This window comes from Bactrocera tryoni, chromosome 2 (genome assembly GCF_016617805.1).
Source record: "Bactrocera tryoni isolate S06 chromosome 2, CSIRO_BtryS06_freeze2, whole genome shotgun sequence".
In the NCBI taxonomy this organism is placed as follows: Eukaryota; Metazoa; Arthropoda; class Insecta; order Diptera; family Tephritidae; genus Bactrocera; species Bactrocera tryoni.
Genome location: NC_052500.1, coordinates 59,254,249 through 59,397,286, shown reverse-complemented (window position 1 = coordinate 59,397,286; position 143,038 = coordinate 59,254,249). Strand labels below are relative to the sequence as shown.

Below are 143,038 nucleotides of genomic sequence, written 5' to 3'. Positions count from 1 at the left end.
ATGTGTATTTTACAAATAATGTTAAAATGTTTTATGAAACTCTATCAATATTATTATTTGATAAATTTTTTATAAACTAACAAATTCACATTAATCATTTTGATGTGAAACCCTCTGTTATTTCCTAATATCTTGTGAATGGTTCACTAGGATATGTATTTAGTGAAGGCACCCGGTATACGTATATTATGTTAAAGTTTTGCGAACGCATTACGTTTACAGATTCACTGACATTGTAAATAGTAGCGGATATTCAAATAAAATCTTAATCCAAGTAGACATAATTATGAGTAATTGAAGAGAAACAATACTATTGTTTTTTCACAGCTATATAAATACATTTATTTTTAGTTTTGGCTTTTAAAATTTATGATTTTTACTCTCTCAAATCCTTAATACTTTTTGTCGGCCGAACCCGAAAAAATGTAGTATTGGCAATCATTGTGAATTGAGTGGAAGTAGAATCGATATTCGAGACTGTCACAATTATTAAATTCAATACTCGTTTTTGTAAAGAGATTTGATTTTCTTATACATCGTCTGAGTGTGTTGTAGGAAAAAAATATTTTGGATATTAATCTCTCGTTGTGTGGACCAAGGGGTCCCTGTAGTTTATTTAAAACTAAACACAAAAGAAAAAAAATATTGTAATCAGCATTCGGTATAAGTGCATACAATAATAATTAGACCATAAATTTAATACTTAAGTGCAGTGGTAAAAATTTCGTATACAAGATACAATTTTCAGCCACATTCATAAATATAACTACAATGGCGTGTAGTGAAAATAGACCATCTCCTGTTTGATAAATTGTTCTCAATTTCCTATTGTGACGGGGGTACATAGAAAACCCAAACAGTGTAGGTTGTGGAGGTTGTTATTGGTGTTAGCTGCACGATCAGAAAATAGAAATGTTTTCGTCTCAGCATGCCTGTAGCAGCAACTGCGATGATGATGGTTATGATTTCACAAAGAGCGAAAATGCAGGGCGCTGGAAAGGATTATTTATACCGTCCCTGAGAAAGGTTTGTACAACCAAAATGTGCGATCAATATATAAAAAAATATGTATGTATGTAATTTAAATACGAAAAATTACTCCTAAAAGGTGCTAGAACAAGTGCACCCACGCTTATCGGCCAAAGAAGATGCACTTCTGTTTGTGGAAACACTTTGCTTGCGCATTTTAGCAATGTTATGCGCTAAGCCACTGCCCCACACTGTACAGGTAAAGTGTATACACTTGTCAAACTAATTAATTGATATAATAATAATAATACATATTTATCATAGGACGTGGAAGAAAAGGCGAAGAAATCATTTCCATATCCAATTGACCAATGGGCTTTAAGTGAAGCCAGGGAAACGGTTTCCTCCAAAAAGAAAAAATGTGTGCTACCAACGGACAGAGTACACACCATGTTGCAAAAGGTTACAATTTATATTAAATTTGAAAATTACATATATTAAAAATTAAAGTTATTTTAGAAAAAGCATCAATTCTAAATACATACGTATTTTTTATTGCCGACTGAGTTGTCTGTGACTAACATACTGAAGATTAAAACACAATATATTTATGACTCATGTTAAAGCAGTTAAATTTTTTGAAAATAGCATTGCATTAGTAATAGCGATCTAAGCTACTAAATGTTTTTATATGCTGCACAGGGTTTATTAAATTTGCCACTGAGTTTGTAACACACAGAAAGTAACGTCGGACCCCCATAAAATATTTACATAAATAATTCGTGTGACGAGCTGAGGCGATTTAGCCAAATCTGCATGTCCATCTGTATATAAGCGAACTTGTAATTTTTGCTTATACACTTTTTCCAATTCGCCGAAATCTCATCATTATAGCATATACCTGCAATACAAATATTCGATCAAAATCATGTCCACTTTCCCGAAATGCCTTACCGGTACCGTACAAACAACGAATCTCATAGACGGATACTATTACTTTTGAAAATACGTAGATACATCATTGCACAATGTTTTTAAGCAATACTAATTTTCAAAAGTTATTTTATTAAATATTTTTGTATTGTATTTTGCCTTTTATTAATTTTTAATTAATTAATGAGTAATTATATATAATTTTCTATAACAGGATGTGCTTCTATACAAAATCGACAGCAATGTGTCTGTGTTCCTGGTGGCAATATTAGAGTATATATCTGCAGATATATTGAAATTAGCCGGCAATTATGTGCGAAAAATAAAGCATGTGGAAATCACAAAAGAAGACATTGAAGTAGCAATGTGCGCTGATAAGGTGCTAACAGATTTGTTCTCACCTAATGAGATGAAATCAAGTAGCTTAGCAATAACGCTTCCAACACTACCAGCGCAACGTGCTAGTACCACATATGAGGAGGTGGTAAAAGATCTCATTAATGATGAAAAACAGTATCAACGTGATTTGCATATGATAATACGTGTTTTCCGCGAGGAGTTGGCCAAAATTGTACGCGATCCCAAAGAGCTGGAGCCTATATTTTCAAATATAATCGATATTTATGAAGTAACTGTAACGTTACTGGGCTCATTGGAAGATGTTATAGAGATGTCACAAGAGCAGAGCACACCTTGTGTCGGCAGTTGCTTTGAGGAATTGGCAGAGGGCGAGGAATTGCATGTGTATTCGAAATATGCCAATGAAGTGACTTCACCAAAATCAAAAGAAGCACTTCAAACGCTCTTAGCTAGAACAGACGTGAGTATATGCATATATATTTCTAAAAAAATTATCATTAATTAATGTATGAATTGATTGTTGTATTTGTTTAGGCAAAGTCGCTAATGTCAGCTGGACATGGATTTCGTGATGCTGTTAAGTATTATCTTCCTAAATTACTTTTAGTGCCGGTTTCGCATGCTTTTGTTTACTTCGATTACATAAACGTGCTAAGGGAGCTCAGTCGATCTGAAGATGATATAGAAAGCTTCAAACAAGTGCAAGGTCTATTGTGTCCTTTACAAAGTGAACTCGAAAGCATATTGGGTAGTCTACCTAAGTAAGTATAATTTATTAGAACATAAGGCGCGATTACGATTCTTGCGGCGCCGCGATTTGATGGTACCGATGGATAGAGGAGGTCCTCAGGATTAAAAAATATATGCACATATACTGTCCTCAGACGCATAGTTTTCGAGATATTTCACTTCAAAATTCCACAATTTTACATGCAATTCACTCTTATTTTGTTTTGTTGTTGTTATTCTTTACATGTCATGACAAATACTGCCGCAAGAATCGTAATATTGTCGAACATAATATATGTACATATATGCATATTTAATTTAAATTTATTTCAGCGATAATTAGTAGTGGAATTATTTTACAATGAAGCTCAAATTCTATTATCAAAATTTTAATTTTAGCTTCCAACTATACCTAAAAATAGAATTTTTTTATTTTTTATTTATCAGCTGTAATTTTTAAACACCATTTTTGCGATAAATAAATATCGATAGTTGGCCGACTACATTTCAGTGACAACAACGTAGAACTCAAAGTACTTCAATTGAATAGTTCCAAACTTCGCTCAAATTAATAACTTTCTAACCTAATTATATTCATTGTTCCATTAATAAAGTTGCGAAACAATAAGTGTAAAGCATTTACGCTACATTAGTTAGATCCAAAAAGTATTCAACAAGGTAGCAAATGATCCCTACTAACAAATGTAATATGGCTGCTTAGCTAAGATAGATGTTTTGGTTAATTGCTTAATTATGTAATTGTTTTGAATGGTCTAAATAATCTTAATAGTCTTTGTTTGTTTAAAATCTAGCGTTTCTAAATTTTGTAATAAATATTATTATTTTATTAATTATTATTTCTGAGCAAATGTTACTTCTATGTAATTTGAGGCATAACCTCATCTCGGCAGCCCACTAAAAATATTTGTTGCTAGTTACAGAATTGTTAATTTTTTTATTAAAATATTAAAAAAGTTTGATTTATGCTAAAACAAGAACTTGATTTTAGACTGGGACTGATGTGAACAATTTGTATCGAATTTACCATTATGTTGGGAAAATAATCCATTCAAAATTCGTGCTATGTCTAAAGTTTTAAATACAAGAACTAGATTTTAATCAGCCAAAAGCAGCGGTTCCTTCAAATGAGCTAAATTGGCTCAACTCGTCACACTAACTTTTTCCTATTGGTGTTACAAATTTGGTGGCAAACTTATACCTGTTATAAAATACATTAACATCATTTAAAATAAAAATTGTGCGCCATGTTGATAAATTTTTTTATAACATCCTTAATTATTTTTCAAAGAAATATATTCATTTTAAATTGAAATTTAACTATTTTAAATTATTATTACTATGCAATTAAATCTTTTTTTTAATATATTTTATAGTAAACAATATAACAATTTAATTTTTTATAATTCATATTTTATCATTAAATCACACTATAATTATAATTTACAAACTTTCAGAGAAACTCACGTGCCATTGAGTAGTCGCGCTCGTCGCCAATTAGCTATAGAGCGCACAAGAGAACTACAAAACTCAGTTGAGCATTGGGATAAAGATGTGGGACAAAATTGCAATGAATTTATTAGAGGTATATAATCATTAGTTTGTATTTATATCTATAAAATAACTTTTCTCAACTAAAATTACAGATGACTTTCTCGGTAAATTGGGTTCCGGCAAACGGATTGCTGAGCGTAAAGTTTATTTATTTGATGGTCTCATGGTCCTCTGTAAAGCGAATACAAAACGACAAGCCACGTCTAATGGTGCACCCTATTTTGACTATCGCGTAAAGGAGAAGTTTTTTATGCGACGCGTTGAAATCAATGATCGTGCCGACACGGATGAGTTAAAACATTCATTTGAAATAGAGCCTCGCGTACAACCCCCAGTTATACTCACCGCACGTAATGCTCAACACAAAAACGACTGGATGGCCGATTTAATAATGGTTAATACAAAGTCCATGTTGGATCGTATACTTGATAGTATATTATTGGATATTGAGAAAAAACATCCGCTGCGCATGCCTAGTCCGGAAATATACAAATTCGCCGAACCTGATAGTCCCGAAAATATCGTCTTGGAGGAGCGTGAAAGTGCCGGTGTGCCACAAATAAAGGTAGCACCAATTAGTTTTACCGTAATTGCATATAATTATCCTCATAATTTTTGTTGCATATCATAGGGCGCCACACTGTACAAACTAATCGAAAGATTGACCTATCACATTTATGCCGATCCAATGTTCGTGCGCACATTCCTGACTACATATCGCTATTTTTGCACACCACGCAATTTGTTAACGTTACTAATAGAACGTTTCAATATACCTGATCCAAGTTTAGTATATCAGGATAATGTACAGGGTAACGATAAGGATACATTGAATTGTGATACAGATAAGTTGCATAAGAATTCGCAACGAGAAGACTACAAACGCTATCGCAAAGAATATGTGCAGCCGGTACAATTTCGTGTGTTAAATGTGCTGCGTCACTGGGTGGATCATCACTTTTATGACTTTGAAAAGGATCCAACACTGTTGGAAGAGCTTGAAAAATTCTTGGGTTTAGTAAATGGCAAATCAATGCGAAAATGGGTGGATTCTGTTTTGAAAATCGTCCAACGCAAGGTAAGCACGCTCCATTTCAAGTTGCATATTTCTCACTAAAAGTATACTATTTTCCTCTTTAATCAAAGAATGATCAAGAGCAAAGCCATAAACCTATAACTTTTGCTTATGGCAATAGTCCGCCACCAATTGAACATCATCTCAATGTTCCTGAATCTGAAATTAATTTGTTAACGTTACATCCATTAGAGTTAGCACGGCAATTGACATTACTCGAATTTGAGTTATATAAGAATGTGAAACCATCCGAACTAGTTGGTTCACCGTGGACCAAAAAGGATAAAGATGTTAAAAGTCCAAATTTACTGAAGATTATGAAGCACACCACAAATGTGACACGTTGGATTGAGAAGTCCATAACGGAGGCGGAAAATTATGAAGAGCGTGTTGCCATAGTGGCGCGTGCCATTGAAGTGATGATGGTCATGCTGGAATTAAATAATTTTAACGGCATACTTTCGATCACTGCAGCAATGGGTAGTGCATCTGTATACCGTTTGAAGTTAACATTTCAAGGTTTACCAGCACGTTATGAGAAATTCCTAGAAGAATGCTGGGAACCGAATGATGGCCGCTTGAAAAAGTATCAAGAACGTTTACGGTCAATAAATCCGCCATGTGTGCCATTTTTCGGTCGTTATCTCACTAATATTTTACATTTGGAAGAAGGCAATCCAGATTTTTTACCAAATACTGAGCTTATAAATTTCTCCAAACGTCGAAAAGTGTCCGAAATAATTGGAGAGATACTGCTTTATCAAAATCAACCATACTGTCTATCGGTCGATACAAAAATACGGGTTAGTGCGCACATTTTCTTTTTCAACATAAAATACTAATAATTACAAATATGAACCAATTTTTTTATATATTTGTTTTCATATAGAATTTCTTAGAAAATTTAGATCCATTCAAAGGTATGACAGACACGGAAATATCAAATTATTTATATCATGCCAGTCTGCGCATAGAACCACGCGGTTGCAAACAAGCACCTAAATTTGTGAGTAATATAAAAACAATCCCTCTATAAAATCTAGTCTAAACTTTGTATACAATTTGTGAAATAAACCAAAATGTTTTTTCCACTAGCCACGTAAATGGGCCGCAATCACCCTAAAATCGCCGGGCATCAAACCACGCCGACAAAACAACACTAGCCACAACAACAGTGTAGGCGGCGGTAATGTAAGCGGTAATTCCTTATTGCAAGCCTCATCCATATTTGGTGGACGCAATTCGTCGCATTCAAGTAGTAGCAACATGAGTACTGGCGCGCTGGCTGATCAACATAGCCCAATTAGTTATAATTCACATGTGAGCACACACACACATGCAAACGCAAACACAAATGCACAAACGTGTGCGACGAGTACGCACACACTCGAACGCAATGGAGAAGCACAATTGTGGACGCACAATGCCATCGGTGGCGGTCATGCTGGTCATGGTACTGAAGCTGTGGTTAAAAATGAATTTCAATATCCCAATGGGGAGGATGGTGCGCACACAACGGCACCACAGCTACCGAAAAAGTCAAACTCGTCGATAAGCTCGACATCGGCTGGACCGAATGCCTGGAGTGGCGAGACTGGAGCATGCGCTAGCGGCACAGAAAAGACATCATTCACACCATCGTTTGGTGAACCAGCATCAACACGTTTAGATAATGTATGGAACTCAATTGATGGTTTATATGTAACGCACCAATCACCGCACAAGCAACCTATAAAGCACAATACTGTGCTAAGTGAACATGCCGGCGAAGAAACTACGCAATCGTCGCCATTATTGAGAGTGGTTAGTCCAGGAACCGATGTCAATACGACAAATACGCGCACACCATTCCAGAATGCGCCACCACATCCACACAAATTTAGCTCCAATCATTTTAGGTGAGTTCAATTTTTATAAGCCCAAACATTTTCTTTCTCTGAACATAATATAAGGCACAATCAGATGACAATCAGTATTTGGCACGTCTATGGTATTAGATTAGTCTATTATATGTGAACGAAGAAATAGGAGGTTAGAAGGAGGAAAGGATGTTAGGTCAGTCTAGACACCTCTCTTCACTTTATAAAACATGTATTTGAGTGGATTTTGAGATTTCGATTAGAAATTTTGAACGTGTCCTTTTTCCACTAGGAATCTGCTCATTTGTCGAAACCGCATGCCACTATAACATATAGCTGCCACAGCAACTGATCGATCAAAATCAAGTCCTTGCATGGGAAACTTTTTTAATTGACAAGTTATCTTCACGAAATTTGTCACAGATTGTGTTCTAAGGCACCACTTCAATTTCCGAACATATTGTTCAGAAAGATTCCATAAATATCAGATAGTTTGTAGCTGCCATTCCAACTGACCTGTCAAAGTCAAAGTAAAGATCTTTTTCCCCTTTTAAGCTGTAACAAATGCAACAGTGAAGAGGTTTTTTCTTGTTGTCATATCGTTTAAGACTAGATTGGATAGAGTTGGACATCAAAAACGAAGTAGAGCTGTTCAATACTAAGGCGATTGTGTTTTGTGTTTCTTGTCTTCATTTTTTTTTTACACAGAACCGGCTGTATTAAGTGGTTAAATGAATTTTTTTCAGAAGAACAGAAGAACGTCTTACAGGGTCATATGAAAAAAAAAATTATGTGTTGAAACTAAAACCATAAATAGGTATTGGACGAAGGAAAAACAAAAAAGAAATTTGTGCTTTTGGCAAACGTTTTACAAAAAATGCAAATATTAGTGACAATTTCACGACGTTTTGGTTTTGTTGGTTTTGGTTTTAATTGAATTAAAAAAAATCATATGTAAAACTTAATTAAGATCGGTTGAGTAATTCCGTGAGAATTCTAGACAACCGACTTTGAAAACTCCGTTTCTAGAGAGTAACGCGTTTAAAGTCTTAAATGACTATATAGCTGAAATTTAAGGCCCAACTTTTTAATGCGGACAATAAAAAATACAATTTTTCTTTGATGCCGTGAAACCCATGTAACCCCTTAAGTTTGCTAATATATAAATGATTAGCGTGATGAACTAAATCGAGACATGTACGTCTGTTCGTCAGTTAGTCTGAGGTCCTTTTCACAATAACCACCGTACCACTACAGCATATAGCTGCCACACAGACTGAACGATCGTAATAAAGTGTTTGTATGGACAACTTTTTCATTTGACGAAATTTAGCATTTATAAATTGTTCAGATCAGAATAATATTCCATATATAATTTATCGGATTTAATAAATTATCACAAAATATAATTCGGTTTCAGTCCTACTAATACTGGAACATCTGTAAGTGTTGCCTATGTGGGCAGTGCAAGTCCCCAAATGCCGGATATTGAATCGGGCAATTCTCCGTTACCTGTTTCACCGCATGTGAATGTCCCCTCCCCGCTTACCACTGAATATCGTTCCGTACCGCCGCCATTACCACCACGTAGAAAGGAACGCACTGAGAGTTGTGCTGATTTGGCGCAGAAGAGACAAGCGCCTGATGCACCGACTGTAAGTAAAACAACAACTGTTAAAAACAGAAACTACACCTTATTATAAAAAAGAGAGTTTTAATAAACAATTTTTGTTTTTTTTTTTCAGCTGCCACCACGTGACGGCGAGCTGAGCCCACCACCGATACCGCCCAGGCTACATTTTTCCGTTGCTCCATGTCATCGCAGTCATACAAACGAATTTAATGGTAGGAGCAATTTATTGCTACCAAATACAAGCAGTATTATGATTCGTCGCAATTTGGCCAGTGAGAAGCGTTCATCAACGGGTGCCAACAGCGGTACTCAATCTGTGTCGATGAACACCTCAGCAACGATGGCATTGCATGCAGCAACTGAGACGACGTCATTATCATATTCTCTAACAAGAAATCAATCTCAGTGCCCGTCATATCCTCAATTTTCGCAGCCTGCAAATGCTGCATGTCATCTAAATGCTGGTACTTCAATTTCGGTGTCAACGTGGGATGATCAAGCCATATCGCCTGCCCTCAGCTCATCTACAACGACATCTCCAATGACACCAATGACGCCAATATCCCCACACATTCCAGCCGGCGGCGTACAAGTATCCGATACATACTCATCAGTTGCACCGCCTTATCATCGGTACAAATCGACAGCAATTGCACAACATGCAACAGGTGTTTCTACTTCTATAAATCCCTATACAACAGCAATGGTACATCATCAACAACAGCAGCAGCAGCAACAACAACATCATCACCATGAACAACGCTTTCCACAACCAATAGTTAGTAGTGCGCTACCAGCGAAATCGTCTCCGAAAGATTTCTTTCCCATAACCGAAGGCACACCTAAGCTTCCACCAAAACCTAGTCTTAGTGGAAATTTTTACAACTCCTCAGGTAACCACAAGGCAAACACATGCACAGCGCACAGTGCACAAATTTGAAAAATCAATTATATTTTTTTGGTTTGTGCTCTTACAGATAAAGGTACGATGTTTCCTTACCCAAGTACAAATCAAGATTAATATTTATTGCCTGGCGATGTGATACGGACGAAGATTTTTATCCACTCAGCAAAATATGTTATTATTAATGTAAATATTAAACTGTATTAAATGTAGAAGATAAAAATAAAATATTATAGATTATTGTTAGAATAAAACTATATAAAATCATTTTGTATTGTTGCTTGAGAAAAATATTACCCAAACATATCTTACTGTAACATTAAACAGTAAAATATCGACAAGTACTCGATCTTTCGCAGTTAGTTTTACGTAAGTGGAGTAATTCCCAATTTATGTTCAGTTAATTGCTGCCGCCAAGTAACATGCTTCAAAACTATTTAAAGATAGAACCACAAAGTCATCATAACTAATTTGTCACCTAATGTGCAAAAAGCCGTTACCAATGATAGATATACTACTGTAATCGAATTGAAAGGTGAATTTTGTCCATTTCATCTCCTTCAAAGTAAGCCCCTCCCGCTGCAATACACTTATGCCAACGAATTTTCCAGTCATCATAGCACTTGGTCCGTCGTGATGGCCTTCTTCGATTCAGCTTTTATATCCTCAATTGAGTCAAAACGGTGTCCTCGGAGTGGTCATGTGAGGTAAATCAGGCGAATGCGGTGATTGCGGTACGATATTAGTTGAAAATGTAGCGAAATGATAACCAATGCAGTATGAGATGGTGCATTATCGCACTTCTTTTATCAATAAATTCGTACATAGTAAAAATCGAAGAATTCACTTTTACAGCCTTGCGAAACGATGCATATCTTAAATACTAATGAATATTTTGACGTGAAATTTAGAATAGATGTCACTAACAGTACTAACAACTTACAGTAAAAAATTTACCGATTCGAACAATGGCGTAGCTACAACTTCGGGCGCCCGGGGCCAAGGATGTTCTTCCGCCTCCCTACAAGTTTCATGAGGTGGTTCGAACAAAAGTTAATTTTTACAAAATATCTTCGATATTAAGTATATAAAATTTAGGAACTAGAAGCCGCGCAAATTCTGAAGTTCCAAAATTCTCACAATACTTATTAAAAGCCCTAGAAAAAAAACCATTTTCGCCCTATATCCTGTACACTTTTGAAACAATTTGCAGGAATTTTTGCCCGAATTGGAGTTTTAAAAAACAGCGAAGATCGTTTTGCCGCCCCCAAGACGTTGCGCCCGGGCCGCCGGCCCCCTGCCTGTAAACCGATAGTAGGGGGATGGAGCTGACGGAAAAGATCGATGAATCGAAATTCTGCACAATGAATGACGAAGCCCCCACCAGAATTATGAGCACCTATAATAGCTCACCAGATATTACTAAGTTGTTGTTATTGTAGAATTCTGCCGCTACACCAACATATATTACCAACGCTAGCGGTGGTCTAAAAATTATCGAGAAACCTCCCAACTTTACTTCTGTGCACAACCATACCTTCGTTAACTTTAGCAAAGTTTACTGCGTCGGCTCCACAGAGTTTAACGAGAACATCTTCACCGCACTACCCATTCCTACGGACGTAATCGTTGGCAAATGTCAATTCCGCAAGGTCATCACATATACTACCGCTCGCTTCATCCCATCTAAAAGAAATGCTGAACTTCGCCCCAATTTACCATCCGAAGCCGCTGTTTTAGCTAATGAGCGCGACACCTTATGTCATGCCGATTCCTGTGATCCCCGAATAGGGTATCTTACTTCGAGATCTGAAATCTTGTAACCTCTTCACCGGCGGGAGTAAGTACTACTGTCAAGGTTTAATCTAAACCGAAAACACATGACGACCGAGTTGAAATTCAATTCAATAGCCATGCCTATTCGGACTCGAAGAAGTATGCGAGTCATTTTAGCCGGCTATTCACTTTGCACCCTTCGACAGACAAAGCCAAACGATGTGTTACCCGACGGTTGCACAAAATACCAAAAGACCGCGCATCATTACTTTCACCGATGAGGAGGTTCGGAGTGTTAACTAACAAAGTAAAATCTCTAAATCCCTTGGTCCGGATGGAAAAAAAATGCTGATGCTAAATAAGGATAAGATAACTAACCAAAATAATCAACCTGTCGCTGACCACTTTTCAAATACCCGATGTATGGAAAGTCGGAAGAGTGGTCCCACTACTGAAACTTGGGAAACCGCCAACAAAACGGAGTATTATCACCCGACAACTATTCTTTCCCCAGTATTGAAGGCACTTGAAGCCTTACTACTTCCGACATTCACTCACCACCTGAGTCTAGCAGACCATCAGCATGGCTTCCGCAAAGTGCACAACACCACCACAGCACTTATCGTCATAAACAATCCACGATCACGATTGAAGAGGTGGACTATGATCTACTTGAATCGGCAGTCATCCGTACTGTTTCGAAGTAAAAATTCTAAATTGAGAAGAATTAAACAGGATGTTCCGCAGCGTGTGCTGAAAAGTAAACAGCTATCTCTCCTATCCTCCTCACTTCTTCTCTGCAATGAACCTAACACTCTCCTCCACTAAATCCACAGCGATCATATTCAGGACGAAGCACAGTGTTGCGAAACCGGAATTTATGGAAATCATATTGCCTAAACTGTAATTTTAATTGTATCGATGAGAAACTTCTACAGATTGGTCAGAATGAAATCCCAAACAGAATTTGTGAAAAAACATTTACAACGAAAAAAATTGTTGGGTCAAATTTTCAACAAAAGTAAGCAAAAAAAAAGTTGTTCGAAAAATTTACAAAAAAAATGTATTTTAATTCTTCTTTTATTTTTGATAAATACCCTATGATTAGTTTTTTAAATAAAGTATAGGGTGGTCCGAACAAGAATTAAAAACGTCAAATTTTCATGATTTTTCGATATTTGTTGAAAAACTCTGAAATTTTATATAAAACCAAAATGTATTTCCTTTCTAATTTGAAAGGTGGCAATAAAAGCTTTAATTTGACGTCACCTTTTTGACGTCAATAGATTCAGTTTAAAGAGAGTTATGCTCATTTTTGTGGAGTGCTAGAATAAATGTAGAATAAAAAAAATAAGTGATTCCGAGAAGTTTCGTTCTATTTCTATGGAACAAATACTAAGAGTGATATACTAAAATCGCTATAACTCCCAGGAGGGCAGGTATGGGCAGCTGATTTTTTCACAGTTCGTTGAAAACAAATTATGTAACATTCCTGTAGTGGTCTGTAACTGGGACTCTCTGGGACTTTTTAGATATTGCTTACCTAATCCAAATTTAAAGTAAAAATGGACCTTTAGTCGGGTTTTCGTTCTAAAAAAGGTGCATATGAAAATGTCTCAAACAACATTCCTTTGTTTTATAGAAGATACTTGTCCGAAGGCAGATTATTTTTCCGAATCAAAATATCTGTCACCAAAATCAAATGAGATCATTTTGAATACAGCCCTGAAATCCCCTCTTTTGGTGAAAATTTTGTATATTTGATTTCTAAAATCAATTAAAAATCAACGGGCCAACATAAAAATAAGCTTTATGTGTTTTTTGTTTACTTGGAATGTCTGTGAAAAAATTGCATCATTAACAACACTGAAAAAAATAATCGGAGAAAAGTTACTTTTCCACTAGCCGCAACACAGTGCGGCAGTGCATTTGGAAGAATTCGACATTCTTATATTCAGTTATAAAGTCGATTTTCTTGTATATACACATTCAGCAGTCGATATAGAGTTGCTTTAAATCATTAATTTAACATCTTTAAGTTAATTTACCTTCTTCATCTTACTGAAGTTGTTATAAAGCCATAACGGCAGTGTATTTGGAAGAATTCGACAATCTTATATTCACGTATAAAGTCGATTTTCTTGTATATACACATTTAGCAGTCGATATTGAATTGCCTTAAATCATTAATTTAACATATTTAAGTTAATTAACATTCTTCATCTTACTGAAGTTGACATAAAGCCATAACGGCACTGCATTTGGAATAATTCGACAATCTTATATTCAGATATAAAGTCGATTTTCTTGTATATACACACTTAGCAGTCGATATGGAATTGCCTTAAATCATCAATTTAACATATTTAAGTTAATTAACATTCTTCATCTTACTGAAGTTGACATAAAACCATAACGGCACTGCATTTGTAAAAATTCGACAATCTTATATTCAGGTATAAAGTCGATTTTCTTGTATATACACATTTAGCAGTCGATATTGAATTGCCTTAAATCATTAATTTAACATATTTAAGTTAATTAACATTCTTCATCTTACTGAAGTTGACATAAAGCCATAACGGCACTGCATTTGGAATAATTCGACAATCTTATATTCAGATATAAAGTCGATTTTCTTGTATATACACACTTAGCAGTCGATATGGAATTGCCTTAAATCATCAATTTAACATATTTAAGTTAATTAACATTCTTCATCTTACTGAAGTTGACATAAAACCATAACGGCACTGCATTTGTAAAAATTCGACAATCTTATATTCAGGTATAAAGTCGATTTTCTTGTATATACACATGTAGCAGTCGATATTGGGTTGCTTCAAATCATTACTTTAACATATTTAAGTTAATTAACCCTCTTCATCTTACTGAAGTTGACATAAGGCCATAACGTCAGTGCATTTGGAAGAATTCGACAATCTAATGTTCAGGTATAAAGTCGATTTTCTTGTACATACACATTTAGCAATCGATATTGAGTTGCTTCAAATCATTAATTTAACATATTTAAGTTAATTAACCCTCTTCATCTTACTGAAGTTGACATAAGGCCATAACGTCAGTGCATTTGGAAGAATTCGACAATCTAATCTTCAGGTATAAAGTCGATTTTCTCGTACATTCACATTTAGCAATCGATATTGAGTTGCTTCAAATCATTACTTTAACATATTTAAGTTAATTAACCTTCTTCATCTTACTGAAGTTGACATAAGGCCATAACGTCAGTGCATTTGGAAGAATTCGACAATCTAATGTTCAGGTATAAAGTCGATTTTCTTGTACATACACATTTAGCAATCGATATTGAGTTGCTTTAAATCATTAATTTAACATATTTAAGTTCGCTTACCTTCTTCATCTTACTGAAGTGGACATAAAGCCATAACGGCAGTGCATTTGGAATAGTTCCACAACCCTGTGTTAAGTTATAAAGTCGATTTTCTTGTATGTTCTCATTTCGCAATCGATATTGTGTTGCTTCAAATCTTTTACTTCACTTATTTAAGTTAATTAACATTCTTCGTCTTACTAAAGTTGACATAAAGCCATAACGGCAGTGCATTTGGAAGAATTCCACAATGTTATATTTAGGTATAAAGTCGATTTTCTTGTATATGCACATTTAGCAATTGATATTGAGTTGCTTAAAATCATTAATTTAACATATTTAAGTTAATTAACCTTTTTCATCTTCCTGAAGTTGTCATAAAGCCATAACGGAAGTGCATTTGTAAAAATTCGACAATCTTATATTCAGGTATAAAGTCGACTTTCTTGTATATACACATTTAGCAATCGATATTGAGTTGCTTTAAATCATTAATTTAACATATTTAAGTTAATTAACCTTCTTCATTTTACTGAAGTTGACATAAGGCCATAACGACAGTGCATTTGGAAGAATTCGACAATCTTATATTCAGATATAAAGTCGATTTTCTTGTACATACACATTTAGCAATCGATATTGAGTTGCTTCAAATCATTACTTTAACATATTTAAGTTAATTAACCCTCTTCATCTTACTGAAGTTGACATAAGGCCATAACGTCGGTGCATTTGGAAGAATTCGACAATCTTATATTCAGATATAAAGTCGATTTTCTTGTACATACACATTTAGCAATCGATATTGAGTTGCTTCAAATCCATACTTTAACATATATAAGTTAATTAACCTTCTTCATTTTACTGAAGTTGACATAAGGTAATAACGACAGCGCATTTGGAAGAATTCGACAATCTTATGTTCAGATATAAAGTCGATTTTCTTGTATATACACTATTAGCAGTCGATATTGAGTTGCTTTAAATCATTAGTTTAACATATTTAAGTTAATTAACCTTCTTCATCTTACTGAAGTTGATATAAAGGCATAACGGCACACAGTGTTGCGAAACCGGAATTTTTTGGAAATCATATTGCCTAAACTGTAATTTTAATTGTATCGATGAGAAACTTCTACAGATTGGTCAGAATGAAATCCCAAACAGAATGAGTGAAAAAAACATTTACACCGAAAAAAATTGTTGGGTCAAATTTTCAACAAAAGTAAACAAAAAAAAAGTTGTTCGAAAAATTTACAAAAAAATGTATTTTAATTCTTCTTTTATTTTTGATAAATACCCTATGATTAGTTTTTTAAATAAAGTATAGGGTGGTCCGAACAAGAATTAAAAACGTCAAATTTTCATGATTTTTCGATATTTGTTGAAAAACTCTGAAATTTTATATAAAACCAAAATGTATTTCATTTCTAATTTGAAAGGTGGCAATAAAAGCTTTAATTTGATACCTTTTTGATGTCAATAGATTCAGTTTAAAGAGAGTTATGCTCATTTTTGTGGAGTGCTATTTCTATGGAACAAATACTAAGAGTGATATACTAAAATCGCTATAACTCCCAGGAGGGCAGGTATGGGCAGCTGATTTTTTCACAGTTCGTTGAAAACAAATTATGTAACATTCCTGTAGTGGTCTGTAACTGGGACTCTCTGGGACTTTTTAGATATTGCTTACCTAATCCAAATTTAAAGTAAAAATGGACCTTTAGTCGGGTTTTCGTTCTAAAAAAAGTGCATATGAAAATGTCTCAAACAACATTCCTTTGTTTTATAGAAGATACTTGTCCGAAGGCAGATAATTTTTCCGAAACAAAATATCTGTCACCAAAATCAAATGAGATCATTTTGAATACAGCCCTGAAATCCCCTCTTTTGGTGAAAATTTTGTATATTTGATTTCTAAAATCAATTAAAAATCAACGGGCCAACATTAAAATAAGCTTTATGTATTTTTTGTTTACTTGGAATGTCTGTGAAAAAATTGCATCATTAAAAACACTGAAAAAAATAATCGGAGAAAAGTTACTTTTCCACTAGCCGCAACACAGTGCGAAGTGGAGTACGGACAGATTTGCAGTCGATGACCTTAAAATTCCGACTGTCAATAATCCTAAGTTTTTAGGTTTGACACTAGACAGTCTGTGCTCCTTCACTTCACATTCGACGGCGATAACTGCCAAAGTACATGCACGAAATTTGCTGAGTACAAATCCTAAAAGAACTTCTACCGACAGTGTGAAAATGGATGGAATCGGAGTATAAACACGCTCACTGCCCATATAACAGTAATGTTATAAACCTCGAAAAACTAGAAGCCCGATAAATCATTTACTAAATAAGCCAGAGACATTAAATTTTATCACCGAGATGGTATGAGAAGGCTTTATGGAAGCCAGTGTGTAAATTTTGATAGTTGTGGCACCGCCAACTTTTTGGTGAGATAACATATCTTGGAACGTAACCCACTGATTTCGACAAAACTTAGTACGTGGCATTTTTGTCATATTGAAAATAGGCGAAATCACACTACAAACAACGCCTACTTCTTCTTCTTCTTCTTAATTGGCGTAGACACCGCTTACGCGATTATAGCCGAGTTAACAACAGCGCGCCAGTCGTTTCTTCTTTTCGCTACGTGGCGCCAATTGGATATTCCAAGCGTAGCCAAGACCTTCTCCACCTGATCCTTCCAACGGAGTGGAGGTCCTCCTCTTCCTCTGCTTCTCCTGGTGAGTACAGCGTCGAATACTTTCAGAGCTGGAGTGTTTCCGTCCATTCGGACAACATGACCTAGCCAGCGTAGACGCTGTCTTTTAATTCGATGAACTATGTCAATGTCGTCGTATATCTCGTACAGCTCATCGTTCCATCGAATGCGATATTCGCCGTGGCCAACGCACAAAGGACCATAAATCGTAGTCCTTATTTCGTTTGCCATGGTCGTCATCAAAAGGGGTATTTCTCATCCGAGGCTGTTGGTAGTTTTTCATTGGGGTGTTTTTTTACGTGGCGGGTCCCAAACCCAGCGCACAACCCTATGTAGGGGATGTTTCGCCTTCTCACTTTAGCTCGCCTTCGAACGAACGGATGTTCTTAGGCTACCCAGAGGAAACTTGGTCAAAGACCGGAAGTTGTGAGCTGCTTGAGTCATATGTAAAAGAATCGTTTCTGGCCACTCCCAAGTGAATGGCGATCAGAAAACTTTCCTCACTTGCGTATACTTCTACACATGACTCCATCCTCCTACTACCCCCCATATAACTATTATCAGGATTTTCGAACATCCGACTGACTTGGTTCCATATGATTGGTGATTATATGTGAGGCACCTTAATGAGGCCCATGCACTTAGTTAGTAAGTGGTATTGAGTAAAATAGATCAAATCGATTGAGGATTACTCGATTGAGGATAATTTCCACTTTGACTAGAATCCATTCACGATTTCGTCGAACAAAGAAGTCGGAACCATTCGGTACACTTTCCAATATTTATTGTATTTAGTCGGCTGAAATCCTTGCAAGTTGCAAAAGTATTAAAAATCCTCGGTTGCACCCGAATTCAGTCTTCCTTACTTGTTTGGTTTCAAATTGCTAGCAGAATTGAAATCGTTGCTACTTTGAGAGTTGAAAATTTTTAATTTTTTTTATTTAGTCGTTATTTTTGTAATGCTAATAAATATGTAATAAAAAAATTGATAGTAAAAATATTAATTACCTCTTTATTACACTTCAAAAATTACCCTCCCTTTCAATGCCACTGTAAACGTGCTCATCAGTTTTGTTTCAAAAATCCAGCATAACAAAAAAATCTTACCAACTGCTACACTAGAAGATGGAGCGGAATATGTCATATTTGGAGCAAATGAAAAGAAAATAGAGAAAACTAAAATAAACTAATTAAATTGCAGCAGCACAAGGACTGCAACGCACACGATAACTAGAAAGCCGTCTACGGCGTTTTTGGGTGTGGACAAGCCCGAGCAAAGTCAACTGATTGGTAAGGACATGAGTGCAAAAATCGGCGCCGAAAGGACCACCATTTTCCCAGAAAAGTTATCTAATTAATTCAATTTACTTTTAAATTAGGTTATCAACATATATAATACTACATACCTAAGATAATAGTATTATCAATAAAGTTTAAGGTTAAGTAAAAAAATCTAAGGTAATTAAAACAGATCAAAAATTATTTTTTTAAGCACCTAGTACCTAGTAGCACCTTAGTACCACCTGTTGGCATGAGTTATTCTGCGTCGGATTTCGAGGCTGACGCTGTTGGTGTTAATGCTGCTTCCACGATAGGCGAAATTATCTACAAGGTCTGTCGCAAAAGAAACAGAACTTTTTGAATATAACTGTTTCTGGTGGCGCCACCTATTGGTGGGTATATGAAATAAAGTTTGATCTCTTGTTGATATTTCCTAAAAATCTTAAGACAATTGGATAACTACACTTGATGTTATCGATCAAAAAGTGACAGCAGCTTTTTGTCATCGGCCGTAAAATGCAAAGAGCAAATATTAAATTTTGTTTTAAACTTGGGAAAACGTTTACTGAAACATTTCAAATGATGAAAAAAGTTTATGGTGATCAGTGCCTATCCCGTAGTAATGTGCATGGATAACTAGAATCGATGTTATCGATCAAAAAGTGACAGCAGCTTTTGGTCATCGGTCGTAAAATGCAAAGAGCAAATATTAAATTTTGTTTTAAACTTGGGAAAACGTTTACTGAAACATTTCAAATAATGAAAAAAGTTTATGGTGATCAGTGTCTATTCCGTAGTAATGGGCGTGAGTGGTTTAAGCGCTTCCAAAAAGGTCGTGAGGACCTCTGTGGCGATCAGAAGTCGGTCGTCTTCAGAAGTCAAAAATAAAGACAATGCTGATTTGTTTTTACGATTCCGAGGGTATTGTACATCGAGGGTTCGTCCTACCTGGTCAAACGATTAATGCTGTGTTTTACCTTGGTGTTATGAAGCGTCTTTTGTCACGCATTCGTCGTGCTCGACCACAATACCGTGAGGCAGGGTCCTGGCGCCTGTTGCACGATAATGCGCCATGTCATCGGTCGACGCTTGTCACTGATTTTTTGACAAAAAACTCCATATTAATCATTAATCACTCACCCTACTCACCTGATCTTTACCTATTTGGAAAACTTCATTTGACCATGAAGGGACACTGGTTTCAGGACATTTCAGCTATCTAAAAGGCGACGACCGATATTCTCTTTTTCGGAAGAGCATTCCGAAAAATTATCTTAAACACTCATTTGAAATGCTAATTGACCGGGCTAAACGCTGTATCGAAGCACAAGGAAACTACTTTGAATAAAAAAATTTAACTTTTGAAAAATATTAATTTTTTGTTGTTTTTTTTTAACAGTCCTGTTTCTTTTGCGACAGACCTTGTATTATCAACAGTGAAGTGGGAGCAAAGTCCTTTCCATAATTAAATTATTAGTTAATCTCTACGAATATATATAATTTTCGTTTTCCCTATAAAAATGTGCTCCTTTAAAATTCAGTAAAACTCTAGTTGAACCCCGGTCAGTATTATAACCTCAGGTTTTTAGACAAAGTGAAAAGTAGCATGTGTAATTACTCATACGCCCTGTAGGCTTTCGTAATTTACTTGACTGTATGATTGTAAATGTTGTTGCCGGTCAGCGTATATAGCTTTGACATAAGAAGGTATAGCTTCCACCAGAGATACTAGCTAAAAATTCTAAGTATTGAAAATACTTCTCATAGACGAAAAAAGCTTTGAGGCTGTTACAAATTTCGGGCTCGTTGCCTTGAATTTGTCGCTGATTCTCGATCGGGAGATCCACTTGGATGCTCCACTTTTCAGATATATGTATTTTACAGAAGCTTATGCGGAATGTAAATCTATTAATGTGCTCAAGCGATGATGATTTGACGATTTCTCAGTACATCAGTATTTTTTGACGTAGCACGTAGAGTTTTCTTTTTATTGACTGCTCGAATACATCAATGTTTCTTTTACAATTGGAACTTTTTTACGTTATCGGCTTGCGATGTTACGATGTCCAATTACGATGTTCGAAATAAAATTCTAAATTCCTTTTAATTACTCATGCCATTCATTCAACAGCTTAAAACTATGTAGCATGCGCTAGATAATTACACAATTTAGGGGACTGATACACTGGTAAACAAAAATCCACTTTGATTTGTGACATGAACAGAACAAAGTGTTTATTATGTAAAAATTCTCACAAATGCTGAAAATAGCTACAGATTGCTTCTATCACCTATCATTTTTTGGCTATAAGGATTTTTGTAAAAAAAAGCGATAGATATATTATTACGGAGGCTGCTATATATATTTCTGGCCTAGGCAACACCAAGTGTTGCCAGGTGCAGTCTGACATTTCCATTGGAAAGTTTGACATTTTTTAGCATAACATCACTCAGAACGTTTTGTCATTTAATTGTGAATTGTTTTATTTACAGGGAATTAAAAAATTCATCTCGGCCAGAAAATGGAATTAACTCGTGAACATTGTCGTGCGATCATTTTTCACAACTTTCGACGTGGATTATCACGACAAGAGTGTATCGGTGAACTAAAATCTTCGTATGGCTATGAAGCACTGTGAAAAACTGGTACAACGAATTCAATCGTGGCCGACGCTCGCTCAAAGACGAATTCCGTGAAGGTCGTAAAAAAGGTTTGTTCTCGTTGGATCCCGCACAATTTGACAATCGCTCAAAAAAAGGCTCGTGTGGATTGGTGTAAAGAAATGCTCAAAAAATACAATCGCGGTGCTTCAATAGACGTTTATAAGATCGTCACAGGTGACGAATCATGGATCTATGCGTATGAGCCCGAAACAAAGCAGCAATCGACCGTGGGGGTCTTCCAAGACGAGCCAAATCCAACGAAAGTTGTTCGTGGAAGAAACACTTCGAAGCAAATGGTCGCCTGTTTCTTCGGCAAAACTGGTCATGTGGCGACTGTTCCGCTTGAGCAACGTAGGACGGTCAATTCTGAGTGGTACACCACCATTTGTTTGCCTGAAGTCTTCGTAGAAATTCGAAAAACGAACAAGAGAAGACGAATCATTGTGCACGATGACAATGCGAGCTCTCACACGTCGGCTCAAACCAGCGCCTTTTTGACCGGCCAAAACGTCGAATTGATGGGTCATCCACCGTACAGCCCTGACTTGGCACCAGAAGATGCTATTGAAGCATTCAAAAACCATGTTTTGGAGGTGTCCCAATCGGAGTGGAAAAAGTGCTTCGAAAATTGGTTTGAGCGCATGCAAAAGTGTATAAATCTTGATGGAGAATATTTTGAAAAACAATAAAACCATTTTCGTTGATAAATATTCCTATTTTCATTATTAGGCCAGAAATATGTATATATAGCAGCCTTATATTATTTTATTAACCAAAGAGTATCTTAAAATGTTACTGTCGATGATTTTCGGCGATATTTTGTTTTTGGAGTATCCCTTAACAATGTCCAGCAGAAATGTTCTCCATAGCAAAATTGTTTTGGTGGAACCGTTCCCCACGTTCGTCACTTACGGCCCCTAAATTTTCGGGGAAAAAATCCAGATGAGAGTTCAGAAAGTGAATTTTGAGGGACATGTTGCAATCCATTTTTTTATAGTCATCCATTGCCTTAACAAAATTCTTCATTAAACCAAATTTAATATGCAAAGGTGGTAGTAATACCTTTTTGGCATCAACTAGAGTTTTACTGGTAACGTTTTTTCGTCCCGGAATGAGACCCTGAAGTACTGGCCTATTTCTGCTTCTGTACATAATGATAGTCTCTCGCACGGCTGTCCTAGTTGCATTCTATGAAGAAGGGCTATTACTTTTAGGCTCATACTCATCATAACGGATGTGCCCTAAAAGAACTCTTATATTTTCATATGATTCCTTTATATGAACCGCACGAGCTAAGGGCACAGATGGATATTTGTTACCGTTATGAACCAATACCGCCTTTATACTAAGTTTAAAGGAATCAATAAATAGACGCCAATCACGTAGATCATGTTTCTGACCTAGTGCGTTAAACAAAAGGTTAACTTCTGAACAGTATACTAGATCCCCTTCTTAAGGAAAGCAATTTGTGATGTCTTTCTGCCTTTTTCTGTAAAAAGTAAAATTTACATCACTTTGGAGAAGGTTCCTACCTTTTAGTCTGGACGCTAAAAGTTCGGACTGCGATTTTGAAAGGTTTAGATCTCGAACAAAATCATTAAGTTCACCGTATGAAATTAGATGCGGCACTGTCGAACATCCTGGTAAATTATCATTGTTGTCATTTCCTTTGCGGTTTCTGTAAAATCACTTGAAGAGCTAGTCGATTCTAGTTCTTCATCGAGACTCCAAGATTCTGGTGCTTTTGGAATAGGAAGTTGTTCATTGTATTTGACAAGTCTTAAAACTGATGGTAAATTACAGTTCTTAATGGTATGTTCAGACTTTGATCCAATACTTTTAATATTCGTGGGACAAAAATAGCAGTCTGTAACATGGTATTTAGGTTATCTCCAAACTATTGGCACTGCAAAGGGCATTTTATGATTTGCACCTTTTAACCAAGCTGTTAGCAATATTACACAATTTTACAACAGATATGAGGGGCCCAAGCTTTGTCTTGGTCCCCAACTTTAACACCAAAATACAGTTCGTAAGCTTTTAGCACAAGCGGAATAAAATTACGTTTTTGCAATTTAAATGTAAGTTCTCCGCACACATAACAAAAACTATTGGCACTATTTACGCATTGCCTAGGCATTGTACCTAAAAATCTTAAACACAGTAATTTCAAAAACGTAAAAGAATATGAACTCGAAAACGTTTTGCTATCCAAACATAGAGCACGTAACCGATTCGGACACCGTTAGTGTACTGATAAATTTTGTAAAAAAAAAATGATCGTAAAATACGCTGTTTCCTTCAAACAAGCAGGCAGAATCGATCTAGACCGGATAAATCCCTGATCGTATGAAAATATGAGATAATGCAATATAATGAAATTTTATGTATTGTAAAATCTAAAGCCGCAGGTTACAGAATATCTTTGGGTGATATAAAAATTCTGTTTTCAGATTTGACTTCAGGGTATCAAACTGCATTAGAAACACCTAAGAATTTTCATGTCACAAATTATGTGTCTACCAGTGTAATTATTTAGTTTATGAATTAGCATACATGCATATGCACTTACAAATGCTTGCGTTGCCATTAATACATAGAATTGTTGATTGTTTGCCTATACTCGTACAATGTATTCTAATCAAATTTCTCCGAACCGTCCCCATGTAACTATAGACATATGTATGTATGTATGCACCATATACATATATGTATGGACATGTGTTTACATGTATGTATACGTAAAAACCCATTCAAAAATTGCTCTTGAACCATTAGTGACAACAGCATTGACTTGGCAACACTGTTGTTTCATACATATTTATACATATATGTAATTGCTTTATTGCATTTATTATCTGTTGCAAATACTTGCATACATACCTATATACACATACCTGCTAAATTCCTAATTGTATATGTAGCTAAGTTTGTATGTATGTATGTATGAATGTGGTTTTTCAAATTAGCATGCATCAATATAATGTTCGAAACCACGAAATAAACCTTCATAATAGACGCTCTGTTTAGTATATACTATATATTAGTGGACTTTAAAACCCCAAATTACACAATTTCTCTATATATTACGGATAAAATACATGAGAGTGTATGAAATTTAAATCGAAAATGTTTTAGAATTTTGAAAACAAAAATAAAAGGAATTAAAAAAAATTGTATATTTATTTTTATTTATGTATATAGTTTAAAATTTTTATACAATTTCAAAAAATTGCATATGAATTCTATTATTTCTAAACTGTGATATAAATATTCAATACCACATATTCATATGTATGTAGGTATGGGTATACAACATAACCAATTATTAATTCACACAATTTACTTTAATTTCGTGTTTAAACATATTTTTCACACCAAACTAGTTTCATACCCAAAATATGGAGATTTTTCGATTAAAAAAATAATAATTTAATCAGTTATTTGTAATTAGTGAAACTAAACCTTGAGAAAAATATTCAATTATTGCATTTTTTGTAATTTCAAACAACTTTCTGGAGAGTTTGGCAAATTTGGGTCCAACAGAATTGCGTTTATGAGCATTTGAAGACTACTTTGATACGAACAAAAAAACTCCAGTGAGCATATATATACCTATGACAGCCATATTTAACGGCGACCTATTCCATACCTTTACCTCTATCACGTAGAATTAGACATCTTAAACAGGGCTCAAGATATTCAATTATCTATTCTATGTTTTCCGCTAATTTCCTTTCTGCTTATCTAAAAGAGGAAACTTATAGAATTCTTAAATTCACTCCTACAGCTGGCCGATTTTCTGAAAAACTTCTTGAAACTACAATTTGACCGTTATTCGCAAAATACTTGCTATGATTTTCGATTTTATTTCGAACACTATTTGAAATTGCGACCGTCGAATCATTGCACCCTGAACAGGATATATTAAGTTTACCAGGAAGATTGTAAAATCCAGAAGGATATGTCGGAGATCCTATAAAATGTATGTATAAATGATAGCGTGATGAGCTGATATAGCCATGTCTATTTGTCCGCCTAATTGTAAATATTAATTTGCTTTATGATGGATATATGTTTTATTCTTCTTCTATATTGACGTAGACGTTATAGCCGAGTTTACAACAACGAGTCAACGCTTTCATCCATTCGGACGACATGACCTTGCCAGCGTAGCCGCTGTAAGTCGCTGAGCTATGTCTGTGTCGTCGTATAACTCATACAGCTGATCGTTCCATCGAATGCGATAAATTTTCTCTCGAAAACTCGTAACGTCAACTCATCAGATGTTGTCATCGTCCATGCCTGTGCATCATATAGTAGGACTGGAATAATGAGTGATGTCTTTGTTCATCGAGAGAGCACTTTACTTCTCAATTGCCTACTCAGTCCGAAGTAGGACATTTTGGCAACAGTTTTTCTGCGTTGTATTTCGAGGGAGATATTATTGTTGGTGTTATTACTGGTTCTAAGATAGACGAAATTATATACGACTTCGAAGTTATTACTGTCAACAGTGACGTCGAAGTCAAGTCGCGAGTGCGACCATTGTTTGCTTGATGACAAAAGATATTTCGTCTTGCCCGCGTTCACTATGTCTTATTAATTCAAGTAAGCTTAAAAGAAGCAGACAAGTGCCCAAAAAAGTGTGATTTTTTTAAATAAGAAATTTACATCACTAGGGCGATGGCAAAACGCATAGGATGTAGCCATGTGTCCATTCTAAAGTTTTATAAATTATATGATGCAACTAAATCTTTGTACAGAGCTACGGAAGGGGATTTGAAAAAAAAAAAAACACCAACTAGGAAGAACCGAAATTTACAGAACCTAAACCTGCGGAACCGATCTTGAACTTCAGTGCAGCAAAACTCAGAGAAGGAGCGATATTGGTGGATAAAAGTACACGCACGGTATGCAGGAGTCTTTATAATAAGATCTTTATAGCGAGAAGGCCAAGAAAAAAACATCCTTTAAATGGAAAAATGCGAAAAGCACTTCTGATTTATGAGAACATCGAAAATGGACTCTAGGTAGAAGTTTGGAATACGGTTGTCTTCACTGAAGAATCGAAAATAAATTTGAATCAGTCCGACGGAATTGGCATTTATAAATGGTTCCTTAAATGCTTCTGGATATATTGACATTTTTTGGAGCCAGCAATGGATGCCTTGCCGACCCAATATTTCAGGATGACTCTGCGCCGTGCCCCCGTGCAAAGAGTGTAAGTATTATATTTGTTATATTCGTAACTATTCTCCGTTCTTTTCGGTTCAATGTACACAAGAATTAAAGAAATAGAGATTATGATTTTTTTACCAGTTACTTCTTTTGAATGTATTTGACAGAAAAATGCATTCATTAGTAATGTAATCAACGAAAGATCGTTAAATCGAAAATCGTAATTTGACATTTCGTCTCGACTGGCAGAAACTGGCATATCGAAGTCATGAGTTAAAATGAAATATATCCCTGCAAGGGAAAGTTTTTAGCTTTTAATATGTGAAAAAATTGTTATATTTATGTTCTTCATTTCACTTTTCAAAATTTGTAGTTTTTTGAAATCTCCGGAGGTAGATTTTTCAGAAAATATAGGGTAAAATATTTCGCAAAATATTTTGCATTGCGCATTCTTGTAGGCCATACAATTTTCTGAAAAATCTACCTCCGGAGCAGTCAAAAATTGTGATATTTCCAATGAAATCAGAATTTATTTATACGAGAAACTTTGACCTCTCACCGACACCTTTTAAAATATTATTATTAATATTTTCTTTGCAGCGACGTTTTATCTCTATATATGGGTTCAATTGATTTCCATGAGAAGCATAAGAAAGAGAGGAGAAAGCATTAAAGGAGAGTATATACGTATATAAATATGGAGAATGTGAACACATTTTCAAACAATAAAAGGAACTTAATTTCAGAAATGAATATTGAAACGTTAATGTATTTATATTTGGTATTTTCAAATGTAAAACTTAATTTCCATTGTTGCAAACAAAACAACACTTTCCCCTTTATTAGTACTTAAAACAAACCCAAATTCATTTCGCTTACCATTATATATTTTATGCTACATACACCTAATATTTAAATATTTGTAGATATTCATAAAGTTAAATATTTAATCTACAATTTAAGGCGATATTTACAAGTTATAACCAAGTGCTTCTATTTCATCTAGGAAATATTTCATATCGTCCTTCGTGAGATTTGAACTTTGCAAGACTAATCGGAAGAAATTCGGTAATTGTCGTAGGGGTTGATAGGTGATCATCATTGATCCCTTCTTGATCATACCCTCTTTGATCTTTGGTGCAACGGCATTTAGTTTTTGATTAAACAAATCGCCACGTTCCATATTTCGTATACTGGGTGGTATGTACCAGAAGCTAATATTTGTGCATTCGGGCTTTTCCAGCACCAATTCAAATCCCGGTCGCTCTCTGATCAGCTCAGTAATATATTCCGACATTTTGAATGCCTGATTGACATGTTCCGCCAGACCATTTGTACCCTTTGCCTTCCACATAAACCAGAATTTATAGACATCTGCACGTCGTCCGCATTGTATGTGTTTATCACCGGTATCGAATGATGTGTCATAAAATTTATCCTTTTGAAAAAGATATGTTGCATTTGTGGAATGACAATTGGTCAGTATGTCTTTATGCCGTGTGAGAAATGTAGAGCATTGCTGTGAGGCGATAAGCATCTTATGTGGATTCCAGGTGACAGAGTCAGAGCTGAGGAAAATGAAAAATATTTCAATTCAATGAAATTTCAGATAAAAATAAATGAAATGAAGCAATAAATTCTAAATATTGTTCTGACCTAAGCAAATCAAAGGTCAAGTGTTATAATATCATGAGATTTTCAAGGCTTATTCTGAATTGAAGTCCAAAGAAACCAATATGCGTTCTGTGAACCAAAAGTTAGGTTATGTTAGGCCAAACGTAATGTCCGCGGCGTGGATCACGCGTGCACAATTGTAGACACTCCCGAACAAACCATCTTGAGCCCCTCACAAATCTGTTGAAATGAGTTAATTCGATTCCGCTACTATTCCCAGCTACCTCGAGATATGAGATCCTTATTTTGACTAGGTGGATATTCTAAATAAAAATCCGAAAATAATTCTAAGTCACCAGCTTCTTATGTAAACAGGTAGCATTCATCAGAAAGTTATCTTGATCGAATATGGAGTTATCCTTCAGCTTTACGGCGTCTGCTATTTTCACATATCAGACTATTTCGCTCTCGAATATACCATTTTCTAGGTATGGAACGAATAACAAAAATCATCGCTAATATGGGGTGGTCAAAGATTATAGGTCTCTACCCAACGAATCTATGCCAATATGTCAGTTTTCAAGCATAAAACGTGATATTAAACTTAGACTCGAATTATGCTATTATTGAATGAGATATTATTACTGAAGCTCAAGTTAGCATCAGCTGATACTGCATTAAACACTTTCAGAAAGAGTTTGCATTCGAACGACGTCTGAGAATAGCGGTTCGTTTATTATATATCGAGGATTTAAATTAATTTAATCTCTAGAGAAATTTCCCACTGAATTTGTTTTATGTCTAAAGGAAGGATTCGTAAGGTCTCAAATTCAACATACTCTTCAGAGTTCAAAGTTACATGAATTGAATTGCACTTACCGTTCAATGCCGTTCAATAGATGACGATATTTGTTTGTAACCAGTGCACCGCCACCCCAGGCTGCATCGGTGTGGAACCACATGTTGTATTTCTCACATATATCAGCAACACCATTCAAGTCATCAAATGCACCTAAAACCGTTGTACCCGCCGTCGCAGAAACCATTAGTGGGCGTGCACCTTTGTTTATATAATGCTTGACCTTCGTCTCAAGATCGCTAATATCCATTTTACCATATTGATCTGTGGCAATTTTACAAACACTTTCACTACCGAAACCCATGAACATGGCCAACTTTTCGACTGAATAATGTGCGTCTTGTGATGTGAAAATAATTAACTGTTGGCCACTAAATAATCCATTTTTCTGTAAAGAAAATATAAATGGGAATATAAGATTTGACTATATACATTGGTATACATATAGTATATATATGTTTTTAGGCAATTGCATGAAAAATTGATACTACAAAAATTAAATTATCGAACTTACTAGCCAAAAATAAAATATAAGTAGTTTCAAAACCCTAAGACTGCAACTTGACAAATTTCAATCTTAAATCGTATCGTATTTATCCGGATGAATGTCTTAGTTTCGAGCACAAGCCACTAATTTACTTACTAACCTCAAAATATTTCATTTTTAAAAAACTTATAAATTTCCACGGGAATGTTATATTGATTTTGCTTTAGAGGGTATTTTGGTTCCATTAACATTTTTCAGTGGCAGACAATTGTTTTTGCGAGTAACACAGGGCCTTATTCAAAATTAAATTATTAGTTAATCTCTACGAATATATGCAAATTTTGTTTTCCGTATAAAATATATTCTACCATAAAATTCATAAAAGTCATGATTATAGTCTCAGTTTTTTAGACAAAGTGAAAAGTAATACTAAATGTGTAATTACTCATACGCCCTGAAGGCTTTCGGAATTTACTTAACTGCATGCGTATAAGTGTTTTTGTCGGTTAAACAATGATAAAGCAATGTTGAATTTAAATAATGCAAGGTCATGAATTGCTTTGCATTTGTTAATGATAATGCTCTACGTACGCAGACAGTTCCCTAGGGCAATTCGAGCAGCGTATAAAGCTTTGACATAAGATGGCATAGCTTCTACTATAGATGCTCTTTAGATCATTTTCACTTGCTAGATATTAGGCTTTGGTTTCATATCATCATTAAAATAACTCAATAGCTCCTGAGCGGTCTTCACACGGCGGTGCTTAGGACCGAAATTAAGCGCAAACTTCTGAGCAACTTTCTTAAGCTCTTGACATTTGAATAAATGTAAGTTAGGGTAGGTTAAAAGGTTGATGCTGTGACAAAATCCGAATTTATCTCATCAATTTCGGGCTCATAGCAAATAATTTGTCGACATCATCAGTTTTTGACTTAATTTGATTTTGTCGCTAATTCAAGATCGAGAGATCACACTTTTATGCTCCATTTTTCAAATATCTTCTACAGAAACTTTTTGCATGAATGCCAATCTATTAATGTACTCAAATGATGACGATTTCTCAGTACTTACGTTAATGTTTGACGTAGTACGTAATGTTTTCGATTGATTGACTGCTCAAATACCTCAATGTTTTTTTGCAATTCGAAAATTTTTCAAATATTTTAACCACACCCCACAAGTTTTTTATAATTATGTTATCGGCATGCGATGTTACGACGTCCAATTACGATGTTCGAAATACAATTGTAAATACCTTTTAATTACTCATACCATTCATTCAACAATTGCCTCACACGTGCATACGACTTGCATGCGCTACATAATACTAGCACAATTTAGGGGACTGACAATTATTTCGTTTATGAATTAGCACACATACATATGCACTTACAAATGTATGTATGTGCTGCCATTAACAGAATTGCTCTTTGTTTGTATATACTCGTACAATGTATTCTTATCAAATTTCTCCGAACCGTCCTCATGTAACCATAGAAGTATATACCATATGTACCATATATATGTACATGTATTTACATGTATATGTACGTAAAAACCCATTCAGAAATTGCTCTTTAACCATTAGTGACAACAGCATTGACTTTGCAAGACTGTTGATTCGTACATATAATTGCTTTATTGCATTTATTATCTGTTACAATCACTTACTTACATACCTATGTATATACATACATATGTATGTCTGCTAAATTCCTAATTGTATATGCAGCTAAGTTTGTATGTATATAGGTATGAATGTGGTATTTCAAATTAGCATGCATCAATATAGTGTTCAAGACCACGAAATAAACCCTCGTAATAGACGCTCTTTTTAGTATATACTATACATACATATATTAGTGGACTTTAAAACCCAAAACTACACAATTTCTCTTTTAAGGCATAACAAACGCCCTCATTTACATACATATGTATATATATTACGGATAAAATACATGAAAGTGTATGAAATATAAATCGAAAATGTTTTAGAATTTTGAAAACAAAAATAAAAGGAATTTAAAAAGATTTTTATACTTTGAAATTTTAAGGTTATATATACTGTACATAAATTAAATTAAAATATGGTGATTTTTCGATTTAAAAAATAATAATTTAATCAGTTATTTGTAATTAGTGAAACTAGACCGACTTGAGAAAAATATTCCGCTATCGCATTTTTTATCATTTCAAAAAACAATTGTGGAGTTTGGCACATTTGGATCTAATAGAAGAGAGTTTATGAGCATTGCATGACTCCTTTGATAGTCATATAGATAGATTAGTTTCAAAATCGAAGGGACGAACGGATATATTGTAGTGTGCTAGCTGGCCAATTTTCATTTACATATGAAAGCTAGTACTACAATTTTTAAATACTACTAATTTGCCGGAACCGGATCCTTTACCTTTATCACTTAGAATTAGCCTTCTAAAACAGGGCTCAAGATATTCAATTAAATATTCGAACTAATGTTTTCCTCTAACTTTCTCCCTGCTTATCTAAAAGAGGAAAGTTATATAATTTTTAAATTGCCTCCTACAGCTGGCCGATTTTCATTTACATATGAGAACTGTTTCCACAATTTTTTAAATATCGCTCGAAAATTAAACACTCGTCCTTTTCTCCCCTCCCTAACCGATTTTGAACTATACTATGAACTATATGCCATACAAACTGAACGATTAAAATCGATTTCCTATATGGAAACCTTTTTATGTGACAATTTGCCATCACAAAATTTTGTACAGATTATTGTTCAAGGCAACGCTATAATCTCCGAACAATTCACCTCATCGATCAAAATCAAGATAAATGTATTATACCCTATTAAAAAAATACTTATTAAGGTAATATTGCTTCCGTGCAGCCAGTGGGAAATTGCTTGAAGCTGCCATTTCGTACCAAAATGCCATAATAACTTTTTTATAAACTGAAATACACATTTATGTTCAATAAATACTGAGAGACTCAAAACTTCATTTTTCAAATTGGGTGACGACTTAGAGAAATTTGATTCCTTTTACTTTACTCCAAGGATAAATTGTTAAAGTTAGGCCTTTTTTGAGAACCTAATCGCTTAAAAAATATTTTTAAAGCGTTAATGCATGTGATTCACTCAACTAATTATGCTCATATGAAAAATTTTCACACTCTTACTCACCTTAGTTTCCGGTGCATACTTGTAGCGTGCACAGCTGATGCCATAACCGTTAGCAATTGAGCCACCTGGACAGAAAATGCCATCACCATAACCATCATTTGGAAAACCAACAATGCGACGCATTTCAGCCAACACCGTCTCCTCCATGAGCGTAAAAATCGGTGCCACCTCATAAGTATACACACTGGGATTCAGTGCATCGGTTAGCCATTGTCCAATCAAAGCATAAACATCTACACCAGAATAAAGTTGATTTATAAAGTACGGATGTCCGGTCTTAACCGAATATTTAATTGTTGCTTTCAATAATTCAATCAGTTTTGCATGCGTTTCCGGTTCCGCTTTCAAATTAAAATCAAATAATTGCTGCAGTTCGCTCGGCGCACGCCACTCCACCACTTTACTGGCTCGATTTGTGCCTGCCAGCACAGCCGATTTGATGATTTCGTCCACGCAGTTGCGTATGAAACCCTCAGAGCTCACATCAGGATGCCCGGATACGTAGTTTGCTGATGGTACCGTATCAGCCATATTATTGTTATTATTGGTGTTATTGGCGTTGTTGATCTTTGTTGTGCCGTTGGTCTGTTGCGTCCTCATTGCTGACCCTTTAACATCTGCCCCGGGAATATCTAAGCTGCATGCGATGGCTTCCGTTTTGGCTGCATTCAACGTTGAGGCGCCTGCCAGTTCTTTGTCAACGCTCTGCAAGTGCTTTTTAAATATAGACTCATTGTAGTGAGTGGGTAAACTATTGCTGGCCAACATTTTTGCGCTTGTATTTGTTTGTTTTTGTTTTTGATTTTTTTTTGCTTTTCTGTTTTTGCTTATTTACTCTTTGTGCTTTGTTTGTTTTGTTTCTATTTTGTTTTTACTGTTAATTTCGCAACCTTCAACTATATAGTTATTCTGCAGGCACACAGAAGACGTATGTGGTCTGTTTATTATGGTATATAGGGCAGTAAATGGTCATGTAATGCTCGATGGCCCACTGTGTTTCACGAGATTTGTTGAATTTTTCGTCGTTGCAATTTATTTTTATTTTAGTTTTTTTTTATACTTTGATTACATGTACACTTGTTGAATATCACAGACACAATTACATACATACATATATTTTTTAGTTCATCTAAATATACTTATGTTCATAATTTCACTGTTCACTTCTGTGCATATTTTTTTTAGTGCGAAATCTCTTTCTATTTGCATATAATAATTTTCTTTTGCACAAAATTCTTTGGTTGTAAATTTTTCAGCTTCAGATAAATAAACGCGGTGCAGTTAAATTACTTCAGGACGATCTTAACAACAATTCGCGTCTTACCAATCTGAGTGTCCGCCAAAATGAGCTGCTGCTTTTATAAATGCTCGCACTTGCAAGATCGGTCTGATTGATCTGTGCAAGCCGAACGGCAAGCACTTATGTACATTCATACGTATGTACATACATACATGAACACTTCGTGCATTCGTTTTGAATTCTAACGTTTTTGCTCGTTGCGCTGTCGTCGACGCTGACACTGCTTAATCGATGTAAGTTCACTGTAATTACTTACATATGTATGTATGTACCACATGTAAATGGTTAAGTATGTAAGTACTGTGGAATGTTACACCTGCACAGTTGTCGCATGCCATCTGTTGTGGTAATGCACTTCGACTTACATATCTACAAATGTTTCTAAGCATATGTGTCTGTCCATATGCAATGATTAGTTATCATATTTACATACATATGTACATACATATATATAAGTCATGTAGTTTCGTGCAACATTTATGCACCAGATGTTTATGATCTGTGGGCTTTCCCGTTTAATCTGCTTCAAATTCGCACAATTTCGCTAATACACATACAATATTTATGTATGAATGTATGTAATTTTTAAGAAACGTATAACGTACATTATGCATGTATTAAAGAACAGTGACACATTCAGTAAATAAATAATTTAAAAACAGAAAAAACGTTAAATTTGGTTGCACCGAAGCGGTAATATGTATATTTCAAAAGTGAAAAGCTTTATATAGAAGAACTTGATTTGAATCGATCAGTTTGAATGACGGTTAAATGCTATAGTGGACTGATCTACAAAATTTGTTCAATGGTTGTACCTTTGATCGTTTGATTTGTATGACGGCCATATGCTATAGTGGTCTGACATCGTTGGTTCCCACAAATTAGCAGCTTCGAAGAACATATGCAAATTTTAAGATCGATATCTCAATAACTAAGGGACTAGTTCGCATATACATAAGTACATATGTATACAGATACAAGGATAAACGGACATACACACGATCGCCTCAGCCTGTTAGGCTTATCATATATATACTATATGATTTATAGGGTGTCCGATGCTTCCTTCTGGACTTCCTGACAAACTTAACTTACCCTATTTGAAGAGTTCATACTTTTGTATTTTATTGAAAGCTGTCATTTCCCATCAGTTCTGATCCTTAAGGGGTTACATGGATTTCCTCGGTAAAAAACAACATTTTTCAACAATTTTTTTCTCATATAAAGAATTAAATATTTTATTAGAATTTTTTATTGTTACAAACATACACTATTAACAAAGATTTTCTGAAATTTTTGGAAAAAAAATATTTTAAACTCGGCCATTGCGTTGCAATTTTCGGTGACCCGTCGGAAAAAAGATGCGCCAAAGGAAAACTATATTATTTAACCCACTTTTTTGTTAAAGGAGAGAGTTGTCTCACGGTTATACGTTACTTAGCAAGGCCGACTTCTACTCATATTTTTGTAAAAAGAAAAAATCAATTAAATAACTCTACATAACATACATAGATCTCGTAAGTAGTTCGTCGACAAAAATTTTTATTTTCATTGGAAATTTTTGCAGTACATCCAAATATTATATAATGGTATTAATATGTAATGCATAATAGTAATAATACATGTATGTATATTTATATATACTATTTCTAAACGTTCATAACTCATTTTGTATATGATTTCCATTGCACAACAAAAATCGCTGAGCACCCAAATCCATTTCAAAAATTATTGACCACCCTTGGTGAATAATCATATAAAAACCGGGTTTATTTACATACAATGCATAAGTACATATGTATGTATGTATACGAAGGGGTTGAGCAATGCTCATTCATGATATTAATTTACTATTGTTTTCATGTACATTTTTGAAAAATAATAACAAAATATAATAATTTTTACATCGCAACCAATCAGTAAGTATTTAAAAAATGTGCTTTCTCTCAACGAAAGAAAATATCACTTTTAAAAATACACTTTGTTTCATTGTGATAAAGACATTATATTTCTGTCAAATACTAAAAAAAATATGTTACCATTCTACTCGTATATAGTAACTCTAACAATTCTCTTAAAAAAAATGTTTTTTTCTAACGAACTTTCCATAATATTGTAGGTAGTAAGCGAAATGCGCTGAAAACCTAGTTTCATTGCTATAAAGCCACCCTCCCACCACTAAAAATGGAAAGAAACAAATTTCTCTTTTTCCCTAATAATTTATTGTGTTTCCATATTATTTGGCATTATGTTGTAATGAGAAATCATTTCTGGGGTTAATGATGTCCATGTATCCAAAACAGCTGTTTCCAGATCAGAAAGCGTATTAAATTGACGAATCCTCAGATGTTCTAGGACTTACATCAGAAGAACAACCTACCCATTCCAAAAGATCGATATTTTTACGTTGAAGCCACGTTTTCGATGACCTGCTTTATGGATTCTTGCGTTGTCTTGTTGAAAAGAGAACGATTTTTGCGGATGACTGTATATATAGGGTAGCAGATTTGTTTCTAATACCTATACATTCGACAAATTTCACTTTCCTATCGCATGTTAATATTTTTTTTCGGCCAAAGTAAGTTCTCTGGCCACAATTTTCTTTGTTATTCAGGTATGTACACACCACTGTTACCGACCTTCCCAATGGCGCGATTGGTCAAACCCTTATCATTCAAAGCGTCTATAGCTCCTTTCTCTTTATCGTTAAGTATGCTTTTGCGGGGGATTCTGCGATTAGCTAACACAATTTAATAAAATTAATTTATAACACTAAATGGCACTGATCGGTATGAGTGTCTTTGTAACAATGAAACAACGTTTTGAGGCCAAAAGATATTTTTAAAATATGGACATAGTGAAACTTCTGTCGATACTGTGGTAGAAACTCTGAAGCGCATGGTTCTTAATTGCGTTGCACTCCATAAAAGAACGAAAGTAAAAAGGGCGCATATCCACTCTAATTCCAAGTTCAATTCATGAAGTTATTAGAGTGCCGAAACTGGACAAAAGAAAGAAAGGAAAGAAGGACACAGTGGGACTCAGATCGCGGACCATTATAGCCTACAACTGCCATACAAACTGAGTGATCAAAATGAAGTTTTTGTGACCGATGTTAAAAGTTTTTCTTGTTTTTTTAGCTTTTGACGTTTTAATCTTTCATAGTAATAACCTTATATACTATATGTGACCTGGTCTACGGAAAGGGGGCTTAGGTGTCAAAAAAATGGAAAACAATTAATGAGATAACGAGAAACTGACGATTATTTTTAACAGCTTTTCCCAGAAAACTAGTTTTCGCACGTTAGCTCCCTTTTCGTAGACCAGGTCACATATATGTATGTTTTTTTTAATTTTGGGCAACAACAACTAAACATTTATAGAAATTAAATACTTTGCTTTAACACAACAATATTTGCTCCTCTACATATCAGACGGAATATGGCTTTATCGACAATATTTGCTCCTCTACATATCAAACGGAAAATGGCTTTATCGAGACAGAGCGCTTAAAAAATAATTCAAGTTTAAGTAAATTTAACTGATTCACTCGCAAGCCCCTTATAAGTATGTATTGATGGGTGTGTCGATCTGCTGTGTCGAGACATTTCGCCGCAAATTTCCATTATACATATATACACCTATATGTATATATACAATAACAAACTATATATACAATGACAAACTAATTATATTTTTGAGATGTTAAAATTTATTTACATACCTTTTTGTTACAATAAAGACTTCAATAAATAAATTAAACACGTTTGTCAACATATGTTGTTACTGTGCTGCCAATTAACGTTATCCAAAATAACTTCAATTAGTCAATATATGTACCATAATTTTCGTCTTAAATAAAGGGAAGCACCGCGCCACATCGGATTTAATAATGTTGCTACAGACTGATGTAAAACATACATATGTACATCCATATGTAGCCCCATGATTGCTTGTATATACGCATGTGAATTAGTCAGAAATAAGAATGCGTTTCAAGCAAAAATGAATTGGTCACAATTTTCTCGTGGCGGGTTTTCCCCCAACTGTATTTGGGTTGCCTTACTTCTTCGGCCAATGCAAGAGAAGTGCGGAAGTCCATATGGTGTTTACTTTCAATTTTATTTGGTTTTTACAATCACAACAAAAACACATGCCTGTACACACGTATTATTTAAACGTTTTAATTATGTAGCGGTTAGTTGAGGTAAACTTCACTAGCGAAAGTATATGTATATACTGCAAATTTTTTGTTGCTCTTATTAAAACGATATTCTAACAGTAAAAATAATATAGGTAGAATGCTATTACACTTGATCTCCTTTTTGCACGGTTAACTCACTATTAGGACAAATTTAACAAAACATTCGTGCAAAAAAGAAAAACATCTAAAAGAAATCTCATTTTATATCATACAGTGAGAATTTCCTGATTAAACTTTTTTTCTGATAAAACATTTAAATTTATTGATCCAACAATTTTTACACAAATTATGGTATTTTTTTAACTCTATTTTAAAGCTTAGTATTAGTAAAAATATTTATTTGGAACTAGATCTCCGGGAGCTCCTCTCAAAAAAGACGTTGGCCAGTGAACTGGATTCTCAGAAATTAAAAAAATCAAACAGATTTCATTAAAGTAATGTTCAATCTGGTAAATAATCAAAGAAATAAGCAAAATAATTTTTTTTTTGAGAAAATGGAGGTTTCGCCAAAAAAATCGATTTTTGACATTTTTTCTGATAAAATGCCTTAAATTGTTTATAAATAAAATATTTATCGGTGAGAAAAAATCTTCAATTACTTACTAAAAAATATATTTAAGAAGCTTGTGTTAAAATTTGGGACTAATCAGTTTAGCCGCTTTCCAGTAATGTTGGTCAGCGTCTTTGAAAACACCATTTTGGGAAAAAAGCGTTTAAAGTTTAACCTTGTACATCCAAACACTCTAAAACGCATTTTCAAGTTTGCGCGTAACTTCGAAAATATCCACCGGAACGATATGATATTTTCTGAATGTATACTTAAATATATTTACATTAAGAAAATAAAATAAGAAATAGCAATTTTTTGAAAATTTTAACTGTATATAACTCCTTAAAAAAAAAAAATACTGTGGGAATGGCAAAAAATAATAATTAATTTCAAAATTCATGTAAATATGTTAAGTTTATGATTTAAAAAAAATCGTCATTAACCGCTGTCATTTGCCTTTACCTTTACTCCTTCATACAGCTGACGGTAGCATTATACTGCTTCATTTAATTGGCACTGAAATCTTGCAGACCGCTCTGTGTTCGGGTCCAACTTGAGGAAATTATTTTCTAGCTTCAACGTCATTTCTAGACACTTATTACGTTAACATGTTCTGAAATCAACCTGTATTGACGTAAGGCATTTTGATTTTATTGCAAAAAAGTATATAACTAAAATGAAAAACACGTGCTAAAAAGTTAAACCGGGCAAAAACGGTAACTGGGGGTGTACAAAAAAACCCTGTAAAAAACATATATACTCGTCTATAATATACTTTATGTACATATTTAAGGGTGGGTCAAAAACAAGAGATGTTTTTTTTCGCTTGGCACTCTGAAAAATTGGTTGATAAACACCACTTAGAATAAATTAAATTTATTAAATTTCAATGATTAACATCTTTGAAATAATTAGGTCTACGATAAAATCGTGGGAGACCGATTGGTAGAGCATTCAATTTCGTATAAAATCTATGAAACGAAATATTTTTTCAAGTTTTTAGAAGCGAGATACAAATTTTTCCATCTGATAATAAGAAACAAATAGAAAATTGTTAGACGGGAAGGTTCCCCTCCAATCAAGAGCCTTGGAGGCATTTACCAACCAAATTTTCAAAGTACCAAGCGAAAAAATAGTAATTTTTTTTACCCACCCTAATGTCTACGAGGGTATATATCTACTATAAATACATATCTGTCGCTTTCACTTCTGCTTAAACGCATCTCTAATTCTAAGTATTTGTACTATTTGCGCCCTAATGAGTAGTTCAACAAGTTTAAGTTAAATAACGGAACGCACCGAAGCTATAATACCCTTTACAAATACAAAAGTTTCCTTAGAAGAACTTTATTGCGATCGTTCAAATTTTATGGTAGCTATATGTTATAGTCATCCGTTCTGAATAATTTTTTCGGTGACTGCATTATTGCCAATATTTTAAACGATATAGTGGTCCGATACTGACGATTTCGACAAATGAGGATCTTCTTTTTGAAAAAAAAGACTCTGCGAAAGACGATGATTCTAGGAACGCTTAAGGGAGGCACCAACCTTAAAAGTATCTATTAAATTAAAAAGAAAAAAAACTTTATTGTATATTTCGATAGTTTATATCTCTGCCTTACCTTAGAAATACCATACTGAAATTTTCAACTAATATTTCCAAAATATTTGGAGTCACAGTGTTCTAAAATATAGTTGATCTGTTCAATCAGTTTATCTTCATTCACGTTTTTTAGAAACAGCATTTTTCAAACTTACTGCAGTTATTTTTAAGATACAACTTATTCATTACTTATTAATTATTAATTTTTTCTACATGTTCTATATATAATGTATATACATAGTTCTCCATGCAATGGCCTACCTAGGCTCTATGAGGTATGGCTTTGAGGGTTCTTTCCTTGGCGCAGTCGGAGGTCACGAGCAACTCGAAAAATATTAATGGGGTATTCTTAGAATATGTATAAATACACCCTCGAAAGTTTAAAACAGTTCATAAAGCATAGGCTGTTCTCCTCAACCTATAAGACTTTATAGTCAAGTACGTTGTTTTCTCCTTTGTAACTTCAACTCAATTATTTGAGATAGAGTTATGTACTTATATATAAACGATTAGGATGACAAGACGAATCGAATTCCGGGTGACTGTGACTGTGCAAGCTGCCGCCCACTCCTCATATAACGGTTCTGTTGAAAACTACCAAAAGTGTAATAACACATTAAATAAATTTGTCAAAGACATTAAATTTTACAATTGTGATGGTTCATAGGAGTTTTCATCTTTTAGCTGAAATTCCGATATTTCCATATAACGGTGTGAAAATATGCGAAATCGGTTGAAAACTTGACCTAGCCTAATACTAATATAAAAGCTTACAAACAACCCACGTTCGATCATAACAAATTTCGAGATTATAAAATATATTTTGGAGTATGATTATTCACTTAAATATCATTTATACTCAAAAATTACTGTATAGATTTGGCAAGGCATGCGTTGAAATAAAACCGAAAGACATTCTAAGTTCCATCAATGTTTCCGGTTAAGTAGCAGATAAACGTCAGCAGTTTTTTTTGTGTCGATAATAAATTTTAAACACCTGACTTCCACCACTTGCCCCACTGTACTTGGCACAAGTGGAGTTAAGAGCGTCAGAATGCTGTAAACTTGTATATATTTACTCATACATGTATGTATGTATGTATACACTAATAGGAGTGTGTGTGTATGCGATATGCATTTATTTTAATCTGCGGAAGTAAACCCGAATAACAGAATTGAAAAGAATTGAAAAAAGTGAGTGAATATGAGCACAGGCAAATTGTTAACAGAAGCTTAGAAACAAATGACGTTTACAACCTATGTGGTTTATTATTAATAAATAATTATGCGCATAGCATTGTAATTATATTTAATTATGTGCTATGTACGTATGTATAGTGTGTATTTAACTTCATCGTTTTCACTGAGACATTCATAATGGAATATGTGTACTAATTATCAGCCTTTAACTGTTACAAGGACGTTGAGTAAATGTAATTTTTTATAAATATGTAGATATGTATGTACATACGTTGATATAATAGTTGTGGTTTTACATGTCAGTAAGTAACTTGCAATTTAATTCTGCCAAATTTACTATGAATTGGATTCAATAGGTCCAAACATTTTTCAACTAAATATTAACCGGTATTCTTGACGTTAAACACTATGTAAAATATTTAATTAATATATTTAATGAATTTACCGACAGTTTTTCCGGATTTGTAGCTGACCATGAGAAAAACGTTAAACTTCCAAGTTCAGTCTAAACGCACATACGTATTAGACCGGCGACTGCTGTGGGTGAGTGGGTTGATTGGTTGTGTGGCTACCAGTCGGCTAATAATAAGTTCGAAACACACATTTGACTTATACTGAATATCTTATAGTTATGCGGAAAATATTTTAAACTAAAACCGAGCTTTGTAACAGCTTTTAAATTCCTGATAATCTCCAATTGCGCTATACATCGGAAAGGAAGAACGACTGGTGCGCTGTTGGGAACGCGGCTATAACCGCGTAAGCGGTGCCTACGCCTATAAAGATGATAAAATGTAAGACAAAACAATATTGAGCTATTAAACCTCAAGTTTTAGCTAAGGAAGCTTGATGGACGTTGGGGTGAAACGATCTCTGTTGTTGTTTTAAAGGTTATCCAGGACCAGGGGTGGCAAGGCGTAAGCTAATTGTCATCAAAGTTATATCCGTTATAGGCCCAAAAAACGCGCTGTTTTGACGGGTTCGGTTCATAAAGCAAAGCATTGAGCAAGGATAGCTCAGGGAGCAACTCCAGCTCTTCGTCTACAACGGGCAGTGGTTATACTCCAAGTACGCCAAATACTGGAAAGGTGTCTTTGAATGTATTAAAGACCCCGTTTTGGCGTGCAGTGCACGTTTGAAGCCGTTGCGTTCGTTGTCTGGTCGGTAAATTACTTCTAGAAGGCGGCTCCGCTCAAAGCATATAGGTTATGTTAGGTTGATCTGGTAGGCCAATAACCCACACATAGACCAATTGGGTCCTTTGCGATACCAGATGGCGTTCAGTTGCAAAGTCCAAGAGGAATAGTCATCGTTTAGGATGCCTACCCTTAACAGGCTCTGCGGCCTCACTATCGATACCTCCTCCAATGTATCATGCAGTGGGGACCCCAGATGGTTACAGCGCAATCTTGCCGATGCGAGACAACTGCAAAAGATTACTCCATAGTTTCCCTGATGTCTTGCTCCTAGACATTTTCTTCAGTCTTCTCGGGCGAATGTCGCTATCAGACAGTAACCAGTTAGTATTCCCATCATGTTCCTACAGTCTTTTCTATCGAGTGCCAATAGGAATTTCGTGTACTTCCGATCTACCGTTTTGCTCTTGACTTTTACAGCTTTGCACGCAAGTAGATCGTTCCATCGGGTTTTAACCTTCTTTACCATACTTCTGTCAAGACAATGAATTCCCGATGTTTATCAATGTTCGGATGTTAGACGCACACCACTCTTAGCAATCTTGTCCACTATTTCATTGCCCTCGATGCATTTGTGGCCTGACACGCAGTAGAAGTGAAGTTGCTTACTTCTGGTAACACTTTCCACTGCTGCCCTGCTTTCCAAGACACTTCTAGCCAATATGCAATACGAGGTTACTGCCTTAATTGTTGCTTTACATAGTCGTTGACTCTGGACTAACCTACAGGTACATTAGAGGCCAGCTCAGCGGCTTTCGCAATAGCAAAGACCTCAGCTTTAAATATACTGCAGTGGTCCGGCAACTTAAAAGGTTGCCTTATGCCTAACTCTGGACAGTATATTCCCGCACCAACTCCATCGTCCATTTTCGAGCTATCCGTATAGATCTTTTCCTATGTTTACTTTGAACCTTCCTTTGAACCCAGTTTAAAAGTGGGATCATGTAGTCGGTGTTTGCCCAACCGCTATTACCCACCGAGCTATGCCCGAAGTTTCTTTAGTTAAAATCTCCTACAGTCTGTAATCGTCCTGCCGATTTTGCTGCGCAGTTTTCAGCGAAGAGGTCTATAGGAGGCAGGTGTAGTATCAGTTCAAGAGCCGTCTTTGGGGTTGTTTTTAAAGTTCACGTTATACACATCGCAGCGAACATCTGAACCCTCTCCACTGGCTTCCGGTAGGTGACTTTCCTTACGCTTGTCCACCATACTACTGCACCGTAGAGCAGAATTGGTCTAACAATAGCTGTGTAACACCAGTGAATAAGAGAGGAAGAGAGCCCCCAGGTTGTTGCGAGCGTCTGCCTACACACATGTAAAGCTTTGCTGGCTTTCCTCATTCTTTCTTCCACGTTGTGCTTCCACAGCAGTTTGCTGTCCAAGACTACCCCATGGCACTTGATGCGGTCCTTGAGAGAGAGTTGTTTCAGTTGGTCCAGTTATTAAGATGACGATCAAAGCAGATAACTGTAAGGTAGGTTCCTACGAAAGCATTCTAGTAGAAATTGCTTGGAGAGAAGTGCATCACTATGTAAGTGTTCCACAGGTTACATCAGATAGCATCCTGAAGCTTCTCCGTATGTTTTTCACTGCATCGAGACCACCATCTCTTTATTGCGTAGTTTCTGACGATCCGGTCAACTGCCTTGTATGTAGCCAAAAACGATTTTTTTGTATTTTCGTGGGTGCAACCGGTCAGGAACTTGAGGATTTTGTTGCGGCTATGTTTTTTGACAATAATCGCTGTCGTATACGAAGTGAATGACTACCGGTTATTGAATATAACACCTAAAATCTTAGGATTGTTAACAGTCGATATTTTAATGCCATCGACTGCCAAAAAATACCTCTGGTGGCTGAAGGAGTTACAAGATATAGAAGTTAAACATCTGATTAATTCTTAAACTTTGAAATAGTACGGATTATTGTCTACCCGTCAGATAATTTATAATCCACCTCTTCAGCTCTGAAGAGAGCACTGATTAATTCGTGAGTCTCTAGGAGCGTTGAACTATTAATTGTGTCGATCTATCACATTCGATCCATTCAGTGCGGCTCATTGTTATAGCTACGAAAATGAGTAACAGATTGTTTGAGATCAGACATTTTTGAGCGTTCCGGTTACGTAGACCTAACTGCCCTCTTTTAAGGTAACTTTGTATCCAATTTGTGAGTTTCAAGTTTTGCAAAAATATAACACAATATACAGATAGTAATTTAAAGACGAAATGTAACTTTTGGAAATCTATTTAACAAATTTCAAATTTATTACATTTAATAAATTTAATATGTATGTATGTATATTAAAAACCCAAGTGTACGTAAGTATGTATAGAATATTTTGGCTTTTAAAGCTTATATTTTTAAGTTATTCATGGAATTATTTAACCCGTTATCAATGTCCCATATAACAAGTTGACCATCAACACCAGATGTGCTTATTTTTTTACCATTTTCTTTTTCACCAGCATATAAGCGAATACAAGTTATGGCGTTTTGATGTATTGAATCAACATTAGTATCAGAATTTTCAGTTCTTAAGTTTCGATCCAATGATTGGAAGATACGCATAGCGGATATGCCGCTAGACTCTTTCTTTTGTGATTTATCTAATTTAGCCGTTAGCACCAATTTTGAATTATCAACCAATGTATAGACCAATGGAACACAGCTATGGCCAGCCACAACTATGGACACTGGCGATATCCAAACGCAAGAAAGAAAGGGTAGATACTGTGTTTTGCAACGTACAAATGCATTGCCATTAGTTGCATCGGCAACATTAATGCAACTATCATGACCAATCCAACAAATTTTATTTCCATCAGCAGAAAAGTTGACATCGTTTATCCAGCCACCACCTGAATTCGTTGAGTTTTTAAATTCTGCCATAAGATTTCCCAATGGCATGCGATTGCCCCAGGGTGTTGGACTTGGTTGATCCTCAATGTCTTTAATGTAAGCTGAAAATACGCGGACCTGAAATATATAAATAGGTATCATTAATAGATGCAATATATTAAAAACACGAATAAAAGCTAACTTCGGTTTCTCCGAATCTATAATAAATTTCACAAAAGTTTCCAAACAAGGACTTACGTGCAAAATTAAAAAAATTTGTTCAGGGTATGATTTTTTTTTGTAATATTTCTATTTTCATTAAAATCTATGGACTTACCTTATAGTCGGTTGATCCAGCCACAAGCAATACATTATTTGGATGCCAATCTAAAGAGGTAACTGTCGAACGAATGGGTTTTTTAATATGCTTGGACACCCACCAGTCATTTTCAGACTCAAAATAGCACACCGATATCAGGCGTGCACCTGAGCCAACAGCGAATTTATTTTCTGCTGGCGACCATTTAACACAAGTAGCTGCACGATTGATACGCAACAAAACCAAAGTGGGTTTCCATTTACCATCATCGCCTTGGGACCAGACATAAGCGTTCCGATCAGCAGCACAACTTACAATGCGATTCGTATTTTTCGCCCAATCTATACCCATTACTCGTAAATCATGTTGATTTAGCACATCGGATAACTTCCAATCATTACGTTCGCGGCTATAGATATGAATTTCATTGTTGTTGGGCGAAAGAGCAATTTCTATTTGAAATGAAAGTACCAAAAACAAAAAAGTTGTTCATAAATGGATGACTAATAATGACAATTTTTTGAGTTCCAAATATTTACGGGAGCGATCTTTATTCCAAGCATGACAAGTTATTGATGCCAAAGAGCCTCCAAATGTATAACGTTCGGACATTGTTGGTATGAATTGATAAATGCTAAGATATTTGTAATACTTTTAAATGTTTTTAGAAAAGTTAATCGCGGACTCTGGGCCGTCTACACGATTATCAAGAAAATTTGTTAACTATGACTAATATTAGTCCAAAAAAATGCACTTATTCCACAATATCCAAAGAATTTTTTATCTCACGAAACGTTTTTGCCGATTTGACAGCTAATAGTGCTGCCACTTTAATATTCACAAATTAATAAGAAAAAGTTTTCTCTGTCACTAGGAATGGTCGAAATATTTTATGGTAAATGATTTGAGCATATTTAAACCTGATATTTATTCCTAAATTTAATAATGGGATTAAATAAGAATATAAAAGGGAGAAGCTTTTTTAACTTTATCGAAGGGTTTTTGTCTAAAAGAAATTTATAAAATGTTATATAAATTTCTAATCGATCCTATCAAAAATCTAAACAAAATTCACAAAGTCTTTAGTTTTTCATCTGATTTTCGAACTTTTTTGTTGTGTTTTACTCAAAATCAGATTTTTAAATTCAATATCCCTCATAACTTCAAAACTGCTGCATTTATATTTCCTAATATTTTTTATATTCAAATTATAAATTAACTGATTTTTTTGCAAAGAACTGCGGGTCTTCTTTCAAAGTTTTCCCAAAAAGTGAAAAAATTAAATTTCCCAAATCCCTTAGTGATTGTAAAGCGATTAGAGAGTATTTGTTGCCAATATCGTATATTTTAAAATTTCTCTGTGAATACTTTACGGAATATTCTCCAAATGTCATTATATCAAAAATCATTGGCTTTTTAAAATTGATTGAAAAAATCTTAAAAATTGGCCTTGTTTTACACGAATTAACCGTACAACCCCTTGATTTTTTAAATTTATCGACATATCTTACACGAATAGAACAAGGCAGTCACAGCGTTCACACATGGACTCTTTTGTTGCTCATTTCAGGCAAACTCTCTTTTGGCGCCGCGCATAGCTACATATCGATGTACCATTTAACACCATATTATTTCTTATTTTTTACTTTACATTTGACATCCTCCAATATTTACAATTAGAAATGACAGAAGTATTTATATGAAAGCAGAAACAGCTGTTGAGTTCGTCATCAAGAAAAGCAAATTTGGAATAGCACTAAACAATTTAGGGGCACACCTTCCATATATTATTAATTTTTAAATGGAAATCGTAGATACATATTACAGCAAAGATGAATATGTGGAGACTGTAGGTTATATAAAATTTAATTAGCTTAAGAAGAAAAATTCACAAATATTCCCATTAAAAGGCTTCTGGGAACAAGGTGAGCAGGCAGACCGTCCTATGCGGATCACAAAATATTGTTCTAAATGGGAAAGTTGTTGTGCAAACCGGTGCGATAATTCGTGGTGATTTGGCAAATGTACGTACGGGTCGTTATTGTGTTATAAGCAAAAATGCCGTCATCCGTCCGCCGTACAAACAATTCAGTAAAGGTATTGCGTTCTTCCCTATGCATATAGGCGATCATGTTTTTATTGGTGAAGGTGCAGTTGTGTCGGCGAGTTCTATTGGCTCATTTGTGTATATAGGAAAAAATGCAATTATTGTGAGTGCTTGAAGTGAAATATATGTAGTTTAGTTTCTTAAATACTTAACATCAACTTTAATTTTGCTCAGGGTCGACGTTGTGCGCTTAAAGATTGCTGCATCATAGAGGACGGTGCCGTACTACCACCAGAGACAACCGTGGCTAGTTATATGCGTTACACCGCTAAAGGAACCATCGAAGGAGGTCAAGGTAATCCAAATTTTGTTCCGGCGGCAATGCAGGATCAAATGGTTGATTATACCAAATCATTCTATGAGCATTTCTTGCGAAATCCCCAAGCGGGTTGAAACTTTTAATCGTTTATTTTAAAGTATTTTCGTAAGCTTATGATTTCTACATAGTTTTAAACAAATGTTTCTAAAATATCGTTTCTAATCTCATTCAAATGTAGAATAATAAATAGTTCTATTAAACAATAAAACTGCAATTTTAAATGTTGCTTTTGCAAGTCAAAACGACTATTTAATCTATTATACCAGTTTCAACTTCGTAAGCCGGGTGACCCATCTCAAATATTGGATATGTTAAACCAGTTCGCCGAGCAATGTCTTCAGCTGTTTCTTCAGAATTATTTAAAGCTCGTGGATTTAAGTTTTCGTTCATAAACAACACAGTAGAAGTATTGCGACAGTTAGAAACAGTTGCGGCTACATGTAAAGGTGTCTGATCCCCATCAGATTTCGCGTTTACATCAGAACCATGTTGCAGCAGTAGTTCAGCACATTCTGCATTACTCCATTTACAGGCTGAATGTAAGGGTGTCCAGCCCATATTTGTCCGTGCATTAGGATCAGCTTTGTATTCCAATAACAGCTTGGCTATGTCAACGAAATTATTATAACACGCACGATGTAATGGAGTATAACCGTCATCGTCTACTGCAGAAACGGCCTCTTTATCCAATTTCAATATATCGCGGACCTCATTTATTTTATTTTCATTTACTGCCCACAGAATCATTCGCTCTATACTGGCTAATATGTATATATATTATTACTACAAAGTAGTGATATACTTAATTTTATGTCATAAACTTACATTGTGGATTTTTATCTTCTTCAATTAGGTCATCGGCATCATCATCCCATCCACTAACAAACATACCTCGCGGTATTTTAGCGTAACGTAACTTCTCAAGTTGAGATTGTTCATCATCAGAATCGTAATCGCCCATTTTTTAAATCTACAAATTTTAGTTTATTGAATTATACAGTGTTTTGTAGGCTAATCTGGAACTTCGACTATATTTGTAAACAAATAAAATCCATCAAACGTCAATATTCTGCGACAATAAACTCGATATAGTATATTACAGGGTGAACCACATCAACTTATCAACTGCGAAAATCGTAATAAATAACAGTCGTAAATAATTACAAATATAGCACTAATAACTCTCCAAGCCATTAATTAAATACAATAAAATTACTAGGGTTTAAAAAGGCAATTAATTTTAATTCCGATTCTTCCAAAACATCTATACGACTGCATAATGCATTTTTGGCACGCCCTGTTATTGACTGAAGTTATATTTGTTCACATATTTTCATAACAAATAAAAACACAAACACAAAAGACTTTTCCATCAATAATTATTTTTTAGTTAATAAAAAAAATAGTAAATAATGTCGGAAAAAGGAGTAAGTGAAGATGCACAAGCAAATGGTGATCAAAGTTTGCAGGCGATATTTTCCAAGGGCTGGGAAGGGTTCGAGGAATTAGAGGAAACTTCTCTACCATTCAACTCGGCAGAATATCAAGTGAGTACGAGATCTTAACAATTTTACCGGCTCTTTTTATTAACACTTTACTTAAAGCGCAAAGTCAAAGAGACTATGAAGAAATTTGAAGAAGCCACAACTATTGTAAATCAGATTGGTCTATTCAGTCCCAATGAGCTTATCGATGAAGTTTCTACTGATTCGTTGCAATACCTGATGCTTCCCTTCTATTTGGGTAAAATAGCACTAAAACTACAACATGAAAGTCGTGGTGAAGTACTCCAAATTGCTGAAGTATACTTCAAGTAAATCATAAACAAAGAGAAACAGTGAATTTGTCCTTACTTTGAATATATTTCCAGAGATTTTTTACAGCGTTGTCAAGAATATGAGCTATGTGACGAGTATAAAAAGAATGCAGTTGGAGCAGCAGAAGGTAGTAATACAGATGAATTAGCGCAACTAATGCGTGCAGCGCATGCCCGCAACGACAAAATTGCACAATTCAGAAAAAAGAAAGAGTTGGATGAATTTGTAAGGAAAATGAAACTTGCTGTGCGCAATAAAAGTGTTGATGACGAAGTACGTAGAGAATTTTTCTTAAAACTACTCAATAAAAGTATTATCGATGCCACCGAAGAATTGGATAGCATTCAATTAGAAAAACAAATGGTAGAAATGCGTACAATGCATGGTTCAGCCGGTGCACAATCTAATGAGCATTTCGATAAAGTCAAAGCAATATCTACTTCAGACGCAGCTGGACATTCACATCATCATCACCATCATCTTTCACAACAGAAGAAAAAACCTATGCAACCTTTCATTATTACACGTAACTCTGCACAAAAGGCGGTATTCGGTGCAGGCTATCCAAGTTTGCCGGTAATGACAGTCGATGAGTTTTACGATCAACGTGTACGGGAAGGAGTTTTCCCTGATGAAGAGAAGGTAGCCAAAATGAATCGAGAACAAGCAATAGCCGCTGCACAAGATCCCAATGAGAAGGAGGATCAAGAAAAGGCTGTTGAAGAGATTCAAGTTGAGAATGATGATCCAGAATATTTAGCACGTATGCGCCGCATGGATGAATACAAAGATGTTGTACGTCGTGGTGACGGCAACCGTTATAATCGCAGTTAAATCACCGCTCATATTTATTTATTATGAATGTGTAACAAAATAAAAGCACGTTTCCTTGTTCTTTTAGGACGACTTCGATGATTTCATATAAATAAAAATATAAAAGTTTTCAAACAATTTTTAATTCATAAAAGTTTGGTAACTAAATCGCTGTCTTACATAGTAATTATATTCGGACTTAATAAAATAAACTGTATTTGTGATTGGTCTGATTTTTAACAAGTTTTTGGCGACTTTGCTATTTATTAGTTTCCTTTGAGAATAACTTGGTTCAAGAAAATTGAGATGGTACACAACAAATGTGAAAAATTTAGTCACTTTCATTTATTAATTAATTAGTTCTGTTTTATATATCAACAACATCTATATTTGAATATTATAAATGTAAATATTGTATATCAAGAAATGCCAAAAAGTTGTGTGTGTATAAACATTAATGGATATATTTGGCACACAGGTCACATTATCACGTTATATCTGCGTATCTTATGTTAAATATTAATGAAATTGAGCAATTACCTATAAGTATACCTATATTGTACATTTAGCCACATTGTATGTATGTGTATAGTTTTACACTCATAGCAACTGCAGGATTGACATGTTTTCTGAACATTTTCTTGAACACACATATAATATTGTTCAGGCTAAATTTATGTATACAGTGTAAAGTATTAACGAAACACAAAAAAACACATATTAATAATATTTAACACAAAAAAACACATATTAATAATATTTAACAAAAAAATAACCATTTTCATACTTTTTTTCTTATATATATGGTGCAATAAGTAATATCAAAAAACTCATGCTGTCAAGTTAAGTATTTCAAATAATATCAAGAATTAAAGTATCATTTGCCGTATACAGCATTATTTTTCGTTGATCTTATTTTAAACAATAAAATTAAAATACATTTTTCTTAGACAATAATATAAGAAGTAATTAATTCTGTGATACACAGATTACACTGAAAACAGTTCATAAAATACACTTGCTTAAACAAATATAATATACCTAAAACACAATAGTTAGAACATAACAATTCATCTTCTTGCCCGCTTTTTAGGTGGTTGTAAAAAGTTTTCCTCTTCCTCATCAATATCCATTGCATTTAACTGCATTAACGCTTTAGCTTTACGTAACATTTCATTGTCTTTAAGCCAACTGCTCTTCAGAACATCATCAACCGTTGGCCGTTTTTTAGGGTCCACAATCAGCATTTCTTTTATAAGTGTAGCAGCACGTTGAGAAACCTTTTTCCACGTAGGATGACTAAAGCGAAAACGCCCGTGCTTTATTTGTTCACTAGCGGGTGTACCAAAATCGTCCGAAAAAGGCAATGTACCGCTTAGGCTAGATAGAAAACGAACATTTAAGTAAACTAGTAAATATTTGAATAATCAAGTAAATAATAATAAAATGTTACCAAGTAAACAGAACAACACCAAGGCTCCAGATATCCACTTTTTTCGTATAAGCCCCTCGTCCACCGGTTTGTAGCACTTCAGGTGCTACATATAATGGTGTTCCACACAACGTTTTCATGACAGAATCATTCTGCACAAATTTACTTAGACCAAAATCGGAAACTTTTAATAAAGTTTCCTCGTTCGAAGATTCCAGTAATACATTGTCAGGTTTTAAATCCCGATGACTTATGCCTAAATGAATACATAATTGATTATAATTATATAAAAGATATTAAACGCAAAAATTTACCTTTATCATGCAAATATTTAACAGCATGGCACATTTGGTAGAAAAATAACTTGGATATCGGTTCTGAGAGATTTCTGTTTGTTATAATGCGATTCAGTAAATCGCCCCCCTTCATAAATTCCAACACCATATAAACAGAGTCGGGTTTATCAATTATATCATGCATCTTGATAACGCAGGGCTGTAATATCGTGAAAATATACATTTTTTTATTATGTATTTTAAACAAATTTATGTTAATTATTTTTTTAATCCACTTACATGAGAAAGACTCTTCATTATATTCGCTTCATTAAGAACCTTTTCAGGGTCATTGGAATTTAATTGTTTGTTACGACTGATAGCATTACATTCGCTTAGTAGGTTTTTCTTAACCATTTTCATTGCAAACTGCTCACATGAACGTATATCAAATACCAAACGAACTAACCCACAAGCACCAGAACCCAATTTGCGACTCACATAATAAGTGGATGTAATTTCTTTTGGTAAGCCTAGTGCTTCGTTTGGGCATAAATCTTTGAATACAAAAGCTAAACAGAAATGTAACAATATTTATGTATACACTTAAATAAGGATAAAATACAATTATAATACCGCTACCTTTGTTCGTAGGATGACAAAGAGAAATAACATCATCGTTTTTCAAAATTCTGGTTTTGTTCATACCAATTCGTTCACCATTAATAAATGTCCCATTTCGAGAGTTGTCCTTTAGAATACAAATTTGATTGAAAAAATAAAAACAAAACAGTATACTCATTTCAACTTACTTCAATATAAACTGGATTAGATATATCACAATTTTCCCGCTTCAATGTAAAATGTATCTTCGATATGCGATAAAGAATTTTTTCTGGCAAATAGTCCAAAGTTAACATTAAATTACAAGTTTCACCTCTGCCAGCTGCAAATTCATCGGCATTTAGATCTAACAATGAAATAATTTTATTCAGGTACAAAATAAATAAACATTTAGTTTTATTTTTTGTAAATATTTAGTTAGAAATTTTAAGTCTCAATATACATGCAGGTTTTATAGACTTTACTGAACGCTTCATTCTTTTACTAAATATAAACTACAAACTTACCTATAGAATTCATTTTGATATTCTTTCCATACAAACGTCCCCAGATTATATTCTCTATGGGTTGACTCTGAGTTTGGCCCCAAATACTAGAGGCTTGACTTTGAGTGGCAATATTAGCATGGCGCGCCATCACACTTATATGAAAATTACCCAAAACTATAACAAAACAAAATTATAAAATTGCGAAGTCCCAAAAATATTGATGATTTTGTAAAAATTAATCTTTTAACACACTCAAAAAACATTAAAAGTTCAGTTATTATTTTTCAATACTTCGCGGCTAACTTCTTTTCAATATAAAATGGGAACAGATTCTTCCGTTTTACATTCCACTTTCCATTATGATAGTTACCACATTTTTTAATTAAGTTAGTTACTTAAAGTCTTTAAATGTTTATTTGATCACAAAATCTTTCATCATTTAGGAAATAATTAAGAAAGAACCAAAACGCAATTTCAGAAGCAAGAATTCTCATCTCAAAAACAAATTAATTGTGCTTGGATAGTTCTAGTTCATGATTAAATTTTAAGGTTGTTGTAGAGAGAGTGCTTTTTCTTACGAATATTTCCTTCTTTTTAATTTTTCTAGTCTTCATTTTGTACATTTTTATGATTATTCGTCTTTAACCACCTATTCATATGTATTTAGTTACTGCAAAAAACTTACATTTTTATTGATGGATGTATTTGATTTCGACATTATGGTGTTAGTGTTGATGTTTTTTTAATAATGATTCCAGTTTCTATATAATTAATGAATAAACAATTTCGTAATCATAAAATAATAATTATAACAGGACCATTTTTGTAGGTCAAACAATTATTCGTTCAAAATATTGTGACGAATACCAATACGTAATAGATTATAAATTCGAATAATTAATAATAAAGCCTTAAGTTGTTTAAATTAAAAATAAATATAAGTATATAGGCATGGAATTGAGACTTTTATTTAACAATCCAGTGATTGAACTCAAAAGTGAGTTACAAGGTAGACGATTTATCGAGAAGATCGTTGCATTATTAACTTTTGTAAATGAATTCCTCTAATGAACCCTGTGTCGCAACTGTATATGGTGTTGGCAACTTTGTTGTTCTAATTTGACAGTAATCTTTGCAAGAAAACGTCATCCAATTTTCTCATATGTGCAAGTGGTGAAGAAAATTAGAATTCTGTTGTTTTAGTAAAGTTAATGACAATTTTAAATACATTTAATACACTAAAGTTAATAACATTATTCACATAAAATGCCTCTAAAGTTAGACATAAAACGTCGTTTAACTTCGCGCTCGGATCGTGTAAAATGTGTTGATCTTCATCCGACAGAGCCATGGATGTTGTGTGCACTTTACAATGGCCACGTACACATTATGAATTATGAAAATCAACAATTGGTAAAAGATTTTGAGGTGTGTGATGTGCCGGTGCGTTGTGGTCGTTTTGTGGCAAGGAAAAATTGGCTCATCACCGGATCAGATGATATGCAAATCCGTGTGTTTAACTACAACACTCTTGAAAAGCTTCATTCATTCGAGGCTCACTCGGATTATCTACGATGCATTGCCGTACACCCTACACAGCCGCTCATACTGACAAGCAGCGGTATGTAATATTGTTTATTATTATTATACATTAGAAATATATAGTAAATATTTGAATACAGATGATATGCTTATAAAATTGTGGAATTGGGAAAAAATGTGGGCATGCCAACGTGTATTTGAGGGGCATACACACTACGTTATGCAGATTGTTTTCAATCCAAAAGATAATAACACATTCGCATCGGCATCTCTTGATCGAACAGTAAAAGTTTGGCAACTCGGTTCAACCTTCGCCAACTTCACACTTGAAGGACACGAAAAAGGAATTAATTGTATCGACTACTACCATGGAGGTGATAAACCTTATCTTATTTCTGGTGCAGATGACAGACTTGTAAAGATTTGGGATTATCAAAATAAAACGTGTGTTCAAACTTTGGAGGGACATGCCCAAAATATATCTGCTGTTTGTTTTCATCCGGAATTGCCTATTGTATTAACCGGTTCCGAAGATGGCACAGTTCGCATCTGGCACTCAGGCACTTACCGTTTGGAAACCTGTCTTAACTATGGATTTGAACGTGTCTGGACAATTGCATGCATGCGGGGTAGTAATAATGTTGCTCTTGGATATGATGAAGGATCAATCATAATAAAAGTAGGTCGTGAAGAACCAGCAATGTCAATGGATGTAATTGGATCGAAAATAATTTGGGCCAAGCACTCTGAAATGCAACAAGTAAGCACCTAACTATACTCATATGACATGACTTATTAATATACAATATTTTACAGGTTAACTTAAAAGCAATGGCTGATGATACTGAAATCAAAGATGGAGAGCGTTTACCGGTTGCGGTTAAGGATATGGGAGCATGCGAAATTTATCCTCAGACAATAGCGCACAACCCCAATGGTCGTTTTGTGGTCGTATGTGGTGATGGCGAATATATAATATATACATCCATGGCTTTGCGCAATAAAGCATTTGGTTCCGCCCAAGAATTCGTTTGGGCTCTGGAGAGTAATGAGTATGCTATTAGAGAAAATAATGGAACAGTACGCCTTTTCCGCAACTTTAAAGAAAGAAAGAGTTTCACACCAGAATATGGCGCCGAAAGTATATATGGTGGCTATTTATTCGGAGTTAAAACATCGTCTGGATTGGCGTTTTATGACTGGGAAACACTGCAGTTGGTGCGACGTATTGAAGTGCAACCACGACATGTATTCTGGAATGAAGCTGGCACGTTGGTGTGCCTTGCTACTGATGAATCGTATTTTGTTCTGTCTATAGACACAGCAGCCATAGCAGCTGCCTTAGAGAGCAAGCAAGGGCTCGAAGATGACGGTATCGAAAGCGCCTTTGATGTTTTAGGTACGATATTATACTAAATTTTTGATACATTTTAGACATTTTTAAAACCATTGTCGTTTCAGGGGAAGTCAACGAAGTTGTAAAAACTGGTATTTGGGTTGGAGATTGCTTCATATATACTAATTCAGTAAATCGTATTAATTACTATGTTGGTGGAGAAATTGTCACTATATCTCACTTGGATCGCACAATGTATTTACTTGGTTACGTACCAAAAGACAACCGACTGTATTTGGGTGATAAAGAATTGAATGTTATCTCATTTTCACTTTTGCTTTCTGTACTCGAATACCAAACTGCTGTTATGCGTAGTGATTTCGAACGGGCTGATCTGGTATTGCCCACAATACCAAAAGAGCATCGCACACGTGTAGCCCATTTCTTGGAAAAGCAAGGCTTTAAGCCGCAAGCATTACAAGTCTCTACAGATCCTGATCATAAATTCGACTTGGCATTGCAAATCGGGGAATTGGAGGTTGCTTTGAAATTAGCACGTGAAGCAGAAAATCCTCAAAAGTGGTCACAATTAGCAGACGTTGCCTCTCGTAAAAATAACATGCAACTTGTAAAAGAGTGCATGCAGAAGGCGAATGATTTCAGTGGTCTTTTGCTGTTAGCAACATCATCAGGGGATGACAAAATGTTGGAGGAAGTAGCTGAAAGCAGTTCAAGTCAAGGTCGGCACAATATAGCATTCCTCTCCTCCTTCGTTCGAGCAGATGTACAACGTTGCTTGGACATTTTAATTGAGACGAATCGTTTACCCGAAGCAGCATTCTTTGCGCGTACGTACATTCCCAGCCAAATGTCCCGTGTAGTGGAACTTTGGCGTGAAGAGTTGGCCAAATTCAATGAGAAAGCTGGTCAATCTCTCGCTGATCCAGCTAAATATGAAAATCTCTTCCCTGGTCTTGGAGAGGCTCTACGCGCCGAGGAATTTCTACAACAAACACAGTCAAAGAAGTTACCAGCTACTGCTGCCGCCAAAATACCACTCAATATTGAACGCAATCCTATCGAAGAAATGTATGCTGCAGAACAACGTGGAATATTTGAAAGTAACGGCAAGCCTGGAGTTCAATCATATAAGAAAAGTGATGACTTTGTAATTCCACCTACAAGCGCCGCTGCTACTACATCTACAGCCGCATCTGCATTAAATAAGTCATCAGATGGACTGGCAAACGATGGTGATGACATTGACGATGAATTAGACCTTGAAATTGAGGGAGTAACATTGGACGATAACATTGATACGACAGATGTGAATTTAGATGATGATTTTCTTAGTGATGACTAAGTCAAGCGCTATCAAAACACAACTTGCATAATACAATTATTACACATACATTTAGAAACTTATTCCCAAATATGAACTGTTTATTGTTTATTAAGTTTTTCATTGAGATATTGTTCTTCATTCTATGTAACAACAGTACTAATGGGAAAAAAATATGTCTAATATTTTTATCAGACCGAAGTTTAGACTTTGTAAACATACATACGATCAGTAGCGATACTACGCAATTATCAACGTTGCGCAAATTTTTAAGCATTCTGTATAAATTTAATATAATAAACAATAAAGGAAATACTTATAGCGAACATTTATGTTAGTCAAAAAAGTTATTTTTTATTTGATATTTAATATGGCATTAAAACTCAACGTATACCAATATTGCTGCAACAGTACATTTCTCGTTTTGAGGATTTGTACTCATAAAACGTTTATTTGAATCAAAACCATTAATATTATAAGAAATGACTACAAAGTTGGTAATAATATTTAATAGCCCGGTATATGTGTGTATATGTTATTTACATTTACATTAAAAAATGTATGCAATCAGCTTCACCTGGTGGTCAATTAGTACAGAATTTTCTTCAGATGATTTACAAAGAAAAATACACATTATTGAAGGAAAATGCCCTTGAACCCATTAACATATATTATATTAATTTTGTTTAATGCAAAGTCGTGCAAACGGGGTTAAGCGATTTGTATAAATGAAGCCGGTGTAATTTAAGGGAATACATACATACACACTGTAGTAAATGTTAAACTCATATGTTCATTATATGACAAACATATCTACATATACCACGGTATCACTGTAGGAAATTACAGATGAGAAATTTGAATTATCGCATATATAAAATCAAAACAAACACTTTTTTATTTATTCTCTTATTTTATTTTTTTCTTTCCAATTCAAGTAATTGGAATAAGTTGCTGTCTACAACATGTTTGCTTTCATTAAATAACTGTTAAATTCCAAACTGTATTAAAAATGATATATACTTTTATATGTTAAGATTAATTATATTCATTTAGGTGTCTTGACATAACAAAAATATGGTTACTCTATCTTTGAGTTGTTACGAATGTTTCGATTCTATTAACAATAGGAACATTGATATATGTTTGTTTTAAGTTCACTTTTTCTCTACGTCTCGTGGGGAAGGATTTTGCTGCTCTTTATTTGAAGATAAATTTAATGCAAATTATAATTTATTTTTAAATAAAAATCAGTGCAAATCACAACTAGCAGGTAATTAGATATTTTATTACCAACAAAATAGAAATTCGCTATACAAATTTGATATGTTTTGTTCTATAAGTGACATTCAAAATATCGATTTTTCTTAGTTGATTGTTTTCTGTATGGATAAGTGTGTGTGATTTTTTATTTTTTCCAGCTATCTTCAAAATAAAAATTGATCTAATAAAAAAGCAGTAAAAATAAAATGGATAATATTCAGGGAAATGAACATCAACCCCAACAACGGACTGGATTTGCACCACGACGTCAGTATGATGATCTTGGACCGTCCGTGCTTACCAGTTTGGATAACATTACAAACGGTCATATGCAAACTCCAAAAATTGAGCTGGCATCAAGACCCATGAAGTCTAAAAAGGATAAAATGGCAGATTTAACTGCCACAACCAGCAAATTAGCTATTGAGGAGTTAAGATTGGTAAGGACAATTTAAAACTATAGGTGTTATTAATATAATTTTTTCAAAATGAAAAAAGTTTTCAGGCGAATTAAGTATTTAAAAATATTCATAAACGAAGGAGTTTTTGTCATATCCTTTTTATTGACAATAAGTTCTTGAAAAAATATTTGATTCTACTAACCATATTGCGTATTAAATTTTAACTAATATATACATTTTTTTTTAATACTATTTACATTTTGCCTTATGGATATAACAAGGATTTTCCACTTTCAGACCGATAGCAATGGACTGGCTATGAAAACACCGGTTTCCATTTTGCAAGAGCTCTTGAGTCGGCGAGGAATAACTCCTAACTATGAGTTGGTGCAAATCGAGGGCGCCATTCATGAGCCCACATTTCGTTATCGTGTCGCTTTTAACGACAAGGATGTGCCGTTTACAGCAATGGGCGCGGGACGCTCCAAGAAAGAGGCTAAACATTCAGCTGCACGTGCATTAATTGATAAGTTAACTGGAGTACAGCTACCTGACGCAGCCCAAACTTGTGCTGGTGTTGGAATTGGTGCAGCAACTGGTGGTATTACTGCTACAAATGTAGCCAACGAAGCCAACGCAAATGCAGTTGGCAGTGGCGAGTACGTATACAGATCCTATTAGAAATAGATGAAAGGCGTATTTGTATTTATGGCAATTCCATTTTTATAGTGGCGCCGATAAAATAGTTGGAAACCCAATTGGATGGTTGCAGGAGATGTGTATGTCTCGTCGCTGGCCACCACCAACTTATGAGACAGAAACTGAAGTCGGTTTACCACATGAACGACTATTTACAATTGCCTGTTCTATTCTTAATTATCGTGAAGTTGGAAAAGGCAAAAGTAAGAAAATTGCCAAACGTCTAGCAGCTCATAAAATGTGGACGCGCTTACAAGAAAACCCATTGGACAACAATCAGATATCGGAAGCAATGCGTGTCGATCTGGATGGAGATGTAAGTGATAATCCCTGTGATATGTCAAATTTGATAAGTACCTATACAAAATTCAATAATTCGTCGATAAATTTCAAGTCACCATATGGAATTTGTAAAAAGATACTAATTCTTAAAGTATTCAAATGCTGATACTTTCTTCAAACATTTAAAAAATTCTTGAGAGTTGTGCTCTTAATAGTCGGGTGTAAGTAATCGGAAAGACCGGTTTATGTCCGACTACTGTTAACCCACAAATATATATCCCAAACTATTTGGCGTATGTTTAAACAGTAAAAATTACAACAATTGATCCATGACTTGTGATTTCGCTTTCTCGTTACAGAATCGTAACTGTTCTAATTATTATGGTGATTTGAAAGATATCACTGTGCCTACATTAACGAGCCAGCATAGTAATAAGGTCTCACAGTTTCATAAAACACTTAAAAATGCTACCGGAAAAAAATTATTGAAGTTGCAGGTGAGATGCTTACATAAACCTTATATTGTTGCATTATTTGGAGAAAAGAGCTATGATAATTTGTTCGCCTATTACAATGAATCATTTAAACAATATTTTTTATAGTATACTGTATATCTACGTATGTAACTGTAAATGAGTGTGCATTAGATACTAATATTCGCCATGTTATAAGCTCAACAGGAGTTATTTTTGATGTAATGGTAAAGAAATTTCTTGCAAGAAACTGAAATTAAAAGAGTAGTTTTTACATATCATATATTAAAAACAGTTTAATTTCCGATCATTAGAGATAAAACATAATAAAATCAAATACAAATTGCACAAAAAAAAGAATGCGCATGCACAATCAAGTTCTTGTATTGAATAATTTGTATTTATGAGGTGTATACATAAATACAATGTTAACAGAAGTAAACTTTTTTCGGTTGTTTTGTATGATGCTTAATTTATATTAAATTTTAGGCTTACAAAAATTGTTCTACATATAAAGAATTGGATATTCAGACAAAAAAGTTTTGAAAGTTTTAGGATTATTTTACATCATATATGTATGCATATGTTTAATGTTAAGTCAAACAATATTTAATACGCTTCATTTTTTTTTATATATTTGCAGAAAACGTGTTTAAAAGGTCCAAAAATTGATTATGTTAAATTATTGTCCGAAATCGCCAATGAGAATCAATTTGAAGTTACTTACGTTGATATAGAGGAGAAAACCTTTACAGACCAATGCCAATGTTTGGTTCAGCTTTCAACTTTGCCGGTCGGTGTATGCCATGGTTCTGGCCCAACAGCAGCTGATGCACAGAAGCAGGCTGCACAAAATGCATTGGAGTACTTAAAAATTATGACAAAGAAATAAATAAAAAAAAAACTTGATTGTTAAAGTATTAAGATTTGGCAGTCGTGAGAGATATGCAACCTTATAAGGCAGAATCAAATGTAAGATGGTAGTGATAACAAATATTTGATGTCCAGTGAATAAATAGCGGAAAATTTCTAGTGTATTTCTGCTTAAGGACCGATTGCTAAAAGAATCGTATGAAAAAAATTAGGAAGAATTGTAAATTTTCAATATTTTCGTTAAAAACTTTAATTAACTTAATTCTAAATAAAGGTAAAATTTTATAATTAAATATTTTTGTTGGATGAGGTATTAAAAAAAAGAAGATATTTGTTTTGCATTTGATACCAAACGGAATTAAATTTTTTTTATTTACAAAATGCAATCATTAAGAATATTGTATGCATACATCACAAAAAATCAATTGAAGTGGAAATGATTTAAAAATTGCATATACCACGAAAACAAAATTTCATATGTATATGCTGATTATGAATATGACTTATGGTCATAAGAAAGAATAAGTCGCACTCACTTATAAATAAACATAAATTTTTTATTATACCTAGATATGTTCGTGCAGAACTGTTTGAAATCAGCAAACTATATACAAATAACATATGTACACAATTACCATGAATTCGACAACAATAAAAATTAGTTTTAATATTTATTGCAGAAAACTCGAATAAATTACGATTTCAGAAAATTAAATGTATATGTTTGGATTCTTTATTTTAAGAAATTTCATTCGCAGTGGCATTGGCTAATATTCTACCCGACCAACTTTATCGATTCTGATAAAAGAACATATAGTATGTATGTATGTACATTGTTGTATGATCATCAGGTTTGTAAATGAATTATAAATTTTAGCTTGTTACATCAGTGTGTTTGTTATTTCCAATTTTTTTAACGCCACCTGAATTTCAGTTTATGCCTAAAAATAAGGTTCCAAATTCAAGAAGCTATTTTAACGAGTAGTCCAGAATAGATAATTTTTAAAAACAAAATAAGTTATTGTCGGATGAACCCCATTGGAAACGAAAGATAAAGTAACAGAAATTAAAGGATGATGCGATGCGGACAATGGGACTTCGGGAAGAGAAAGGGTAAAGACGTGGTTGAATTTTTAAGGGTTAAAAGCGCAGTAACTCAATTTCAGGACAAACTACGAGTACTATAGACAAAAGTTATATGGCAAAGTTGTAGGTAATAAAACGATCTAAAACTTTTGTATTAACACCTTTTTGACATAAAATCATTAAAATATCAAATATTCAAGTTTTTCAGAAAACAAAAGGTATTTATTCTACTTAAAATATTAAGAAGGACTTAAAATAGAAATAAATATCTTGCTCTAAGTTATAATTAGTATTACTCGCAACTGTAGGTTTTGCAACAGATCATTCACAATAGATAAATATGAAAGCAACCTTGGTATTATTAGGTCTCGCTTAAAATTTTCGCCGGTGTGGAGATATTTTGTGCGATTCGCGGCAAAACGAATGTGCGAATGTTTGGCCGATATAAATACAAGAAAGTGATTTTAATTAATTGTGTTGAGGATATATTTTTAGTGATAACATCTGCCTAAATATTTGTTATTAAAGCGAAACTTTTCGAAGAAGCATTACGGATCTGACAAGAAAATTTACACCTTTCGTAACAATAATTGCACGCGGGAGAAATCCGACTTACCAGACATATATTCATTTAGTTTATGACAAATTATAGTAGGTAAGGCTTAAATTACTAAAATATATGTGTATATATTCGATACATTAATGTGTTTCATTAATCTTTTAAAATATTAAAGATAAAATGCCGTCAATTAGTCCAATAGATTTCTTGGATATGGCTGGGAATATATTGGAGCGAATGGATATCAGAGATAGTTCGTCTCCGGGTTTGCTGGATGTTAAAATAAATCTTACAGGAGTAGCACAGCACGGTTTCGCAACAGCTAGCGGATTAAATGATTATGATTATCAAAATATTTCGAGTTTATCAGTGGGCCCTAAATCGGCGATGCAAGTACATACAGTCAATAAAATTCCTATTCCTTCTGAAATTTTAGAACATTTCAAACATATAAAATGTCATTGTATGATGGGATTGTTTCCGGAAATCGGAAGAGCGTGGCTAACGATTGACTCAGAAATTTATATTTGGACATATGAACAAGCGCGAGATGTTGCTTATTATGATGGACTGAATCATTTAATTGTTAGTGTAGGTTTGGCAAAGCCTAAACCCGGAGTGTTCATCAACGATGTGAAATACTTATTAATTTTGACGACTCCAATTGAAATTATTGTTTTGGGCGTTACATTTGCGGATACCACCAAAATTATTTCTTCTCCAATGCGAAACATGCAAAGCACTACCACTTTTGAAGAAATGCAGCTTATGAATAAACCAATATTTATTTTAAATTCAGATAATGTTGCTATTAATGTTGTTCAATGCAGTCAAAATGGACGAATTTTCCTCGGTGGTCGAGACGGTTGCCTTTATGAAATCGATTATCATGCTGATTCGAGTTGGTTCGGAAAGCGCTGTAAAAAAGTAAATCATTCTCAGAGTATGGTATCAGCAATGGTCCCAAGTTTTCTTAAACTTTTTGCGGAGAATGATCCCATAGTTAAAATCGTGATCGATGATAATCGGCAACTACTATATACGCTAACAGAAAAAGGATCTATAGAGGCGTGGAATATGGGTACGGATTGTGGTAGTATGCGTCGTTTTGCGAGGATATCACAAAATGAAATTACACAGCGCGCCAGCAGCATATTAAAAACTGTTGATAATTCAATATTTGCCAAAATAAAATCAATTTGTCCCTTATCAAGCGATGATAGTCAAAATTTAAATTTACTTGCTATTACGCAGTGTGGTGTACGATTATTTTTTGCTGCAAGGCCATTAAGTTCATCACATAACCCTAACCAACAATCGCAACTGCAGCAAACACAACTTTCTCAAACTATACAGATACAGACATCCACTAATTATCAAAACCCTGGATCTCCCGGTGGAGCATCGCCGCAGACGACACAAGATTGCAGTAAACCACAGGGTTTATATTTATATCATGTCCGTCTACCACCTGGATACACACCGAACACTACTTTTAATAAGCCAAAGCAAGTTCATTCGGCATATTACAGCGAAGGAACACTACTGTTAGTATCAACGTCTCAGCAGGATCAGGATCACTTATGGTCTATAAGTTCAGCACCATTTCTTAGTCGACCATACCTGGCGGAAGCAACGGCAATGCTTAATTTAGACGGTATAGTATGGAGCTTATCTGAAGTTCGAGACAAATGTGAGTCAACTATAACTTCAGTTTTACGCAAAGCGAAAAAACCTAAAAAAGTGGTGTTGCTGACAAACCAAGGTGCTCATATTATCGCCTTATTAAAGCCTGTCGACATACTCCAGCAGTTGTTGACGGCATACAATGGCCCTCACAATGAAGCTGTTAAAACTTTTTTCCAAATACAAACGGAGTGTGAGGCGTGCACAACCGCATTACTTATAGCTTGTTCAGATCAGTATCGTAACACAGATCTGGCATTGTGGGCGGCGCAGTCTTTTCTATTATACGGAGGAGAACCATATTATCATTTTCAAATGCTTGCAAATCCACAAGCAGGAACATCAAGAATGAACCCTATGAATCCTCCATTAAATATTACGCATCATGGTATTGACCGTAACTCGCCGCAAATGTTTGTCTCAACACCGATGCCACATGGTGTTGGTGGTGGCTATCAAATAGCTCGCTCACCACAGTTACCACTTTCAATGCAACAGTCTCAGTATCCATTAAGTCCCATAACTGGACAAGATGCAGGTCATGATGGCTTGATCGTCAATGACTACTCTACGGTAATATATTCTGCAAAACATGATGGTTTATATTTATATGTTGCTCGTCTACTTAGACCAATATGGAAGAAACGTTGCGTGGACACAAATTTATGTAGTACATTAACGCAGGCCGATTGTACATTGATTTTGGAAGATTTGTTTTCGCTCAAAGTATTTATGGACGCTTATACTGTAAATGATTTATCTGGATTCACACGTAATACCTACTCCACTCAAACGAACATTTCAAATGGTTATAGTCATATGCTATCCTCTCACAATCAACTAACACCACACGATCAAAGAACTGTCACAGAAAAAGCACAAAATGAAGAGAAACAATCACTGAGTGCTTTATATCAGTTGGTTAAGCATATGTGCGAAGTAATGTCACTTTGGAAAATTCTATGTGAACATCAGTTCCAAGTACTTGCTAATCAATTGCCTAAGGAAGAACAAACGACATTAAGTTCCTGTACATTTCGCGATCTTACACTCACTCGCACTGAATCGTGTGCTTTACTAATAGCTGCTTTAATCAATTCATATCTCAAAGATAATGCAAGCGTTAGTATAATATCAGCTAAATTGCGTGAAGTGTGTCCCAATTTGTATCGTCACGAAGATGCTGTCACGTTTAAAGCTACTGAGATATTGCTGTCGGCTAAAAGTTGCGACGCATCTGAGGGAAAACACGAAAAACTTAGGACGGCTCTACAGCTTTGTAAGGATGCCGCACCCAATCTACCTCTACAAAATATTTGCCAACAATTTTCAACTGCTGGTTTTGGTGAAGGAGTTATCGAATTAACTGCAACATGTGCAGCAAAAATCGATCCGGAAGAATATGGTATCCGGTATTATAATAGTGATGAGCCCACCGAAGACACTGAGGGTTACACTGCGTATTCCGCACGCATGTCATGCTATAAAGAAATCCGTTCGATGTTGGAGACTGTCTATCAGAATCATTGCAATGCTAATGAAACACAAGAATTCGAATTTCAAAGACATATGTGTGATACCAATGAAAATAGTTTTAGCGTGCAAATACGCAAATTAGTAAATTTGGCTATACATATAAAAGACCCATTACTGCATATAACTATATATCAATGGTTGATGGCACATGATATGATTTCAGAGTTATTAGCGTTGCCAGAGCCAAGCCTAGGAGAATTTCTGCGCCGAAATGTCGTAAATAATCCGGGAAATCTAAATCTAGTTGATCTTCTGTGGAAATACTACGAAAAGAATGGGCGACATGCAGAAGCTGCACATATTTTAGATAATTTAGCAAGTACTGAGAGTGAATCCATATCCCTGGATCAACGTATTGAATATCTAGCACGGGCAGTAATGTGCATGCGTAATGATAGTTCGGGTTTTTCGATTGCCAATGGTATATTGTTAAAAGAACTAGAGGATAAACTAGAAATTGCACGAGTTCAAAAGTGCATATTGGATACACTTTCCTCACATGTAACAACGGATCATAATACAGTGCAAGCTATAGAAAAGCTTAATTTTACGTTATACGATATTACACAACTTTATCAACAATTTGCTGATCCGTTTGATTTGTGGGAATGTAAACTAACCATATTAAACTGTTCGCATCACAATGATCCATTGTTAATTGAAACAGTTTGGAGTCAGATTATTAATAAGGCTGTTGATGGCATAGGTACTACACAGGAACGTTGCACACGTTTGTTCACCAAGATAGAATCGCTGGTTAAAGAGTTTCGAGAGTCTGGTCACTGTTTCCCATTAGCGTTTATTATACGTGAGCTAGAATTGAAAGCCTGCCAACTTCGTTTTCCAGAGGGGATTGTACCTGACAAGCTGGTCGCAATGAATATAGATATTGATCTTTTAATGGAATACTACTTCCGTATGATTTCAATGAACGAACGTGTTTGGGCAAATGAAGGAAATGAATGGCATTTGGTGCAATCTTCCATACGCGTTGTGACCTTGTTATGTGGGCAAATTCGGTCTATGTGGAACCGTTCTAAAGGGCGCATTGTTGGAAAAGCACAGGATATCGTATCAACTTGTTTAAGTTTCTGTTATCAAAAGCCTGATACTGAACAACTGCGAAATGCGCTCAAAACATTACAATGCCAATTGCAGGATAATTTATTGTGAAGATTTTAAATTTTTTTATATCATCCATCAATATAAATATAGAAATAAAAATAGAAATCCGTTGTTTTTGTTTTAAAATGTATTTAAAATTGCTTATTTTAAATGTATGGGTATATTTACTGTATTATAACAGTAAATGATTTGGACTCTTCAAAATTAGTTTGCAAAGGTATTAAGGAATACTGGAAATCAAAACGACATAAAAACAAGAAACTTCGACTGTATAATACACTTCACTTTGATCGATCAGCTTGTATGGCAATATACATATGTATGTACATATGTTACAGTGATTCGATCATAGCAGTTTGTGCGGAGATTGTACCGTGGCCTTGGACCGTTAAATAAAAATCGGGAGATTGTGCTGTTGCCGTAGGCAGTAATCCGTGCCAAACTTCGTGCAGATATCTTGTCAAAGAAAAAAACTTGTCCATAGAAGATCTTTACTTAGAATTTGATTTTGTTTGGCAGCTACATACATTCGTATGTATATTCGATAGTGGTCCAGTCTCAACAATATATTCGGAGATTTCAGCGTTAGTTTAAACCATAATTCATACCAAATTTCATGAAGATATCTTGCCAACCAAAAATTTTTTTTTAGTTTTTGTTTAAAAAAACTTTATTACGCACATTACGCATTCATAAATCCTATCAAAGCAATTCTAAAGTATAACAAATATGGCAACTACAAAGTCTTGCCGGCTGTTATAACCTCTAAAAATATCAATCAAAACAACTAGCTCAAACAAAGTTTCTTCGTTCGTGGACTTTCGAAATAGAAATGTTTCCTACAAAGCATGGCGTGATATTCCGTACACCGGAACAACATCAGCCACCAGATGACATCAGTCTCTCAGGCAATACATATTACCCAAATTTGAATTCACGAGATTACGCCAAGCGACCCCTGAATCGTCATATTCGTATGCACAAAGCATGGGAATGTATATCAATTAATTCTGAGCAAGAGGCACTTATAGCTACCAACAAGTTATCGGGTCGTGAGTGGTCAGGATCTCTGTGGGGATTCGAAGGGATTGGTGACGGTAGTATGTTGAAGCCATCGAAAGCTGTCTACAAACTGCAGTGTCCAACTTTAGTTTCCTGCTTGCAATTCGTTTCGGATAATATTGTAGGTTTAAATAATCTTTATGTTTTTTCGTATAATAAATGTGTTATGTATCTTAACTTGTAGTTCATTGTAGCGTTGCGTTCAGGTCGCGTACAGGTATGGTCTACAAGATCGGAGGTGCGCAATCCACAAATACCGTACTGTATGTTCTTAATTGGTGAAAAATGTGAACATTTACGGCCCGTTACTTGTTTGGATGTAATGAAAAATGTAGATCATGCGTCTACCGGCAGCAAAGATGGCACTTTAAAAGTAAGCATCCTAACAATTTGTAATTGAGTTAAATTTCTTATATTTATATATTTTTAAGGTCTGGGATATGGGTTCTGCTGATCTATTTTCTATACACACTTTTCGGTATGCACACACAGACGTAATTACGGGTGTTGCAGCTTCAAACACAGATGCATCAGTATTTGCTACATGCTCATTTGATCAAAGTGCCTTACTTTGGGATGATCGATTGACGAGACCTGCCATAGGTTAATATTTAATTATTATTTGCGTACAATATAATAATATTGTTTTATTATAGCTCTTTATGAGAATTACTCATCGCGTTTTAAAAATTTGGCATGGGCAGAATGCAGTGATCACTTGTTACATGTTGGTGACGAGTCCGGTTTTGTGCACACAATTGATACACGTGTACCAAAAGAATTTTTGCAGAGCTTCAAATACTTGAACAGACCAATTCATAAAATTTTGCCAAATGGGTAAGCAGAGGTTTTGACTAAAGACAATTTAAAACAAAGAGAACAAAAACAATTTACATCATTGTTTTGTCAATAGGAAAATGTTTGCTGTAATTGGTGATACAAATTTAATAAAGATAGTGGATGAGGATCTGAATACTACGATCTACGAAAATGGCGAATCGGACAATTTCGTGCGGGACGCAGTTTGGCGCGGAGATTCAGATCTTTTGACGGTTGGCTTTGAAGGCAGACTTCGTGTACATAAGATACTGTAAAAGTTTAAAATAATAAATAGATATTAAATTACAATTTATTACTATTATGTATAATTCAGAGTTAGCATTGATACTAATAATAAATTGCTTACTGGAATATTACAGTCAAAACTGATTTTAAAAAGCAATTTTATGCAGATCCGAAAATTCATAATAAATCGTGTTATCAAACGGTATAAACGAATATATGTAAGAACTTTTAGGATATCGTACTAAAGAACTTGTATATACATACATTAGAGTGGGTCGATTTCTCTTTTCTACAAAATCGTTTATGCGGGAAATGTTCTACGGATCATTCTAAACAAATTTACTTAAGAGTCTTCGCTTGCTTGAGACCAGTTTTAGACCCATAGTCTTTTAGGCAAAGTTGTTCAGAATGATCAATAGAACATTTCCCGGATATCGAATTTTCGCCCTTTTTTGGCTCTCTATAAATCAACCCGCTCTAATTTACATTTATTATTATTATTAATTTTATACAAAAAATAATATAATTACAATTTATATATATAGCACTAGCGGTTAAGCCATCAGCTTTACGTTATTATGGTTTGATATTAATAAAACATTTATATTTCAAAGTACAATCTAATTTTGCTTATAATGCATATATGTATGTAAATCTCTTTATGTTTTCTTCGTTTACTTCTGTAATAAGTTCTTATATTGTGCGGTTTGTTATAGATTGTCTTATTGAGTTTACTGCAATACAGCTTGTGACGATATGTTTGATAGTAAGTATCTCATCGTTGCAGAATTGGCAAGTTTGTGGGCTGCCTCTTTGAAAAAGATACTTGTGCGTTAACCGTGTGTGCCCTAGGCGAAAGCGAGTGTATATTATGATGTTTCGTCTTGAAATTGTTGTTGGGAAGATTGGAAGAACCAAGTTTGGGTTAATGCATTTATAACGCAAAGAGCTATGAAACTGCTTTGCACTCAGAACATTAGTAACATAAAAAAACAACTTTTAAATTTTTTAGCTTTTCATTGTTATAATCCACTGTATTTTTTAATGGACATTTCAAAGTTCAACATATACGCATAATATATAAATATAAAAATAAAAATAATAAAAACGTAATATAAATATCTATAGCAAATGTATTGGAACAATCAAAATGCATAAGAGAAACTTTGATGCAAATTATCTACGCATAACGTAGTTATACAAAAGTTCTATATTTGTACCATGTACGTCACTAACTTTTCAACAATATACATTTAGTTCATCACAGACAAAACGCACTGTACTATTGATTCCGGTATGTCCAACGGTTTTTCACACAATTCACCAGTAACTTTATCCATCATGTAAATTTCGTTCACCACTTGATCAGCGTTGTCGGGATCTAACGTGGAAACGAGAACCAAAGAACCATCCGCCAAATCCATTAATATTTGTTGAATGTCACATTCGTCTACTTCTCGTTGCGAAATTGAAGATGGTGTGGCAGGCATTACATCCATTACCGCTAAACTTTCGTCTGCTCCTTGTAACGAATTTACTGTGTTCACTGTTCCATTAACTAAATCGAAAAATGTTTTATTTTCAACTTCTGCAACAGAAGATTGTGAACAACTCTCTTTAGTTGGTGTTACTATTTCGTTTAGAGATTGTGATGCATCGCAGCTTGTCGGTGCTATAATGTTAATAAATTCCTCTGCCATTGCATCTAAGCTACTCATCATTTCTAAATTTTTTTCAACGTTTGTCGAGGGCATTTCAGTGTTGAAGCAATTGCTTTCATTAATGGGATGTTCTGCTTTAATCGTATAGTTTTGTGCATGTACAATCTCAAGTTTCACAGGTGTGACATCATTTGACTGCGTTGGCAACGGCAGTGGGATACCTTGCGCCTGACTTGACAATATTTCCTCAGAATTATTATGCAATACTCCGTGTTTTGCTTTCAGTTTCTGTTTTTGTTGTGGCACTGCTTCTGTTCCATTGCTAACAGAAAGTGTTTGCTGTGTTTGTGAGGTTTTTGATTTTTTAGCGCTATCAGTCTTTTGCTTGTCAGTAGCATTGGATCGACGACTAATCTTTCGCTTAACAACATTTTCATTTTCATATATATCGTCTCCGTTTTTTAGTGCACGAGCCGCTGTACTACTGTTGATTTTTACCTTTATTTTGGAGATAAAATTTTTTTTAAATTAATATGTAAATTATGAAGACAATACATAACAAATCTTACAACCTTTTTAATGGTTTTGGCTTCTTTTTCGTGTATTTCCTTCCAACGCTGTATCGCTTCTTCACGCTCCCTTTCTTCTGTCTCTAACTGCGTTTTTAAATCATCGATGTTGAAAAGCTTTGGATACAACAAGGCCTTATTGATTAAGGCCAAATTATTACGTTCTTCTTTCTTGAACTTTAGTTTCAAATCCCGTCTAGTACGTTTGGGAAATAATTGGCACATTAGTGAAAAGTCGGTTCCTACCGTTTGCAGACATCGATAAAACTTTATAGTCTCTTCCGGTGGCCAATCCTTGGTTCGTTTTTGACGCTTATAGAAACCATTCATTCCAGTATTTTCATCAAGAAATATAAGCGATGAATTTGCCAACACTTTTCGTGCTTCTTGCTCTGCAGTGGTTTCAATCTCTAAAGTTTTTTCATCAAGAATTAGGTCTCCATTTGCATTCAATTTTAGTTGTGGTACAGGCATAGCATTGTTTGCTTCATCACCTACTTCTACTTTTGAGTCTGCTAGCTTCGTATCATTTTCATCGATTGTAGGTTCTTTCTTAATGGTGGAAATTGTATTGCGCTTCTCCATGGGATTTGTGACAGGGTTATAGTAAATTAAATCGAACATTTTTAATGACGATTTATCCAAATTACCGTTTACAATTCGCAAGGAGACGTCACGCCTGGAATTAGTACGAGTACTATGTTCGTCAGTTTTACGAAGTTTCGTTGGTGTTACGAAAGAATCTGAAAAGGCTGAACAGTTAGATTCTGTCCGTATACGACTAAGCCCCATAGCAGGTGTGAATTTGTGAGGAGCATAATGGTGTTGACTTATAACAGAGTTCGGAGTATGAGGTGATTGAACCATTGAAGCTGAATAATGACGCTCTCTTCTATGCGTTAAAGGTTGCACCTTTTGTGAATTACTTGTTTCTGATGACTCTCCCACCATGGTTAATTTTGAATGATCTATTGGTATATCAACAGGCACTGCAAAAATATTTTTAAGCAAAAGGCTAATATTTATAAATATTATAAGACAGAAAAAGCGGATATGAAAACAGACCTATTCCGTCGTCTAATGAATTTTGTGAAGGACTACCTATACCGACAAAACTATTACGTCTCGGAAATGTTGGAACTGGACGTATTCTTTGCCGCCCTTGCTGCTTTGATGGCAATGCAGCACAATCACTGGCACTTTTTTGCATATCCGACTGTAAAATACTCTCCTCCATATCGGAGTAGAAAACATCATCGGTGCCGGCATTTCCACTAGGTTGATTATTATTGCGTATGTATTCGACACGAGCGGGACATTTAAATGAAGAACTAGATTCTTCCAATTTATTTTTTACTTTATCTTGAAAACCTTCATTACTTTCACCATTTTCTGTTATTTTATCGGATGATTTTTGCTCCGTGGATGTGTTGACACATTTAGAGTTTTGTTCTGTTGCATCATCATTGTGTTTATTTTCTATGTGTTCAGATGAAATAATTTCAGCCACTTTATCTTTACTGTTATCATCAGTTGTATTTTGCACATTTGCAACATTTTGAACTTGAGGATTAGCTGGCTTAGCATTTATTTCTCCTGAACATTCAACAATGGCAGGCTTTATTCCATTTTCCGATTTCACATCCCGAGATTTACGCTTGGTCGTTAAAAGCGCAGCCGCTTTTATACGTGGTCGACGCATAGCCATGGTATAACACACTATTTTAATGCAGGCAACCGTGTTTAAAATCCTTTAAATTATTCTCTTTCAATACGTAAGCACCGACAAATGTATGATATGCCAGCGGAGCACGTTGTGTAAAGTGTTATTATTCAAAACTGCTCACAATTTCCGACGTTCTATTTTATCATGCAACAAATCGATAGTATAAAACCTATGCTTTAATATAACTTTTGTACCAAAATCCATTGCAATTTTGGACAGAAATGCTCTAAAATTATAGGTTTTCATATGAGCATTATACTGTAAACATGGATTGACTGATTGGCTGTGACTTTTTGCCAACAATGCAGTGAAGTTTTGGAAAACAGGGCGACTAAAAACATATTTTATTTAAATTGTCCGTTTTAATGGGTTGTTTGCTATGGTTAAAAAAATTTAGTTTATTGCATGTTAATATGTATAATTATATAAATATATTATATACTAGTTAATGCAGGTGATTCTAATTTACACAGATCTGAATTGTCGTAAAATATAGGCAGAACCAACAATACAAAGTTCTAGTAATGTTTGAAACACCCGTTTGTTTTCATTTCAGCAACTGAATTTGCGTTGCTCAATCTCAGCTGATCGAACTCTACATTTACTCTACACGTGCTTATTATTTTATCATGCATTTCTCCACATTACTTTTTATAACTTGTGCAATGTTATATGTTGTTTTCTCAAAAACCTACCACATACAACGCTAATTACTGCTAAATTTTTATATATAGACGACACTTGGTATTTATTGTATAATACTATCGTAAGTGTGGGTACTTCATTTCTATCATATACGAAGCAACAAGTTTGATTGGAAATTATTAACGTCAAAAGTGGCATGGCATTAATGCCATTGTCATACATAAACTGGTGGAGTAAACTCGTACAAAATTCGAAACAAATCCATTAAAATTGTTGTTGCATTGTTATGCAAGCGACCGGAGTAGACTCTAAAAGAAATAACGTTGCCGGTACTAAGAACTAAGTTCATGGAGCTCTTCTAAACCAAAACAACGAAAGGTAAAAGAATAACAAAGTTAGTCACATGTCGGCAACAAAAGTAAGAGCAACAACAAAATTTAAATCGCTAAAAATAAATTAAAAAATGTTTAGTCGTATTTTAATAAATATTAAGCATCGATCAAATGCGACATTACGCTCATGGTCGTACCAATGCGAATCAATTGTGGCGCAACGTTCACGACGAATCCAACAGCTTTTTACCTTCTACCACCGCGTTTACGGTTCAAATGGTCTACAACGACTGCTTCGATCTTATCACAAGCAATTTGAACCGCCTTTAAGGGGTATTATGTTGAGCGCTGTAGGAGCTGTTGGCTTAAATATAAGTACAGCAATTGAAGCGGCAGGTTTCAATTGGGACAAAGAGCGCTTGAGCCTAAAAAATTTTGACCTTTGTCGGAGAGATCTTGAATTTTTAAATCAGTTGCCAAATAATGAATTATGTCCCCTATGCCATGATAAACACATGAAATACTGTTATTGCTCAGTTGGAAATAAAAAGTGTAAATCATCTAAAGATGGACAAGAAAGTATGCGTAACTGTCGAGGACCACTAAATTTAAAAAGAGACTCTGTACCTATAGGAAATAAACTAATAGAAACCGTTAGTGAACAGTTATGGGAACCATATTTTAGCAAGGATGAATTCTCTGTTTGGAGGCGGGAGGAAAGATCGACTATGTACTCCTATAAAGTGTACGCTCGCTTTGATGATGTTTCCGCCGAAGATCTTCTACATGTACAGACTGACTTAGAATATCGTCGACTGTGGGATGAAACTGCTATACAATTGAAAATGATAGAAGAAGATCCACGGCCTAATACCAATTCACATCTTATCTATTGGGAAATGCAGTGGCCGAAACTTTTTTCCAATCGCGATTACGTCTACTGTCGTCGTTTTGTTAAAGACGAAAAACTTAATGTTATGATGGTTTGTAGTCGTGGTACGGAACATCCCAAATATCCGCTCTATTCGAACAAAGTTAGAGTTAACGATTATTGGAGTTTGATGGTTATAAAACCATATGAAACATTCAGTGAACCCGGTGTGCATTACATACTTACATATTTCGATGATCCAGGTTTACCAATTCCACAAAATATTAAATCATGGGTAACTCAAAAACAAATGCCTGAATTTTTACGTAAAATGTATCTTGCAACGAAGCAGTACTCATACAAACGGTCACTCGAAATGCAACACATTTTTAGTATATCAAACTTTCATTTACAAAGTAGCGAATACTTGGCGAACGAATCCAGGACGAGCTGGTTTAAGAAAATATTACGCACCCGTGAACCAGGGAAGGAAAAGTAAGGCTATACCTACATACCTACAATAGTGCTTTTTGTTAAGAAAAAAGAAAAATAATGTTTATTTTTTGAAACGAGAAGTGATAATGCTCTTAAAATCGAATCGGTTTACATATATAACAATTGTTATGGAAAACCCCAGTGCAAAAAACTAGATTAACTGGTATCGATTGAAAAGTTTCACTATTTATTAAGGGAAGTTTGGTAAACTAATGGATTTACCGTGATTCATATTCAAACTATAATAATGTAAAAGTATATTTAAAATTTTAAATTAAAAATGCAAAATATTCATGCAATAAAAGCATTTTGGTAATTTAGAAATTCTATTTCGTTTAAGACGAATGTTTGTTACTCTGAGGAACTAAACTACACAACGTTGAAGAATTTCAAATGATTTACAAATGCGCATAGCGGGCTACATATGTATGTGTATGTATTTGAAATTCATTCAGACAAAAGGCTGAACATCTAATTTTCCGTAGATATAAATCTAGCCATTCAATTCAGAGAATACGTTCTAATAAACATTGGAAAATAAGTCGTAGATAAATCGGTTAAATTTAGTAAAAATTATTATTATTTCTAAATATAATTACAATGTATTACATATTGTACATATGTAAATGCATGTGCTATTACAAATTTTTAAAACAAGGAACACCTCTAATACAAAGTTACAATAAACAAACAAAATGCATTTACCTATAAATGAACGGTCTTTTACTTAATTTTTACATTAGACTATACTATACTTGCTTTACATTCGCCCCCGAAATTTCAGTTTTTCTCCTAAAAATTGAGATCCAAAGTAAACAAGCTCTTTATTTTCAATTCAAAATGTGTCTAAATCAAATTTATTTTATTGTACATGAGATATATTGTATAATTTGGTATTTTTTGATATTTTGCCTTAAACAAGTAAATCTACAACTTTGAGAAGGTAACATTCTAATACAAAATTGTCCGCTCTATAAAAAATGTGATTCTATAGCAGATGAATTTTGATGAATAACTTGATTTCATTCACATATGTATGTACATTTCAAATTGTTTAAATTCTATGTACAAAATAAAAATAAAAACTTTCGGTTTCTTAAATGCAACTGAAATTATTTATGTTTTTTTTTTCTAACGTTAATGATACAAAAAGTTCCATAACCCTAAATACAAACCTACTTAATTAATACAATACTTATGTATGAATTTGTATGAAAAATGTATGGATACAATATCTTATTTCTTTTTTCTGTCTTGTGTACACTTCGGACAAAACCATTTTCCTTTGGGTTTAGTTGTAAGTCCTACGCAGGCAAAGTGGAACCATTCAATTGGACACTGGAATATCAAAAATATATATGAATGAAAAGAGAGGTAGGAAAATATTTGGATATGTTAAAACTTACATCCGGATTGTCACAGCCAATCATTTCGCCATAGGATACTTGGTGACACAAGCAATAAGTAGGTTCATTAGGATCAACTGGCATATCCAAGACATCGCTTGGGTGTGTTGCAGCCGTCAAGCATGATTCTTTCTCAGAGTCCTCAATATCGGCATTTTTCTTTGAAAAATATTTTAATTAGTAAAAGAAAAAGTATTCTACATAAATTCAAGATTTATATTTGTTTTTTTTTTTTTTCAAAAATGGAAGTATGCAGTTTGTGAAATGCAAAGCATTAGGGCATAAGATGAATATGTCATATAAGTATATAAAGGTATTTGATATACATATATGGAAAGCATGTATGGAAAATGATTAAGATTAATGCGTTTATGCTCAATTTTTCAATTTAAACGAGGAAACATCAATACAAATAAATTATTGATACATACATCATACTCGGTCAAGCTGATATTTATATGCCAAATATATGATAAATTCGCTACAAAAAGGAATGCTACTTATATATATATAATTATGTAGATATTATGTATTTAAGATTTATATAAGCTTTAATTACTTTAAGGGGTTAGGGGTATTAATTGCACATTTCAATGAAATTTGTACAGTTTTTGGAGAATATGGAAAACTATTACTTGCGCGTCTCTTCCAATTTTTTTTTAAGCAACTGTCAAAACCTGTTTTAAGATTGCATGTTTTTCCATTTATAAAAAAAAATAGTTTACTGACAAAATTATTCAAAATTTGTTGTACACCTAACCCCTTAAATAAAAGGCTAATATACCAAGCATTCAAGAGATCGTCTATATAATGTTATATAGAAATAACTTAACAACGTTTAATAAACATAGAAACATTGGAAAATTTTAAGCAAGAATTAACGATACTACTTTAACGTACATATGCGAAACAAATTTAACTTTTAATCACTGGTTACTACAATTTTATGAGAATGTGAAAATGATTTTGATGATTACCTTTTGACCCCCCTTGCGAGTTTCTTTTTCTTGATTTACCTTCGCCCTTTTCTTTTTGCTACCTTGTCCGCCTCCACTACCTCCGCCGCCACTACCACTAGTTGACACATTTGTGTTATTTGCACGAGTTTCCTCATCTGATGAGCCGGTACGTTTACGCTTTCCAGGCGTTTTCGCATCCTTTGTTTTCTTCCGCCCCTCTAATATTCGCGTAAAAATAGCAAAATTTCTTTTTTTACAAATGTATATACTTCCTTACTTTTTACTACTGCTTCTTCCGATTTGCTGCGTGTCGATGATGCTTTTTCCTGTATTTCACCCTCAAATCGAGCTAAATCATTGTCGAGACGCCTAATTTGTTTATCCACCAACTCATATGTTTGTATGGCTAATTGTACTTTGTCATCACTGTATTCTTTTGCCTTACCAAATAGTGCTTGTATATCCATTAGACGCTCTTTGCGTTCTTCATCTGGCATAGAACAGCCTCCATTTGCTGCCAGCTTATGCATGAACTCTTTCGCTCTCGAATCGATGCTTTTCATTGCAGTTTGTGCTCGATCGTCTAATTTTCGCATAAGTTTGAAGTTTCGTTCCAACTCTGTAGGCAGTGATTCTAATCCTAGGTATAAAACATAAAGTTTAGTCATAAGCTTAAATAAAAACACCTATTAATTTTAGATGCTCATACACTCCACATACCATCAAGGTAATTTTCTAAATAAATTGCCGAGGACATTTTTATATGCAAATTACAAATTTGTATAAAAACGATGCTAGACAGCGAAAATAAATAAAGTTGTAATTTTTTGGACGTTCTCTGAATCAAGTTTTGACAAGTGTTTGGTACAAAATGAGAAGGAACATAGCAGTGAAAAAGAAGAAGTTTATACATATTTTCATTCACAACAAATCTTAAATTCATAAGCATTTTAAATATAAGAAAAGTATATCGTGCTCACAATTGCAATAAGATGAAGATAAACTGCATTCATCGAATATTACTAATAGAGAAGATTCGAGGTGAAAGTAATGATTTTTTTTCGACTGAAAATTTTAGTATATTTTATTCAAAAACCCACGGAAAGTGGGGTTGGCAACAATGAGCCCCATCATGTAATGAAAACGTCAAAAACAAAAATTGACAGTGAATTTTGTTTTGAGAACAGTTCTATAAATTCGTTTGTACCGTGTTAAGGTGTTTATCAGTGTTTAGTTTACGTTTCTGTTTTGTGTCTTCACCGATGTGCATATAATTAGTAAAAATACTTTTGTAACACTCGACACAAGCGGTCGCATAAAGACAATTATAGGAAAATAATAAGTTTATGCCTTCTCATATCTTGCGCTATGGAAATGGTCAAAGTGTAATTAAAGAATAGTTTATTCAAAAAACGTATAAACCATTATATAATAAAAACCAGTGACAAAAAAACTAAATGCAATCGATTCGACTCCATTTGTTTGCAATCCGATCAAAAAAGAAGGCTTTTGGGAGCTAGTTCTCCATAATGTAATAAATGTTTACATTAATTGCTTTCAGTGCAATAAATACTGAGTTTAACAGAATAGCTTGCTAATAATTCACTTAAAAGAAAAATTAAGTAAATACTGGTTTAAAAGTGTAAAATATTCTTTAAATAAAATACTATATAATTAATATTTTGTACTTAAATATACCGCAAAATTGGCTTCGCAAAGCTCTTTCCTCGATATTTACATCATGGCTTGGGAACATGGCAGCTCCCCGGTGGATTGGTGTGAGGGAAATTATCTGATATCTTCAAACATAGCAGAATTCGTGAATACGGTACGTCTGTTTACATAAGTTATTAAATAATAGTGTTCGCATGCATGTACGCAAGTGATAATATCTCCACATCGGAAACGGAATCGGAAATGTGACTTTCAACTATTTCCGTTTAATAATATAATAGGTATCTGCTGTTTAAACTTTGAATTACCAAATCTAGGTGAACTTCTATGTATTTTTTTATGTAATACTACAAATTTATGTCTGATATAATGAACAAAAAATAAATTATTGCATACCTTATTTTTTGTTAAACAAATAATGATATTTAGTTTTTCAGTAAAACGCGAATTAATGCACTGACAGAAAAAATGTGTATGGAATGTGTAGTAGTTGTTATTGTTGTTACAATGACAGAAAATATTCTCTCAATATTTTTGAATAATGATGTCGTCTTAACAGAACTTAGCCCGATTATAAAACGGATTCGTTACGGTTAGTGAGAGTGAGAACCGATTGTCTTGAGAATAAAATATTTGCTATAACTTTTTGGTACTAATACTAATAATCGTTTATGGGGGTATCGAAATATTTCACAGTTTCTTAATTGTACAATGTAATGTTTAGGATCTCTCGAACTTAGCCTCGCCTACCTGTTTTTTCATTCAGTTTTCCTAATCTCTCCAGTAATTTATTATTTTCAGAAACCAGAAATAATGAACAAATTGTTGTTTATCTATTCGTTGTTATCAATCTTTCCCTTTTATATACATAAATATATGTATATATTACATACATATGTATATACATACACTGATGGCAGAAAAAATAGGGACAAACTCATTGACTTATTTTAAAGCATAAAAAACATAGATTTGGATCACTTGTCACAGTGCAACGATGCTTAATGACAACGTCTGATTGTGTTTAACGTGGGATCCTGCTGTCGACAGCTTAACTCCACGGTGCTCAAAAGCACAACGGATCAATACAATGCGTCGATCAGCGCCCTGAAAACTGGGTAAACATTTTCAGTACCAATAGGCAGTGTGGCATGGACACACTAACCACCTTGGTAGGGCTCGAGGCCCATCTAAAACCTCTGCCGTACTTTGGGTCCGGCACCCGGTTGCAATGCAACTCCACATTCCACTGACAAAGTCAGTTCTTCCCGCGATTTGGGTTTTAACCACAGCCACCACGAATCTCCACAAATGTCCAAAGCCAATGAGCAGACTGGAGCGAACTCCAGGGGCTACTGTTCCCCGTGGTACCAGGTTAAAGTCTTTGGTATGACCTTGTAGCCGAAGCTACGACCAGTTGAGCTTCCATACTGCTCTGGACTGGTGGCCAGGATCTTAGTCGCCTCTTACGACAGGCATGCCTTACCGCGGGTATATTCGGTTTCCCCCCCGAACCCTGAGGGGGTCCCCCCGTACCCGCAGGGATGACAGTACTTTCTGTTAAATTCGTTTTCCGTCCGTTATTTCTAGAATATTGGCGTAAAAGCTATTTTGTTTAAGTTGACAGCGTTTTCAGCTGGCGAAAATAATAGGGACAATCACCGTAAATTTTTTTAAAGAGTAAATATGAAAACAAAAAATGCCAAAAAAACGTGGGTTTTAATGGATTCGTAAATGGTGAATAAATAAATAATATCTTGGATTCGAAAATTGATAATAATAGGAAGAAAAATAAAATATGGTGCAACCCTTTTAAACGGAACATTTTGCCGAAAAGTACAAGAAATATCATGTTTTGAAGTAACCGATCCTATTTTTCCCTTTCTTATATACTTTTACCATAATTTTCTGTTCTTCGCGGACCATGCTTTATTTTTCTTCCTATCATGTACAAACTCTAGTCTATTTTTTATTTATTTATCATTAATGTATCCATAAAACCGCAAGATTTTTTGACATGTTTTTATTCGAAATTTTACTTTTTAAACAAATTTACGATGAGCTCAAATTGCTATCAACTTGCACAAAATATCATTTACACCGAAATTCCAGAAATAATAGACGGAAAATGAAATAAGCAAAAAGTTGTGTTATCAAGCATCGTTGCACAGCGACGGGTGCCTACATATGTATGTTGAAAAAGTTTTTTGAGGCTTTGAAATAAGTCGATGGGTTTGTCCCTATTCTTTCTGCCACCTGTATATATAAGTCTACATATGTATGCATAAGATAAAATGCTAGGGCGCTGAACTTATTTACCTGAAGTTGCTAAATAAATCATATACGCAACAAAGAAAAGTTTTTCAAATAGATACAACTTAAACATACGCAATTAAAATTTATGACATGATAAATACATTATTCAGAACAAAACAAAAAAACTGCGTAGTGTAAAGTATACAGTTAACAGGTTCTACATTTTACATACATGTATTCCTACATATGGTCGTGTGTATGTCTTTGAACTTTAAACAAAATAATGTTCATGGTTATTCTGCGTGTTAAATATGTACATTTGTAAAAACATACATACTTACGTACTAAAAATTTGCAACTCTAAGTGCATATAGTAAAATAAACAAAAGTTGTAAATACTTTTAACGCCAATATTTCAAAATGTTCAAGAGACTGCTCTGCATTTTTCGAACATGTAATACTGTTCGGACCACAAAATCGTATAATTTTCTTACAAACTGTCCTGGAGAACTTTTTATATATGTATGTATGTATGTATATATTGTTGAAATTTGGCACATACCAGGGCACATACCAGGTTTGTTCAAAGAGTATATAAGAAAATATTTATTTATTCACCAATTTCTTTTTTGTTCCCTTCAAAGTAATCACCACCTGATATATTACACTTCTGCCAGCGTTTTTTCCAATCTTCAAAGCACTTAAAAAGTAATTTTCGGTGAACTTACTTATCTTCTTCTTCGATAAAGTTTTTATCTCCTCAATCGTAGCGTAGCGTCCTCCTTTCATGGACTTCTTCAGTTTTGGTGACCAAAAAGTCACAGGGTACCAGGTCTGAGGAATTCGGTGGTTACGCTACCATTAATGTGTTAACCCGACGTGGTTTATGGTTAAAAACAATTTTGGCACAAACTTCGTGGCGACCCGACTCATACCAAAACCATTATTTAAAATCGAACGGCACGAGCCGTTAATTCCTCAGTAATTTCTCTAATAGTCATTCGACGATTGGCCGTACTATTTTCTTCACTTCATTAATGTTTTCGTCTTTTCTTGTCGTGCTCAGCTTTCGCCGACAAGCTTTCGTGCCTATTTTTGTTTCTTATGACCTTTGTCTTCCGAGTCTGCTCTATGTCATGGGGAACGCAAAGGCCCGCCGAGCCAGAGCCGCTGGACGCGGTAAGGCCATCGTTACTTCGAAAGGCGAAGGGAAGGTTTCGTTAAAATACAAGAGGTAAATCCCTGGCTGCAAATCATCCAATGGGTACTGGAGCCACATAACATCTTAGATTAGGAGGTGGCAGCTCTTGGTTGCCGCACATGTGCGCCCCCTAACAACCCATTAGAGAACCACTCATACCGGTTGAGAGGGACAAGGTGCCTACCAATCCCAGGATATATAGTATGAATGATATAGTGCTTATATTAGTTGTTTTAATATTCAAAGTAAGTACAGGGCATTCACATTTGGGAGGATTTAAAAAAATACAGTAACTATCTGGAATTTGTTATCAACACCACTAATGCTTGCCTTAACGTCCGAATATTCAAAAAGCGATAATTTCTTCTTCGATATGGAGCTCTGGAGTTTAACAAAATATTTTATTAGATTGGGTGTAAAAAGGAAATATGTAAATACTTGTGTACTTATGCAATGATAGACATAAATGTTACCACATTTCGGGATTATTAAAAGTGTTCGTAAATCCTTTTATAATCAGTGAACATTTGGTCATAAATTTGTTATCTTAGTACTAGTCGTTTATTAGAACCCCATGCTCATAAATCATTTCAAATCCATACATAAACTTATTAATCGCTCCGAAGACATGTGTGCGTGCGATGAACTGACTATAAATGTGATAGTGGCAAAATGGCAACATGGGTTAAAGGGTTATATACCCATGTTATGGTACTGTTAAAAGACCGAAAATAACGAATTTTCCAGAATTTTTTCCGAGAAAACTTTTATGCTTATTAATCCAAAAATTTGTGTAAATATTATGATATCTTTTAACTGTATTTTAAGACTTCTTCTTCAATTAATTACTGAAATATATTTAGAAGCTCGGTCAAAAGTATGATCAATAATGTAAAAAAGGTCCGAATAAAATTACTCAATCCACATTTAAAAAATAAATTCGCAACAAAAAGTAATTTTTTTTTTTACTATGAAAACGTCCTCTGAGGAAAAACCATAGATTTCTGTAAAATAATATTTTCTTCTGATGAAACAAATATTGATTTGAGTTCACGAAAAAATATCCCAGTAGTTGATGATGTCTACATCGCATACTATGTTGCAGCCTAGTCGAGTGAGTCGCCGCTCACCACGCGAGTTTATTCTAATAATAACATTTTTGAATTCGGAATATATTTTACATCGCGCCAGTCATTTCTTTTCGCAATGCAGCGCAAATTGGAGATTTCAAGCGAAGTCAGGTCCTTCTCCACCTGGTCTTTCCAACGGAATGGAGGCCTTCCTCTGCTTCCCCCGGTGGGTACTGCGTCGAATACTTTCAGATCTGGACCGTTTTCGTCCATTCGGATGACATGACCTATCCAGCATAGCCGCTGTATTTTAATTCGTTGAACTATGTCAATGTCGTCTTATATCTCATACAGCTCATCGTTCCATGGAATGTTGTCATCGTCCATGCCTCTGCACCATACAGCAGGATGGGCATAATGAGTTGCTTATAAAGTTTGGTTTCTGTTCGCCAAGAGAGGACTTTACTTCTCAATTGCCTACTCAGTCCGAAGTAGCACCTGTTGGCAAGTGTTATTCTGCCTTGAATTTCGGGGCTGACATTGTTGTTGCTCTTAATACTGGTTCCAAGATAGACGAAATTATCTACGACTTCGAAGTTATGACTATCGACAATGACATGGGGGCCTCATTGCGAGTGCGGCGACTGATTGTTTAATGACAGGAGATATTTCGTCAGAGATAAATATTTCGTCTTGCCCTCGTTCACTACCAAACCCATTTGCTTCGCTTCCTTACCCATTCTGGAGAAAACAAAACTAACGGCGCGGTTGTTGAGGCCAATGATATCAATATCATCGGCTTACGCCAGCAGCTGTACACTCTTATAGAAGAAGGAAGATTGACCCAGCAATTTATAGTTTCCTTACCACTTACATATTTTTATATATAAAAAGTACGTGTCACGTTGTTTGTCCGCAATGGACTCCTAAACTACTAAACCGATTTTAGTAAAATTTAGCGCTCTGTGTTTAGTTCGAACCAACTTAGAAGTTAGGATAGCAAAAAGAATTCATAAATAAAAAGATATAGTGAAAGCTCTATTAAATGGACGCTTTAATAAGCGGACATCTCCTCTAACCATGCACATTGTTAATGTTTATTAAGTACAATCTATTAAGCGGACCACTCTATTAACTGGACAGAAAGGCTGGTAACCAGACATTGAGAAAGTAGTCTTAAATTCGTTACTTTTCCCAATGGAATTTATTTGTATGAACATATTCAAAATTAAACCTCAAGTACAATCCCTTGGATTCTTATACCGACAAAACGTTTTCGCCTTTATTCGTAAATAAAAATTTCACTGGATTGAATAGTTTATTATATGATTAATAGTATAAAATGTATACCACAGCAACGCGTAGCCGGATCCCCTACTACATATATAAATATATAATAGTATATACATACATAGGTTCGAAAAGAGTTATTCACATTTTCTAATAACACCATTATGTAAAAGCTACCAACCAATAATCCTTTTCGCAATAAATAATTTTTATAAAAATTTTCTAATTGTAACACCCTTTTATAATTACTTATTTATGTGGTTACACAAGTACACATACAAAATCCAACTTTAATTATTAGATTTGAATATGATAAGTAAGTAGTACATAAGCCATGAAAAGGTAATAAAAGTTCATAACTAGTAGAAGACAAATGAATCGCCATTACGACAATCGATCATAATACATCATATACATATGTATGTGGTACATTAGGGGTGGGTAAAAAACGAATGTTATTTTCGCTTGATTCTCTGAAAAATTGATTGATAGCCACCTTTAAGAAAGCCTCTCAAAGTAAAATAATAAAAACAAAAATAGAAAACTATAGGACGGAGGGCCTTCGCGATACAATTAAGAGCCATTTTTTCAGAGTACCAAGTGAAAAAAATATTCGTTTTTTTTATCCACTCTAATATGCATAGACACATAGTATATGTATATGATTGTTTGCAGGGGTGTATGGTATGTTATATTGCTTTCAAATCAAACGAATTGGGAATTAGAATATATCAATAGCCTAAGCGGATAATGTTTTATATGTCAAGTCTTATCGCAAGCACTTCAAAAATTATTACTAATAAAAAATAAACTGCGTTGTTTGACTTAGGATTTGTATACTCAATACAAATATACTTTCTGATGGTATAACAAATATAGTTATAAATATAGTATATAACTAAAGTAAGGTTTCGCAGCTAATTCAAAAAAGGCCTCACTAATCAATTCAAATCCGCTTTTTTCAATTCATCTACCTGATATTTCGTGGTAGGGCCAAAAAGGGTCGCTTAGCAGTTATAGCCGAGTTAACAACAGCACGTCTATCGTTTTTTCTTTTCGTTTTCTGGCTGCAACTCGAGATACCAAGTGCAGCCATGCCCTTCTCCACCTGATCTCTCCAACGGAGTGGAGGTTTTTATCTTTTTCTGTTTCCACCAGCGGATACTGAATCAAAACCTTTCAAAGCTGAAGTGTTCTCTTCCATCCGGACAACATTTCCTAGTCAGCGCAACCGCTGTCTCTTGATAAGCTGAACTATGTCAATGTCACGTATAGTATGTACATATATCGTACAACTCATCGTTCCATCGACTGCTGTACTCGACTTTGCCAATGCGCAAAGGAAAATAAATCTTCCGCAAAACTTATCTCGAACACCCGTAAGGCCTACTCATCAGATGATGTCATGGTTCATACCTCCGCAACATATAGCAGGACGGTAATAAAGAGAGACTTGTAGAGTTTGGAATTTGTTCATCGAGAGATGACTTTACTTCTCAATTGCCTACTCAGTCCACGATAGGGAGTCTCCTTGTCTCAAACCTCTCTTGGTTTCGAACTTTTGTTGTTGCTCAACGTCAGCTTACACAGCTGTATTAGCTATGCGGGGTCAGACATAGCGGCTCCTTTTCGCAGTCTGTCGAAGGCGGCTTTAAAATTGACGAAGAAGTGATGTGTGTCGATCTTTCTTTCACGAGTCTTTTCCAAGATTGGCGCATGGTGAGAATTTGGTCGATAGTAGATTTTCCAGATTTACAGCCACACTGATAAGGTCCAATCAGTTTGTTGACGGTGGGATTCAGTCTTTCACATATTACGCTCGATAAGACCTTATATGCAATATTAAGGAGGCTTATCCCACGGTATTGGCTATAATTGCTATGCGAACCACATCATAATCGAGCAATGGAACACCGTCTTCGATTGAGGAATCGGACTCGTCATCTCCAGCTGTTCAGTATGGTCTGAACATCAGCCACTTGATCACTACTTTGGGTCCTACAAGAGTATGCTCCGGTCCCTGTCGGCCAGTTTCTAATGCTTTTCATACTCATCCATTTCGCCCTCTTTCTTTTTTGTATGCGTATACGTCTCGCTTCCTTCTTCAAATCACATTAACTGCTTTCTCTTCATTACGACCATCAGAAACTAGAGACTTTAATGATCATAAAGACCACAAAATTTATACAAAAAGCTGATATTTTGACTTCAGAATTTTCTATTGAAGTTTTTTTGGCGATATTAAGTCAAAATAAGTATTAAACAAGTAAGGAAGGGCTAAGTTCGGGTGTCACCGAACATTTTATACTCTCGGATGGTAAAGTGATAATCGAGATTTCATAATACGTCATTTACATATTTTTCAAATACCGTATTTTTGTAAAGTTTTATTCCGCTATCATCATTGGTTCCTAATGTTTATACTTGTATTATACAGAGAAGGCATCAGATGGAATTCAAAATAGCTTTATATTGGAAGAAGGAGTGGTTGTGAACCGATTTCACCCATAATTCGTGCATGTTATCAGGGTGTTAAGAAAATATTATATACCGAATTTCATTGAAATCGGTCTAGTAGCTCCTGAGATATGGTTCTTGGTCCATAAGTGGGCGGCGCCACGCCCATTTTCAATTTTTAAAAAAAGCCTGGGTGCAGCTTCCTTCTGCCACTTCTTCCGTACAATTTAGTGTTTCTGACGTTTTTTATTAGTCGGTTAACGCACTTTTAGTGATTTTGAACATAACCTTTTTATGGGAGGTGGGCGTGGTTATTATCCGATTTCTTCCATTTTTGAACTGTATATGGAAATGCCTGAAGAAACGACTCTGTAGACTTTGGTTGATATAGCTATAGTAGTTTCCGAGATATGTACAAAAAACTTAGTAGGGGGCGGGGCCACGCCCACTTTTCCAAAACAATTGCGTTCAAATATGCCCCTCCCTAATGCGATCCTTTGTGCCAAATTTCACTTTAATATCTTTATTTATGGCTTAGTTATGACACTTTATAGGTTTTCGGTTTCCGCCATTTTGTGGGCGTGGCAGTGGGCCGATTTTGCCCATCTTCGAACTTAACCTTCTTATGGAGCCAAAGGAATACGTGTACCAAGTTTCATCATGATATCTCAATTTTTACTCAAGTTACAGCTTGCACGGACGGACGGACAGACGGACGGACAGACAGACATCCGGATTTCGACTCTACTCGTCGCCCTGATCACTTTGGTATATATAACCCTATATCTGACTCTTTTAGTTTTAGGACTTACAAACAACCGTTATGCGAACAAAACTATAATACTCTCGTTAGCAACATTGTTGCGAGAGTATAAAAATACAATGTGCTTACAATAATTGAAAAAAAAATCTAAAATATAAAAATGATAAACAAAAAATTTTATATTTGAATTTTTCACGTACATTTTGAGGTTAAGTGTGAAAGGTTTGAATACAAAGTTTACAATTCTTTTAGTGAAGATAATTGTTTTTATATATTTAAGTGGTTTTAACCCTTAAAAACTCAACTTTGGTCAGCGAAATAGCTGATGAAGCGATTTATTGATAATATCAGTACTTTCAAATATCGGGATCCCGATGGCTTCAGTCAATCTCATACCTATTTATTAATCGCAATGTGTATATGAATTAACTCAAAAAACTATAATTATCATATTGCGCAAATTAGCATGTACTCACATGAATGAATGTATAAATTGCTACATTTTATATTAACAAGTGTGATCAAAATTACAGCCTGGTGCGATAAGCCTGTAACATACATATCTACATGTGTTTATACATTGAATTGTTTATTACCCGTCGTACAATGTACGAGTAAACTTAATTTTTTCTGGGAAAAGCGATTAGTTTTTGAACCGTTTTAAATCGAACTCTCCCAGAAACACTTCGCCTTTCAAGACCGAAATTTGTTGCTAGTGTCATTTTCTCTTTCCGCAGCTCCTCTCGTGAAGTGTGCGTGCCCACAGCCCGTAGCTTTTTTCACCAAGAAATCGGGTATTACACTACATCCATGCTTCTAGGATTTTATTCTCAGTGGCAACCCTGTTAAGCATTTTTATGTACTCAGTACCATTGTTGATTTGATTTGATTGTGTCGCTTTACTATTACTGAGAGTGACAATTTGTTTCCTGTGATAGTTTTTCTCTAAAAGAATCTCTGCACATCTGCTATGGCATCGACCTTAGCTTGTAAAATGACAACAGTCATCTGCCGTTCTCAAGCCGTCTGCTTACTATTGTATTGTCCTCCTACGAAGAAACTCCTTCAGGTTCTACCAGGTAGGCGTCTGCACACAATTACGCTCTGGTGGGTTTTGCAATCACTCACTAACCGATGTGTACGAAAACGACACAAGTAATTAATAGTTCAGATATCATTACATTAATCAAATGTACTTTTTTCGAGAGTATAAAAGTAAGGGCGTCGTGCTAGATTAAGGCTGAGATGACAAAGCGCCTTAAGCTCATTACAAATCTGCTAGGTGATTAATTCGACTATTTGCTTGAATAGCTAAAGCAATATAATCCAAGATTTTACAACTATACTCGTAGTTTGGACAAAGATGGACAACTAACATCCGGTAGCTTGCTGAATCACTGTAAGGAAACACGGGTTTGGGCGAACTTGCCCATATCTAGAAGCTCATTAGATCTCTTGTAATGCACCTTGTGCTAGAGTAACTTGTATAGTAAAAAGAAATTCATTATTTTTCCAATATTTGGTTTAGTAATAAGTAATAATGGAAATCGTCGAGTTACACCGTTATGTAAGGACTGTTTAGGTTGCCAAGGAGCTAAGCATTTGCTCGTTTGAAACTGGAATAAAACTGTATACAAAAAACTCGACGTATGGGCGCTACAAGAGTTAATTGAAAATAAAACCTTAGGGACCAAATTTCCATCATCGAATTGCGGCACCGAGGGACTACAACCTGTTTCTGTCCATGGTGAAAATTCACCGCCAGAAAAGCTTGTGAGAATCAACTATTTTTTGCCAATAGGAACGAGAACAATACAACTGCTACAAAAGATGCCAAAAATGGCACAATTAATGAATAATTAGGCTCATCTCCCATATGTGAAATCTTTATTCGTATTTCTAAACTTCTTGTTAATTAACGAAAGTGAGTAATTATTGCTTAGACAATCGGAAATTAAATCTAATGGCCTTAGTTCCTTTTTAGTTGTTGTGCACGCATTTGTTCGTGTTTACATTTGATATAAAGTCACGATTATATCAAATCTACCTATTTGCATTTTCAATGCATATTAATTAAGCAATGCACAAGTCTACATAAGTATAATACGAGTAAACAGCTGTGTTCATGAAAATAGTAGTGCAGGTGAGTAATAACAACTACAAAGCAAAAACATCAAGTTAAAAAGACAAACTACGAATTCAATAACATTTAAAAGAAATTTTTAGCTTATTTTTTCAATACATATATTTTTTACTAACAAGGTTTATTTAAAAAAAGTCTTAAAAATTAGTAAGTTCATAAAAATAGAGCGCCTTATTTGTCGAAGGAAAAAAAGAAAAAATCAAGTTAACAATTAAAATCCTAAATGTTTTCGATTGACTAATATTTGGTTGTACAACCATACACCGACGTTACGTGGAGTCGATAAGATTCTTACAACGCTTCATAGGGATTTAAGACCATGCCTAATTTGACCAAAGCTATATTATATTTGATGTATTTACTGTTGCTACGAGTATAACTCATTTAACGTCTTCTTATAAATTTGCGATTGGAATCAGGTTCAGCGACTGCATTGACCGGGACCTTACGTCGATCATTTCTGATACAAACCACTCCTTAGCTACTTTGGTTCGTATGTTTTTGGTTGTTATCCTGTTCGAACGTGCTTTTTATAGACATTTTTCAGACTGGAAAATGGTAACATAACATAATAGAATAGGTTCATGATGCCATAAATCAAAAGTATAGGATCGACAAAATGATTCGAAAAGCAAGACCATATCATAGCTCAGATCACCGTGTTAAAAAGTTTTGGGAATGTGTGTGCCTGAAATGGTTTTATGTGTTTGGTAATGAACTTACATACTTTCTGGGACTTTTTCCTTAAAAAATGCACATTTGTTTCCATCAGTTTACAGAATATTCCGCCAATTTGTAGATGGGCAATTGCAATATTCTTTTGTGAACTTTATACTTGCAGCCACATGTTTCTTCGTCAAAAAAGCTGGGTCCCTTTATCTCCAAATGGTTGTCATATAGGGACCCTCTGATTTGTAAGTGTAGTAATAATTGTTTATACTTTTTGAGGATGCTTAGACCTCGCTTTTTATATAACCTGTAATCTCTCTGTGCTTTAATATTAATTTTCTTAAAATTTTCCCCAATATCAACTACATTATTGTTGTATTTTACAGCAGTTTATATCATTGGAGAGATGTATCCCACTACTATGTCGATTCCCTGTATGTTCTGTCTTGTTTCCTTAGCTTCAGTATCAATTCACATTTCTCGATGGAACAATGCCTTCCTCTACGCACTAAAAGGAAAAGTACACTAGAGTTCCAAAAACTTTCATCAGAAAATTATTAAATTGCTTAAATATACGTACGTACTTATAGCAAATATCTAATAATTTTTTAATTTATCGATCCCTAACGATACGCACTACTACCTTATTGAACAGCTTGTTTTTTATCAAATACAAAAATGCGTCATAGTAAAGGCAGCGGAAGCAGGTGTAACGGGATATTTTCGTTTTTAAAATTTCAAGTATCGATCCTACCAAAATAAAACTATCACGATTGTCGGCTTAGCAATTTAGTATCTGTTAGAAAAGATCTTTATATATAAGAAGTTGTTGCCCTTCTATTTTCATGATCACAACTGTATATCGTCTTCGCATAGAATCGTTCATATGCAAGTAGACTTCTAAAATAAGGTCATTGACTTATGATTATATTTACTTTTCAATTATTCTCTAGCTACTACTTTAAAACACAAAGGGTTTGATAAGAATTTACACTTGTATTTAGAGGCTGATAAGAAGTTCGCGTAAATTAATTTTATTTCATCAACAAAATCCGTTTTGAAATTGATTACAGCGTAGAAATGAATTCTAAACGGAGAACATATTTGATTGTATCAGTAGAAATAACACATTTCAACGAATAACACTAGTTTACTGTCATTTTACGACTGTGATAGACCGTTAGAAGCTGTTTGTTGCTAATTTTGGGTTGTTAAAACTGAAAATGATAGTAAAAATTTCCTAATATGTTGGATTTTTTGTTTTGTAGTCAAGGGACTGTACGTGATGGAAAATTTTTGAACTCAAATTCGTAATCAGGGCATCTCAAATAATCAACAGTACTCAGTACATCAGTAGCAAATTTTTCCTTCAGATTGGTTAAGTAGGGTAATTAGGCATATCATGGTATTTCTATGTAATCAAATTAAAGTAATACATTTGTCTACCAAAATTGTTTATGTTATTCATAAAAATATTCTTGTTGTTTTAATTTTTGATAAAAATTGAAGAATTGACATTCTAAGTTCGGGTACAGTCGAAACCGGAGAAATATTTTTAGTTCTTCGCAAAACTTTCTCAGCGCATTTAGTTAATATAGCTAAAGCTTTGTAAAATATGTACATTTATGTGCATGAAATCTATTAGAAGGCAAAGCCACGTCCACCAGATGTCCTTTTCAACTTCGATTCCCTGTCCCAAATTACAGTTATAGCCACAAATTCGGATGGGCTTGGTTATAGTCTTCTACAATATTTCGTTTAAAAGGCGTGACAAAACTCCGATTAGATTGGGTTTGCACACGGACTCTTCTGTCGCTCGGCAAATTTTCCTTTTGGTATCGCGCGTCCGTCCGTCTGTTCGCCGGTACAAGCGATAACTTGAGTCAAAATTAAGATTTGTTGATGAAATTTGGTACATGTGTCTTGGCAAAAAAGGAAGGACGAGTTTGTAGATAGACGTAATTGGACCACAGCCACGTCCAAAAACGCCATTGAATGAAAGTGCCATAACTAAGCATTAAATTAAGATATAGAACACGGGATCGCAGTAGCATGGGGCATTTGTTGGATGAAATTTTTGAAATAGTGGGTAATTGGTTTAATGTAAATATCTCCTAAACCACTTATTGTACAATAACAAAAAAACAAAGCATGAGTTCATGGATTGAGGATTTACGCATATGAGCCCGAAAGTAAACAGCAGTCAACTGTGCGGATGTTTCAATATGAGCCGAACACAACAAAATTTGTTCTTGCATTAAGCACTTCCAGCAAATTTTTGCGTCTTTTTTGGAAAAATTAGACATGTCGCAACCACACCACTGGAACCAGTGGTATGAGTGGTATACAACCATTTCTTTGCCAGTTGTGTTTCACCTCTTCACCACGATAGTACTAGCTCTTAAAAATGGACTGAAACAACTGTATTTTTGAGCACTCAAAATATCGATTTGATGAGTTATCCTCCGTAAAGTCCTGACTTGGCACTGAATGACTTCTTTTTATTGCTGTTCGTAAAAAACAAATCGAGAGGTGAACGTTAATCGACACTAGAAGAGGAAGTTGGTGCATTCAGAACGCATGTTTTGGAGATACCTCAACCTAAATGGCAAAAGTGCTACGACAATTGGGTCAATATATTTTGAAAAACAATAATGCGAGTATCGATGATTAATATTTGTTTGTATTCTCTAATCCCGAAATACCACATACTATACTCGTACAATGCAGTTCTTGTATTTTATTAAAAATATGTGAACAAATTTCCGTATAAATAATGTAGTTTAGCGCTGATTATGACTGAAATTGGTCTAGGCCTTGGTCAAAACGTCAGATCTCTAATATGTAGATTTCCCATTCTCTGGTTTAAGTTTTTCTCATAAACATTCCAAATATTCAATTTAGCACAATACAATATATAATCTCATAAGATATCCCATTTGCTTTAATAAGCACGATTTTATTAAAAAATCCACTCATTTTCTTCAAATAATGCATATTGAATTTTTACTCAACATTAACATAACATATAAACACTCCTACACTAATAACGATTTAATCTCATGCCGCTTGACTATGGCTGAGTATTCTCCCTCGTGAGAAGAGTCAGTGGTGTTGCAACACATATAGCCTTCATTTGCTGGTAAGTATGAGATTATTTTTCATCTGGATTGGTGTGAGTTCCAGCATGACCTCTACTGCTGCCGCCGGACACGTAGACACACACAGACACGGACATGTGTTTACAGTCTCTGCGATGCTTTCGAAGCCTATGACACCGCTCCATATGTAGCGATCCTTCTCACGATCATGGTGTACATCCACTTGATAATTCATGGTTTCCAACCCCAGAATTTACCAGGCGATTGCACACCAGGCTTTGACCATGGTCAGATCCACATGCTGTTTTGAATGAAAAGTGGAGCTCAACTCCAGATATGGGTCCTCATTAGTCATCTCTAAGTTTCCATAGACCGGCAAGGACATCTTCCTCCTCCTTATTGATCTTTGTAAAAAGCAAGATTATAAAATGTTTGGTTACAACCGATCTGAGCCTTTCCTTACTTGTTTATTTTCTTGTTTTTAACCATGGAGATGACCTCAATCATTGCATTAGTGAAGGACCTTTTTTAGTTACTTGGGAATATATGTATATACAGAGTGATTACAAAAAAAAAATTTTTTTTTCGTTTGGTACTCGAAAAAATAGGTTCCTAGACACCTCTAAGAAAGCCTCTCCAAATATGAGTTTTTAATTGTAACGCCTAACGGTTTTCTATTTTTTCTTATTATCAGATAGAAAAATTTATATCTCGCTTCCAACTACTTAAAAAAATATATTGTTCCTTAGATTTTATAGGAAATTTAATGCTCTACAAAAAAGGTCTATTATGATTTTTTCGTAAACCCAAAAGTTTAAAAGATATTAACAGTTAAAGTTTGATTATTTTTGGGAAAATTTTTTATTTCTTATGAATTTTATAACTCAATGAAAAAAAATTATATAAAAAAATATATATATAAATATATCCTCAAGATATCAAAAAAATTCACCAAGCAGTTTTCTTTAAAAAAAATACTACATATCGCATTTTTAGCCTTTTAGTTTGCCCTTTAATATGTACATATGGATATGCAAGATGTACACCCAGTACCTAGCTAATCAATTTTATTTTACATGAAGTCAAAACATAATAAACATACCTAATCTGACCTATCCTTTTTTAACACCTGTCGTATTTTATGAAGTGCTACACCTGTTTTTTTGCTTATCACTTATCAGAGAAAATTGTTAGTTCAGCTGCCGACACCTACCTGGCTCCCAAACAATGTTCAAATTTTTGTGCACACCTCTTTTAAATAAGCAATAAAAATTGAAATATTTCGACTACACACATAAGTATATTATACATATGTGGCTAGTGAACAATTAATTGATAAAATTTCAAATTTTTCGCAATGTCAAGGTGCAGGCTATTATTCTATAATTACCTGGGAATGAGTAGCAAAACGCGGCAGGCAAAAAATAGGTCACATATGCTTTAGTACACGACTATTTACGTAAATACATATTTAATTCGTATAATAGTGCATACTAAATTGCGTACAATATGTGCAAATTAATTGAACGCATTCTCCAATTCACACCTTAAGTTCAACCCCCCTTTATATTAGGGCATCCGTTTGTTACACTTAGTAAAAATTGTATTGTTAGTAATGATAAAAAATTAACTAACGTAATTTCGAAATTATCAGTTGTGAATAAAGGAAAGTTCATTCATTTGCATATTAATACGAAAGTATGGGGGAAAAGGGTGATATTTTATATTTAAAGGTACATATATAAATTTTATATCGAGTAATTCTATTAACTTTGCCATTTTTATGGCATTTATGTTGTGAATGGGGTTTTGGGTATATGGCACAGAGACTGCGTCTTACAAAGAGTATAGATTTAGATGTATATATACTATATACATATGAAAATGATTAGGATAACGAGATGAGTTGGAATCCGGGTGACTCTCTTTCCGCCTATCCGAGCAATTGATAGCTGGAGTAAAAATTGAGATATCTTGATGAAACTTGCGAGTGCCATAACTAAGCTCAACAATAAGATACAATGCTGTTATTTAGTACAACGAATTGCATTCGAGATGGGCATCTGCGATTGAAAAAAAAAATTAAAAGGGTTTTGTTACAAACTACTAAAGGTATGAAAAATCTATAAATAAATGCGCCAGAGGCATACAGTTTTACACCCGAGATGGTACGAGAGTATGGCACTGCCTACATTTAGGTAAAAGCCCCTATCTCGGAAGCTATTTGATCGATTTCAATCAATTCTTTAGGCATTATCTTTGCATTCCTAACTCACAGTGCGAATCAGACAAAAACCACTCATTATTCCCATATAACACAATTTTAAATTGCAACTGATGCTTCCAAAACAAGAAGCAATCAATATATCCAGATAAAATATTGCCGAATAATGCTTTTGAAATGTGCATCTTATGATCAAAAATTGTCCAAATAAAGTCAAATCGACTGCTAACTTTTTATCGGAAATTTCGGTCAATCTGTGAAATGTAATTTAGAAATTCGAAGAATTCTTATCTGATAATAATAGGGCAGTATGTCAAAAATAGTTTGAATCGGATCAATAATTCCCTTAGCAATGCAAACGAATGAATAAATATTAAAAAGAAGTAAAGAAGGGCTAAGTTCGGGTGTAACCGAAAATTGTGTGCTCTTGCAACTTGCAATAATCAGATTCCGAGCAATTTCTTCAGGAAAGTATGGGAGTTGGGGGCAATATTGATTCAATTTTATTTATTTTTGCCAGTAAAACATATTATTAACATGTCATATACATAACTCACGTGCGGAAGCGTTGGGATGCCGGCGTTGGTTAGGTAGCTGTTCACAAGAAAGGCGATGTGAACCGGGGCGTTGTCGTGGTGCAACTTACAATCGGTTGCGTTGTCTTGTCGGAACCGATTGACCCTTCGTTTGAGTCTCTTGAGGACTTCCACGGCTTGCACCACTCACAGAAACACGACGCGCGAAAATGTTTGCCCTGACTCCAGGTGATCGGAGACAACTCTCTACCGCCCTCTACCGAAGTACAGTCGCGGCGAAAGAAAATCAGTCCTATTACTTTCCGAACATACCCTGTATGCAGTATAAAGTCATCCGGAAGTTCGAAAATTAAAAAATTATATATAATAGGGGGCTCAGGGAAGTATTGATCAGATTTAATGCTTTATAATAAACAGAGAAACTATTATCAGGATTTCTCTGAATTTTAATTATATATACATATATCCCACATATTGACCGATATTTTCGGTCAGAAGCAAATATACATATATAGTAGATTCTACAATTCCGGTATTTGGGGCTTTGAACAGTTTTCGCTGGACTTGAATAATTTTTTGTCATAAGGTGGCATGGTTTGAAGGAATTATTAATGCAAAGTTTTATCCCGTTATATCAATTGCTTCTTTATTTGTGTACTGTAACCATGTCAAATTCTCATATAGCACACTTTTAAGTTCCACTTGATCCGTTCATTTTCATTCCGAGATATGTGATTTTGTTTAAAAGTGGGCGATAGGGGTGCTTAAAGGATTTATCCTGAGTGAATATAGCTATAGTAGCTTTACTTTACACTTTTTCAAAATTTTTAGTCCACAGGTACCCCTAGCTACTGCGATCCCCTTTGTCAAATTAGAGTTCTATATCTTATTTTACAGCTTAGTTAAGCACTTTATACGTTTTCGGTTAATAGCGTACCTTAAAAAATACACCCATTCTAAAAATGTGTATAATAATTATTTATGTATTATGCACATACATGATTAATTGTACTCATTGGCACAGATGTAAGTACTATGTATACATAATTAATTGATTTCGTAATATTTTCAAAGAAACGCATAAAAAACATGCATTGTTCACCCTAATATTTTATATAATTGTATGAATAACTACACTTTATATCCTTACAATACAAATTACCATATATTGTCATTGTCATTACAGACAAGTAATTTTCTGTTTCTGCTCCTGCCGCCAGTCTTGATATGTTTATTTAAGGAGTATGGGCGCTTCGTAACACCTGGTATACACGTCCTCTGGGTTCTACTTATAATAGTGGGTTTAAGCTCAATGTACTTCCATGCAACGCTCAGTTTAATTGGTCAATTACTTGATGAGCTGGCGATTTTGTGGGTTTTTATGGCTGCTTACTCTTTGTTCTTCCCAAAAAAGTATTATCCAAAAGTCTTCCGTAATGACCGGTAAGTAATGAAAAATTAAAAAGAAATCCACTATTTTTGCTTTTAATTGTAGTTTAAAATATCTAATTTAGGTGAAATAATTACTGTTTTGTTCGAAAACTTGTTGGTATTTCGAAGGTAATAATTATAATGCCACTCACATAGAAACCCGCGTCCCTATTGACAATAAATTTACAGAAGCTTCTCTTGTCAGCAAAAGCATTCGCCATAGATAAAGTGGAGGCACAAGAACATCCCGACCAAGCTTGTCACTACCGCGCCAATGTTGGCTTGTTCTGATGGAATACAACCGTTCGTCCGAAGCTGGTCATTTCAGGGTGACTGATTACTTTAGATAATCCAATTGGTGATTGTACAGGTTCGAATTAAGAGTTGGTGATAAATTATTCCCTGTCAATCCCACCTAACACATAGCAAATTCTTCTTGACAGTCAATCCCTGCTTGACACCGACCGTTTTCGCTTGACGTTGTCGTAAGTAAGAAACTTTTCATCACCGGTAACTATGAGTTTCGAAGATGGATCGAATTTGTTGCTATTCAGAAGCGCTTCCGATGGAAATTATTCGGATCATTATTTAAATGGTGCTACCATGTTTAGCACCAGGTTAATCGAAACAGTGCTTACATGACGGTCGGACTAGAATAATTACATTATTTTATCGATATTTTCGACAATTGGTCTTCCAGAGCTTATTGCATCTTTGACATCTACTCGTATATTACCAGAAACTAAAAGACTTAACTAAAATTGCGCATGATTGACTCTTACAGTATCAGGACCACAAACACTTTTCAGCCCCTTGGCATTTCTCTATCCAGAAAAATAAGTAAAATTTGGAGTATTTTCTCCTTGCTGGCGCCCATCTTTGACTCGTGTTCAAGTAATACCGAGTCTAGGAATTAAAAAACTGTCTGAGATTATTTTTTAGTACGAAATCTTATCTTTCTAACGCTATACTGTGTAAGTTAACACTAGGTTTACTAAAGTCATTTATTGGAAAAATAATAGGTTTTTTTATTAGACCTGACTAGTTAGAAGTCAATATTCAGAAAAAACTGCTGACTATATTTCATCACTAAATTTATAGTTTGAATTTTGTCGAAAAAATGATCCGAAGAAATTAATCAACATTTTTGTGAGACCTTTTTTATGCGTAAATATAAAATTTCATCTTTTAAATTCTTAATGACTGTAAAACCAAAATATTAATAGGATAATAATTGTTATTTATAGGAAAACATTCAGCGTGTTTATGTTTCTTTCGGCGATTTTCGCGACGGGCATGTCGATTTGGAAGCCCATAGTTAATGCGTTTGTACTAATGGCTATGGGCGTGCCAACAATGATAATGATGTATCGTGAGCTGCAAAGGTAAGCGTTTATTATAGTAACAATGCTAAATGGTAACATTATTTCGAGACTCAGTGTGTAGCTAAATGCAATATAAGCGCTACAATTAATAGTAAAGCCGATATATGTATGTAAATAAATAGGAATAAAATATATGTATGTATATGTTTAAAAAATAATAACAATAATTTAGTGGACATACTAATATTATGTACGGTGCACATAATTATATCAATATATTAAATGTCTACCATAATTCATAATTTAAAAGATTTTAAAACATTCTGTTTATTAACGGGGGATGATTGGTTTTTTAGTATGTTGCACGTTAATAGTATGTGATATTGGGAAAAAAAGATTAAATCAGGTCAATACTACCCCAACTCCCATATACTATATATATATATTGATTTTCTATCGAATCTTTTGTCGAACCATGTACTATTAACATACCACATTCTAAAAAACAAATCATATAGAGTAAAGTCAGCTAGATTTCCGTAAATCCTGATATTAGTTATATAGTGGCTAGGCCAAGTTTTCCCTCAAATTTATCTATTTTAATTTTTCAATGAGAAAACTTACATATTGGCCTATATATGTAGTACAAAGTCAGCAGGAAGTTCGGAATTCCTAATAATAGTTATGTGGGGGTTAGGTCAATTTGAGGAAAGTAGGAACGTTTAAGCCAATGACTTAAATTGATATTTAATAAATAGCAGCAAATCGTTTCATAATGATATTTCCAAATTGTGTTAAACAAAATTATCTAATATGGCTTAAATTACTATTTTTTCAGATTATCAATCCAGGTCTTAGTAGATATATTTTATTTATACTTATTATTTATTTATGACCTGCTGAAAGATAAACCCTAGTCGACGGATATTTAATTAAAAGTTGTATAAAAATATTACCGTTTACAGCTTGAAATGTTGAAAGCACTAGTTCTTTTGCACAATCAATAGTGTATACGTAATTTTTTGTTACTCAATAATATACATACATATTGTTTAATTAAGCTACTTCCGCTTTTGAAAACATTAACACAATTTGTATTCGGCCATAACATGCAATGTGTTCTTGGATTTAATTGTAAGCAAGGTTATTGAAAATGGGACAGGCAAAGTGCAGCTTATCAGCTCTCTAAGTTTGTCGACTTACAAGGCCTATAACTATGTATGTATATTAGAGCAGGTTGATTTAAAAAGAGAAAAAAACGAAAATTCGTGTATTCGTGAAAGGTTCTACGGATCACTCTGAACAACTTTGCCCAAGCGACTATGAATCTAAAATCGGTCTCGAGTCGGCGATATCACGTATCTCCTATACAAGTGATTATTCAAATTTTTCTTCGCGTTAAAAATCGTTAAAAATCGCTCGCAAAACGGTTTTAGACCCATATGTAGTTTCTTTGGGAAAATTGTTTAGAATACTTAATCCTTAAAATCCTGTATAAGGTTTGGTAGAAAAACGAAAAACATTATATGTAGTGTATTTTATCTATTAACCATTATCATACCACAGGGTAAAAAAAGAGTTCACATGGTTTCATTAAGGTAACTCTCATACAATCACTAAACATATGGAGTAAAGTCAATTGGATATTCGAAAATCCTACTATTCGTTATATCGGAGCTATGCCAAGTTTGCGCTCAATTTCATCTATTTTAGGCACATAGATACACTGTTAAAGCACGCTCTTTCATTTTCATTGAGATAACTCATATAGTGACCGATATAAGCGGTACAAAGTCACCCGGAAATTAGAAAAACTTTATATTAGGTATATGGGTGCTCAGGGAAGTATTGACCTGATTCAATCGATTTTTGATATACAGAGTTACTATTGTCAGGAAAGGATTCTCTTTGAATTTCATTTGTGCAATATCGCATACATTAATCGATATTTTCGGTCAAAAACTACTATGGATACTGGGGTTCACATATTCGGAACCTAAGGGCTTGAACAGTTTTGATTGGATTTGGGAACAATTTCATCCCGTTAATTTAATTACTTCTTGATTTCTGTACTGGAAAGTGAAAGAAATAATTGGAATTTAAAATTGTGTCAAACCATCTCGAAGGTAAAATTTAATGTCTCTGGCGTATTTAGTTATTGATTTATTGCGCTTTTAGTAGTTTTTAACAGTACCGTTATATGGGAAGTTCTTATAATATTTTTGCTAGACAAATTTGGTTTCTGTGTCTTTTGTGGCTTAGAAGATATGTATGTACATCCTTGTATATTAAACTTATTAGTGGTCCCATATGCCAAAGTAGAGTTTTATATCTTAATTGATTTCTTAGTTCTTAGACAGACAGTCACTCAGATTTCAACTCGTCTTCATATTGATCATTTATATTGATACTAGTTGACCCCGCAGCCGTTGTCCTGCGCGAAATTATGTCTTTTGAATTGAAAATACAAAAATTCATATTGTGTTGATTATCATTTATTTGAGATTTTTCTACATTTTTTTTTCAATGTAATGCAGTTTGATAAACAACAATTTTTGGTTTCTGTTTCGGTGTACAGAAAAGATGGTTCTCCAACTCTTGAGCACGCCACGTATATTTGGCCGTGTGAAAATTATAGCATTTCCAAATTTATGCCACACACTCTGCGACTATCCTTGTGTCCTGTCGATTGTGATTTCAAATGCAATTTTCCCTGGAAACGGAATATGTTTGAACTGAAATGGCAAATCGTTAGAACTCAAAAGAAATGCGTAGAATCAAGCATTCTGCCCCATGTATTTGATAGGTGCAATCATATTGCAAACATTACAACGACAGATCCAACTTTGAGACGCAAATGATGCGGTGGCATACTAAGCCGCTCCAAAGAACTTATTTAGAAATTCCACTGAATAATTCACAGTATTGTCTTCATTGTCAAGACGATCGATCGATTTGTATGACCGCAAGTCTCCCGGAATTTGACTTTGAATCTTCCAGTTTAAGTCAACAAGATCGGTATTTTTGGCAGCTAATATTGCACATGCATTTAAGGAATCGTACTAACGATAATTTGTCCAATGTTCGTATAAACATTCCTGATGAGTCCATATTTCGTGAATTGATAAACGGCATATGGAATTGATATCAAACCACCGGAAGTATCAACCAGTATTGACCCATTTCCAATTCTTAGCGTATACGATGTAAAATGTCTTCGGCAATGTAATTTTTGGTCGTATCCCATAACTGACGCTAATTTGATGGCTGATCATCGCGAAAAGCGTGCGAACTTCATTCCAGTGATTATAATGTTCCAACAATTGTAATTGTAATTGTATGTATAATATCAAGGTATTTCCGAATAGAGCAAGTTCTCGCAAACGGTTCACTGACGAAAGTTGAGAAAAACTCGTAAATGTTAATTTTGTTGCTGGGGGTGTTTTCCCTGTCTGTACTGTATTCTCTGTGTTGAAATGGACTATTTGGTCATTCTCCAAATTAACTGCGAGACGCACAACAGTCGGAAAACGTTCATGAATCGCAAAAGTAAATATCATACAAAGCGCTTTATTGCAGTTCACGTATCGACCGTATCGTTCAAGACCAGTGACCGCCATGTTGCTTCCTTTGGTGACGTATTTACAAACGTATTTTATCGATTGCACCAAACTGCAATAGGCAACATTGACATCACTTTTGAATGTGAATTAGACAACAGTGGCGAATATGGTACTATCCATATGATGTCGACTTCGATGTCTTGTTAACTTCGATATTCACGCCTCTAAATTGAATGCTAAATGTTCTGCCATTGTCATCTGGTGAGCGACGCTGATACTCGTACATTGGATATCCATCATTTCTAGTGGATAGTGTTTCGTGCATTTATTGTCAGACATACAAACCGAAGTGGGATTGTGGTGTCCCCAAGGTCAATGTACCATATTGGTTTTCATCACTTCTTATAATACTGAATCTTTCTCTGCGTCAGGAATTTCCGCAGAAATGATTTCTTCAATTTGATCTGGAGTAACCACCATCCACCATCCAAAGAAGAATGTGTACGTGCGACAAACCTCTCTGTTGTCACTCAACATAGTACATCTAGCATCTAACAGCACCACATATACCTACATTACTCCAAGATAAAGTCCATGAAACATCGTAACTGTTGTTTGAAAAGTCGTGCTGTGTTATCGTGACGATCGCTTGCTGAATGACCGCGATCCATAATTCCGCACATATTTCATCGCATTTTGGGAGTACTTTTTGCCTTGCCTTGCTTGGGCTGCCATACGTTGATGGCAAAAAGAACGCCGACCTCTTCGTGGCTCCGTAACAAATTTCTATCTGCAACACACATAAAGTTTTCACTGAATAATTTTCAAAAATTTTTCTTTTAAATAGCCGGAATAAAAAAGCAAGCGTCCGAAATTGAACGATTCAAATAATTTACAAAAATATTAAAAAACAAAACAAACAAAAATTAAAAAAAATGAAAAAAAGTATATATAAGATTAAGTAGTCATTACACATATCGAGTTTTCATTGTTTTTAATATGTATTCTGCTATTCGGGGCGGAGACAAATCCAACGAATCAATAACCATGAAAATTGGTTCAGCAGATCTCGAGTTATAAGTGTCCGAACAAACCCATCTTTGTTTTATATATATACATAGATATACTATATAATCCTATATCTATCTCGCTTAGTTTTAGGTGATACGTACAACCGTTTGGTGAACAAAGCTATTATCCTCTGTACCAACACTTTACAAAAGTATAAAAATCGACCCGCTTTAATATATACATAAATGTACATACATATATGCATAGTATAGAAGAACTTATTGTAAATACGGCAACTGTTGCTAAACAAGCGCCCAAGTGTGAAAACAACAAGTGAAATACTTTTAAACAAGTTCAGATTAGAAAGGATGTCAGTATCAAGCGAGCTTGGTTTTAACTAACATGAAAATAAGGGCAGCAAATTTTAACTGACTTTAAAGAAAAGTCCTTAGAGCCTAACAGGTTGACCATGGTACATTCGATATAGAAATTATTACATAGATCTTAGTATTGCAAGGCTAAAGAAAGAAGTTGAAAACAGCAGAAAGAAATGCGAACCTAAACTCTGCGATGATTTAAACCCATTAGCAAATGTTTTGTTATAACCCTGTAAACAAACATGCTTGAAATGAGATCTACCAGTCTTCTAAAGAGCAAAGTATTATCAAAAAGATTGTGGTTGAGACAACAACAAGTGAGCTTTTAAAAATAACCAAATCATAAAATCTATGATGAACATATTTTGTTTTTGCATACTAATTTTTAATATGAAATAAGGTTGAAATTGAGAACAGAGAAATCATCCTTAATTGTTATATTGGGTAGTCGAAAAAGACTTTTCGTATTTTGTCAATAGATGTCTTTGCAGTCGTATATCTCCAGTGCTACCAATCACATTGTACCATACCATATAGTGTTGGAAAGTTGAGCTTTTAAGCTTTATTTAACCAAAAAAAAATTAAATTCGGGGAAGTTGAAAAAAAAGTTACAGCTATGTATAAAAAAGGGAGGAATGCCACGCAAGCCACCAATGAAATTTGTGAAGTTTACCGAGACGATGCTCTATCAGTTCGTGTAGCACAACAATGGTTCGCTCGCTTCCGTTCTGGAAATTTCGAATATAATGTCTCTAGCGGAAAAATGGCAAAAAGCGGTCGATCAAAATGGTACATGTTTGTTTATTCATTTATTAAAATATAAAAAAAAAAATAAGTTGATGTTTGATTAGAAATACGAAAAGACTTTTTCGACTACCAATATTTTGAACACCCAGAAGGAAAAGTCGGAATAAAATATATATATAAATGATCAGCATGATCATTGATATATCGGACTACTATAGCATATAGCTGCCATACAAACTGATCGATCGAAATAAATAAAGTGTTGTAAGCAATATTTTATATTTGTGAAGGGTATTATAGCTTGTGTGCAACCGAAGTTATCGTTTCAAATGGTTTGTGGAGTCATTTTGAGATTATTCTATGTTTTCTTTTCTTGTACATTGCAATAAATGTTTTATTTTCTTCCAATTCTTGGTAATAAGTCCAACTTCATATTATTCTAACGCAAGCCAGAGCAATATAAATATAAATAATATATACAAATTTGTTAGATTTAAGCTTTTTATAATAATTTTCAAATTCCAATTTTAGAGAGACACTTAGCCATATTTAGTGTATGCGCATGCAGCAATTAATATTTGGTTTACTGTTTTTTTGAATTCTTCCATATGCGAGCTGGTGTACACGTCTGTATGTGTATACTCCATTAACAAATGAACGGAGAGTTCGCAATATCGCGTGCAAAATTGCGAATATTCAATACAACTAATTGACCTTAACATAATTTATTTCTACACCTCAGTTCAATTAATAAAAAAATCGCTGCAGATTTTTCTTACTTCTATAGTTAAGTGCATAAGCACTAAAAACTTATATGATACGAGTATATGAGTATATACATATGTACATGCAAATAAGTGTATTGTATAAATTCCCTACGGTGCAATTGACTAGTTATAAATTGGTATGAACTTCCAGACCAACTAGTTAGTCAAAGTTTATTCCATACAATCTACTAGATCATGCACAAGTCCATTTATATGTATTCCCCGATGAAACTTAGTACACTTGTTCCACTTATACAGTGAGAGGATTGGTATTGGGCGGAATCGGAACATTGCCATGCTAACGAAATACTGTTAATTACAAATTGATACAGTTCTATATCTAAACCATAAATTAAGAAATATAACTGTAATTTTGTAAGTGGCATCTTAATATGAAGTAGCAGCTAATTATTCTGTTTCATTGGCGTAGACACCGCTTAAGCAGTTATAGCCAAGTTTACAACAACGCGCCACAGGTGCTAGATTTTCGCTGTTTGACGCCAATTGGAGATCCCAAGTGTAGCCAGGTCCTTCTCCGCCTGCTCTTTCCAACGGAGTGGAGATCTTCCTCTGCTTCCCCCAGCTGGTATTGCGTCGAATACTCTCTGAGCTGAAGTGTTTTCATCTATTCGTACGAAATGACCTAGCCAGCGTAGCCGCTATTTCTTTATTCGCTGAACTATGTCAATGTCGTCGTATATCTCGTTCGAAGTTGCTCATGCGCAAAGGACCATAAATCTTCCGCAGAACCTTTCTTTCGAAAACTCGTAACGCCGACTCATCAGATGTTGTCATCGTCTATGCCTAAGCGCCATGTAGCAGTACGGGGATGATGTGTGACTTATCAACCAAGCTTGCTGTAAATTAAAATTCCATCCGATTCTTTCACTTTTCGAAATCGGAGCAATATTTATTTATTTCTTATGAGTATATTTGTGTCAGCATGATCCTTGCAACAAATTTTTTGAAATACTTAGTCAATTGGATATAAATAAAGTTCTCTTTTCGGCGAAAAATATATTAATCTCATCACTGTTCAACTCCCATAATTTATCAAGAAAAAGTTCCCAAGGTGAGTTATTAAACTTTATTAAACTATCCCTAATAGATTGACGCCTCACAGTGTTGCGAAACCGGAATTTTTTGGAAATCATATTGCCTAAACTGTAATTTTAATTGTATCGATGAGAAACTTCTACAGATTGGTCAGAATGAAATCCCAAACAGAATGAGTGAAAAAAAAATTTACACCGAAAAAAATTGTTGGGTCAAATTTTCAACAAAAGTAAAAAAAAAAAAAGTTGTTCGAAAAATTTACAAAAAAAATGTATTTTAATTCTTCTTTTATTTCTGATAAATACCCTATGATTAGTTTTTTAAATAAAGTATAGGGTGGTCCGAACAAGAATTATAAACGTCAAATTTTCATGATTTTTCGATATTTGTTTAAAAACTCTGAAATTTTATATAAAACCAAAATCTATTTCATTTCTTATTTGAAAGGTGGCAATAAAAGCTTTAATTTGATACCGGTTTGAAGTCAATAGCTTCAGGTTTAAGAGAGTTATGCTCATTTTTGTGGAGTGCTAGAATAAATGTAGAATAAAAAAAATAAGTGATTCCGAGAATTTCCGTTCTATTTCTATGGAATAAATACTGAGAGTGATATACATACTAAAATCGCTATAACTCCCAGGAGGGCAGGTATGGGCAGCTGATTTTTTCACAGTTCGTTGAAAACAAATTATGTAACTTTTCTGTAGTGGTTTGGAACTGGGACTCTCTGGGACTTTTTAGATATTGCTTACCTAACCCAAATTTAAAGGAAAAATGGACCTTTAGTCGGGTTTTCGCTCTAAAAAAGGTGCATATGAAAATGTCTCAAACAACATTCCTTTGTTTTACAGAAGATACTTGTCCGAAGGCAGATTGTTTTTCCGAATCAAAATATCTGTCACCAAAATCAAATGAGATCATTTTGAATACAGCCCTGAAATCCCCTCTTTTCGTGAAAATTTTGTATATTTGACTTCAAAATCAATTAAAAATCAACGGGCCAACATAAAAATAAGCTTTATGTGTTTTTTGTTTACTTGGAATGTCTGTGACAAAATTGCATAATTAAAAACACTGAAAAAAGTAATCGGAGAAAAGTTACTTTTCCACTAGCCGCAACACAGTGCGCCTGCGAATAGTTCAGGTAAGAAATGTACTTATGTTACATTCATATACTATACTTCACCTCAAAATTTAAAGTTTTCAATAGCGCAATTGCGTAACATTTATATTATATCGAGATCGGACCGAACTCTATACAAATAAATGGTTTCTAATCAGAAATTTGTCTTGCCTTCTTTAGTCCGACTGGGAAAATCCTAAGGCCTAATATTATCTCTACTAAACCGTATCTTTTAATCTGTGGTCAGGAGGTCGATCCTGCAAAGATTTTCCGTGTTGTCTTGTTTTCAAAACAAACACTGATCGAACTGATAAAGGGTCTATATGAATAAAGTTCAAAGAGCCACGTTGCGTGAATTTTTGATAACCCAATGATCTCCAAAATTGATGTAATTAAATTAGCAATGAAATGTTGTCGGTGCTTTATACCCGTGACAGACATGTAGTAACAATACCATACATAGTAAAGGTATCATGGTATTCTGTTTACTACGGTGATGACACACATGGCAATATAGCAAACTCAAATACTGGCTTTGTTTCATATAATGCCTTATATATTTCAAAAAAATTTTAAACCATAAATATGTAGTTGTGTGTGTTGTGAAGAAAATAAGTACAATTATTTCAAATACTGTAAACTTAATCTATTTTCATCGCGAAAAAGCGATTTGGCGTCTCTCTAAAATCCGCGCATGAAAGGAGGCATTCCCTGCTTTTCCGGAGAAAAACTGTGAAAATATTTGTTTTCCATTAATTTAAATTGATTTTTTAAGTTATTTTGACAGAATATTTCGAAGAGCTTTTGTGTAAAAGCTTTTAGCAAAATTTGTACATTGCTCATATGGTATTTTGCTAGTATTTGGAGACACATATATGGTATTTGTACCATATATGGTATTGTTAATACATGTCTGTCACGGGTATTATTGACCAAATCAAATCGGCAATACTAAAAAATATGGTACACAAATATAATCATCAATAGAAAAAATCTCTTCCGAAACTCTTTCATATTAATTCATAAAAATTATATTCAAAAATACTTCCACAACACGTTGCACGCATAAATACTACTTACTCGACATGGAGCTTTGTGAACCAAAAAATAGACTTACCTCGAAATAATTTAGTAACCAATTTAGCTCCAAAACTTACGACCTCATTCATGGGAAGGACTTATCTTTGATAATTTTGCCACTTTGTGCTACCCTCGATGGAATGGAGAAAATCAGGTTGAAACCACGCCAATAAAAGCGCATAGTTCCAAACTATGTACTGCAATTCAATATTTGTCTGAGCCAAAAACACAAAATTCACTGCATAAGCAACGACATCGAAATGACACTTCGTATAATAAATAGGCTTAGATCGTTCCCTAGCCCACTTATACATAGTATGGGCAATATATGGTTTTATATCGAACGTAACAATTTTTAAGATGGATACGTTTTTGAAAGCGGCATAACTTTTTATTATGAAACAAGTATGATGAAAACCTGTGCGACCTTTGTAAATCCTAGCTTTAGCCGAACGACATTACTAGATATGCTGCAGATAAATTTAGACTTTGTATCTTTGTAACCAAGAAAGAAATTCCCTAATAAAGTATTCTTTTGAATACATATATTGTTAGTATATTATCTTTTATTAGAATACATATATTTACCCACATTGCATTAAAGCTTAATACCGTTAAACGCCTCCAAAAAAATGATGCCAATGCAACTCAAACAAAAACGTCAATAAACTAAAACCCATACCAACCCCATATGCCAACCAAACCCATTGGAACTCTTTTAGTGTGAGTATCTCGTGCTTTTTCACAATACTAAGGTCCTTCAGAGTGAAACGTCCTAATCTGACCATAAGAAAAAATGTGATATCATACCAATGACTTAGTAAACCCGATTCACGTGAACGCAAATAGAAATCACTCAAAAGGTCTTTGTAAATGCAGTTCTCGCTAATGGGCAGGCTGAGTAGTGAGCCCTTCGTGTAGTAAAGATTTTCCGACAGGCGAAATAATGGATGTGTGAAATACCGTTGGCGATGCTCAATAATTGGCCAAGCTAGGGACTCAATCACATACCCATAACGAATATCCATTTTACGCATATTTGCCTGATATTCATCGATTGTTTTTACGATGTGAAAAGTGTCGCTATTTTCTTTCCAAAAATCTTCGCCACGATAAAATTTAACATCCGATATAGCTGGTTCGGCAAGTTGTATTTTCACATTACGTTTCGCGGCCTCACGAAAGCTTTCAATCGGCTCTTCGTGCGGTGGTACCGTTAGCCATTTAACCAGATTTGTTGAGAAGAAATTGCCCAACATGCCACCGAGTAAAAAAATTAATATAAATAAAATGCGTCGACTTAAACATTTAGCGCGTATAGCGGTAGATTGACAGAGCAGCCCACGTAACAAGTTCAGTTCCCAGGGAATTATAAGCAGTAATATTGCGGTGCGTTTCCAATGTATGCCTTTGCACACCAGTTTTATCTGCACGGCATTAACAAAGCATAACAACCAAATGACGAAGAAAAGTCCAACTAAAACAGCGGGACGGAAGAATAATATGAAGAACTGATACGTTTCTAATGGTGGCTCTACCGGCATCATGGTAAGCCACTGAAAGAATTCAATCGGATAAACATAACCATGCACATTCATTTCCTTTAGTGGTGTTAACAAACTGGCGCCCACCTCGATTGAACCGTTACGCGCCGCTTGCCGGATCTCTTCGGCGTAAACAGCATGTTCGGTAGTAGAATTATAGTTATCAGGCAACCATAACTGGAAATTATATCTCTCGGCAAACTTCGCTATGAAATGGCCAATATAACCGGCTATATAAAGTGCACCGCTTTTGCTCACGTAAAACATTGTATTCGGTTCAACTTGGTCCACCAAGATGTTCAACTTTGTCTTCGCAACGTCGGCCAGTCGATTCGGATAGATGCTTGTGCTGTTGCGCATATCACGTGTTTCCAATTCGAATTCGGGAAACTGATTGTACGAATGATAGATGTGTGTATTGGCGAAGTCCCGATGTACGAGTATTACATTAACAAATTTCACTTGTTGGCAGTATTGAAAAAATGTTTCGATTGCCGATAAAGCGTTAGTGGTGAAATTCCTATTGTATATAGCCAAAATGCGTCTTTTGCGTAAGTGTTGCAAGTCTTCAGCGAATTTCAGCAAGTAGTCCTTATCGCTGAGATGCTGCACGCAAATTATCGGCAATATCATGCTATTACCAGTACCCCTTACATAGCCCGAGTAACTCTGGTTCCATTGTAGGGAGGGCAGTGCAAAATTCAACGGTAAGTCTTGATCCACACAATGTAGTGGCTGATTTCGAAGTAGGAAATAACCGTAAAACCGTTCCTCCATTTGCAGTATTTGAAGTAAATCTCTGAAGCCATGTGTGAAATCGGCTGAACTCGACTCAGTAGCTTGAAAGTTATCAAAATTAATATGTATCCTAGCCGCGCATACACCGAAACTCCAACAAATGCACACAACACTATTGAAAAGCTGACACCACATAACTCTGGAAATACTAGAATAGATCATTGTTACATTGCGCTGTTGCTTTTATATTTCGAAACTGCATTTCATTGTTTGCTTTATTCTTATTAAATATTAACTTTGGCCCCACGTCGCCTGCGTCATGACGTGATGACTTGTAATTTTCTAATAACTAAGAACCAGACATCTCTATTTATATCTACAAATATAATAGATTTCGTCGGGGTTTATTCCCTTAGCACTCATATTGTGAAAATAAGTATGGAAAGCCAACTTAGGATAATATCCTTTGCGTAGCAAAAGCTCCGGAGTTTAATGTGCACATCTCCATTTGCATTGAACAAAGCCCTTGAGAGCACTTACGGGCAGTGTAAAAACGGATTAAACCCCGACCCCATATAAGGAGGTGTTTGTTAAAAACTATTAAAAGCGCGATAAGTGAATAACTAAATGTGGCAGAGGCACTACATTTTACCCCCCTTTCTTAATGTAGAGGGCTTTGGTGAAACTTTGAGCATGGGCGTTGCACCGCCCACATTTTGGTTAAATCACATACATATCTTGACACTTATTGGACCATTGACTGTTTTGTAATGGCTTCAATTAGTATTGTTTGACACCAAATAAAGAACAAATACACCACATTTAAAATGTTTTCTTTGATAAAGGTGAAAACACAAACCAAGCGGCTGAAAATCGGAAAAATGTGTATGGCCTGATACTCAGGAGTCAATTATGCGCAATTCTAGTCGTTTCTCTTCCGGTAATTTTGATGTCAAAGATACATCCTGCCCTAGAAGACCAAATGTCGAGAATATCAATAAAATAATGAAAATCGTAGATTTCGACCGTCATGTAAGCACTGTTTCAATTGCCCGAGAGATAAACATGGCACTAAAAACGTTTGGTAGCATTTAAATAAGACTGCATATAGAAAGAAGCTCGATGTATTGCTGACACACGAGTTAATGCAAGAACCTCATTAACCGAAGCTGCTCCCCTAAGACCAAACTCCTAACTCGGAATTGTACTGCTAATAACTGAACCGTTTGAAGTAAGGAGTAGTCCAGAAGTGCTAGTTTTGGCCAATAGGAACAACACCAAACAATAAATGGTGACTATAAAGATTGTTTTTTTAGACATTTGGTTATCAAAAAGAAATAAATTTAACTTTTAACCGGGTATAAATTGAAGCCCAGAGGCCCAAGTTTGGCCCACTTTTTGCAGCAATTGGCGCCGTATGTTAGCAATAACTCGTCGAATATTATCTTCCGAGACGACAATCATCTCACATAATCTTACAAAAAATAGTCCAGCGTTATTAAATCGCACGACCTTATATGCCACTCCACAGGCCCACGACGCGAGATAATGTGCTCAGCAGAAGCTTCCTTCAATAAGTTGCTTGTTGGCTGTATGGCATGCATCCATGCATTCATGCGCGCAAAAGTGATTAAATATTGCTCCATACTGTTCCCCATTGACTGTTACATAATGACCAACGTCACTTTTGAAGAAATATGGAAATCGATTTGACTCATTTCACGCTATGAAAAGCTAACGTGTGATCCAAGTAGATGTACTTCGTTCAATACAGATCACGCATGAGTCATGTCAAGATGTCATGCTATTTTTTTAGTATTGTTTGGCATTTCGTGATGGAAACTATCAACTTTATTATGAAAATTCACGTTCTGTAAATAAAGTATTTCGCGCGTTTCGCTCAACTTATGGTCAACATAATCGGCCTACTGAGCGTACACCATCACCTCTCATGATGGGCATTCATTATTGGATCATATACGACCGAATAGACCACGTTCGAAACGCAGTGAAGAAAATATAAAAGCCGAAGCTTAGAGTGTACACGAAGACCGTGGAGAGTCGATTCGGCGGCGTTCGCTGCAACTCGGACTGACGTATGGATCGGCTTGGCACGTTTTACGTCGAGATCTTAAATTAAACGCGTACAAAATACAACTTGTGTATGAACTGAAGCCGCTTGACCTTCCCAAGCTACATCGCTTTGCTCTATGGGCTCTTGGAAAGTTCCAAGAAGATCCGACGTTTTCGAGCCAAATTTTGTTCAGCGATGAGGCTCTTTACTAGCTCAATAGGTACATATGTACCATAAACAAGGAAAATTTACGCATTTGGGACGAAGAGCAAACTGACGAGACTCAAGAGCTGTCATTTCATCCAGAAAAATAACAACGATTTGGTGTGGTTTGTTGGCCGGTGGAATCATTGGTCCATATTTTTTCCAAAACTATACCGGTGAGACTATAAATTTGAAGTTTCTGTGTTTTATCATAAATTACTTAAAATTATCTGCATAACAAAAAAACGGAACCCATTTCAACCAAATTTTTATTCCATTTTAACATAACGTTATTCAGACTTTTGGTTTTTGAGATATCGATCTAAAATATTGGATACGTCCTTATCTCCCCGAGAAGCCAATGTCGGACCGCTATAGCATACGTCGATTGCCTTTTATATCTCGGGGTTGGGGAACAAAAACAAATATTAATAATCGGAAATTGCTTTTCAATATATTCTCTTTTAAGATCTATACACGTTTGCATGCGTTTGGAATCATTTCTCAAAGCACTTTGCCATTCTGATTGATGTATCTGAACTGAACGATCAAAATCGCGGCTACGTCTCAGATGGTCCATCCGTTGAGTCCACTTTTTGATGACTTGTCCGAGCATTTCGACTGGTAATGGTGGCGACACGCGTGATGTTTTGCTCCAAGGCCTGAAACGAAGCGGGATTGTCCGTATAAACTTTAGACTTAACATATGCCTACAGGGAAAAGTCTAACGGTGTGATATCCCACGATCTTAGTGGTCATATGACCGACCAAAAACTTGAAACTATCTGCTCATCGAGGTATTCTCTCAACAAATCCATTGATTGTACGATGTGTGGGAAGTGGCGCCGTCCTGTTGAAACCAAATGTCGCCGCGATCTCGAGCTTTAAGTATCAAATAGTCGGTTAAGATGGCGCGGTAACGGTCGCCATTGACGTTTACGTTCTCACCGACATAATTTTAGACGAAATATGGACCGATAATTTCACCCAGGGCCCACAAACCACACCAAATCATTGTTTTTTCTGGATGAAATGCCAGCTCTTGAATCTCTTCAGTTTGCTCTTCGGCTCAAATGCGTCAAAATGCATTGCTTGTTTACATACCCATTAGGCCAGAAATGAGCCTCATAGCTGAACAAAATTTGGCTCGAAAACGTCAGATCTTCTTGGAACTTTTTAAAAGCCCATAGAACAAAGCGATGTCGCTTGGGAACGCTTTTAATTTAATATCTCGACGTAAAATGCGCCAAGTTATTTGTGAAGGGTATTGTAGCTTTGGTGTAAGTGCGTTTAAGTTTTTCTTATTATTTATTATTTATTTTCCTTTTATTGTAGTTAGCTAACTATTTTGTTTAGTAATATGAAGCGCAATAATCTTGTATATAATTACTACTATTTCCTGTCGGAGATAGCCACTAAACATATAAAATGTAATACCTTTATAGGAAAGCCAAAATACATAAAAACGCCCATTTACATATACATATGTACATATGTATGTATATGGTCTCAATAGGTCACTTAAATTTTCATATAATATAAGTACATGTATGTACATGAGTACACATGTATGGTACTTAATTAGTTGTTTGTGGCTAAGAATAGCACGTTAATTATAATATTATTGTAATTGTAATTTGTTACATTTCCACCTTTTACATAATTATTTCATATACGTATGTGAATGAGTTCATCATTTTTTTGTTTTACCTTTTACTTTCAGAGTGCGAGATCAGCGTGTTTATCGGCTGGGCTTGCGTTGCACCGCCGTTTGGTTGGTTGCAGTCTTCTGTTGGATCAACGACCGAATGTTCTGCGACGCTTGGTCGGCTATTAATTTTCCATATCTGCATGGTTTCTGGCATATATTCATATTCATTGCTGCATATACGGTTTTAGTTTTGTACGCGTACTTCTATGTCGAAACCGAGTTGCCACAACGCCAACCGATGCTAAAGTATTGGCCTAAAAACGATTTCGAATTCGGCATACCATTCATATACATACGAAATCCGGGCATGACCATCAAGAGTGCCATCTAAAAAAAAAATAAATACTTATGTACGTGCGAATATACTTTAGTACATATATGTATTATATACAAGTATATAGCTATACATAATTAGTTGCACCGAAGATGCGCCACTTAGAAATTAGAAAGTAGACCAAAAAGACAAACTAATAAGTACATATGTTATATATCAATTTTACAACACATTTTTATTAGTGCAAAATTATTATGCATAAGTTTAAGCATGCATACATACATACACATGTATGTATGTATGTTTCCATATGTGAAAATAGCTTATAAGTATTACCTGTTGTAGCTGCGAAAGTACGAAATTATAGATTTAGCTGCAATAGAGAGTGTAGGTACATAAATATAAACTACATATGTGATGCCAAATTTAATTGTATTCGTCTAACACTTGGCAGTTGTAAATGAAAGCAATTAGTTTTTTCTAAAAATATCTGCCCACTAACAAGAATTACTATATTTTCCATATAAAGTTGCGGTGAATGTTTGAGCTTGTGGTTAAACTGTGCGAAAAGTGTCATCTTTATTTCTAATAAATGGCTTAAATATTGTATAAATGTGTTATGTAAAATATAATTTAGTTATAAATATTGAAAAGCTTTTTTTAATACCTAAGTTTATATGTTTTCAATTAGTATGCAATGTATAGCGTTGTTTTAAGAAATACAATAAATAATTAATTTATTTAAATAGCTTTTAAATTGTGCTCAAACCAAATACTAAATTAGTTTTTAACATTAAAATACATATATGTATGTACATATGTATGTATGTACTATATACATATATTTCTAACATCAATCTGATTGTAATCCCCAAACCAGCTTAATCTTTAATTGTAGTATGAGTTTCTTATATTATATCATATTATAATTGTATATCATTCAAAGCAGGATTGCGCGTTTTTTAATTTAAAATCATTTTTATTTAAAAACTAGCTTTTAAATTTTGAATTAAAATTGTTTTATTTAAAAACTAGATTTTAATTTTAAATACCAATTTCAAGTAGATTTAGAATTTTTAGTTCCGCTTTGGGATTAACAATTAGATATTCAAGATTTTTGAAATTAAATTTAAAATCTAATTTCAATAAATGGGCTTAAAAATAAAATTTTCAAATAAAAATTAAAATATCAATAAAGTTTTTTATTAAATTTATACAAAAATTAAAATTTTAATAAATTTGTTTTGAATTTATAATTTTTTATTCGAAAATCATTAAAAAATTTAAAATATCTTGAATTAAAAATCAGATTCTCTGAATCAGAATTATTTTTGTTTTTATTTTGTGAAATTAAGAAAAAATTAAATTTAAAACTTCTTGAATTACAAATTAGATATTCTAAATCACAATTAAAAATTTTATTTTCTTTTTTGAAAATTAAAAAAAATCAAATGTTTGATTTCAGATGTTTGGGATAAAAAATTAAGAAAAATGTTTATAAATTAAAAATTGAAGTGAGAGATAAAAAAAATATTTTTCAAATTGAAGATTTCAATAAAGGGCTAAAGAAGGAAATATTTACATATTTCTAATTGAAACACTATAATTAAAAACAACTAAATATAAATAAGACAAAATGTATCGAACTAGTTGAAATTTGTTTAAAAAGAAGCTTTCATTTTCAAAAGATAACCATAATGGTATAACAAAGTAATAGTAGAAGTACGCAAACGCAAAAAATCGTAATTTTTAAAATAATTACTCTTTTTAAATTTAATTATAAACATGAGTTTAACAATTTCTTGTTATTTTTCAATCCAGTATTTGTTGTAATTGATTGAAAACTAAAAAGAAAATGTTAAAACCGGACTAAAAATTAAATTTTTATTTATTTCTTTTTCTACCCGGTTTTTGGTACTAAAAGTCTCATATTTGGGATTTGGGGTAGCAAATTAATTAATTATTAATCAAATCAAATTTTAAGTGCTAAAACAATTATTCTTCAATTTTTAATTATATACTACATGAGTTTAAAATTTCCTTTTTATTTTTCAATCTGGTAAAAAAAAGTTATAAATTATATTTTGAATCCGGTTATTAGTAAAAATTTCAATTTTAGTTTTTAAATCCGGTTTTTAGAACCACAATTTTTTATATTTTTCTATCCTTTATTAGGGTATAAAAATTTCATATTAGACGCTTATAATTAGAAATTAAAAATAATTTTTAATTCATATTTTCGAGACTACAAAATGACATCAAATTTTAATTTGTAAAACAATTATGTTTATTAATTTTTAATTATATACATACATGAGTTTAACATTTCCTTTTCATTTTTCCGGCAAAATATTAAAAATGAATTTTTTAATTCGGTTATTAATAAAAATTTTATTTTTAGTTTTTAAATCCGATTTTTGAAATTACTTTTTTTTATATTTTTCTATCCGGTTTTTGGAATTAAAAATTACATATTAGCTGTTTAGATAAGAAATTAAAAATTATTTTTAATTCATGCTTAATATTATCTTATAATTTTACTATTTTTTCTAAAAACTACCGAAAAGAGTTTGATAGAAAAATCAACAATTAAAATGGATTGTGATATTTATTTTATTATTATTTTTACAAAAATCCCTTACACATATAAAAATTGTACGTAAATAATAACACAAAGTGTCTATAGAGCCCTCTTATTTATATTGTAAAATGTGATTTGCATCCCTTAAGTTCCTAAAGTTTATATTGAAGTTAACAAAACTTGTTATTCATTCTTTTAGTTAATATGACTAAAATTTGCAGTTTACTGAATAAGTTTTTTCAACATTTTAAAAAATTCATTAATTGATGTTTTACAATACTGTATGAGTGGTTTTGCAAATTTATGCACGCGGTTGGACATTTTAAGAATATGGAAATGCCAATAACATAACATTAGTTTTGCACACATCTGCATTCCTCTCGTGTTTTTTTGCAGTAGATAAAAAATTAAAACCATTTTTTTCAACTTTTGCTGCTTACATTTATAATTCGCCCATAAAACTATTTATATGTATCTGAGTCTAAAATTAAATGAAATTTAGAATATTGCATATATGTATGTATGTAATTTCAAAAACTGTTAACAATTTTAAATTTATCATAAAAATTCATATTTAACAATCTGTTTTTACAGAATATACATATATTAATTTACATATATAAAGATATCGTGAAATATCTTATCAACATTTCATACATTTCCGGAGCTTCTTTACTATTTTTCACAAGTTAGTCAATACAAAAAGCAAGCAAAAAGATAACAGTATTACCCACTCATACTTTTTTGATGAGATCACTAAAAAGAACATTTAAACAACAATACCATTTCAGCTTTTATAGAAATTTAGTAAGTCGGCACTGATAAATGATATTTTCGATAACATCAAAATTATAACAAAAAATTTGTGCGAAGAGATTTTTAATAATTATAAAACTAAACTTTCGAATTTTCATTAATTATAGAAAATAATTGTTACAACATGATTGTTTTTTAAGATTGCTTAATTGCATGGCAAATTATTCTCGCCTTAAACCACTGAATCTCTTTGACTACCATAGCCATCAATCATTCAGTTGTTTGTAGAATAAAATAATAATTTAACATTTAAAAGTTTTTAAAATTATTTGCACTATACTAAAAATTATAAAGACAAACTTGAGATGAAGTGGTGTTAGAGTTCAGTTTAAAATGTAAATTATATATTTTTCACTAAAAATTATTATTTTTTTTATATTTTATTATAATTTCTGTTATGAAATGGGTATAAAATAATAATATATCTGCTTTTCCATAAATAATTTCGCAAACAAATTAATTAAATTACTATCCGCTACAGGCCTCTTCTGCATACCAACTTAGTTGTTCAAAAAACCTTTCCTTTCGATATAAAAATTAAAGACATTTCCGACAAATTACATAAATGCGATGGAAATTTGGAATATCTTCCATAAAAATTATAATGATAAAGAATAAGATATTAAAAATAAATTCAGCTAATTTTTGAACTATATTTTCCATAATTTGTACTACCTTTCCATGTTTACAAAATCATGATTCACACCTATTAACATTATGCTATTGTAAAAGCATGCTTGAATATCAAAGTAATATACTCTCATTATAAATCTGCAAACAAATGCACTATACTTGTAGTATCTCTAAATGACCATGCAAATGTGGCTAACTTGGTTTTCAGGTTGCTAAAACTAATATGCTGAATGAAACTTTGTTAAAAAAATACCCAGAAACAGTATACGACACACGTATATATATATAAATATGCTATGCATATTTAACAGCTAACAAGGCACCTCGTACACATTTACTAGACTCTTTAATAGCTTACAAGTAGGAAAACAGAAGCAAACGGCTCGTGATGTAAACCAAATATCAATTTTACTAAGAATATTAAAGAAATTATACACACAAACATATAATTAGTAATTATCTATCAAATATATTAAATATATAAAAATATAAAATTAATTAACTCGATAATTAAGTTGTTAAAAGCGAAAAAAAAAAATAAAATTTGAATATGATTAAAATTTAGTTAAATAAGTAGCGCCAAATATTATATAATCACATATATACTTATGTAGGAATTTAGTAAACTTGTATGATATTTTTTTCTTATAAATTATCATTAAACTTTCATGTTTTCCTATTAGGTTTCATATTTTTGAAAATATTTCAAATTTTTACTTATCTGCTACATAATTTTTTTATTTTATTTTATCTTTTTCTTTGTTTTGTTTTATATATGTATGTATAAATCAAAGGTTGTGTTGAATTAATATTTAATTGTGAAATTTACAATTACCTCATCTAAAAAGACATGATGCATCTTTAAACGGTACGCAAGTGCTAGGACTAATGTGTTTTTTTTTTTAATTATTTCTGCTTAATTTCGCAGACAGTAATATAAAGGTAATTTTAAATTTATCAATTTCAAATCTACTATGTATGCCTGTTTATGTAGAATCAATGAAACTTTCAATAAAATTATATTTCTTCGTAATACAATTTTTCTACTTCGTGTTTTTATACCTTGTTGAGATAAGTCGATTTAGCCAGAAGGTCTATCAAGAAGAGCGACGTGTCCGTTCCCTGACAGTCCCGATTTTCATCTGGCCAAGGGCTGAAACAAAAACAACGTGATGAAATGAAATAAAACATTCAAATTTGTTAAAAATGGGTTCTGTTTTTTTTTGTTTTTTATGCAGGAAAATGTATGTCACTTATGATTTGAACCAGATGTCGGCCAATTGCCAACATGGTTCCGTTTGCATATCTCCTCTATAGTACGCTGAATGTTATCTTTGAGCTCCTCGAGCGTTGCTGGATGATTGGCGTAAACCTTTAATTTAACTTACCCTAAAAAAAAAAATAAATGCGTTAAATTGCATGATGAAAATACCGATCTGAAATTTTGTAAACCTTCTTTTCTCCCAAAGAGGAGAACTACCATAGCATAAAGCTTCCATACAAACTGAAGGATCAAAGTACACTCGTTGTATGGGGAACTTTTTAATTTGACGAGATATCTTCTTTAAATATGGAATGGATTTTTGTTCACGCCAATAGTACAATCTTGAAAGGTCGCCAAACAAACTGATGATAAAAATTCAGTCTTTGTGGGGAAAATATTTTCATTTGAGAAAATATTTTTAGAAGCTTTTGCATGGATTATTAGGGTTGCAAAGACTGCAATATTCGAACAATTTGTTCAGATCGGAGTAATATAGCATATTACTGTCATACAAACTTTACGATAAAAATCACATAGACGTAGTTGTGAAGGGTATTATAGCTTCGGTACAACCGAAGTTAACGTTTTTTCTTGTTTAAACTGTATCAGGTGAGTATAAAATCATCTGCATACAAAAGTACCTATATATATGCACATATATGCATCTATAGTATAGGAAGAACACAAAAGGTAAAATGCTATTATTTTTTACACAATAATTTAAACAAAGGCGGTAGAACTTTAACTTTTTTAACTTTAGTATTACATAACAGTAATAAGTTCTCCAACCTATTTATTTTGTTATTTTGTTTTGATGCTAGCGTGGCGTTTTCTAGTATGATTTAGATGTTTATTTCAATATTATGTAATTTTTTATAAATAGAAATAATAAAAAATAAAATATGCAAAATCATGCAAAAGCAATATTTAAAAAGATATTACTTACAAATAGCTATTATAAATTGTTTATAATTCAAAAATCCATTTAATAAATTAAACTAAAAAAAAATTAAGTTTATATAAAACAAATAATCTCAATAAAATATTTTATAATTTTTATTCGCTACTTAATCTACTTTCTATATTAAATATCACTCCGCAGAAATTGCATTTGATTCCAGTTGATCGTATTTTTAATGGAAGCAATGGCAAAACTTCGAAATTACATGAAATAAATAGTGAGCCACAGTATGAAATGATCAATTTGTCGTGGCGATTTGATTTTGCACACGTGCTCCTTGGACGTAAGCGGGCTGTTATCGCGCCGCAAACAAACGAATGTAATTAGTTCCACACTTTAATTGGTATCTAATAGGTGAAAACTCTGATCCATTGGTCGAAATTAGTCCCCACATCCATTTACCGAGTATTGAGTGACAGTATTTGAATATAAATATGTATAAATGAAGCATATTTTTTATTTTTCAATTCCCATCCCCGTGAACGTACATTTCTAGTAGAAGATCTTAATAAAACTAAAGTGTAGAATAATTTGGTATCAACACATTTATTTAAAAGCTTTGCTTTTATTGTTTTGCTAATGCAGCTAAAACTGGAGCTTAATCGAAAAAAGTATTTCCGCCTTTGGCCGGATAGAATCCCATGACACTATTCACAGAAGATGTGGAATCCGATACCAAATATGATACATAAAAATACTTTTTTTTACAAATAACTCCTCTGTTATATAAGAAATTATAATGTTCTACATCCTACTTATATTTCTTAATCATATATCAATAACCACTAGAGCTCATATTACAGCGCATTATTATAGATTAAAATCATCGATCAGCAATCTTTGATTATATGAATTAATAGTCATCTTGATCGAATATAAATTGAGTATACGTACGTAAGAAAATAATAGTATTAAATCTGAAACTGAAGCTATAGCAGAGTATAATCAATTATATTGCACTTACACGGCAAAACAAAGGAACTCATTGTTGATAGTTAGGTAGATAGTAGAAAATTAAATGAAATTATAAAAATACTAGATTTTATTTAATTTTATTTTTTAGTATTGTATTTCTCCTTAACTAACATTAATTAAATTCATATTCACAATTCAATTCGAGTCTTGTGGTCTCCAGGCAGCATTAGTCAGAATCAGAAGAGATGTTAGTACAAGAAGTTTTAGCTGAGCGTTTCATTTGCATGCTTTGGTAATAGCCATTATGATTGTATGGCCCACGATAACTAACTGAATTTTTATCAGTTTCATAGATCTTTACTTCGTACAAAAGTTCTGGACGTTTCAAATGTTGTCGCACATTATCCCAAATGTAAACACAGACATTCTCCGTAGTACTGGGCTAAATATGTGAAATGTTCTTTTTTTAACAAATATTATTATTATATTTTTAAAATACTTACAGTTTTTTTGAAGAAATCTACATCCAAGTCCAAATTTTTATGATCCAAATCCTTGAACACAACTCTGTCTAACGCAGTCTTCAATTCAGTAATATTCATTACCATCCCTGTGCGTATGTCAATAGGTCCACGCACTGTTACCTCAACTGAAAATAATGAAACAATACATCGTTCACCATTAGTACATACTTATGATGCCAAAAACTCAAAAAATACTTATACACATATTTTTGGTTTAGCTACACTAATTGCTCTGTATATACGAAAAATATTTGAATTAGTATAAATATAATATACTTGTAAAACTGAAATTTTATACGTCTTTTTCCTTCCAAGAAGCTGCTTGATGGGATTGCGAATGTCCCGCTACTTAAGTACAAAATTGCCGTACAAATTGCCCGGTCAAAATTCTGTCCTACTTTCTTATTTGACAAGAGACCTTGAAATTTGGCATGAATTATTGTACAAAGCCGAAGAAATTGAACATATTGGTTTGCTAGAGCAAAAGCTCTCATTCGAACTGACCGATCAAAATCAAGTTCTTGAAGGGAATCGGATTTGTGAGTGTATTCTAGCTTTGGTTCAACCGAAGTCAACGTTTTTTCTTGTTTTTACATATATGTAATTACCTGTGTAATTGTGCCCATGTCCGTTTATATGATTACACTTCCCAAACACTTCAGCATTTTCGGCGTCACTTAGATGTGGGCTAAAAAACAAGTGAAGGAAAAAATGATACTGAATTACAAACTATTTAAGGGGTATGTACATATATATATGTTTTAATACATTAATAATTAGTACAAACACTTGCCCTCAATTTCGAATTGAAGCCTTAAAAGTTATAAAATTACAATTTGCGGTTTATCAGAATAAACATGAAGTGCTCGTTTATATTTTCATGTGCATCTATATATTTACTTTGTATGTAGTATATTGAAGACGCGGCTTTAAATTGAGTGTAAATTACTTATAAGACGCTCATTTTATTATTGCCCCACTTACTTGTTTGTTTATTGAACAGAAAAAATACCAAAAGTCAATCATAAGATTGCTGTCGCTTATCAAGGTTAACATTTCGATTCACCCAGAACGTAGTAGACAGCTTCTACCGCATCACAAGCTACACTGCCATGAACATTATAGTACGTAGTACTTATCGAGATGTATTTTACATTTGTAGGCATTTTCTTTTATTTATTAATGTATATACTATATGTACGTAGCTATTTATAAATATATTTCCTTACCTGTGTAAACGATGGCAAGCGCTGAATGTTTCTTTGCGTGTAAGGAATGCAACAGGTTGCGACATTTTACTTTACGTTGATTTATCAAAAGCACTTCAGTTCACTGCGGTGTGGTGTGGGTAAAGCGGAAGTTGAGAAAATATTTAAATTTGTTATTGTAAATCCGCGCTGGGTGAATGCTGATGATGATTAAAAACAACAAAATTCCTAAAAATTTAGAGTAACACAAATTCTTCATTACTGTGCTGAAATTAAAAAACTATAAATTAAATATAAATTACCTGTATGTTAAAAACTTTATTTTTCTTATAAGAATATAAACTTTCGCTAATTGGAGAATTAGCGTACGAAAACAAAACTTGACTGTCGGCTGGAATGTCACGAATGTAATGTTGACGATTAGTAAATGAAGCTGCCATATTTATAAACGATAAGATTACGGTGCTGGTTCAAGGTAAAGTAACGACGGCAAATTAACATCTCACTCAACGGCAATAAAAAATACTCAAAACTAACGCACATTTATGATTGAATATTAAACTTTATTTGTCAGATGCAACAATATGTCCATTGCTGCATTTACGCATTTGGTGGAGGAATATCAAGAAAATTTTATTTTAAAATTTTACTGTGCGAAACGTGGTTTAAGAAAACTTCTCTTCTCAAGCTTGGATTGTGTTTGGAGTTACCGTATCGTTATCGCAGTTTTATTTACAATTTGTGTAATGATTTTTGACGTTTTGAGTGGAATACGCGATATCACTCAAATACAGAGAGTACAATTCGGCTGCTATAAAACTAATGATATACAAGTAATTACGTTATATGTATTTAGTGTAGGAATACAAATTAGAGTTTAAGCTAGTTACCTTAAAATTATGTACAAAACAACTGTGTGTTATACATAAGTGAAATGAGTGAAAATTACTATAAAAAAACCTATTAAAACTTTTTAACCGGGTGGTTGAAGATGCGAAACATTTTTATTTAGTTTAAACGGTTTTTTCCATTTTGATAGGCTCATAGACATTTTATTTCACAATTTGCATATAAGCCTATCATAATAGCATTATCATGAAATTTTATGTTTTTGTATCTAAGTTGAATGGTTAGTTTGATATCACTTTCAGTGTTTTTAAACAATTCCGTTATATGTTTTATTTATGTATATGTAGTTAATTCAGTGTATCCAATCCGCACTGCAAGTTTATGATGATGCATGAACGAGTTGTTGTACTTTATTTATTATTCTCATATTATGGGTCCGAAAGGAGTTTTGTTTAAGTTAATCAGAACTTAACCGACAGATGGCTACGCCATTAAGAAAACGGCACCGTTCCCCCCACAGTCTACGTAACCGGAACGGACCCGGATTTTTATCTGGCCAAGGATTGTGTCAACTCGATAGATTTCTGCCGCTACAGCAACAACAACAACTTAATGACTTTAAATGTTAAGGTTATGTTTAGTCAGAGACGGAAAATATTAGAATTTTAAATCGGTTTTTTGTCAGTAAATTCTTTTATTTAAAAAAAAGTAAAAACATAGCATCATTAAGTAAAGTTTTGACTTCAATAACTATTTTCAAAGTAATGGTTCTTTGGATTGATTCAGTTGCCACCGAAGCTCCTTGGGATGACTAATACTTGAAGATTCATCGAAAATTGATCGAAAAAAAAATTTGTAATTAATCTAGTGTCTTATTGAAGCTTTTTTTTAAAGGGGAAATTTATTTCCACATTTTCGCGAAAAATCAACTGTTAATTGTTCACTAAAAAATCGGAATTTAAGGGGGTACTCTCATGTGAACGCATACATTTTACAACGGTTTAGGAATTTTATTTTTATGCGACAACAAAATTCATTCATTTTAATTTTTTAATAAATTTTTATTTGTATTTTAAAATGTACAAAAAAAAAATTTTTTTTCGTTTTTTACATTTTTAAATATATATTTTTTTAAATCAAAGTAGTCTCCCAAAAAAAAAAGTAGTTCACTGGTCATGGTGATAGCGTCTGTTCATGTTGTCTGTAATAAAAAAATCGAATGGATTATTATTCAGTAGTTTTGCGGTTATCGTCCTTGCCAAATATAATCAATTTCATTAAAAAAAAATGTCGAACTTCAAAAAAAAGTCACGAAAATCTTATTTTTTTCGTTAAAAATCGTTTAAAAATAATATGAAAATATTTTCGAAAATAAACAATTCTGATAGGGACGATAACTATAAATGAGTAGAAGAAGATATGTAAATTTTAAAGCAATCGGTTGAATACTTTTTTTTAGGACTATGACAGTTTCAGAAAATGATGATTCGAGAAAAATGCGTTTAGAAGCGTAGCAGCTGCAGACTTGTCATGGCGCCTGGTAAACAGTCGCTTACGACACGCCGGCGACTATGAGCTGTAACTTATCAAATACTATGAATTTCGGTCTGAATTTTTCACAGCATGTTTTCAATAGGTTTTACTGTCAAAATATAAAAAAAAAATTTAATTATAAATGTACTTACTGCTTGCCAGATATTATACTCCGAACAGGCTATATTAAGTTTGATGCGAAGTTTGTAACATCAAAGAAACGTCCTATAAAATATACATACATACATATGTACAGTGAAATCCGGAAACCCGTCGGTTTGTCTTTAAAGCACGATTGTTACCGACAAGTGTAATTTTCTGCGGAAAGGTTTATTCTTTCACATAAATTAGTGCTCTGTACACGTTTTATAACAACTTTTAGTTTTTTTTAGTTTCAAAGTTTATTTCGTGTTCGTGCTTCGTTAAAGCATAAATATGCAAAATTAAAAAAAAATGTCCGAATTGCAAAAAAGTAATTTTTTTGCGAAAAGAAAATCTGACCATTCGGGAAATCAGTGATAGAGTTGGCTTCAGCAAGTCTACCATCGGAGAGTTTCTAAAAAATGTCGATAAAACCAGGTCTTTTAAGAGAAAAACTGGCTCTGGAGCAAAGAAGAAGACAAGTTCTAGAGAAGATCGGGTTATAAAACGTATCAGCTTGGGGGATCGCTTCAAAACTGCTGAGAACATTAAAGTGGAGTTATTTGAAGATGTCGGTATGGAAGTTAGTGCAAGAATTGTTCGTCGAAGGCCTCAAGAGGTTGATTTGAACGCTCGTCGGGCCGCCAAAAAAACACTTTTAACCTCAAAAATGCGTCAAAACCGTTTACGATGGGCAAAAGAACATCAAAATTGGACTCAACTCTCTTGGCGAAATGTAATTTTCTCAGATGAGTCCAAATTTAACATTTTCTACAGCGACGGTATGTCCTACGTGAGAAGCAGAACTGGTGAGCAGTTCAAGTACGAATGTGTTCAAAACCTGTTAAGCAGGGAGGCAGCCGAATGGTCTGGGGTTGCTTTTCCTACTATGGCCTTGGGCAACTAGCCCTAAGAGAAGGAACCGTTAATGGGAATAAGTATCAGGAGATACTTGAATGAAATTTAATACCTTCAATGGAGAACCACTTCTCACGAGCGGATGTCCTTATTTTTCAGGATGACTCTGCGCCCTGCCATCGTGCCAAAATAGTATGTAAATTTTTTTGTACAACTAGAGTTTATTGCTATAATTTTAATAACAAATTTTATGCTTATCCCTTTTTCTTTCTTTAAGGTGAAGAATTATTTATCAAAAATCGGGGTCTGGACTTTGGACTGGCCAGGTAACAGTTCGGATCTCAATCCTATTAAGAACCTTTGGTTTATAATGAAGGCTCAGGTAGCACAGAAGAGACCAAAGAATTTAGCAGCGTTGGATGGAATTCTCGCAGAAGCGTGGTATAACGGTATTGGAGCAGTAACAATAAAAAAACTCATAAATTCAAAGCCCGCGCATATAAAAGCCGTTATAAAAAGCAAAGGAGGTTTGACAAAATACTAAATAGTGTGTTTTTGTATAGATAAATATTTCCTTTAACGAAAACTATAAAATCATTTCTCTAATGTAAATAAAAAAATTATCACTGTTTATATTGCTAGTTACCAAAATGATACAATATCTGAAATGAATTAAAAAAAAAAAAAAATTATAAGTACAACCCACTACACTGACTTTTTTTTACATTTAATACTAATGTATTAAATATATGTTATTGTTTTAAAATAAAAAAATTTAACATTCCACTAAAATAATAAGGAAAAGCTATGATTTTTTAGTTGTCCGGATTTCACTGTCCGCTACTGTACATATAAATTACGGCCGATATATCGCCGTATCGAAAACTTCCACACGTTTGCTGTTTTTGAGCTATCGACACAACTTTATATATGTAATTGAATTATGCAAGAAACATACACAATTAATAAAACAACAAATTGAATTTTTATGGATATTTTATATCCCTTTATTTCTTTTTTAGTTTTAGTTGTCATAATAGGTTCGACTATATCTAACTGTTATTAATTTTCATTTCATTTTTCATGTTTTCCTACAAATCTCTTCATTTTCAATTTTTTTGTTTGTTTTATATTCATTTGTTTAATATTTAGCTCTTCTTCACGTTCTTCGTTAATTTCTTTTTCATATACTTTCTGTTGTTGGATTTGTTTGTTACTTTTTCAATTATATGTATATTTATAATTTGTACTTTATAGGTAAACATCTTTATCCGTCAATACATAGATTTAATGTTTTCTTTCATTTCTATATTTCACGTTGCATTCTTATTGATTAACAGAAGTATGTATGTATGTATGTATGTTTTAGTATTCAATTTAAAAGCTAATGTACGGCACACATATGTATGTATGTATTAACTTCGCGCGCACATTCATCTATCAAAATAACTTTGGGCCTACAATATTTCACTTCTTTTATACGCTCTCAATATTTTAGTTATCACATAGGCGGAATTTAATTTCATCTTTATGCAACTTTCATACTTACGTATATGTATGTATGGGTAAGTATGCATTTGATGTAGCAAACAAAAAAGGCTAAAAAGGATATATTTATATATGTAAGTCGGTATATTTGTTTTTTAATTTATATGCAAGTATGTATGTAGTATATGTATGTATAGATAATATATGCTTTAATGTTGGACTTATGTTTTGCGGTTCTTCAAAGAATGCAAGTGATTGGGAACTTACAAACTTACAAAGATGTTTAACCTTTTATTTGATATACACCTAAAAATAAGAGCGTGAGTTTAAATAATGCAAAACTTTATATGTAATAATGAAAGGTTTTGCTTCGGAAAATTGTCAACTATTTTCTTTCTGTATGTATATGTATGTATGTATGTTGTGTGACGCTTGGTTTTGTTGTTTTTGTTCACATAGCAGATTACTTAAATTTTATTTTTGTAGTATGTATTGTAAAATTGTATTTTTCGCTTCTATTTCAATAGACAAATAATTTAATAACAAAATTTGTTTAATTTTGCACAATTGTCGTTTCTAATTTTAAAATTGCCAAATATGCAAAAATGACAGCTTCATTAATGATTTCGCTTGCTAAATACTCGTACATTCCGAAACATATTCGTTTTTAATCGTTTCTATCTACATATGCCAAATTTTAAATTCTCACAATTTCTATTTTCGTTAGTAAATTTTTTTTCATAATTTCTTCATTCCTTTCAACGTAAAGCCTACAAATGTTTATGTGTACTTATAAAAATATTGATTAAATATATATTAATGTTTTGCTGCCTCACTTCTGCAGTTCATATTTTGTTTATTCCTAACCATATTATTTTAATTTTTTAGTATTTTGTATCACAAATATCATTTTTTACTCTCATTATTATTATTTTTTTTTTGTTTTGTAATAGCTACTGTATCCCAAGTAAAGACAAAGATAAAACTACTTTTATTTCATTTTAATTTCATATTTACTTTTTTATGATCTTTATATTTTAAATTCATGTCATCATAATATTTTTTTTTGTGTTTTCTTGATTTCATTATTGAACTGGATTGTTTTGGATGTGACCACAAGGTTAAAATTTTTAACTTTTTACAATCTTTTACCAATTTTGCTGCAAAATTAATATAATAAATATGGCAATTTCCCAATGTTTGTTGCAAACTTAATTTATTAATTACTATTAAACCAAACAACATTTACAAATTTGTCTGAACGTTTATGGTCTACACCGAATTAAGATAAATCATGCAACCATAAAAGAATGTGGAGAGTTTTATGATATTATTGTTAAACTTTGAGAGTTCATAAATGTACTTAAGTTGGCTGTTACACTTTCTTGTTTTCAAACGCATAAATACAATTGTATAAATATAGCAATCTTAAGTACATTTCGGTTGTAAACAACTTTAAAAAGAATAATTTCAAACTTCAACATAGCGACTGCAAGCTGCTGTTACGATTTGATCTACAACTCCCGCGGCACAAATGAAACTAAAGATCACTCACAAATATAACTCGATACTGGTTACACCTTGTTGAAAGCATTTGAGCTTAAAGATATTCCGCAGTGCCTTATATTTCTTTGTTGTGTTAGCATTTTGCATTGGGAATCAAATTTGAACCATATTTGTAATAAGCTCTATATAACTTCCCCTTATGCCATGAACGGGGTATAATATTACATTCAGAAGAAAAAGTTACGAGACTATTTAAAGTTTATATGTACATATATTATAAACATGACAATCTAAGTCGATTTAGCCAGGTCCGTCTGTCTTTTTGACAAAATTTCGCATAGATCATTGTTCAAGGCAATTTTTTAGATCGAACCACTATAGCATAAAGATGCCATATAAACTGAAGAATCACAATCTATTTCTTGTATGGAAAACTTTTTCATTTGACGATATACCTCCACTAATTTTGGCATGGATTATTGTCAAAGGCTAGGCAACAATCTCCGAAAAAAAAATTCAGATTGGACAACTATAGCATATAGCCCTACAAACTGGCCGATCAAAATAAGTTCTTATATGGAAAATTGCGAAAAGTGTTCTCGTTCAGATGCAACCAAAGTTTTTTTTTACTTTTTATTGTTATTATGCTGTAATTTGCCACAAATCAATTTCACCACATTTATGTATAAACGCTGATTGGAAAATATTCACGTTTTTTACAATTCATTTTACCCGAACTTTTGTTGGTGGGCGAATTAATTTTAAATGTCGTTGACGTAAGGGTTGTGTTATTCTCACTTGAAATTTACATATGTATGTATACTACTGTGCCCAAAAATAAGGTGACATTTGAATTTAAACTGCGCGCGTCGAAGGATTTGGAGAATTATTTTTTTTTAGGTTAGTAGTACTGTCAGTCACATTTATATCAAATTTCATGTCAAAATATTCATTAGTGTTTGAGATACGTGTCGTTTTGTGAGCAGCTAAAAGTGAGTTTTTCGTTTTTTGCGATGTCGAAATTTGTTGAGCAAAGAATTTGCATTAAACTTTGTTTACGGAATCAGTTTTCTGCTGCGGATATGTTGAGGATGGTGCGGAAAGCTCTTGGTGATGAGGCTATGTCTAAAAAAATGTTTACAAGTGGTATAGTGAGTTCCAAGCTGGCCGTGAACGTGTCGTTGTGGGATTTCAAAGGGATTGTTTATTTTGAGCTATTGCCCGATAATACAACTATTGATGTTTAAGTGCATAGCAAGTGTAAGGCCAGAACTGATCAATAGAATCTAGTTTTTTACCAGGTGCGAGACCTCATACAAGTTTGATGACGCGCCAAAAGCGTTTGCAGCTTGAATGAGATATGCTAACGGACCCACCATATTCTCCAGACTTGACACCTTCGGACTATTACTTGTTCCGGACTCTGCAACGTTTTTTTTCTGATGGGAGATCTTTCACCTCAATCAGGACTCAAAAACCACTTGGAACAGTTTTTTTGCCTACAAGGATCAAACATTTTATGATGATTTCATGAACGTGCAGTCAAATCTATTGGCCAAAAGATGGCAAAAGGAATTTGAATCCAATGGAGAATATAAAAAATTAGAAAAAAATAGTATTTAAATTACACTAGAAAAAAAGAATTGACTTAGTGAACGTCCAAATATAAAAGGTTTAACAAATAAAGAGACTGTTGCTGGAAAGGAGTTAGCAACATTGGTATGCGGATGTTCAAGTCTCATTCACTGCGGCCGTATAGAAAGACATCATATTCGAAGCAAAACTGTTGCAGTATAATTATCAGCTGAGTGTCTGCAGAAAAACAACAGAGTCGCAATATTAGTGCAATCAAGAGCCTCGCTGAAGAACTAATCATGTATTCCCCTGACGCAGTTAAGTATATTTCTTGTGGAAGTCTAACGATTAGCAACCACATTAAGTAAGAAATAAATATTTTCGCCTTTAGCAAATCACCAAATAACGTAATTTAGAAAAAGGCAAAATGAAAACTTATTACAGAAGAGAAGAATGTCTAAAAACAGCAACAAATCAAAATTTAATATAAGTTGGTGAACTTCATAAACATTTCTGGTTATCATTTCAAATCATACTCTCTTCAATTAAAACCAATTTTTTTTTAGTTTTTAATTGGTGGTCTTGCTGTTTTTCTATAACACAATTCTGCCTCTTAAATGTCAAATATCAATCTAAATTTGTTTTTTATTCCCCAATATTTACTAGATGCCACTGGTTATCCATCAAATATTTAATATGATTATCATTTAAACTTAGAAAGTTATACGCCAAAGCTTTATTCAAAGTCTGTTCATTCTCAAAACAATTTTCGATTTTACACTACTGCTCCGTGGAGTGTATTAAAATTAAACGATGTGTTCCATTACTACCGATATTAAATACACTTCCAGACAAAATAAAAATTGTTTTGAATTTCATGTGTTTTTTTTTTTGTTTTGTTTTAAAGAGTGCGCTTCTTAAGGGAAAATATACAGAAAACATTCGATTTAAAGTAAACTTTTGTGAGAAAAATTCCTTTTACTTTTTTCAAATAAAAAAAAAATCTTTAACAATTTGCAAATATTTGTTTCATAAGCTAAAAATTGAATAATTGTCCTGAGGTAATAATATTCCTTTTGCGAATTTTCATAGATAATTTATAGAATTTCCCAAAAATTTTAGAAAAATATCAAAAATTATACAACTGTTATAAAAATTTCTAAAAATTTTAGAATACGAGGGCTGCTATATATATTCTGGCCTAGGGCAACACTATGTTTTGCCAGGTGCAATCTGACATTTCCATTGGAAAGTTTGACATTATTTAGCATAACATCACTCAGAACTTTTTGTCATTTAATCGTGAATTGTTTTATTTACAGGGAATTAAAAAATTCATCTCGACCAAAAAATGGAATTAACTCGTGAACATTTTCGCAACTTTCGACGTAGATTATCACGACAAGAGTGCATCGATGAACTAAAATCTTTGTATGGCTATGAAGCACCATCCTATAGCACTGTGAAAAACTGGTACAACGAATTCAATCGTGGTCGACGCTCGCTCAAAGACGAATTCCGTGAAGGTCGTCCAAAAACAGCCGTTGTGCCAGAAAACATCGATGCCGTACGTGAACTGATAATGCAAGACCGTCATGTAACATACCTTCAGATAGAGGCGTGCCTATGCATTTCTCGCACCAGCATACATTCGATATTGCATGAACACCTGGCCGTAAAAAAGGTTTGTTCTCGTTGGATCCCGCACAATTTGACAATCGCTCAAAAAAAGGCTCGTGTGGATTGGTGTAAAGAAATGCAGAAAAAATACGATCGCGGTGCTTCAAAAGACGTTTATAAGATCGTCACAGGTGACGAATCATGGATCTATGCGTATGAGCCCGAAACAAAACAGCAATCGACAACAAAATTACATTATTAGGCCAGAAATATATAAGGCAACCTACGTAATGTCAAAGATGGACATACAAGATATTAAAGTGTACATGTTCTTTGATTTTCATTTTGTCTGTTAAGGGGTTTCATGGATTTCACAGCTTCTAAAAATCGATTTTATTTCTTGTTTTATTTAATTCCATAATATCTCTAGAATTTTGTCCTAAATGCTCAAGTTGATCCGAGTAATAGTTTTGGAGATGGAGCCTTGAAAAGTTGCGCTCTCGAGTTCAGCTTATATAGTCGCGTTTTTCTCCAAACTGTGTTTTCAAGAACGGTTGTCAAGGTTTTGCGCAAGCTACTCAACTGATCTTAATGAAATCTTACAGAGATCTTTGGGATTTAATTTACATCGAAAAATTCTACACTGACCGATATATTCGACATTAGGTTTGTTAGAAAAACGAAAATCATTATATGCAGTATATGGGACTTAGGGGCTATATCGACCAGATTTTATTTTATTTAAAGTCACCCGGAAGTTATATGCTTGTTATATGGGTGCTGGTCAAGTTTTCGCTAAATTTTACGCTCCCTCATTTTCATTAAGATAACTCACATGTTGGCCGATATAAATATGCGGTATAGAGTCACCTGGAAGTTCGAAAATCTTTTTATTAGGTATATGGGAGCTAATTCAATATATTTTTGACACATAGGCATACCATTTTCAAGAAATGATTTTCCTTGAATTTCAATTATATATCTCACAAATTCGCCGATATTTGCGGTACAAAGTCAACTATAAATACTGGGGTGCAAATATTCGGTACCTAGGGGCTTGAACAGTTCTATACGGATTTGGACAATTTTTGATAATAACTTCAAAAGCATTATTCGTCATAATTTTTATTTTGCTTCTTGATTTGTATACTGGAAAGAAAAGAATAAGATTGGATTTAAAATTTCGTTAGACGTGAAGAGGGCATGGTTGCAGTCTACGAACTTTTCCTTACTTTTTTGCCAAGGAACATATGCATACATACACCAAGTTTCATTACAATATCTCATTTTTAACCGATCATTTATATATGTAGGTGATACATACAACCGTATTCTTGAAAATTTATAATTTTTTGTTCGAGGAAACCCATGTAACCGCTAAAATGAAATAAATTGTTTGAACTCAGCTTGTAAGAAGCTTTCAGAATTTTGATTTATGAACTTAAAAGTTGATTACTTAAAAATTTCCAAAATAGTGCTTTGAACTTTTTTAAGACCATAATTCGTAGAAATATGTAAATACTTCAGCGATTATTTTAGAATTATTAAATTATTTTAACAAATTTTTTTTTTTTTGGACAGACGATGATGTTGTGAACTTTTAATTTATAGCAACTACCAAGTTAAAAAGCTATTTTAGATTCTTGTAACGAGTTTTTGAAGTAAATGTTTAAATATTGCTTTGACAATGAAATAAAGATTTTGACAATTGTAATGAAATAAGTATATGGGATGATTTTTATATAATTTATATCAACAAACTAAAAATATACGGTTTTAAGTTTTCAAATGTTGCTTATATTTTTTACTACATAATTGTATTGAAATAAATTTCAATTTAAGCCCAAGACACAAAAAAAATACTCTCAGCGCAATATCGGTCAAAATAGTTGCCTACACTTTTTACAATTCGAAAAAGTTAAGTCCATTTCTCTTATATGTACAGCTATGTGCAAATATTTAGTTAAAATCTAAGAAATAATAAAAACAGGTTTCGAACTTTTTTCAACTTATTTTAATTAATTACGATTATTTGCTTTTTCTACTCTGAGCAGAAAAGAAGCTCCGAGTACTTTGTGCTCGCAAGCGCTAATCTATCATTTAGGCCACTAAAATTCAACAAAATTCAAAATCTCACCACTTAAAAAATTATTTAAATATACATAATTGTAAATATGTATGTATGTACCTATGTATGTATTGTTTATGTACAACTTAAAAGTAAAAATTTTACATTTTAAAAATAATAGATTGTTATACAATGTATGGTTGCTTAAGAAAATAGATCACTTATTATACAACTGGTAAGTTTACAAGCAAAAAACTATTTTAATTTAAAATAACATATTTTTTGTATTAATTACTTAAATCATAACCTAAAAGTTAATTATTTTTTACATAAATAACTGCAAACGAAAAATTGTGGTATATAAAATATTTATAAATATGTCGATTCACCTGAAAGGACACAAATAGTAAGAACAATAAAAAATTACACAAAAATAAGGCGAAAATGCATTACTTCAATGTACTACAGGTATGTGGGTATATTAAAGGTTCAACCACCACCAAAGGGCAAAAATATATATTTCTAATATATGTATGTATGTATATATTTAACTAAACTTTGATTAAAAAAACGCTCACAATAAAATTTTCAGTAAAAAAAAGGTTTCAATTTATAATTACGGAGGCTGCTATATATATTTCTGGCCTAGGCAACACTAAGTGTTGCCAGGTGCATTTGACATTTCCATTGGAAAGTTTGACATTTTTTAGCATAGCATCACTCAGAACGTTTTGTCATTTAATCGTGAATTGTTTTATTTACAGGGAATTCAAAAATTCATCTCGGCCAAAAAATGGAATTAACTCGTGAACATTTTCGTGCGATCATTTTTCACAACTTTCGACGTGGATTATCACGACAAGAGTGTATCGATGAACTAAAATCTTTGAATGGCTATGAAGCACCATCCTATAGCACTGTGAAAAACTGGTACAACGAATTCAATCGTGGCCGACGCTCGCTCAAAGACGAATTCCGTGAAGGTCTTCCAAAAACAGCCGCTGTGAATTGATAATGCAAGACCGTCATGCAACATACCTTCAGATAGAGGCATGCCTATACATTTTTCCCACCAACATTCATTCGATATTGCATGAACACCTGGCCGTAAAAAAGGTTTGTTCTCGTTGGATCCTGCACAATTTGGCAATCGCTCAAAAAAAGGCTCGTGTGGATTGGTGTAAAGAAATGCTGAAAAAATACGATCGCGGTGCTTCAAAAGACGTTTATAAGATCGTCACAGGTGACGAATCATGGATCTATGCGTACGAGCCCGAAACAAAACAGCAATCGACCGTGTGGGTCTTCCAAGACGAGCCAAATCCAACGAAATTTGTTTGTGGAAGAAGCACTTCGAAGCAAATGGTCGCCTGTTTCTTCGGCAAAACTGGTCATTTGGCGACTGTTCCGCTTGAGCAACGTAGGACGGTCAATTCTGAGTGGTAAACCACCATTTGTTTGCCTGAAGTCTTCGGAGAAATTCGAAAAACGAACAAGAGAAGACGAATCATTGTGCACCATGACAATGCGAGCTCTCACACATCGGCTCAAACCAGCGCCTTTTTGACCGGTCAAAACGTCGAATTGATGGGTCATCCGCCGTACAGCCCTGACTTGGCACCCAATGACTTCTTTTTATTCCCACACATCAAGAAAATAATGCGTGGTCAACGATTTTCGTCGCCAGAAGATGCTGTTGAAGCATTCAAAAACCATGTTTTGGAGGTGTCTCAATCGGAGTGGAAAAAGTGCTTCGAAAATTGGTTTGAGCGCATGCAAAAGTGTATAAACCTTGATGGAGAATATTTTGAAAAACAATAACACCATTTTCGTTGATAAATATTCCTATTTTCATTATTAGGCCAGAAATATACATATATAGCAGCCCTCGTATTATGCCCGTGCATACTCTAATCAAAAATCTTTCAGCTGATCGTTTTGGAATTTCTAAGATTTCTATTCGAATTCGTGTATATTTTGCAGTCGCTTAGATAAAATCAGTACATTTATGTATGTATATTAGTCAACTAGTAGGTTTTATAGAAAATTTGTTGCTAATATGAACTTTCGTTAACTGAAAATTATCGCCTACCCTCCTAAAACCCGATTCAATATATTCAAAAATTTCATTTATCGTACACGATATTCGAAAATCGTATTATATTTAGAGTATTTCAGAGAGAGAGAGTTGTTAACTCGGCTATAATCGCGTAAGCGGTGTGTACGCCAATAAAGAAGAAGAAGATTTCAGAGCTACCAAGCTATAAAAATTGGCAAGGTTTTAAATAAATCTGTATTATAGGTTCATATAGCTAGGAAAAATTTAAATTTATTTTATTTATCCAATAGAATTAGTATTGGTTAAAAAATTACTATGCCTTAATAATCTGTTTTGTTGAGAACACAAGCGTTAAAGCATTAAAGAGGCACATGAGGCAGTAGAAAACTTGCTTTTTTTGACAGATCACGCGAGAGTCGCATTGGTCGATTCGTTCGCACCGTTCACAGCAACTCGTACTGACATATGCAACGATTTTGCGCATTTTACGTCGAGATCCTAAATTGAAAGCGTACAAAATAAAGCCTTCCCAAGCGATATCGCTTCGCTCTATGGGCTCTTGAAAAGTTCCAAAAAGATACGACGGGCCGGTCGATTGGCAATCAAGATCGTATGATATCACACCGTTAAACTTTTTTCTGTGGTTTATGTAAAGTCTAATGTCTAGGCGGATAATCCCGCTTCGTTTCAGCCCTTGGAATAAAACATCTCACGTGTCATACGCCAGTTATCAGTCGAAATGCTCGAACGAGTCATCGAAAATTGGACTCAACGAATGAACCATTTCAGACGTCGACGCGGCCAACATTTAAAAGAGATAATTGCCAAATAGAGTTTTTTCAAATGATCATAAGCATTCCCCATTAAATTTGAAATTTCTGTGATTTTTCTTTAAAAAAGTAAGGAACCTCGAAATGGATAATCCTTTAGAAACAAATTCGTAAAAAGAACTAAAGGTCACTCTTCAGCCGATTATTATATAAAATGTATGAAATTTAAATTGATCCTTCCGTTGGAAGCACTCAAAAAGTAAAAGAAAAGAAAGCATAAGTATTATATTGTTTAGCCTTTGGAGAACTATGTCTGGTTATGCTGACTACAAGGGATAAGGGAAATTATAGCTGACAAATTTAGTCAGAAAAGTGAAACGCGTCACACACCGAAAGTGTTATAAGCACTAATTGTTAAAATTAAAAAAATATAATAATTTAAAAAAAAAAACGATTAGAGGAAGAAAATAGAAGTTTTTTTTTTGATACACTCCAAAACTTGCCACACTACTTCTTTGCTCAGAGGTCCTGAATGTCTACGGGATCATATATTTGGAAAAGTTTGGACGATTAATAATTGTTTTTTGGTGACGATCTATAACCATATTCCACATGTCTTCGATTTCGACATATATACAGTAACGGTATATATATTTTGCATAATTAGCGGTTAACATATATATTTTTATTATAAAAGTAATAAAAGAATATGTTGATTAATCTGCCACCAATTTTAAAATACTTATTTCTAAAATAAAATTAATGTAAAAATGCATATAAAAAAAATTGCGATGATGATGATGATGATGGTGACTTAAAATTAATGAATGTTTTATGCAAGTTATTAAAGATGATCTCTAATTCGAGGCAAACGAAATTTTTTTTGTGGAGAATGTATGTACATACATATCGTATTAGTAGCCACTAAATTGAAAATGTTTTAACCATGTGTACCGTTATATTTAACTATTGAAATAAGCGCTCCAAGTAAACTGTAGTTTTATGCGCGCAAGACAAAGGAATAATTAAGTATATCATAAATAAGTACTTTTTATGGCAGACAAGTTATTTCAAAAAAGAGATTTTGTGTGAAAAATTACTTCGTAGTAACTGCAGCTGAACGTAGCAGCAATTTCAAAACCAAGTTACAATTACATCTTAACGTATGCAATATTTGTATAGGGAAATATGCTTAGAGGTCAGCAAATTAAAATTTTTAAAGATGCTGTGGGCAGAAAATAATAAGATTTTTTAATTTAAAACACATTCGACGAAATATTTTTTTATTTGCTATGACTGTCAGTGATAACTGTGCTGACGTGACAATATATACAGTATATATGTATATATAGTTTTTGCATAATTACCGAGGAACATATATATTTTTATTATAAAAGAAATTGTTGATTAATCTGCCACCAATTTTAAATGTCACTTCAAAATAATAATTAGTGTACGCTTGTCCTTCTGAAGTACATTATGAGCGATTTTCACGATGAGTAAACTTTTTCAACAAAGAAGTTAAATTTTGTGTGCGGAATCAAATTTCTGTTGCTGAAACGTTCAGAATGTTAGAAAAAGCCCTCGGTGATAATTTTTTGTCGCGAACAAGTGTTTTTGATTGGAGCAAATCACTCATAGAGAGTCGAGAAAATTAAGAAATTGGTGCTTGAGAATCGACGATAAATAGTCGCAGATCTTACTGGCATCTTTGGAATATTGTATCATTACTTGGATCTATGTTTACGACATGGAAACAGACGATCAATCGGCCGAATATCGTGGTAAAGGTGAGCTGAAGCCGAAAAAACCACGTCAAAGCAGTTCAAAAATCAAGGTTATGTTGATAGTTTCCATCGATTATCGAGGTGTAGTGCACTGCAAATTTTTTCACCAAATTTTCAAACAATATCGTGCCGCAACCACCGTATTCGCCTGATTTAGCTCCATATGACTTATGGCTATTAAGCAAACTCAAACGACCGTTCCGAGGAAAACGTTTTTAGTCAATTGAAGACATTAAATGTGAATAGC

The 143,038-nt window shown here is 33.8% G+C and overlaps 16 protein-coding genes across 19 annotated transcripts; 9 read left to right on the top strand and 7 right to left on the bottom strand.

Annotated features, from left to right (window-relative positions):
- The first annotated feature begins 444 nt into the window (after nt 1-444).
- On the top strand, nt 445-10,278 carry LOC120767858 (protein son of sevenless). The gene is made up of 14 exons (XM_040094166.1): nt 445-1,026; nt 1,109-1,228; nt 1,294-1,431; nt 2,117-2,722; nt 2,797-3,023; nt 4,467-4,594; nt 4,656-5,128; nt 5,195-5,641; nt 5,710-6,441; nt 6,528-6,644; nt 6,734-7,536; nt 8,918-9,152; nt 9,243-10,023; nt 10,108-10,278. The coding sequence occupies exons 1-14, from the start codon at nt 913-915 to the stop codon at nt 10,149-10,151; spliced, it is 4,965 nt and encodes a 1,654-aa protein (XP_039950100.1). The 5' UTR covers nt 445-912; the 3' UTR covers nt 10,152-10,278.
- Nucleotides 10,279-27,785: 17,507 nt separating this feature from the next.
- LOC120768419 (cysteine sulfinic acid decarboxylase) lies at nt 27,786-34,486 on the bottom strand. The gene is made up of 3 exons (XM_040095100.1): nt 33,145-34,486; nt 29,510-29,877; nt 27,786-28,584 (listed from the first exon to the last, which is right to left on the bottom strand). The coding sequence occupies exons 1-3, from the start codon at nt 33,910-33,912 to the stop codon at nt 27,987-27,989; spliced, it is 1,734 nt and encodes a 577-aa protein (XP_039951034.1). The 5' UTR covers nt 33,913-34,486; the 3' UTR covers nt 27,786-27,986.
- Nucleotides 34,487-45,428: 10,942 nt separating this feature from the next.
- LOC120769251 (actin-related protein 2/3 complex subunit 1A-B) lies at nt 45,429-47,173 on the bottom strand. The gene is made up of 3 exons (XM_040096153.1): nt 46,897-47,173; nt 46,376-46,809; nt 45,429-46,176 (listed from the first exon to the last, which is right to left on the bottom strand). The coding sequence occupies exons 1-3, from the start codon at nt 46,967-46,969 to the stop codon at nt 45,553-45,555; spliced, it is 1,131 nt and encodes a 376-aa protein (XP_039952087.1). The 5' UTR covers nt 46,970-47,173; the 3' UTR covers nt 45,429-45,552.
- Nucleotides 47,174-48,045: 872 nt separating this feature from the next.
- LOC120767987 (dynactin subunit 5) lies at nt 48,046-49,004 on the top strand. The gene is made up of 3 exons (XM_040094405.1): nt 48,046-48,206; nt 48,268-48,567; nt 48,639-49,004. Exons 1-3 carry the CDS (start codon nt 48,159-48,161, stop codon nt 48,855-48,857), a joined length of 567 nt encoding a protein of 188 aa, XP_039950339.1. The 5' UTR covers nt 48,046-48,158; the 3' UTR covers nt 48,858-49,004.
- LOC120767986 (ankyrin repeat domain-containing protein 49) lies at nt 48,830-49,846 on the bottom strand. The gene is made up of 2 exons (XM_040094404.1): nt 49,609-49,846; nt 48,830-49,544 (listed from the first exon to the last, which is right to left on the bottom strand). Exons 1-2 carry the CDS (start codon nt 49,742-49,744, stop codon nt 49,033-49,035), a joined length of 648 nt encoding a protein of 215 aa, XP_039950338.1. The 5' UTR covers nt 49,745-49,846; the 3' UTR covers nt 48,830-49,032.
- Nucleotides 49,847-50,107: 261 nt separating this feature from the next.
- On the top strand, nt 50,108-52,149 carry LOC120767985 (immunoglobulin-binding protein 1). Its single transcript, XM_040094402.1, has 3 exons — nt 50,108-50,330; nt 50,388-50,596; nt 50,654-52,149. Exons 1-3 carry the CDS (start codon nt 50,196-50,198, stop codon nt 51,432-51,434), a joined length of 1,125 nt encoding a protein of 374 aa, XP_039950336.1. The 5' UTR covers nt 50,108-50,195; the 3' UTR covers nt 51,435-52,149.
- A 139-nt stretch (nt 52,150-52,288) lies between these two features.
- On the bottom strand, nt 52,289-54,434 carry LOC120767984 (ovarian-specific serine/threonine-protein kinase Lok). The gene is made up of 7 exons (XM_040094401.1): nt 54,251-54,434; nt 53,933-54,090; nt 53,763-53,871; nt 53,421-53,692; nt 53,160-53,340; nt 52,867-53,101; nt 52,289-52,793 (listed from the first exon to the last, which is right to left on the bottom strand). Exons 1-7 carry the CDS (start codon nt 54,378-54,380, stop codon nt 52,484-52,486), a joined length of 1,395 nt encoding a protein of 464 aa, XP_039950335.1. The 5' UTR covers nt 54,381-54,434; the 3' UTR covers nt 52,289-52,483.
- Nucleotides 54,435-55,373: 939 nt separating this feature from the next.
- On the top strand, nt 55,374-58,798 carry LOC120768172 (coatomer subunit beta'). Its single transcript, XM_040094735.1, has 4 exons — nt 55,374-55,853; nt 55,915-56,534; nt 56,591-57,173; nt 57,236-58,798. Exons 1-4 carry the CDS (start codon nt 55,499-55,501, stop codon nt 58,471-58,473), a joined length of 2,796 nt encoding a protein of 931 aa, XP_039950669.1. The 5' UTR covers nt 55,374-55,498; the 3' UTR covers nt 58,474-58,798.
- An 811-nt stretch (nt 58,799-59,609) lies between these two features.
- LOC120768608 (interferon-inducible double-stranded RNA-dependent protein kinase activator A homolog) lies at nt 59,610-62,531 on the top strand. Of its 3 annotated transcripts, XM_040095374.1 has the most exons (6): nt 59,611-59,725; nt 59,874-60,155; nt 60,414-60,775; nt 60,846-61,131; nt 61,457-61,594; nt 62,214-62,462. In XM_040095374.1, the coding sequence occupies exons 2-6, from the start codon at nt 59,922-59,924 to the stop codon at nt 62,460-62,462; spliced, it is 1,269 nt and encodes a 422-aa protein (XP_039951308.1). In that variant the 5' UTR covers nt 59,611-59,725; nt 59,874-59,921. The 3 variants fall into 3 exon arrangements, with proteins under 3 accessions (XP_039951310.1, XP_039951308.1, XP_039951309.1); XM_040095376.1 differs by lacking the exon at nt 61,457-61,594 and having other exon boundaries at nt 59,610-59,725; nt 62,214-62,531; XM_040095375.1 differs by lacking the exon at nt 59,611-59,725 and having other exon boundaries at nt 59,922-60,155; nt 62,214-62,531.
- A 1,380-nt stretch (nt 62,532-63,911) lies between these two features.
- LOC120768016 (nuclear pore complex protein Nup154) lies at nt 63,912-68,539 on the top strand. The gene is made up of 2 exons (XM_040094460.1): nt 63,912-64,184; nt 64,264-68,539. Exon 2 carries the CDS (start codon nt 64,269-64,271, stop codon nt 68,481-68,483), a length of 4,215 nt encoding a protein of 1,404 aa, XP_039950394.1. The 5' UTR covers nt 63,912-64,184; nt 64,264-64,268; the 3' UTR covers nt 68,484-68,539.
- A 588-nt stretch (nt 68,540-69,127) lies between these two features.
- On the top strand, nt 69,128-70,775 carry LOC120768040 (protein valois). Its single transcript, XM_040094540.1, has 5 exons — nt 69,128-69,618; nt 69,682-69,870; nt 69,929-70,100; nt 70,154-70,334; nt 70,411-70,775. Exons 1-5 carry the CDS (start codon nt 69,268-69,270, stop codon nt 70,589-70,591), a joined length of 1,074 nt encoding a protein of 357 aa, XP_039950474.1. The 5' UTR covers nt 69,128-69,267; the 3' UTR covers nt 70,592-70,775.
- Nucleotides 70,776-71,732: 957 nt separating this feature from the next.
- LOC120768039 (transcription factor TFIIIB component B'' homolog) lies at nt 71,733-74,796 on the bottom strand. Its single transcript, XM_040094539.1, has 3 exons — nt 73,858-74,796; nt 72,796-73,781; nt 71,733-72,721 (listed from the first exon to the last, which is right to left on the bottom strand). The coding sequence occupies exons 1-3, from the start codon at nt 74,498-74,500 to the stop codon at nt 71,816-71,818; spliced, it is 2,535 nt and encodes an 844-aa protein (XP_039950473.1). The 5' UTR covers nt 74,501-74,796; the 3' UTR covers nt 71,733-71,815.
- Nucleotides 74,797-75,178: 382 nt separating this feature from the next.
- Nucleotides 75,179-77,573, top strand: LOC120768096 (stAR-related lipid transfer protein 7, mitochondrial). The gene has a single exon (XM_040094636.1). The coding sequence runs from the start codon at nt 75,627-75,629 to the stop codon at nt 76,863-76,865; it is 1,239 nt and encodes a 412-aa protein (XP_039950570.1). The 5' UTR covers nt 75,179-75,626; the 3' UTR covers nt 76,866-77,573.
- Nucleotides 77,574-77,764: 191 nt separating this feature from the next.
- On the bottom strand, nt 77,765-79,983 carry LOC120768097 (inhibitor of growth protein 5). 2 transcript variants are annotated; one of them, XM_040094637.1, is made up of 5 exons: nt 79,947-79,983; nt 79,504-79,866; nt 79,245-79,444; nt 78,268-78,426; nt 77,765-78,199 (listed from the first exon to the last, which is right to left on the bottom strand). In XM_040094637.1, the coding sequence occupies exons 1-5, from the start codon at nt 79,981-79,983 to the stop codon at nt 78,098-78,100; spliced, it is 861 nt and encodes a 286-aa protein (XP_039950571.1). In that variant the 3' UTR covers nt 77,765-78,097. The 2 variants fall into 2 exon arrangements, with proteins under 2 accessions (XP_039950571.1, XP_039950572.1); XM_040094638.1 differs by having other exon boundaries at nt 78,098-78,199; nt 79,284-79,444.
- A 459-nt stretch (nt 79,984-80,442) lies between these two features.
- LOC120769390 (alkaline ceramidase) lies at nt 80,443-118,587 on the top strand. Its single transcript, XM_040096360.1, has 4 exons — nt 80,443-81,054; nt 99,797-100,053; nt 101,289-101,426; nt 117,374-118,587. The coding sequence occupies exons 1-4, from the start codon at nt 80,968-80,970 to the stop codon at nt 117,690-117,692; spliced, it is 801 nt and encodes a 266-aa protein (XP_039952294.1). The 5' UTR covers nt 80,443-80,967; the 3' UTR covers nt 117,693-118,587.
- A 5,830-nt stretch (nt 118,588-124,417) lies between these two features.
- Nucleotides 124,418-126,927, bottom strand: LOC120769249 (6-pyruvoyl tetrahydrobiopterin synthase). The gene is made up of 5 exons (XM_040096151.1): nt 126,840-126,927; nt 126,559-126,765; nt 125,938-126,017; nt 125,309-125,454; nt 124,418-125,247 (listed from the first exon to the last, which is right to left on the bottom strand). Exons 2-5 carry the CDS (start codon nt 126,621-126,623, stop codon nt 125,032-125,034), a joined length of 507 nt encoding a protein of 168 aa, XP_039952085.1. The 5' UTR covers nt 126,624-126,765; nt 126,840-126,927; the 3' UTR covers nt 124,418-125,031.
- Nucleotides 126,928-143,038: the final 16,111 nt, after the last annotated feature.

What these genes read in the sequence shown, in the direction of transcription:
- LOC120767984 (XM_040094401.1), bottom strand. Translation starts at nt 54,380, where the DNA reads ATGGCGCGCCATGCTAATATTGCCACTCAAAGTCAAGCCTCTAGTATT. An exon ending in TTGTCATCCTACGAACAAAG is followed by an intron (nt 53,693 to 53,762) that starts GTAGCGGTATTA and finishes ATTTCTGTTTAG; the next exon opens with CTTTTGTATTCAAAGATTTA. An exon ending in TAAATATTTGCATGATAAAG is followed by an intron (nt 53,102 to 53,159) that starts GTAAATTTTTGC and finishes GTATTCATTTAG; the next exon opens with GCATAAGTCATCGGGATTTA.
- LOC120768097 (XM_040094637.1), bottom strand. Translation starts at nt 79,983, where the DNA reads ATGTCCTCGGCAATTTATTTAGAAAATTACCTTGATG. An exon ending in CTCGCAAGGGGGGTCAAAAG is followed by an intron (nt 78,427 to 79,244) that starts GTAATCATCAAA and finishes TATTTTTCAAAG; the next exon opens with AAAAATGCCGATATTGAGGA. An exon ending in TTGGCTGTGACAATCCGGAT is followed by an intron (nt 78,200 to 78,267) that starts GTAAGTTTTAAC and finishes TTGATATTCCAG; the next exon opens with TGTCCAATTGAATGGTTCCA.
- LOC120769390 (XM_040096360.1), top strand. Translation starts at nt 80,968, where the DNA reads ATGGCTTGGGAACATGGCAGCTCCCCGGTGGATTGGTGTGAGGGAAAT. An exon ending in TAGCAGAATTCGTGAATACG is followed by an intron (nt 81,055 to 99,796) that starts GTACGTCTGTTT and finishes TTGTCATTACAG; the next exon opens with ACAAGTAATTTTCTGTTTCT. An exon ending in AAAGTCTTCCGTAATGACCG is followed by an intron (nt 100,054 to 101,288) that starts GTAAGTAATGAA and finishes TGTTATTTATAG; the next exon opens with GAAAACATTCAGCGTGTTTA.
- LOC120768419 (XM_040095100.1), bottom strand. Translation starts at nt 33,912, where the DNA reads ATGTTGGCCAGCAATAGTTTACCCACTCACTACAATGAGTCTATATTT. An exon ending in AGTATGCACCGGAAACTAAG is followed by an intron (nt 29,878 to 33,144) that starts GTGAGTAAGAGT and finishes TTTTCTTTACAG; the next exon opens with AAAAATGGATTATTTAGTGG. An exon ending in CTATTGAACGGCATTGAACG is followed by an intron (nt 28,585 to 29,509) that starts GTAAGTGCAATT and finishes CATTTTCCTCAG; the next exon opens with CTCTGACTCTGTCACCTGGA.
- LOC120769249 (XM_040096151.1), bottom strand. Translation starts at nt 126,623, where the DNA reads ATGTCGCAACCTGTTGCATTCCTTACACGCAAAGAAACATTCAGCGCT. An exon ending in GCTTGCCATCGTTTACACAG is followed by an intron (nt 126,018 to 126,558) that starts GTAAGGAAATAT and finishes CTTGTTTTTTAG; the next exon opens with CCCACATCTAAGTGACGCCG. An exon ending in TAGATTTCTTCAAAAAAACT is followed by an intron (nt 125,248 to 125,308) that starts GTAAGTATTTTA and finishes TCACATATTTAG; the next exon opens with CCCAGTACTACGGAGAATGT.
- LOC120768040 (XM_040094540.1), top strand. Translation starts at nt 69,268, where the DNA reads ATGTTTCCTACAAAGCATGGCGTGATATTCCGTACACCGGAACAACAT. An exon ending in GCAAAGATGGCACTTTAAAA is followed by an intron (nt 69,871 to 69,928) that starts GTAAGCATCCTA and finishes TATATTTTTAAG; the next exon opens with GTCTGGGATATGGGTTCTGC. An exon ending in CATAAAATTTTGCCAAATGG is followed by an intron (nt 70,335 to 70,410) that starts GTAAGCAGAGGT and finishes TTTTGTCAATAG; the next exon opens with GAAAATGTTTGCTGTAATTG.
- LOC120767987 (XM_040094405.1), top strand. Translation starts at nt 48,159, where the DNA reads ATGGAAATCGTAGATACATATTACAGCAAAGATGAATATGTGGAGACT. An exon ending in AAGATGAATATGTGGAGACT is followed by an intron (nt 48,207 to 48,267) that starts GTAGGTTATATA and finishes TCCCATTAAAAG; the next exon opens with GCTTCTGGGAACAAGGTGAG. An exon ending in TAGGAAAAAATGCAATTATT is followed by an intron (nt 48,568 to 48,638) that starts GTGAGTGCTTGA and finishes AATTTTGCTCAG; the next exon opens with GGTCGACGTTGTGCGCTTAA.
- LOC120767986 (XM_040094404.1), bottom strand. Translation starts at nt 49,744, where the DNA reads ATGGGCGATTACGATTCTGATGATGAACAATCTCAACTTGAGAAGTTA. An exon ending in AGAAGATAAAAATCCACAAT is followed by an intron (nt 49,545 to 49,608) that starts GTAAGTTTATGA and finishes TATACATATTAG; the next exon opens with CCAGTATAGAGCGAATGATT.
- LOC120768172 (XM_040094735.1), top strand. Translation starts at nt 55,499, where the DNA reads ATGCCTCTAAAGTTAGACATAAAACGTCGTTTAACTTCGCGCTCGGAT. An exon ending in GCTCATACTGACAAGCAGCG is followed by an intron (nt 55,854 to 55,914) that starts GTATGTAATATT and finishes ATTTGAATACAG; the next exon opens with ATGATATGCTTATAAAATTG. An exon ending in AAGCGCCTTTGATGTTTTAG is followed by an intron (nt 57,174 to 57,235) that starts GTACGATATTAT and finishes TTGTCGTTTCAG; the next exon opens with GGGAAGTCAACGAAGTTGTA.
- LOC120769251 (XM_040096153.1), bottom strand. Translation starts at nt 46,969, where the DNA reads ATGTCCGAACGTTATACATTTGGAGGCTCTTTGGCATCAATAACTTGT. An exon ending in TTGGAATAAAGATCGCTCCC is followed by an intron (nt 46,810 to 46,896) that starts GTAAATATTTGG and finishes CATTTCAAATAG; the next exon opens with AAATTGCTCTTTCGCCCAAC. An exon ending in CTGGATCAACCGACTATAAG is followed by an intron (nt 46,177 to 46,375) that starts GTAAGTCCATAG and finishes TATATATTTCAG; the next exon opens with GTCCGCGTATTTTCAGCTTA.
- LOC120768016 (XM_040094460.1), top strand. Translation starts at nt 64,269, where the DNA reads ATGCCGTCAATTAGTCCAATAGATTTCTTGGATATGGCTGGGAATATA.
- LOC120768039 (XM_040094539.1), bottom strand. Translation starts at nt 74,500, where the DNA reads ATGGCTATGCGTCGACCACGTATAAAAGCGGCTGCGCTTTTAACGACC. An exon ending in TTCATTAGACGACGGAATAG is followed by an intron (nt 73,782 to 73,857) that starts GTCTGTTTTCAT and finishes ATATTTTTGCAG; the next exon opens with TGCCTGTTGATATACCAATA. An exon ending in AAGCCAAAACCATTAAAAAG is followed by an intron (nt 72,722 to 72,795) that starts GTTGTAAGATTT and finishes TCCAAAATAAAG; the next exon opens with GTAAAAATCAACAGTAGTAC.
- LOC120767985 (XM_040094402.1), top strand. Translation starts at nt 50,196, where the DNA reads ATGTCGGAAAAAGGAGTAAGTGAAGATGCACAAGCAAATGGTGATCAA. An exon ending in TCAACTCGGCAGAATATCAA is followed by an intron (nt 50,331 to 50,387) that starts GTGAGTACGAGA and finishes CTTTACTTAAAG; the next exon opens with CGCAAAGTCAAAGAGACTAT. An exon ending in ATTGCTGAAGTATACTTCAA is followed by an intron (nt 50,597 to 50,653) that starts GTAAATCATAAA and finishes ATATATTTCCAG; the next exon opens with AGATTTTTTACAGCGTTGTC.
- LOC120768608 (XM_040095375.1), top strand. Translation starts at nt 59,922, where the DNA reads ATGGATAATATTCAGGGAAATGAACATCAACCCCAACAACGGACTGGA. An exon ending in CTATTGAGGAGTTAAGATTG is followed by an intron (nt 60,156 to 60,413) that starts GTAAGGACAATT and finishes TTCCACTTTCAG; the next exon opens with ACCGATAGCAATGGACTGGC. An exon ending in AATGCAGTTGGCAGTGGCGA is followed by an intron (nt 60,776 to 60,845) that starts GTACGTATACAG and finishes CCATTTTTATAG; the next exon opens with TGGCGCCGATAAAATAGTTG.
- LOC120768096 (XM_040094636.1), top strand. Translation starts at nt 75,627, where the DNA reads ATGTTTAGTCGTATTTTAATAAATATTAAGCATCGATCAAATGCGACA.
- LOC120767858 (XM_040094166.1), top strand. Translation starts at nt 913, where the DNA reads ATGTTTTCGTCTCAGCATGCCTGTAGCAGCAACTGCGATGATGATGGT. An exon ending in CACTGCCCCACACTGTACAG is followed by an intron (nt 1,229 to 1,293) that starts GTAAAGTGTATA and finishes TATTTATCATAG; the next exon opens with GACGTGGAAGAAAAGGCGAA. An exon ending in AAGCGCCTGATGCACCGACT is followed by an intron (nt 9,153 to 9,242) that starts GTAAGTAAAACA and finishes TTTTTTTTTCAG; the next exon opens with CTGCCACCACGTGACGGCGA.